This window comes from Phyllostomus discolor, chromosome 1 (genome assembly GCF_004126475.2).
Source record: "Phyllostomus discolor isolate MPI-MPIP mPhyDis1 chromosome 1, mPhyDis1.pri.v3, whole genome shotgun sequence".
Classification (NCBI taxonomy): domain Eukaryota; kingdom Metazoa; phylum Chordata; class Mammalia; order Chiroptera; family Phyllostomidae; genus Phyllostomus; species Phyllostomus discolor.
In genome coordinates this window covers 211,274,240-211,414,856 of record NC_040903.2, presented here as the reverse complement: position 1 = coordinate 211,414,856, position 140,617 = coordinate 211,274,240, and the positions used below count along the sequence as shown (strand labels likewise).

The 140,617-nt window shown below is 56.0% G+C and overlaps 4 protein-coding genes across 4 annotated transcripts; all 4 read right to left on the bottom strand.

The window, feature by feature from the left end:
- Positions 1-71,032: 71,032 nt before the first annotated feature.
- On the bottom strand, positions 71,033-77,844 carry LOC114492127 (putative serpin A13). The gene is given in 6 exon segments (XM_028506317.2): positions 71,033-71,457; positions 74,828-74,945; positions 75,410-75,680; positions 77,264-77,404; positions 77,407-77,823; positions 77,826-77,844. Coding segments are annotated over 6 exon segments (1,110 nt in total). The 3' UTR covers positions 71,033-71,313.
- A 6,234-nt stretch (positions 77,845-84,078) lies between these two features.
- Positions 84,079-91,811, bottom strand: LOC114492128 (alpha-1-antichymotrypsin-like). The gene is given in 10 exon segments (XM_028506318.2): positions 84,079-84,492; positions 85,339-85,388; positions 85,391-85,485; positions 87,204-87,251; positions 87,253-87,475; positions 89,076-89,220; positions 89,222-89,355; positions 89,358-89,444; positions 89,447-89,728; positions 91,664-91,811. Coding segments are annotated over 9 exon segments (1,248 nt in total). The 5' UTR covers positions 89,712-89,728; positions 91,664-91,811; the 3' UTR covers positions 84,079-84,291.
- Positions 91,812-102,551: 10,740 nt separating this feature from the next.
- On the bottom strand, positions 102,552-112,843 carry SERPINA5 (serpin family A member 5). Its single transcript, XM_028507587.2, is given in 6 exon segments — positions 102,552-103,616; positions 104,558-104,705; positions 105,086-105,356; positions 107,037-107,273; positions 107,276-107,679; positions 112,778-112,843. Coding segments are annotated over 5 exon segments (1,233 nt in total). The 5' UTR covers positions 107,664-107,679; positions 112,778-112,843; the 3' UTR covers positions 102,552-103,427.
- A 7,313-nt stretch (positions 112,844-120,156) lies between these two features.
- LOC114493418 (kallistatin-like) lies at positions 120,157-128,378 on the bottom strand. The gene is given in 9 exon segments (XM_036013657.1): positions 120,157-120,626; positions 121,375-121,534; positions 122,311-122,573; positions 122,575-122,585; positions 125,706-125,756; positions 125,759-125,845; positions 125,848-126,115; positions 126,118-126,350; positions 128,337-128,378. Coding segments are annotated over 8 exon segments (1,257 nt in total). The 5' UTR covers positions 126,334-126,350; positions 128,337-128,378; the 3' UTR covers positions 120,157-120,425.
- Positions 128,379-140,617: the final 12,239 nt, after the last annotated feature.

Genomic DNA, 140,617 nt, shown 5'->3' with positions numbered 1-140,617 from the left:
GCGCACGCCAGATGGCGCCTGTGTGGTTTCCGCCCCTGGAACTGAGGGTGTTCCCCCCACTTCATAGATGAGCAAGCCAAGGCACGGAGGTGACACAGGGGGCCGAAACGAGAGCTGTCATCTGCAGGGGACAAGGCCCTTGTGATTTCCGGACGCCAGGCTGCCTCGCAGCACCCAGACTGGCGTTTCTGGGGCGATGCAGCGGGTATAACAGTTCACCAACAGCACGTGACCGCACAAGTGCATGCAGTTGCCCCTGGGGAACTCACCTGCCGGGAAGTGTCAGACAAAGAACAGAAACAACAATCACAACCCCTAACTTGGGTCTAGCACTTTCCACTGCAAGGGCTGTCCACACGCATCTCGGGTCCTTAGGAGCTGGGAATTGTAGCCATTTTGCCGGTGGGACATGGAGACTCAGGCGCAAGGCCTTGCCCCGGACACTTAGGAAATGGCAGAGCAGGCCCCCAGCCCCCACACCCGAGCAGACTCCACAGACCTACTGGGGGGGTGGCAAGGCATGGGGTAACAGCTCCCAGGTGCTCCGGGCCCCCTGAGCCACGCAAAGACATGGGCAGTGTGGGGGAGGACCCGGGTCCTCTGACTCCGAGTAAGCTATGCACAGGGCGAGCTCTTTCTGGCCTCAGCAGCGGGCTGTGTGTTGCGGGTGGGGGGAGGTTGAGCCGTGCTTTACAAACCACACCCATGAAGAGCGTATCTCAACGACAGTTCTTCAATCAAGTTGCCTGTCACCAACTTTTGAGCTTGGAGCTCATGTCTGAGCCTGTGTGAAGGCTGTGTGTGGGGAGGAAGCCGGCAGATTCCTCTTCCCTCGGAGTGGGGGGAGACGGGGCCAGGAGGTAGGGCTGACAGGGGGCTCATTTTTGGAATTAGATGAGGTTTTAAGGGACTCAAGTAGAATAGTTTAGGCACCCAGATATCTTGAGATCCCCACGGTAGATCCCCCAGATTCAGTTTTGCTCACCGCACACCCAATCTGGCTGCCTCCTTAAGGGAAATGGAGGATATCCAGCCCGGGGAGGGCTGGGTGGCTGGCGGTTGAGCCCCACGGCCCCTGCCTGCACCAGCGTGGGGCCCTGGGCTCCCCGAGTGACCTTCGAGAGTTCCCTTCCTCACCCGTGCACGGTGGAGCAGAGGACTGGAGATAAAGTAAGAACCCAGCAGAGTGTCTGCCACATCGTTTAATATGTGCTTTGAAAAATACCTTCAAATTGGCTGAGTAAAATCCTGCATAAATAGATTGGAATTAGGAATTAAGGAACAAACCTTGGTTTTAATTGCTGTTGGTTTAGGACTTTACCTATGACCCCAGGACACAAACCCTGAGGAAATGAAAGGTGATTGCCATGGATTTAAGACAAGGAAGCACCTGATAAGGTATAATTGGTTAAAATCCCCCTGCGGGGGGGTTTAAGGCAAGGATATCTAGAGTGAAGAAGAAGAAGAGAATTTGGAGTGGAATTCAATTCAATTTCTAAGCTTCGCCAAATGACCTTGACAGTTTTTTCCCCCCCAAAGTAAAATGAAAACAACACAGTAGCCCATGCAGAGCTCCTTGAGAGAGTTCTGGAAGAAAAGGATCCAGCGAGGTTTGGCCAGTTGGGACCACTGGCTGGGGGGACGGGGGTTGGGGGGCGTCCCAGAGGCCCAGCCTAGAGCTGTGTGACAGTGCGGAAGACCTCTGCTGGTCACGGCTTCCTGTGAAATCTGGGAAAAATAAGAAGCCGTTGTCTTAGCAGCAGATACGGCTCAGGAGCCAGCAGGGTGAACCGTGGTTTCTGGATTCCGTTTTCCCGTTCGTTCTCTCGTGTCCAGCCCTGGGGGGCGTCCCTGAGGAGAGACCCTGAGAATTCCTCTCCCAGCTTCCCTCTTTCATGAGGGGTTCATGCCGCCGACTCCTTCTGTTTTCCTAATTTTGCAGTCCTCCAGGGTCTGCGGACCAAATCCAGCGGCCAGACTTAGTCCAGGGGAGTTGCATCCCCCACCACCCCGCGCCCTGCCCGCCCCCTGGGGGGATACCCTGTCCCTTAACCTGAGAAGATTTATAGAAGCTATCATTAGTGAAATCATTTTAGCTGTGATGGACTGAGCGTGATTAAAAGTGTGGGTGTCCTTCCCTCACTGATTTACTAGCTGAATCACGCCGGGCCCAGGGAACGCTGCCACCCTGGTGCGGCGTTACGGGCAGCGAGAGAGCCACCGCAGGCTGAGGGGACAGGTTCTCCTTGGCGGCCCGGGGAAGGCTGGGCTCTGCTCCCAGAACTGCCCCCAACCCTCGGAGCTCACACGGGGTAACTCGCTAAAAATGTGGAGGGGACAGGGGAGAGTGGGACGGAAGTATCTTAAAAATAAAGATTTTAGCCTTGGCTGGTGTGGCCAAAGCAGACCGAGCACTGGCCTGCGAACTGAAAGGTCCCCAGCTCGATTCCCTGTCAGGGCACACACCTGGGTTGCGGGCCAGGTGCTCAGTGCGGGGCGTGGGAGTGGCAGCTGATTGATGTATATCTCTTGCGCACCCCATGTTTCTCTCCCTCTCTTGCTCCCTTCCCTCTAAGTAAATGAAATAGAATCTTTTAAAAAGTACAAAATGTTTTCAAAGAATAGACCCACGTTGTCCAGCCGCCTGCAGTGAGAAACACAGTCCGCCACAGGCATAGCGTGGCCGAGAGGCTGCAGGAAGCCTGGGTTGTGGGGGGCGGTGGTGGGGGGCTCCCACGTGGCTGCAGGGCTGCAGGGAGAATGGACACGCTGGGGAGGGCCTCCCTCCTGAGATGGTGGGCTCGGTGGGGGCGGACACAGCAGCCAGCAAGGGGCTCACTGCAGAAGCGGCCTGGGGGCCAGTGTGGCCCGAGTCACCCCGACGGTGTTCGGCCACCCCGTGACCACGTCCGCTTTCATGGCGTCCCGAGCCAATTGCTGACAACCACCCAGCAAGGCCAAGAGACGTTTCTCCCCAGATGGCGTATGATTAATCCTCCTTTGAAAATCCTCAAAGTGCGAACTCTGGGGACCAGAAGAAGGAAACTGCGCCGCTCCGGGAAGAAGGGAGGCCCCGAGCAGCTGAGACGGCCGCTCTGCGAGCGAGGCGGCTCGGGGCCCTGGGACGCCGGCATCCCAGCTGGCGGTTCCCTCTGAAGACCTACGTCCCTGCGAAGGCCAGATGGCCGGGACATGACGGGGCATGTGCGTGTTCCGTGTGGTTTTGGGTTTGAGGACTAAATATTCAAATCTGAATCCAAGAGAATCACTTTCTACTGAAGTGGGCAGGGACGGAAAGCTGGGTGTGTGTGTGCAAATGTTTGCCCGGAACCCTAAATGCCATCCCAGGGCGCATGATCCCTGCCACGCTCTAAACCTTTCCAGAGCTCGTCCCCTCTGCCCTGCGGCAGGACGCCGGGAGCACGGTGGCGCCCCCTCTGGTGCAGGGTTGCTATTTTCCGCTCGCGGCTGCTTTTGCAGCAGCAGACTCCCGGCATGCCCCGGTCGGAACACAGACCCTTGTGCTTTAGCTTGACGACCCTCTCTCTGGGTTTTGCTTTGGGGCTGGCCTCTGTGGCCTGGATTCTGATACAAATGTGAGTAGGAGAAAACTGAACCTTGACTGGGGTGTCTGCTCTGAAAAGATCGTGCGTGGGTCTTTATGATTTATTTTTGTCATTAAGGAAGATGTTTGTATGTATGTTTGAAAATTTTTTTTTAAAGAGGAGAAGCGATTTCTGCATTGCATGGAGGGTGTCATAAAGTGTGGATCTTAACATTATTTGGGGGTTGGCAGTTTTATAATCCCTTTCCTGGGCATGTTCTTTTCTGGCCCCTTCTCAGCCTTATGAGCCAGGGCGGTTCCTGTCATCTCGTTACACGGCCTTGGCTGCAGCAACAGGATTTGCCCGGTCTCAGGTACTGATCTGGGTGTGTTACCTCCTGCAGTTTGTTTCATCTTGTCAGTGCCCTGTGGAATCGGCTTTATTGCTCCCATTGTGCAGATGTGTCCATTCACAGCAAGGTCGGATCTTAAGACTCCAAATCCAGTGCTCTCTCCTCCCTCCCAGACCATCCCCCTGCATAAAGACCAGCCAGGGGGTCTGGGACCGAATCTCAGCCTGGCCACCGGCAGGCGGTGTCACCTCTGAGCGGCCCCCTCTTTTCCAACATGGGAGGAGCGTGGCCCTGCAACATGTGACAGTTATGTGGGTTTTTGCAAAGGCAAGTGATTAATCAAGGTAAAAACCTCAATACGTTAAAAATAGCCAGGAGCGCACAATATATTTGTTGAGGACTTCAACAACAACGAGGGTAATAAAAACCACGGCCTCCATTCGGTTCACAGATACTAACAGGACACCTGGTCTGCGCCAGGTACTGGTCTAGGTGTGGGGCACACAGGCTCCGCCCTCCTGGGGTTTTCTGTGGTGTGGGGGCAGGCAGTCTGTTTCCAAGCAGACAAGCTGTGGTTTGAGACTTTGTAAGTGCTGAGATGAACACCAAGTCCCTGAGAAGGCCGCAGGGGCTGGGGGAGGATTTGGAATAATTTACAATGTGTATACGGTCCCTGTGGCAAGGGGAGTAAATGTCACCTCAAGCAATCCTCCAGAGCGGAAGTGATGAGCTCTGCCTGTATTGTCAATAAAGCTTTATTGGAACACAGCCGTGCCTGTTCATTTAAGTGTCGTCTATGGTGGCTTCCCCCTTTAAGGGCAGAGTTGAGTTGTTCATTGCAATGGAGACTGTGGGGACTGCAAAAGTGAAATACTTATTATCTGGTCTTTCACAGGAAAAGTTTGCAGACCCCTGGTCTACAGTTTAGAGTTTAAGCCAGAAATGGAGGCTGTTGCTGGTGAGGGATGGGGCCAGGATGGACTCCCGTTTGCCTAATGCCTCACTTCCGTTCCCTGTGGGCTTAGCACAGTGTTAGCCCCTGTCCTGTGATGACGGGGTGGGGGTGATATGAGGCTGGAGATGGAAGCCCGGTGTATATATATTATGGCACCTGACCCTGGAGAGCTGTTCTCTCGGTGATGTGGTCTGCGCCTGCAAGAAACAATTTCTGAACCATAGAAAACGGGATATCAAAAAGTGCTCAATTATGTGACATTGGCTAGGAGACAAAGAGGAAAGACAGCTGCAACCCCAGAAGGCTTCCTGGAGGAGGTGGTAGTTCAGGTGGGTTAGCATTTGGCCAGCAAAAAGGTCCCTTTAGTCAGACCAGAGAGGAGGCCGCCTGACTGTCACACCCTGACACTGCCCTGTCCCAGCTAGCTCCCTCTGTTCATCCAATATTCACCAGCCACCCACTGAGTGGTCAGCAGCATCTGTCCTCAGGCACATGGATTAGGCCAACCCAGTACTAAATGACCGGTGCTGAGGTGGAGGGTGGGGGACCCCTCCACAGGCTATGGTTGCCAGAGGAGGGGTCCTGGGCTTTTGGTGGTGGATCACTGGAGCCATGTGGTTTGAGGCACCTGGTGATGGGCGGGGGGAGCAGCAAGAGGGAACAGCTTGAACAGCGGCTCGGAGGTGAGAGGACGGGGTGTGGAAGAGAAACACCAGTACGGGCTTTGGCTGGGCAGAGGCTGAAAACACTGAAGGCAGGAACTTGGTGGGAATCCGCCGTCTGGCACCGAGTTCGCTGTTTTAAAACCAACCTACAGCGTCGGCTCCCCTGCCCTGCCCTGCTGGAGGTCAGAGGGCAGTCTTGGGGATGACCGGGGTCCTCCTAACACAGCATTCGCGTCCACCGTCCGCCGCGGGCCCGTCTGGCCCAGAGAGAGGCTGCGGGGGCCCTATCTCGGCAGCATCTGCTTAGTGTCCCTTCCATCTGCCGCTCCAGAAGGAGAGGAAAACATCTCGGAGCCTTCTGCAGAGAAGGCTTTTTTTCTAATTTGGAATGGGTTTTAAAATAGTGATTTGTGGCTGGTAGTCGAGTTCATCAAAGTGATTTTTCCAGATGCTGTAGTTCTGGGCAGCTGACACATTGAGGCCCCCGCCCCCCGCCCCCGCACCATGTTCTAAGTCTCTCTCCAGCCTTCGGCATCAGTCCTTCCTCGCAGCGACTGGCTGAGGCAGGCACTCGGCGTCTTGCAGCTTAGAGAACCCGTCTCTGCCAAAACCGGAAGATGTGGCCATGGCAGGGACTGTTCCTTCCACTGTAAAGAGATCAGAGAGGTTGAGCTGCTTTCCTGAGGTCACACAGCCACAGCAGATGAGTGGAAGGGCAGAAGGCTTCCAAACCCTGAAACTTTGCATTCATATCTGCTTTTGTCTCAAGGGTGCCACTGCGCTTCCTGGAGGTGACAGCGTGTGTGATTCTGCCTCCAGTGAGCCCAAAAGGCCTGCTCTTCCTCGTGACCAGCTCCTCCAAATGCCACTTACTCCAGGCAGCCTTCCTGGATCACTCCAGCCTTTCTTGGGCCTCAGACACTTTGGCCTGACCTCTGGGGGTCTCCGGGGGGGGGGGGGGGTAAAGATTCTTGGACATGCCTGGAGTTCCTGTGTCCCCTCTGCTGGATTGAGTCAAGCTTCACGTCTGCCCGTGACCATGAAATTCTAATGCTTCATGGAGCAGATCTGCCCCCAGTACCTGCTGCCTCCCCTGCCCCCACCCCTGCACAGAGTTCTGAGGGACGGGGATGGTGTCCTTCTCACACTCCCTTGACAGAGAAGGGAGTTAGCTCTATTTACAACCTCTGGTCAAAGGGAAACCTGGCCGAGTTCTCCTAACTCACTGGCATGGATCCACTTTTAAGCTGTTTTGTCTCACGGGATGGGCTGAGGGTCAGTTTTGACAATGAAAACAGTCCGTGTTTGCAAAGCCCTTGGCAGTCTAAGCGTGGTTTTTGCATGCAGCTTGTCCTTGGGTCCCCACTACCTCCCTTTGAGACAAGTGTTCCTTTCCCCAGCACACGGGGGAGGGCATGGCCCTTGAGGCTCAGGCTGGAGTGGGGGGGGGGGGGCGGGCGGGGGGGGGGGGGCACAAGCCCGGTTCCTGTGAGGCTCCAGCGTCGGAAGGCCACTCAGGGGCTGTGGCTGGACAGAGGCAGCTGTCTCTCGGTCCTCTTTCTGCTCCTGCTGACCTTTCTTCTGGATGAGGCAGCCCAAGAACAGCTACTTCAGGCTGCTCGCCTCCGCCCAGCTCTCCAGGCCCAGGGGAGGCGCTCCAGTGGGCGGGTGGGAGCCAGCCCCTTCTCTGAGCTCAGCAGTGAGGAGGCGGGGCTGCTCTGAGCCCACAGGCAAAGGGCAGGAAGGAGTCCCCCCCCCCTGCCAGGGTGCTTTTCCAGAGGGGGTGTAAAGGGTAACTGTGGCCTAAGATCCAGGATGGGCCCTGTTTGGTGTAGCTCAGTGGATTGAGCGCGGGCTGCGAACCAAAGTGTCACAGGTTTGATTCCCAGTCAGGGCACATGCCTGGGTTGCAGGCCACGATGCCCAGCAACCACACATTGATGTTTCTCTCTCTCTCTCTCTCTCTCTCTCTCTCTCTCTCTCTCTCTCTCTCCCTCCCTTCCCTCTCTAAAAATAAATAAATAAAATCTTTAAAAAAAAAAGACCCGGGTTGGGTACCCTGAGATGCAGGCCAGGAGTGCAGCCTCTGACGCGCTCTGCAACCTGGGCCCTGGCCACATGGGCCCACCACTCCGGCTGCAGCTCTCTCCTGCTGGTGGTACCGAGTCAGGCCTCCCACGAGGACGGAGCCTGGGGCTGGGGAGGGGCAGAGCAGAGAGAGAACTGAACCGACCCTCTGCAGTTAGGCCTCTGCCACTGCCTGACTCGGTGACCCTTCGCTGCCACGCCCAACCTCTGGGCCTCAGTTTCCCCATCTGTTGAGGAAAGCCTCGAGTCCTGCCTCGATCACCTGTCAGGGATGCTGAGAGGCTCATGTAGGTCGATGGATGTGACGGTGCTCGGTGGCTGTCCCATGGTCGCGTGTTGGCGTCCCCTCGGCCGGAGGGCTCGGATTCTACCTGGGGATGCTCGGCTCCCACATCCTGACCTCCGTTTCCTGGCCCCTCCCACAGCCGGGCTGCCTGCTGGAACAGTGGCCAGCGTGTATTCTCCACCAGCCCGGCCCCTGGTCTGGCCCGGGACGTGTGGCTTCTGCCATGTGTCAGGTGGCTCCTTGGTGGGAGGGGCTGTGAATGCTGCAGACTTTGGAATTTTACTGAGTGACTGGGCTCAGGCAATGTGACCAGGTGTTTGGGTGGCCAGGGCACCTGAGGGCATTATGATCACCCTGCCTGGACCCATACATGGTCCCTGAGAGGAAGTCCTATTGCCACACCCCCCAAGGAACCACAGCTTCCTGGACTGGGCTGGAGGGTTCAGATTCTGTGTGGCAGTTCATCACCGCAGCTCCTGCTGTGGTCACCGGGCAGTGGCTGGGGCTCACAGAGCTTCACGGCCGGTACCTGGAGGTCCCACTGGCACCGGGGTTGGGCAGGTTCCATTCTCCTTCTGGCACTGCCAGGGGTGAGCTTCGTGACCTTGGGCCAGTCGCCCAGCCTTTCCAAGCTTCAAGCTCCTCCTCTGGAGAGACAGATGGATGTAACACACTTTCCCCAGTTTCTACAAGGGGAAATCCTCAAGAAGAAAGAGGTGTTATCATTGGAAACTTTGTGTTACGACATTATCTGCTACTTACGATTTTACCTGATTATTAATCTAAGATTAGGAATTGAACTAGTAGGGAATGGGGGAGGGGGTGTATCAGGTACCATAAACTTAGTGACTTCAGACACCAGGAATTTATTCAGTCACAGTTAGGGAGGCTAGAAGCCCGAGGTCAAGGTGCTGGCGGGGGCCTGCTCCCCCCACCCTCAGGGGCCCGAGGGGCGGTCCAGCTCCTTGCCGCTTCCGGCTACAGTGGCTCTAGGCACCCCCTGGCGTGCGGCGCATCACCCCGGTCTCCGTCTCCACGTTCACCAGACCGCCTCCCCTGTGTCTGTGTGCGTCGGGTCTCTTTCTGCTTTTCTCCCCTGAGGACACTGGTCATTGGATGCAAGTCCAGGATGATCTCCTCTCGGGATCCGTAACTCAGCTTCATCCGCAAAGGCCCTTTTCCCACATGAGGCCACGCCCACCGGTCCCCGGGGTCAGGATGCGCCCCCGCCAAAGCCCCTGCGGGAGGTAAGGAACAGGAAGGACCCGCTGTGACCCCGTGTCTCGGCAGAGGGCGGGTTGCTTCTCCTGCTCACCACCCTGAGACCCCCCCCCCCCGCCCCCCGCCGTGGCCCTCGCCTCTGCATCTGCCTACGATGCTTTGGGGCCCGAGAGCTGTCCCTCTGCACCTTCTGGGTGGGTTAGCAAGGGCCGGGGAGATGAGAACCCTGGAAGTAGCAAGTGACAGACGGGACTGAAGACCCCTCCCTCGTTTCGGTCATCTCTGGCTGCCAGAGCTAGATGCCGTGAATGGAGCATCTTGAAGAACACAGAGTTATTTATTTCCTCCCACAGCTGGATCCTGGAAGTCCAAGGTCAAGGTGCCGGCAGGTTGGGCTCTCGGCTGGCAGGCAGCTAACCCCTCATCTTCTTGTCCTCACGCGGTCTCTCCTCTGTGCACGCACTCCCTCTGCTTGTGAAGACGCGAACCCCAGGAGACCAGGGCCCACTCCTATGACTTCACTGGACCTTAGTTACCTCCTTAAAGGCCTGATGACAAAATACATGGGGGAGTGGGGGTGTCCACGTGTAAATTGGGAGGGGACACATTTCAGTCCAGAGCACGGCCTTTGGTCAGCTTCACGTAGGGACCACGGTGTTGCCAGATCTGGCCCACTGGGTGTCGGATCATGTGGTTTTCTTCTGGTTTGGTGAATCAGCACCGCCCATCAGAGCTCCAGCCACCGGCATGATCTTCACAGGCCTCCACCTAATAATGCCACTAGTGACAGCCCCCACTCACACTGAGTGCCACGCAGGGCCAGCGCCAGACACTTCACACTCCGTGTCCAGGCCACAGTTCACCCTCCTCTAGAGGTGGGGACAACCATTTGTTCCCCTTGATTGATGAGAGGCCTGAGGCTCAGAGCGGGGAGATCCCCCACTCGGAAGTGTCCCGGATCGGGGGTGCCAAGAAACCACACCTCTGACTGGAGGCCTTCTCCTCCCACTGTCCTCTCTTACCTCTGTCCTTCAGAGGAGAGCTTTCTCAACACCCAGCTCAGGCACCCCCACCGTCCTTGTAGTCCAAAACGGCCCTGGCGCTCCCTCTCCAGCCACTTCCCCCTCTCTCGCTGGAACGCGCAGGCCTGGCCCGATCAACTGTTGTCTTCTTCCCGATCATCCAAAAGCCAGGTCCGCGGGGACGTCACTGGCACACACGGCCTCTTGCCTGCCTGCAATTACGTTTCGTGCTCGGGGGAAAAACCTTCCCCACACATAGCAACGGTTTCCAGGCTGAGCCGAGCTCTGGGCTTCCAAGTAGAGGGGTCATTTGGAGACTGACCAGCATCTTCACGGGATGGAGGTGACCGCCAGCCAGCCAGCCAGCCAGCCACAACGGGTGGGTGTGCCTTTGCAGCGAAGGGCGGTTGACCTTGAGGTTGCTCATTCTTTCCAACGCATGGGGTGTTCTCGTCACTGCCCCTGGAAATCGGGACGCAGCGGCCTGTCGTAGGACGAGCCCTTGTTTGTGGAGCAAAGGTGAAGGGATCCAGCGTGCCGCGGCCCCACACGCATGCTGGTCCCCCCGGTGCCTCTGTTGCCAGAATGCTAGCATGTCCTCTGGTTGGCTCCTGCTTTCCTTCGGGGCCTCGCTGGAAAGGAGTGATTTTCAATCACTTCAACCCCATTCAGTTGCATCGTCAAGGCCGTCTCTATTTTTTACTGTCCTGCGGGGCTGGTCTGCATTTGGTCCAAATTACATGCCTGCCGACAGACGGCGGTAAGAGTGCTTCAGCAGGACGGGGTGCTGGGAATCCTGTCGTCCGGGGAGGGGGACGGAGGCCGCCTGGCTCAGCTTCCCGAGAACGGCGAAACAGGCGAGCCGTTTCATCTTCCAGAGACACGGCTGCCTCCAGCACAAAACCGAGCTAATAACTCTTGTCCCTTTGTTCTCTCCAGGGCACACCACAGCATCCTGGAAGCACGAAGGCAGCTTTCCCCCGTTTCCCCTCGGAGAGGGAGAGGGGTGGACTCTTCAAGTGAATTGGATGTGAAATGGCAGAATATGACGTTGATAACAGTCTATATATTTTTGCCCTCATCTGGGTTTTCTTTTCCACATACCCCCCCGACAGAGCATCTATCTGGGAGGCCTGGTACGCGCGATGTGAAAGCGGTCTGCGTGCTGGGAAAGAGACGCCACCCCGAGTCCAGGGCGAGCGAGGCATCTTCCTGATGAATGCTTGCGATAACGGATGTGATGAGCCAGGAATGTTCTGGACGGGGAGTGGAGGCCGGGGGAGGAAGTGGGGCCGCACATGCCCTGGGTCTCACTGCACCCACTGCTGCATCTGCGAGGCACGGGCCAGCTGAGCTCGGAGCCCCGGACGGGGTCTCCCATGGGTGCCCAGAGCACCGGCAGGCAGACGGGTTGAGCCGGCATGGCCGAGGGTGGTGGCCAAGCAGCCATCCTCAGCCTCAGGTTGCGAGGGTAAGGAAAGGCGGAGATGGGGACCCAGGTGTTTAGTCCGGGAAATGCTTGCTGAACGCTTTCAGATCGGAAATGGGGCTCAGGGGCGCTGGGGTGTGTGGTGAGGGGCGGCGCTGTGGGCGGGGTGAGGACAAGGCAGGCCTGCAGGAGGAAAGGTTGCAGGCCCAGAGTCACAGGTCCACCTCGGACTCTGCCCCCGGGGGCTGGGTGAGCGCAGTCTCCGTGGGAACGGCACTATTTTTAGTCAACACTGGGACGAAGGTCCATGATGAAATGTGACCACTTCCTGCCTTGACCTCCACAGGGCTGCCGTCTCTGTCCCATCGCCTCGCTCTCCAGACTGTACACGGGGCCTTCCTTCACTTTCTTCGTCCCATTTGAGTTTTTCTCCTTCCCCCTCTTTCCCTTGCTTTATTCCTTCCTTCCCGTGTTCTTGCCCGCCCCTGTCACCGTGGCCCTTTGCTGGGGGCTGGGACACGAGCACGGCCCAGGGCAGAGCTCCAGCCAGGGCAGGAGACGGACTGGAAACTTGAGCCACGTGGGGGCAGGGACAGCGTGGAAGGAGCAGCAGGCTCAGGCCCAGTGGAGCACCCAGAGGATGCGGAGTCTTCCCTGGCGACCCCGCCCTGCCTCAACGCTGGTTGCTCTGGCGTTGTTATTCTACCGGGAAGAAAAACTTTCAGAATTAATAAAGAGTTTAAGACTCGTGCCCTAAAGCTTTTTCCAAAGGGGCCACCCACACAGCGTCCCCGTGGAGTTTGAAGAGGCTGGAGTGGGGGAGGGGGGAGGGAGGCCGTGGGTGGACACGCACGGGGCAGGACCAGTGGGGCTGCAGTGGGACCGAGCGCACGGTCAGGGACGGGTCCCCGACTTCCCCTTGGAGCGAGGTTCCCAGGGTCCTCACCAAGACAAAGGTGTCACGGGGCTGGCCAGTGAGGATGACAGTGCCTAAAATCGGTGACAGGTCCCCTCACGCTTCAGAACGTGCCCTGCTCTGTGGGTCACCCGGGGGTGGCGCCAGACAGTGAATGCTAACACAGAAAGCGGTGAGGCGGTGAAAAACCTCTGCTGCTGACACCCGCGTCCACACCGCGCCTGTGCCTGTTCTCACCCCGGAACCCCTACCCAAACCCGCCTCGCACCCGCCGGAAGCACCGGCCTCCGCTCACTTCCGAGTCTGTTTCCCAGGGTGACATAAGTCCCATCTGCCCACGTAAAGTTTAAAACACACAGAAGTGGCTAGCGAGGGGTGACAGCCGTCCCTCCCTCGCCAGTGCTTTTCCCGAGTGTGTTTCGTTACACAGTCCGTCACAACCACCTCTCTCCACCCGTCGTCCATGCGTGTGGACCAGCCTCCTGCCCGCAGTGGGCCGCTGTGCACTGCGATTTGTTGGCCCATCTGCACGCTGCTGGCCAGGAAGCCACTTCTGATCTTTAACCGGCAGGGTGGCCAGCCGGAGACCGCTGGGCGGGGACCCCTCTCGCCCTGTCCCCACCGGGGGAGGTCTGGGGGGACAGGGTCTCGCTTCCCCACACTGCAGGGGCCCATCGCGGATGTGGGCCAGGCTGAGGGGCACCACAGTGAGGGTGGGCTTGTTAAGTTTTTTGAAATGCTTGTTGCATGTCTCCTTATTTCATGAATTGCCTGTTCACACCCTTCCCCATTTTTTTTTTAGATGGGACAGTGATTGTTTTCTTACTGTTGGAGCTTTGGTCAAGTCAGGACAACTCATACTTTGCCAGATGGAGAGAGACAGAGAGGAGAGAGAGAGAGAGACAGAGAGACACACACACACACACACACACACACACACACACACACACACAGAGTCTGTCCAGAAAGTATCCAGCCATGCACTATGAAAAATAGAGACATTTATTGAAGAAGGAACAAGAAACACTGTACATAGGACAATGACGTCTCAGTCCCCTTCAAAGTAGGCACCTTGGGACCTCACCCAGTTCTCCCAATGCCTCTCCCACTGTTGAATACATGGTCTTGACCTTGCTGTGACTTTGCCACACCTTCTTCGGGCGTGGGGAACCAGGGGACCTCCGTTGGGACGGCTGGGCCCTGGTCTCCAGGTCACAGCCATAGACCTGCCACTCACCCCTGGTTAGGGCCTCCTGGAGGAGTCCTGGTTCGGGGGAAGCTGGTTCCGTTGCGTGGTCATGAAAACTGCTCTCGTCACGTTAACAGTGGCGGGGCTTTTTTGGACAGACCTTGCGCATTACATCAACGTTCAAACTGTCATTTGCATTTCACCTCTGTCTGTGGTCTTTTGCTCTACAGAGCATTTGATTTTTATGGACTAAAATTTGTGAGTCTATTTTTTAATGGCTTCTGGATTACATCTTCTCAGAAGGTTCTGTTTCACCCCCAGATTATGACAATAGTCTGCTGTGCTTTTTTTTCTAGTACTTTTATAGTTTGATTTATTACATTTGGGCCTTTAATCCATCTGGAGTTTATTTTCGTTTCTAGGGTGATGTAACAGTTCAACTTTATGTTTTTCAACGTGATAACCTGTTATTCCATGCTGTTTACTGTGTAGCCTGTCACCCCTCACCATCGATTTGTAATACAGCATTTGCTCTGTCTGTCTGTTGTGTTTGTCTGTTGTATCTCTATCTACCTTTCAATGACCTTTTTCTGCCCTGTTGGTTGTGTTCCATTGGTTTATTTGTCTGTTTCCGGGTTAACTGTCCTGGTTGTACGGTACCTCTGATGGGGTCAGATCTTACTCTCTTCCATTAGTTTTTTTCCCCAAGATTTGAGTGGCTAATTTTGTTTTACAATTTATTTTAAAAATCCCAAAGAAGCATTGGCTGGTGTGGCTCAGTGGATGGAGCGCCTGCCTGTGAACTGAAAGGTCAACTATTCAATTCCGGGTCAGGTACAGGCCTGGGTTGTGGGCCAGGTCTCCAGGTGGGGTGTACAGGAGGCAACCAAATGATGTTTCTCTCACACATCAGTGTTTCTCTCCCTCTCTTTCTCCCTCCCTTCCCCTCTCTAAAAATAAATAAATAAAAATCTTTAAAAACATCCCAGAGAAATAAGTAACTTGGTATTTTGACTGGAGTCACACTTGAACGTCATTCATAGGAAAGACACCTCTTTGCAATGTGAGTCTCACCAGTCAGGGGTATGATGCTCATCAGTCAGCTCTTGCTGTGTAACAAACCATCCCGAACTTAGTGGCTTAAACACAGCTATTCATTATTGGTCCCAGATCCGTGAGTTGGCTGGAGACGGGCTGATGTGAGCATGGTGCTGAGTGCTCTCTGCTTCTTTTGTTTAATATTTCATTTACTATCAATTATTCATTACACAGTTCATTAAACATTTTATTTAACTGAATGCAAAATGCAACACTATATTCTCTAAAAACACTTTAAATGTGCAGTGATCCCTGTGCCCAAGGTGTGTGTGTGTGTGTGTGTGTGAGTGTGTCTGTGTCTATGTATCACAGTATGTTTCTGTCTGTGTATGTGTGTGTCTGTGTTGGTGTCTGTGTTGTGTCTGTGTCTATAACTCTGTGTGTGTGTGTGAGTATGAGTGTGCCTGTGGTCTGTGGTGGTGTGTGTGTTGTGTCTGTGAATCTCTGTAACTGTGTGTGTGTGTGTGTGTGTGTGTGTGTCCACAGGAAAGGCCAGAAGGTCTGACTCCCTGAGACCTGGGTTTGGGGGTGTTGTATTTTAAACCCTCATCTCTCGGGTGATCTTTAAGCCTGCTGCCTCCTTCGGGATTACAGCCCGAGACGTTTTCCATCTTTCGGGTTTCTTCCCCTTCTGGTTTTCATCTTCTCTGCTGGCCCACGGAGGTCCCGCCGCCGCCAGTGCCGCGCAGGGTTCGGCTGTCCCAGTGCCCGGATCCCAGGGACCGAGATTTTCCCTCTGTTTATCCAGCAGTCACACCTGATTAATCTAAATCAATTTGCAAATGTCTTTATTTACATGGAAAATCCTTTGGATAAACAAGAACTCCCGTGATACAGCGCGCACTGGAACAAAAGCCCCCGCTCCTTCTCCTTCTGTAAGACAAGTTGCCTGACGCGCGGGCCGCCAGGCCATCCCAGACTGTGTCTGTCTGGCCAGGTGGGATCTGTGTGTGCTCGGCCTGGTGTGAGCACACAGCGAAACCTTCGCAAGTGTGTCTGGAACCTGCCGCTCCTCCCTCAGATGGTCGGGGTCCAGATGCGTAATCAGAGTCGGGCCTGTCGGGGGCGCCTTTTGGAGGTCAGCCCTCTAGGGCGCCATGGTGTGTATTCGTTTCCTGGGGCCACTGTAACAAAACACTGCACGCTAGGTGGCTTAACACAATAGCAATGTATCCTTCCAAGGTTCTGGAGGCCAGAAGCCCAGGACCATGTGCGGGGACACCCGCGGCGCCTGCCCCTAGACCGACCGAGGGGGGCGGCGCAGAAATCCAGGTGCAGCGGCGGACACCTGCCTCCCGTGCAGGGAAAAAGGCATGCATACCTGCCGCTAGTGGACACGCGATGGTCACAGCCTTTTCAGAAACGATTGTGGCAAAATGTATTGAAATTGCAAGCACAGCCCCTTCGACCCAGAATTCCACCGCTGAGGATATTGATCATACAGACAGCATAAGGCTACCTCTGCCGTGTTGGATACATTGTGGGTAATTTGTAATCATTTGTTCTAATTCATTATAACTGTCGTAATGGATAGTTCTTAATAATTCATTGAGCACAATGAATTGGCCCCGTATCCGGAGACCTGCAGTAACCTGCAGGAGGCAGGGAGAGAGAAAACAAGTTCAAGTGTGCACGGTACGAACCTGTTTTCCTAGAACGTTGACAAAAATATGTTGTGTAAGTGAAGAAACAATATGTGTGTGTGTGGACTCCTGGTACGTCTAGAAAAAACTTACAAGCACAGGGAGAACAGGGGAAAGACGAGCCCTGGGCTGCTAACCCGGGTCAAGTGCGGTGGGGTGAGGACGGGGCTGGGGGGCCCGGAACAGGGGAAAGGCAAACGTAAGACGGGAGCGAGCTCAGACCTGACACCAGGGGGTGGAGAGGACGTCGTCTAGGTGTTATTTAAGACGACACACACACACGTGTCTATCTGTCCCTCGTCTCTTCCACACCCTCTGCCTTGAAGTGTATCTTGCCTGATATTAATATTGTCACTCGATGATTCTCAGTGTTACTGTTTGTATGGTGGATTATCTTCCATCCCCTTGCTTTCAATCTGTCTTTATAACTAAAGTACATCACGTTTAGGCAACATACAGGTGGGTCTCTCTCATCCATTCCGATCACTCTACCTTTTCATTGGGGTGTTCAGACCACCGAGATTTAGGTACCAACTAATGCGATTGGATGTAGGGTTCCATTTTATCTATTTTTGGTTCGTCCCTTTGTTGGTTTTTAAGATTTTTATAAATTTTTTCAATTATAGTTGACATTCCACATTTTATTAGTTTCAGGTGTCCAGCACAGTGGTTAGACATTTTTATAAGTTATGCAGTGATCCCCCACCCCCCACCCCCGATATTTTTAAACTGTTTTCAATAATAACTGAAAATTCACAGAGAAGGCGCAAGTGGAGCGGTGGACTGAAAGCCCGTGTCCTGCCCCTCGGTTCGCTGGCCGGAACCCTGACACCCCTCCCCACCCCCAATGGCGGTGTCAGGAGGCGGGGCCTGTGGGAGGTGCGTGGGTCACGAGGGTAGAGCCTTTGGGAATGGGACGGATGTTCTCGTGAAAGAAGGAGACACCAGATCCCCCTTTCTCTCTCTGCCTCATCGGGGGACATAGGGAGGAAACAGCCATCTGCAAACCAGGGAGAGGACCCTCACACGACCTGGCCAAGCTTGACCCCCCGACCTCGGGCTTCCAGGACAGTGGGAAATGAACACCTGGTGCCTACACGCCCCCCAGTCTGCGGCCCTCTGCCCCAGCAGCCAGAATGGGGGACACAAACAATAAATAGTACGGAGAGTTCCCTGTGCCCCTCACCTGGTCCCCCCATGTTTAACATCCAACCCCACACCTTACCGTGGTCCTTAACATCAGAAGTACAGAACCGGCCTTGGCAGGTTGCTGCTAACGAAGCTCCAGACTTTATTCGGGTTTCATGATTTTCCCATTAACGTCCTCTTTTCCACCCAGGTGCCACCTTGCGTGTGGTCATTCTGCCTTCGTCTCCTCTGGTCTGCGACAGCTTCTCAGTCTGGCCTTGTTCTCCTGACCTTGACAGGCTCCAGGCGTCCCGGCCAGGTGTGTCCTGTAGAACGTGCCTCGACTTGGGTGTGTCCGACGCTTCTCTCCTGATCAGACCGAGGTTACGGAGTTTGGAAAGAAAATGCAACGCCATGGAAGTGAAGTGCCCTCCTTGTCGCCTCAGGACTCAGCACCGGTGATGTTCGCCCTCGTTGCTGGGTTCAGGCAGGGCTCACTGGGCTTCTGGGCTGTAAAGCCGCCATCTTCCCCTCCCCACGCCCTGCTCTGCAGAAGCAAGTCACCGACCTGGTCCGCCCCCCAAGCGGGGGAAACGGGGGGGGGGGGGGGATTGCGCTCTCTGCCTCCCAGGAAGGGAATGTCTGCATATGTAACTTGGAATTCTTTTGGAAGGGAGATGTGTATGCTGTTCCTATTTATTTACTCACTCGTGTATATAAGTATGGACGTGTACATTTATTGTTCACTTTGGGGTATAAATCAATACCATGTTACTTATTTTTTTTAGATTTTATTTATTTATTTTTAGAGAGGGAAGGGAGGGAGAAAGAAAGAGAGAGAGAAACATCAATGTGCAGTTGCTAGGGGCCGTGGCCTGCAACCTAGGCATGTGCCCTGACTGGGAATCGAACCTGCGATGCCTGGTTCTCAGCCCACGCTCAATCCACTGAGCTACGCCAGCCAGGGCCCATGTTACTTATTTTTTTGTTCAAACTGTTCCAGCGTCTGTCCCTGGGAATTCTTTCAGGTTGGCTCCTACAGCTGTCAACTTGTCTGTCATCTGAGGTTATGATTGAATCTACCCTGAACTTTTTGACTTTTCAGATCCAGAAGCCAATAAATCTCCCCTGCCCCTTTTATTCTTTAAGCTCATTTGGTTTGGATACCTGTCAGTTGCAAGCAAAAAGAGACCTGATATAATGTACTATATATGATCTATCCGATATATAACAGATACAATACATGCCAGACTCAGATATAGTAGGGCTATTAATATTGTTATTGAGGATTGTTTAAAAATATTAAAGGAACTAGAAAAAATGATCATATTCAAAATTTAGACCAATATAGCTACTGGTGTTAAACAGATCATTTAACTTTGAGCTTCCTGTCAGCCAAGGCAAAAATAGAAATGGGGTGGCTTATATGATTAAAGGAAACATACCAGACTCTTAAGAGAGTTAAAGTAATCCTCATTCCACATGTTGCAAATAATATGTTCTCATGAGGATTCTAAGTCAAGGATATTAAGCAGCAGAAGGCTTTTTCTAAAGATGCCATAACATTCCAATATAAAAGCAAAGGATGTTGTTATTTCAGTGCAATTTAGTAAAGGCATTTCTGTAAGAACTTAATTCACATGGTCTAGGGACCAGCTTTTTCACATTCTAACTTGCCACAGACTGAGAGCTTAGGGAGCAGAGGAGTGGGTGAGTAGACCGGGGCTGTCTTCTTCAGGTGTTCTTGGCTATTTGAAGGATCATAGTCAAACTATTTTTTTAAAATAATACACACTCTGAGCACACACCTATTACTGGAAGGAAAGTGATTTGTAAGTTAAGACTCCAACTCGAACGTATAATCTGGATATTTAACTTCGCAATTTTTCACTGATGCCGATGGGTTCTGTCTGTTTACCCACCAGCCCAGGAAACTCCTTCCGCCCTCTCTGTGGAGTTTCAAAGGATTCTTCCTGAAGGAACCGCTCCTTTATGCTCTAAGGACAGCAGGTTCGGGATGCAAGGGGAAGTGAGCCCCCGGAGAACCCCCTGCCAGACCTTGGCTTCCATTCCGGCCGCTTCTTCCTAGGCAGTTCAAACGGGCTGCACCTGGGCGTCCGCGGGCTGAAACAGGGGCCGCTGTGCACGGCGTCTCTGGCCCCTCCGGGCCTGCCTCAGCCTCCAAACCCACATTCCGTTTGCATGAAGGAACGAACCCACCCGACAGTCGGCAGTCGGCTGGCCTACCTCCCGTCTCGGCGGCCTCTCCAGCAAGGCTTACCTTCCAGCAGCGGAGTTAATCCGCTTACCAAGACTTTGGCTGCTTTTTGACTTCCAGCGGTATTTTCCTGCCACTGGCCAGCTCCCCCTTTTGTCATCAGGCGTCTGCAGCTCTGCAGTTTCAAGTGGGACCCGGTCAGTCACCTAAGGAGAGGCTCCAAGTCCGGCAGCTCAGCAGAGCGCAGGGACTCCAGCCCCCAGAGAAGCTGGTGGTGTAGAAGGGACCCCGGCGAGCATCCTGAACCCCAGCCAGGGGTGGGAATGGTCTGCAGAGCTCCAGGGCCTGGTCCCAGGCAGCGCGGCCAAAACGCCAGCCAGCTGCACATGGCGCGTCAGCCTCACACCTGTTTGATGGTTTACTTCATATTTCTTTGAGCTGTTTCATGTTTTAAAACAAACGCATTTATTGAAAAATGAAACAGCCTAGACCTGATCAGCTGCTCCGTTTTCACTGGGCTCATAATAACGCCGCACAACTTTGTGATTAAACGGGGGGACCCTGCTCACCCCGGTGCAGAGGGGCGCTTTCAGGTGGTTTGTATCAGAAAACGCCGTGAGGGGGGTGTGGTCTCAGCCCGAATCCCAAGTACGCACTTAAAGAGGCCATTCCGGAATTCGCAGAGAGGGAAGAGAAGGAGAGTCCTTCTATGAGGACAGCCCAAGGGAAGGAAGTCCGGCCGGCCACGCGGAGATGAGAATGGCCAGAGAGGAAACGACTGTGAAGATGATGTGACCAGTGGAAGCACCGCGGTGCTGTTCAGTTCTAGCTCCTTCTCTTGTCTGGGGCGGTCTCTGGGCTCCAGTCCGGCTTCGTCCTTGTTCTAAAGGAGCCTCTTTCTTCCAGAAGTCACCAGAAGTCCTGAAAGGGTAGAACAAGGAGGGCCTTGGGCACTGTCAGTCAAGGCTGCCCAGTGCCCTCTTCCCTGGCCCACCTCTCTGGGGGACCCTGGGTGCTGGAAAGAGACCCGACTCTGTCCACACACCACACAGGGCTTCAACCCCTGCTTTGCCCTCCTCAGCCGTGGGCCCCTGGGCAAGCTCTTGCTCTCAGTGTTACCGTATCTAGAGATGGAGACAGTGATGCTGAGTCCTCCCTTTGAGACCTGGTCAGCGGAGGCAGGAGCCCCCCACAGGCGCGGCAGAGCGTGCCTCACATAGTGTGCACCTAGCGTGCAGTGGGTGTTTCGTGGGTGGCTTCCACTAGGAAAAGATCAGGAAGTCCGTGGTGGCACCAAGAGGCCCCAGTCTGAGTCCTGATGGCGTGCAGAACGCAGCCTCTCTCCTAGCTGTGTGGGTTGTAAAAGCCACAGAGAGGAAATGCGCACACAGTCCGCCCTCCCTCGCTGCTCCCACACTCATCCTCACGCCCCTGTGCCTCATCGCTGCCCCTGGAACGGCTTTTACTTTGCTTCTGGGATGTAACAGCAGAATGTGAACACTTGCCCTCTGGCAGCCAGTGCCCCCCCAAATGCCGAGGGATGGTGCCTCGTGTCTGCACGTGTCCCCACCACTGCCTACGGTCGACTTCAGGTCTTCACCGTGACAGCGGGTGCTCCCGTGGCGGCAGCGGCCTGACCCTGGGGACTCACTGTCCCACCCGGTGCTCTGCATGATCCTGGAAAACACTGTAAAGCATTTTCTGACTTAAATCGTTCACAGACATTATTCCTTTAAAATATATATATATTTTTCCCCTATAAGATGGAGTCATTAGAAAACTTCCAGGAGGGAAGCCAAAAAGAGCAAAGATAAGGAACCTGTTCATGGCCCTCCAGACGACGGCTGCCATTGCTTTTCGGTCGGCAGTGCGGTGAACGAACACGGAGAGCCCCCTGGGTGACATGGTGGGTCCCCACTGGTGACAGGACAGACCTGTCACAGCACCGCGAGTGTGTTGTCTCACTAGAATGAGGCCAGCGCTGAGTACGTGTGCGTGTCGGTTTTCCCTGGCTGGAGAGTACCCTCTTGTTTATCCCGGAGGTCTGCTTTTAATAAGTTTTCTCTTTGGATTTGATTAATGGGTTTACATCTTTGCCAGCCATAGGCACTTCCCAAAGCAGGGACGCGCCGCCAATCAACCCTCCCACCCACACTCCAGTTTTGTCATCAACACAATGACGGGATTGCCATAGAGGCCATTAACTGAGGGGCAGCCGCCCAGGCAAGCAGGTCTTTTCGCTGTCCCCATTTTTCTGATGAGGACACCAAGGCTCGGTGACACAGGGCGCCTTGTTGGAGGTCACATGCGTGTTTAAGCGTCAGCTCTGTCTGAGTTGTGGGCTCCTCACCCTGCAGCGTGGTCTGTACGGAGAGAGTCTCAGGAGAGGGTTTCGTCCACACAGGTGGACGGCCCGCAGAGATTAACCAGGAGATGCAGCTTTATCTCCAGGGTGGGCCACAGCACCATTTTCTGTTCTCGTTTTTGCGTCTGCACGTCACCCCCACATCACCCCTCTAAACTACCTACTTCCTGGGGGTCAGTTCCAGACACCTGGTGTTGGGAATCTGGCGGCCCCACAGGGAGAGACTGGGACCACTCCGTGACATCACAGTGCCCCAGGGGCACCCTCCCGGGCCACCAGTCCTTGTGAGGCCTCCCAGCCCATGTCCCCTTCCGCCCTGGACCTGTTCAGTCTTCACGGGGTTTGCAAATCAAAGCAGCCTTCCCACTAACTTTAACAAGGTGGCTACGGATTTCTTCAAAAGAGACTCTCCTTCAGAGGCCAGGAGGGTTTCTGTTTTAAGTCAAGGCCGCAGCCAACCCTCGGGAGTTAGATCCTCCTCTGGTAATTCATCAACAAAGTTTCCTCTGTGAGCCGCAACTCACGGTTTCCAGGATTCAGAGACCGGCAGAGGTGAAAGGAGCCAGGGAGCTCATACATCATGCAAATTGTGAAGTCCAGTGTTTCCTGGAGCCAGAAATGGTAGAAGTGAGGGAAGCAGGGCAATAGGGAGTGGTGGGGACTGCAGTACATTGAGACCACGTGTCCCATGGACGCCAGTAGGTACCATGAGTGAAATGGCCCAGTGTTGCTAAATTGTTCACTCCTTAAGAGGTGCTAAAACTCCCGATTTTTAGATGAAATCATCTCATTTTTATAAATGAGAAATACATTTTAGTTATGAAAGAAAAAAATGCAGGTCAAATGCCAAGCGTGTCCACACACCGACTTTGGCGGAGGGCGAGCAGTCTAAGCTTCGCCCCGGCGGCACCGCCCACTGCACAGATGTGAGCTCGGAGCCCCAGGGCAAGGGAGCGACCACGGCCGACCAGTCTCTGCCCATGAGTTCAGGGCCTTCAGGTAGGAGTTACAGCATGCCAAGGCACGACTGGGTGCAAAAGTTAACACTTATTAACCGCTTGCTACATTCAAGGCCCTGTGTGGAGATGTATCTCATATGGTCATCACAGCTATTTCGTCCACCTGACAGATGAGGAAACTGAAGTTCACGGCTGATAAGTCAGACCGTAGGGTGGCCCAGTGTCCAGCAGTGCCTGACTCCAATGCCCGTGTCCCTTCCACCACTGTTAGATATCTTCTCAGGCAGTGAGCCCCCTGTCCCTGATGTGTCACGACAACACTGTGGAAAAGCAACCTTCCATTGGACCATGGAACAGAACAGAGAGCTCAGAGGCTGGCCCGTGTGTGCATGTGAAAACTCCAGGTACAATAAAGGGGCTCCCACAAGTCGGTGGGGGAAAGAAGGGACAGTTCAGTTGCCAGAAAGTGGAAAAACTGCACTGCCAGATAAAGGCAAACAGAACCCTGGATTCCCTGATTCCGCTTACAAAGATGGTGGCGGACGGAGCGGGGCAAATTCTAAAGTAAGACCAGATTATCAATAGAAAGTAACATAGGGAAAATAATACAGCATTTTTTGGTATGGGAAACTACTGATGTGTGTGTGTGTGTGGGTGGGGGGAGGCATTGCCAAAGCACAAACCATAAAAAAATGGGTGAACTTGATTACAATACAATTAGAGAATTTTGCTCAGTGAAGGTCGCATTGGAGCAAGGTCCCAGATAATGAAACAAAAGAAGGTGTTTGCAAGGTCAGAAATGGACAAGGGACGAATATTGAAAATACTCCAGGGAATCTCTGCAGAACCAGAAAAGACAGGACCTGTGAGGCAACACGGGGCACAGGATATGAGCGGTCAGTCCTCGAAGGAGGATGCCTGGAAGGCTACCAGGCACATGGAGAGAGGCTCCAACTCAGCGGCAAACAGAGAAATGCACGTTAGAACAACGATGAGACATCACTTACACGTATCAGATTGGCGCAAACACAAAAACAGAAAGCAAGATGATGCAAGAGGTGGCAGAGATGTAGGGACCCAGGAAACTGTGTACATGGCTGGGGGGGAAGTTCAGACGGGCACAGCCATCTTGGGGAGTCCCTCGTGCAGCAGGGGTGTGTCTGTCACCCAGCGCCCGGCAGTTCAACCCGGGATGCTCTTTCTCAGCAGCGGTCACCACAAGCCCCTCGGGGCATTCAGAGGCAGCGTCAGAGCTCGTCCTGGGGCAGCACAGCGGACAGGCACCGCGGGCTGTGCATTGCAGGAGCTCTCAGCACAAGTACAGATCTTGGCCCTGGCTGGCATAGCTCAGCGGATTGAGCACGGGCTGCGAACCAAAGTGTCACAGGTTCGATTCCCAGTCAGGGTACATGCCTGGGTTGCAGGCCATGACCCGCAGCAACCACACATTGATGTCTCTCTCTCTCGCTTTCTCCCTCCCTTCCCTCTCTAAAAATAAATAAGATCTTAAAAACAAGTACAGATCTTGAATAATGTAGCACTGAGTAAAAGAAGTAAGAAGTAGACCTGTGGCCCAATGTCGCTTATGTCAATTCAAAACTTGACAAACACAAGCATCAGAGTGAAGGCCCAGGGGACGGGGGCTGGGGCAGGGAGCAGGAGGAACGGGAAAAGTCGATGATGAGTCAAGACGGAGGCCTTAAAGGGCCCCACGGCGGGACAGGGCCAGGGCGTGAGTGGCGTGACGAACTCCACCACCACCTTTCCCCAAAGGAAAAAGTATCTTTTCTTTTCTTTTTTTTTTTTTTTTTTTTTTTTTAAGGAAAACAGAGCCTGCTGCCATTCCGTTGCCGGGGAATGAGCCGATTCCCCAGCACCCTGGCTGCCTGCAGGCCTGCCTTCCCCCGTCCCCGCTGAAGGTCTGATCCAGATTTCGCGTCTCCTTCCCAGCGCGCACCGCTGTTGTGCTGACCTCTCCCGGCCTCGCCTGTCATGCGGAAAATCAAGCGGGTGTCTGCACAGTGAGGGTGGGTGTGTTGTGAACAAGCCCGGGAAATTTGGAATGATGTAATGGCTACGGGCCTTCTGGATGAAAATGAGAAAAAGTCCTCGCGTCACATCCCTGCCAACATTTGCAGACCGTAAATAGGAACATTGGAGGTGAAAAATAGGGAATCGCTACATGGCTGCCTGGGGAATCTCCGGCCTGGCCCGGGGAGACGCGTGGAAGAAGGGGGCGGAGCGGAGGGCTGCAGGGCGCACAGCGCACTCACAGGGTCCATTCCATCCCCGCCTCCACCCAGGGCTCGCCTTTTGTGCGCTGCGGCGCCAACTGCCGAACCCGGAAGCCAGAACGAGGACGATCACGATAGTAATTGCTATTTTATTCTCATTCACCGATATTACTTACTGCCCATCTTGTGCCGAATACCAGGAGGGGACGTTTGCACAAGCTGCGGCTCATTCTGCGGCCCCCTTGTCGTGAGGAGGGAGTTCGGATCCCAGGCTGACCTGAGAGATGCAGAGGGCAGATGTCTGAGCCTCCGAAAGGCCCCCCATTCTCCCCCTCCCCTGGGCTGTCTCCTCCCCAGGGAGATGGCCGTGGAAGGAGGCCTGGCTCAAGTGCCCAAAGCGGAATGCTCTGTGTCCTGGACAAGGCTCTCAGCCTCTCTAAGCCCCCGATTCCTCATCAATCTCCTCATCAATTGAATGGGCGGAGGGGGCCCACCCAGCCCACTCCACCAGGCTGTTAGGGGGATCCGCTCAGGGCAGGCAGGGCCTTCTGTGAAAGGAGGAATCTGTTGATGGTTCATTTAGGGGGAATTTGTGGTATCCCATGGGCTCACCTCCAAAGTCTCACTGATTTTAAGTCCCCCCCCCCGAAACTTTTTGTTTCCTATGCCCCCCTCCCTTCCCTTTGACACAGGACCATTTCACTACCACGCATCCACTGTCTTATAGTCATTGTAACAACTACCATCGTTTTAATGAACACAAAATATGTATGCACTCTTAGGCAGCTTGTATGCATTATCTAAATGTCCCCCGTGTGTGAGTGTGTGTGAGTGTGTGTGTGTGTGTGTGTGTGTGTGCGTGCACAGGAGACAGAGGGAGAGCCTAGTGTGAGAGCGGGAACAGAGTGCACAGTGACTTGGAGCAGTGAAGGGTTTGCCCAGGGTCCCCACTAGTTCATGACTTTGGCCTGGGCCTCTTCCTTCTGTCCCTTCCCTGGTGGTGTTCAGGCGGCTGCTGCTGGGGCGTCCACAGAACACAGCTTTGGGTTCGGGAGAGACCTGGGTTTGAGTCCTGGCTCTGCTGATGACAGCTGTGGGACCCTGGACAAGAGACGTAACTGTCAGATGAGGACAGTGATATGACACCCCCCCCCCCCGCCCCCCACGGACGCCAGTGAGGGCCGCAGGAGCTCGTGTTTGCGAATGCCTGGTGCGCAGGAGGCGCTCAGTGAGTGCACCTGCCTGCCTCCTTCCCACGTGAAACCTCGTGCACTTTCCCTTGCAGCATGGTTAGTCATCGGCCTTTCAGGGACAGGAGGGGAGGGGCAACCGAGGATAAAAGCAGTTCCAACCGTGATGGGTAACTGAACGTGTCAACGTGGCTGGGCCACAGTACCCAGACACTGGGTACCGTGGATGTTGCTGTGAAGGTGTTTGTTGGTTTGTTTTGGATGAGAGTGGCATTTAACTTAGAGGACTTTGAGTAAGAAAAGCAGATTACGCTCCCTAATGTGGGGGAGCCCATGCAGTCAGGTGAAGGCCTGCGTAGGACAAAGACCCATCACCCCCAGTGAGAAGGAATGATACCAGCTCATGGACTCACAGTGCAACTCTGCATCTCCTACCCGCAGCCTACGGTGTGGGTTATGGACTCCTCAGCCTCTATACTTGCGTGCGCCAATTACTTAACAAAAGTATGCATCCCTCCCTCCCTCCTCCTTCCCCTCCTTCTAATTCCCCCCTCCCTGCCCTTCCCTCTCCCACCCTCCCACCCTCCCCTTCCCTCTTCCTCCCTCCTCTTCCCTCTCCCTCCCTGCCCTTCCCTCTTCCTCCTTCCCCTTCCCTCTTCCTCCTTCCCCTTTCCTCTTCCTCCCTCCCTCCCCTCCCTTTCCTTCCCTCCTCTTCCCTCTCCCTCCCTGCCCTTCCCTCTCCCTCCCTCCCCTTCCCTCCCTTTCTCTGCCCTGCCTCCACATGTTCAAACAAACACAGACACAACCCCCTGTTGGTTCTACCTCTCTGGAGAGCCCCCAGTGAACACCAGCCCTCCTCCAAACTCTGAGTTACCCAACACCTCCTTCCAAAGAGTCGGCCCAGACACGCACCCTGGGGCAGGCCTGGCTCTGCCGGCTCACCTGAGCAGGCAGGTGGAGCACACAGCGGGCCTCTGCGCCGCTCTGCTGAGCAGCGAGCTCTGTTTCAAGATAATGAGAAGCTGACCACGAGGCAGGAGGCATCATGGGACTTCCCCAATTTGTCTGAATAATGAAGTGTTGGCCATTGCCTGCATAGCTGACTATGAACAAAATATGTGTTCCGTGCTCTATCCACCATTTGGAGAAAAAGAGAAAACACACATTTGGATTTTTTATGAATGCTCTCATGAAAGTATGCGCTGTGTTCATCGACTTCTTCCCTACCCCAACACCACGCTAATTACCAAAAGCCGCCGCTCGGCCAGCGCTGCCTTACAGGGGCTGTGGCAGTGCAGTTTCCAGGCTTTTCCATGACGGGCTTCTCCTTCACGCCAGGTGTCTCAGCCTGGGTCCTGTCGGCGTCCGGGGCTGGGCCCTTCCTCGTGGTGCCGGGCAGCTCACAGGTTCCCCGGCCTCTACCCGGGGCGCCCCCACTGCAGTACCCCCGTGCCTAAGGCTGCTGGTTCTTTTCCGGGCGTACAAAAATGTTTCCATTTTAATTTCACTTTAAGATCAGAAGAAAAAAAATGAACATAATAATAAATATATATCAAGGAACCCAGCCTGGATTATATTTTTCTTCACACCAACTTAGTTTTAAAAGAAAATGCTTGATTTTTTTTTTTTTTTTTTTTTTTTTTTTTTTTTTTACAGAGGAAGGGGCCCGTGATGGGTGGAAAGGTGTAGCGCCCACAGAGTCAGAGTGGACGGCCCCGCCTCTGCCCAGTAGTTGCCACTAGCCTTCCTCTCCAAAACGGTGACCCTCTGACATGTCTCCAGACCTTGCGGGTGACCCCCAGGGGTCAGGGGAGGCATGCAAAATCAACCGGCTGGGAATCACCGCTTCACACTACTAATGAGAGCGATAATTACTCATTCAGCCAGCAAGTATTCAGGGGGCACCTCCAGGCTGTTGTGGGGCTGCTCTGGGGACCACAGGAAGACCCGAAGAGTGGGGTACTCCCCCGCGCCTCATGGGGTTGCTTCCGGAGCAGGGTGGGAGCCAGACGAGGTCTCTAAATGGGCTAGGTGGGGGTGACCACGGGGTTAGGGAAGTGGGGAAGGATTCCCAGAAAGGGGCATTCCCAACCGGGCCTGGGAAGGTGAGGAGGAGGTTTTCAGACTGGGATAGAACTGAGATGAGGGTTCGTGGGTCTGCGCATGGGTGTGGAGGGGTGAAGGTCACCCTCAGGTCTGCCTTTGGGGTCACTGCCAAGTGTTAAGGGCCGGACATAGGCCCCTTTGTAATAAGCAGAATTGGGGGTGGGAGGAGGCATTTAGTTCCCTGGAATCATGGAAATATTCATTTCTTTTTGAATCTCCTGAAAGATTCACTTCTTCTGTCAGCGCCGGCTGTAACGTACGACGTGCGGCACCCCCGGCTCTGACACCACGGCCAGCCCGTGAAGTCCAATTAGAAAATGAGCGCTGATTTCAGATTTATCAGATTCGAGTTTTGACTTTTGTCCAGAGGAGAACAGGAGCCCGGTGTTATTACAGGCTTGTATTTCACCTTCTCGAGGAAGGAAAGGAAAGACACACGTCGTTTTGACGGGATCCAGAGCCCGGCTCGGGGAGAGGCGCCCTATTTTATAAGGGAGCTGCTGTCTAGAAATAGTCCTGCCCTGTGCGTGCTGTTTAGTTTCTGGGCCCGGCGTGCCAGCGACGTGAAATAGAATGCAGTCCCTGGGCCGCCGCCGCCGCTTTTCCAGGGCCAGGGGTCTGCCGGCTGCAGGGCTCAGTGGGCTTGGCACGGGGCGTGCATTCCCATTGGCACCGGGGGCTTGTGGAACTTTAGATTGGCCACGGTCTGCACTTCGCCTCGGAGAATGCGCCTGCCCTTCTCGGCGCTCACAGGCAGACAGGCCTGGAAACTTTGGAACGGGAGGCAGTCGCGCTGACCTGGAGCCCCCTGCTCCTTTCGGTGGTTGGGCCCTGTCTCAGCCTCCCTTCTACGACTCTTAGTAACACAGCAGCCCCGCCCCCGCCCCTAGGTTTTCACCAGCTGTGCAAAGCAGAAGGACCAGAGTTTGGGGGATCCAGTCCCTCGTCACTGTCTGAGAGGCAGGGCTGTGCAGGTTCGAACCCCTCTTCTGCCACGCAAGTCCGTGGCCTCGGGGAAATTGCTGACCCTGCAGGATAATGGGGCCACGGGGCACGGATGTATGCGCCTTTCAGCTTCACCCATTGGCCATTGCAGCAATCTGGGCCCCGCCCCAGGCCCCGCCCCCTACATCCCGCAAAGGAGGCCGGGACAGACAACCTTTGCATCTACTTCCACGCTGCGGGTGGGTGGTGATTCTTCTCGGAGGGCACAGCCTTGCCAGGTCTCGTCCGCGGAGTGCGCCCGAAGCCCCACGCTGCGTCGCGCAGCCGCGGTGGAGGAGGCAGGCCCAGTCGCCTCTGGCACCATCTTCAAAAATGGAAATAATTTAATACTTGCAAACGCAGCCCTCATTATCTCTCCGAGCAACAAGATCTGTCTCCAAACCTGAGAAGTTCAGATTACCAAGTTTCCAGACCTTTTTACCAACTCAATCCAAAAACAATCCTGGTTTTATAACTCAATAAAAAGGACTCGCGTTTTCAAGCGCGAGCAGAGCAGGCGGAGCGCGCAGGCCGAGGGGCAGATGAGGGAAACGATCGGTCTCCCCAACGGAGGAGGGGAGGGGCGACTGCCAGGCAGGGGCCGGGCGGGCTTTAGGCCCAGATTCCTCATCTGGGAAGGAAACCAGCCAGAAATATCTGCTTCCACGTCCTCAGTGGGATCTACCCCGATGGCAGGCCCAAGGGGCCGCAGGGCAGGTCATCGTGCTCTCTATCTGACAGATGGGGAAACTGAGGTAGAGGGCAGGTGCCTGGCAGAGCCACCCAGGTTGTGGAGGTTTGTGCAGGTTTTCTGGAGGGGGTTGGGGTGGGGTGAGCTTCTGGATTTTGCTCAGCTCCCCAAACCATGCTCCCTGGTGCAAGGCTGCCTTCGCCTGGAGGGGGCGCCCTATTCCAGTTCGTGTACAGGCGCCCTGTAGGTGTCCATCTGGTCTCCCTTTTTCGAGCAATTTTGTCGGGCTGCAGGGTTTCCACGGAATCGGCAGGTCCGGAGCAAGGACAGCCCAGAGCATCTCTTGTCTTGCATATTTTCCCTGAAGCAGATATCTCTAGAGGGGTGTGGGCGGAGCTGAATCTCCGACTCCGGGGGGCTGAATCAGCCTCGGTTTCTTAGGGGCACAGGGAAAATCAAGCTTTCTCTTGCAGCATTAGCTAAGGTTTAAATGAGGTGATGACGAGGTGAGGGGCTGGGGGAGAGGTCCTCTCTCCTGCACAGTCAGGGGCGTGGAAATTGGTTCAACAGTATGGACTTGGTGATCCCAATCAACAACGTTTATGTCTTCTGGCCCAGTAATTCCACTCGTGAAATTGAGCCTGATGAGTAATTTGAGCAAAAGGCAAAGACGTTTGGTTCAGGACCATCCCGTGCATAGGAGTGAAAACACGTGTGCTCACCCATTGATGTAGTTTGCCGAAGGAAAAACAAAGCGAGAGAGCGAGAGAGCGTAGAAAAGGTGAAAAACACAGTAGCCAACGACACACAGTAGGTGTTCAGGAGAAGTTCTGTCTGTAAGGCCTCTTGACATCATGAGTCCCAAGCAGCAACTCCGATCCTTATGTTAGCATTTGTCCCTACTGAAAAAGCCCACGGGTCCGGCTAAGCAACTTTTGGCCAAATTAAAATGGAAACATACAGGCAAAGTAAGGCTCATCGAGAGAAAAAAAAGAGAGAGAGAGAAAAGAGAAAAAAAAAAAAAAAACCCTGACTGTACATGTATATAAAATCCATATTACACCATGCAACAACCATAAATTGGAAACACGTGAAGTTGCCCTGCGTTGGCGTGGAGATGGTGTTTTTGATGCACTGGCTTGAAACTGAGCCATCTTCACAAAGTACCTGAGGATGGGAAGGTGCGCAGCGGCCGCGGGGAGCCGGGAGGGAGTGGCTGCGGCCCCACGCTCTGGGGCACATTTGAGGCCTCTCTTACTTCAATGCAAAGAAGTTAAAAAGGAACTTACTTGGCACCCTCTTCCCACCTTCCCAGTCATACAAGGCAAATGCCAAACAGATGTCCTCAAAGGCTGGAAAACTGAAATGAAAGGCACATTTAGGATTTATAGAGCTGAAAACCAAAAAACCAGTGGAAATTAGGACTCTGATGAGCACAAAGCTTGCTGTTAATGCATAATTTTTTTCACCGTAGCGCTTGCAAATTGGCTTCCAGATCCCCAAGCAGCCGGCGGGAGACCAGAGAGGGGTGTGGCCACAGTGTGATAAAGTGATAGGCTGGAACCAGGCATCCAAAGCCCTTCAGGATCTGGCCAGACCTGCCTGTGAAGCTCTGAGGCCCGTGCCCTGCACTCCTGATGCCCCCTCTCTCGAACACTGCCATCCTTGACATGCCAACCCCCCCATACCCTTTATCTTCTCTCTCTCGAGCATGCCCATCCGTGGCCCCTCCACTCTCCAGCATATCCATCCACCCTTAATACCCCTGCTCGCTAGCATACTCATCCTCGATCTGCTCACTCTCTAGCACACAGGTGGCCAACACAAGACCCTCGGGACAAATCCGGCCCTCTGCCTTGTTTTATCCAGCCCAGCACCTTGTTTCTATCTGGAGGCAGTGCCGAGCTCTCGCTTAGCTGTTAAGGAGCAGTTCCATGTCTACGGTCCTACAATGACATTCGGCCCTTTGAAGGCACCCAGGAGGCTGCTGTGGCCCCCGGGGACAATGAGTTTGACACCACTGCTCCAGCACACCCAGCCCTGGTCCCTCCACTCTCTAGCATGCCCGTCTTTGCCTCTCCCTCATTTTGTATCGCTTGATTTGTTTTTCAAAATATAGTCTGCATTAGGTTTATCATCAGAACAAAAGATGTTTCATCTTGCCAGCAGAACAACACTAGGAGATCACAGGAAAATCTCGACAACAGCCGCCAACACATAGTTGGCACCCAGTAAACGGAGTTCTGTCCACAGGGCCTGTGGACACCACCAGACTGGACGCCGGTGAAACTGGTGGACATCCCCACCCATGCTAACCCAGCATTCCCCTCCGCGCTGAGTTACAGGCAGGTCCCTCTCTGAATCCATCATGCCTTAATGATTTCGTCCCCTCTGCCTAGAATGTCCTCATAGAATCTGACGCCCCCTCACACAGTTTGAGACGTGGGAGGGAGTCGCCTCCCCTTGTGTTGCCCCCCCTCCCCACCCCAGCCCCAGGGATGCCTCTCTTCCCTCGGTGCCTGCACTGTATCTCCTTTGCGGTTCAGGCCTGGCTTCCCAGACCGGAGCCCCCTGGGGGCAGGGATAATAGCCATTCCGCTCTGGCCTAGAGGGCGCTGTTCGGGAATGAGGATACCCCACGGGATTCTCCTTTTCACACAGCATATAGTATGCACTTCACTGGATGAATGAGTGAATGAATGAGTTGGACCTCCGCTCAGCTGCTCCTCCCGTCCTCTCCACCCGCGAGAGGACCCCACGTGAGCCTGGGTGGCAGAAATAAAGCAATTCCAGGAGCAAGCAGATGCCGCTTATCTAGACCAACTCTCTACTGCCCTGCCTCTAGGCACTCAACAGATGTTAGTATCATTTAATCGCCTATTCCATTTTTCAGATGTTGAGACTCAGAGAGGCACAGTGCTTTGCCCAAAGGTCACTAGCTCGCTTTTGTCAGGATCCAGGAACCTGGGTTTGGGGATAGAGTTTGGGGGAGATTGAGACCCTGGGCTGGGTGTGTCAGAGGCGGAAGGAAAGGGCGATCAGCTGGTTGACCTCAGGAAAAGCTCGCTGACCGCAGGAATGAATGTTAATTTCAATTTCATTGTTGCCTTTGTGAGCAGATATCTGCTTATCTTCCGAGACTAGGATTCCTGGAATCCTTGAACTTGATGTAATTGGTGTCACGATTACATCATGACTAGGATTCCTGAATTCCTGGAATCCTTGATGTGATTTCCCTCAGCGCAGCCCGATAATAGACCAATGATATTTTACCCTCATGAACACCCAAAGAGGTGGATATTATTATTATGCCATGTCAGATGCAAAAACTGAAGCTTAGAGGAGTTATTAAGTTCCCAAATAGCCCGGCGGCTGAGCCATGATTCAAGCCCGAGGGGCCTGACTCTCAGCCTGTGTCCTTCCAACTGTCCCGTGTCACTTTTATTTCCCTCTGCAAGTTTGGGGACCCTGGCCAGGGACAAGGGTGGAAGTCCCATCTTGGTTCTTGGCAGGTCACCTGGTCCTTCCTTTAGAATCAGAGTCGGGGTAGATGAGGGTTCAAATCCCCACCAGGGCCCAGGGGCCCGAAAGGACCAAGCCAGCCCCGTGAGCTCTGCGGCAGCATTTACCGAGCAGGCCTGTGACCCTCTTGAACACGACGGCCATTTACTCCTCTGAGCTCGTGTCCCCAGGACTGGAAATGGCTGGAAGCAGGAGCAGAACTACCTGCTCCCTACAGCCACGGGCGGAAAACAACGTCAGAACAAACTGCAGCCTCGTGTTGCAACAGCCCAATAGCCCAGGGGCCACGCCACAGCACCCCCACCCTTTTTAATCCAGGTATAATCCAATGAAAGCTTGAAGGCCCTACTCCCTGCTCCCCTGTGCTGTGTCTCTCTCTGAATCACGTCCCTCTCCTCTCTCGGGGAGTAAATAAAAGCTTGACTCTCTAAGCTTTCCTCTCTTTGTGAATTCCCTCACAGCCTGCATCACAGACAACCCTAAGCCTTGGTGGCCTGTCCTGGGGACATTCTCTATTTCTCCCTGGGGCCTCCTGAGACTTGCAACTAAGGGAGCAATGGGAGGTGGAAGCCCCCTCCAGGCTAGCCCCCTAGCCCTGTCTCTGCGAGGTTTGGAGAGAGGATTCTAATCCTTCTCCGCCTGTCCGGACTCTGCCGACAGCCTCTTCCTCACCGTCTTCACAGCCAGCAATCAGTGAAGTTTCTCTGAATCTCCGGAGGAAAACATCCCACTCATCTCATTGTTGACACTCTAAACCCCTTGTTCTGGGTCTATCACTTTCTCGCAGGGTTTCAGCTGGGAGGGATGCCTCCAGCCGTCTCCCTGCTGGTTCTGTCTGCTCTTGGGGCCCAGGGCCGCCTGGCTCAGACCTGGCCCCATTGTGCCCATGTTAATAAAAACAAGGTTACAAAGAGGAAGAAAATCTCACGCCCCTCCCCGACTGGAAAACACTTTATATTCTTCTCCTGGAGACCAGGGAGCTGCCAAATCCTGGGAAAAACTGGGCCTGCCTCTCCAAGCAGAGAAAAAAGTGACATTTTAAACTCGAGCTGCTTTTCTGCCCCTTCACCTGATAAAACGAACTCCTTCTAGGAGAAGCTTGTTTTTCTTTCCCTGCCTTTTGGAAGTGCAAACACCTGGTTTTCTCTAAGAACTCTTGTCCAGGCCATCTTCTAAAACACAAATTTGGGGAAGATAACCCTTATCAAAAGGGGGAAAAGCTTTGCTATATCTGAGCAAGTTAATTTAATTCATTCCAGCCATTCTTTTCCAAATGAGTACATTCTGATAAAAACTATTGACTGTCTAGGTATTTTGAAATCCCGTGAAATGCCAAAACATAGCTCGCTAGACCTACTTTTGGCTTTTAATTACAAAAAGGCTGTGAAGAGAACTTGTAGCCGTAGACACACGCCTTGTGCTTTGCTGGAGGGGTCTTTCCTGCGAGCGGGAATGTGCCGGCCAAGAGAGGAACCTGTGCTTCTAACGGCCCTGCACGGTGTTCAAAAGTCAACCTAAGGGATGCCGGTTGCTTGCTTTTTAGTACCGACTGCCTTTTAGTAAAATCTACAACCGCGTCATTTTAAATGTGGTCATTTGTGAACAGTCAGTTTAAATGCTGCAATGCATTTGCAAATGTCTCTTTGGTTAGGTTCAGGAAGAGGACTCTAACTTACTCTAAATGACAGATATCTACATAGGGCATGTCTTTAAAGGAAAAGATTTATGGCACCCGAAGGAATAACTAGATTGGCGGAAACATTGGCAAACAGTCAGGACAAATACGGTCAGTCACACGGGACCGAATGAACTACAGATAACTGTCATTCTTATGCCTGTGTTCAAAATTTTGCTAATTTTAATTCCTTTTGTTTTCCAGATATAAGAAAACTTGTCTTTTTTTCCCAGAGCAATTTTTAAGTTCTGTCCTCATAAGCAATATTAAAACATTTCTAGTTTCTCCCTATCGAATTCCTCTAGAATGCAGCAACTCTTGATGAGTCAAGCATTATTTTCACGGCGATCTGTTTGCTTGCGTGAACCCAATAAGAATCTGCCCTCTTTTTTAATAGCACCCGTTTCAAAATGTGGTTTTATCAACCAAGTCTTTGTCTGGAGTGTCACAATCGAAGGAGTCACGCCTGGACTCTGCGTGTCACCGGAAAGCCCTAAGGAATTAAGACTGACTTCTGAAGCCAGCAAGAGCCCCTTGGAGATACACCCTGGGACCTTGCTCGGTCACGTGGTTCAGGGGAGTCTTTCCAGGTAAGGAACAAAGGTTGCTTTCCTGAAAGATGGCAAGGAAGGAACCTCGAGGCATTTTGGGGACCTCAGACACTTGAGGAGTCCACCCAAACATGTAGGCATTTTGGGCAAAGCCAGATGGCACCGTACAGCTTGCCTTCTGCGCCCTGAGCGGCTGCCTAAAGCTGGGTCTGAAGGGTCCTCGGAAAATTCCAGCAAAGCAGATTTAAAAGAACCTGGATGATCAATTACTATTCTTGTTGTGATCGTGCAAATAATCAGGCCAAGTCGGAACCAGACTCAACGCAGTCTCTTTAATAAAGTGAAAGTGATTTGGGGGAGAGGAACTGTGTTTCCGGTGGAAATCCCAGTGTCCAATTGTCACCCACGAACCGATTGAACACTTGTTTTCCTAGTTTCCTTCCAAGCTAAAGTTTCACTTTTTTTTTTTTTTTTTTTTTTTGCATCCTTTGATTTGGAATCATTGAGAAAGACCAGTGCAGTCTCAGCTGTATGGAATTCACCAACCACTCCCCCTCTCCCTTTTTGGGATTTTAAGGCCAATATCCGGTCTTGGTTTTCCTGGCTAATTCCCTTCCTAGGACCTAGAGAAGCCTTTTCCTCTACCTCATTGTCAGGCCCTGTCTCCTTGAAGACCTCATATCCTTCATTCACCAGAGCGTCCAGGCTCTGGGGATTTCCTTCCCAAAGGGCCTCTAGCCGCAGCTCTCATTGTTCAGGTATGACGCCCCAACAGCCCAGCACCCCCCACCTTTTTAAAGTCCAATTATAATCCCAAAGCCCCCACTCCACAGTGCTGGCGTCTCTCTCTGCACCATGCCCCTCTGCTCTTTTGGGGAGCGAATAAAAGCTTGACCCCTTACACTTTGTTCTCTTTGTGAATCCTCTCACAGCCCACGGCACCGACCACCCTAACAGAGCCTTTCAGACCTCCTGCAGTCAGTCAGTCCATCTGCAAACGTGTGCCTACTTTGCGCCAGGTCCTATGCTTGGCACTGGGAGAGTGCCCTTGGCCTGACACCCACGGCGCTGACAGATGAGGAACGACTGAACAAGTTCATGAACAAGATCACTGCAAGTAGCAGGAAGTGCCAAGAAGGCCTGTCATCCCAAGCCGTCCAAGCGTGCCACCCTGCCACCAAGGATCAGCAGATGCTGCTTTCCAAAGATTAGGGTGTGTACTGAGTCCAAGGCCAAGGGCATAGCCATGCCAATTCAAAGCCTGTCTTTGTGGCTCTGTGTCTCACAACTCCTGGCAAAGATTGTATCAGTTGGGGTGCACCCAGGCAAACAGGCTGCAGGAGGCACTCTGGGGAAGGGGGTTCATACAGGGGGTGGTTGTCACAGGTGACAGGGACCCAAAAGAGAGAAAGTGGGGCATGGAGCTGAGCCAGGTGGCAATGCAGGAAGCAGCAGCCACCTGTGGGGAATGAGAACCTGGAGGAGAGGTGTGTGGAACTGGGGACAGAGCCCTGGGAGGAGAGAGAAATGAGCCTGCAACTGACTGCAGAGCTGGGGTGAAGGGTCATGTAGCTGGGCGGGACCAATAGGGACAGCCAAGAACTGGAAGGAGGGTGTGCCTCCCACTGCCTCCTCGCATCTGGTCCCTCGGGTGCCCCACCTGGCAGAGCCCAGTGGGGAGCCATCTGCCTGATAGGTCTGAGAGTGATGCGTGCCCGCCCCAGAGCCCAGCTTGCCCAAACACAGTGTGGACGGGTGGGTGGAAAGCTGAGAGAAGATAACCGAGGCTGCCACTTGCTAATTGTGACTTCTGGAAGTGTCTTTAACATCTCTGAACCTGATCTATACAATGGGCTAGTACTGGTCATACAATGAGTCCCCATACAGGAGATGTATGAGATACTGATGCAAACCGCCTGGCACCCGTGGGCATCCCTAAATGGGATTGTGTTCTTTTTCCTTTTTCTTTTTTAATTAGAAAAGACTCAAAGTTTCTTGCTCTAGGATTTCATAGCTGTAAAAGGGCAACAATGTCCTCCCCGCTCCAACCCCCTCTCCCTAAACAACTTTTCTGCTTTTAGTTTTCTCAACAGCATTATCATCAGCTAAATTACAGTGTCATTTACTTTTAAAAATCCTTCTTCATTTACTGTTCTCCTCTCCCCCATGGAATGTGAGAGAAACTGGGGCAGAGATTTCATCTGCCTCGTTGACCCAGGACCAAGACTGCGGCCTGATGCCTGGTTGTGCTTAGTAGCTATGGAGTTGATGAATGAAATAACAGGACTTCTGATTAGAGTGAATTCAATCTTTTCCTTACTCTTCTCCTTCCCTCCCTCCTTCCTCTCTTTCCTAGGGTAGTTACCGATGGCTTCCATGTTCTAGGTGTCAAGCAAAGCACCCGAAACTTTTACCGACCATCTTGTTACTGATGACGTTGGCTGCAAAAGGGCACGAGGTGTTACCAGAGAAGCTGGACTTGGCTCTTGAGTTTGGCAAAGAAAGAATTCAGATGCAAGAATTCAGGTCATAGAGGTGGTGGGAGTGAGCCGGCTGGGCTGTGTAGGCTCAGGAAACAGGTGACAGGGGCAGAAGGAGGGCCTTTGGAATATAGGAGAAAGGCCAAGGTAACGTGCTGGGAGAAGAGGAGGCAGAAGGGTAGGTGCCAACGTGCTCCCAGAGGGAAAGAAAGCACCAGCTGGGTCCTTCATCTGGAGGGTCTTTAAGGCCGGGTGTTTGGGGGGGGGTCCTCAATGGAATAATCTTCAGCTTTAGGCCGACGCGCTAAAGTGAGGTTTGACCTCCTGACTTCATCCGTCCTTGGGTGGGGTTGGCACCCACAGCACTAATTGGATTTTTGCTATCTAGTCCCTTGAGTAGGGTGGTTTAAACTATTTACGCCCTGGCTTCGGGAGCAGAAGTGCAAACCACTTCCTCTTCAGTGTCCTTAGTTGGGGAAGACAGGATTTTGTGATTGATTAATGGCTGTAAACTGCTTGGCTGTTTAACTATGTCTCAGTTTCCCTGTCACACTTGTCCTGGCTCACGAACCTGTCCCACTCTCATCACGCGTTTACCTGTTGTGTCCTCGCTTGTCAGCCCCCTGGCCCCAGTCTGGGTCTCCTCCTCTCTGAACACTCAGACCACCTAGGCTCAGGTTCTTGAGCCCCACCACACACTGCTGGTGTGCCCTCTGGGTCATTCCTTCATCTCTCCACTCATTTACCCATCAAATACCAAGTTCAGGTACATTCCCAGTGCCCTGTTCAGGGTGAAAGCTGTGCAACTGTGAGATTCCAGAGCAAGGTCCAGGAGGCCTTCCTGGAGGAGGTGGCCCTTGTAGGATGAGTTAGAGTTGGGTAGGGGCAGAGAAACTGTGTTGTTGATGATGACGGCTGCTGCTAAGACAGCTAGCATTTAGGAAATTTATCCTGTGCACGTGCTTATTTATGCAATCCACACGACAACCTGATTAGGTGGGTACCACAGTATCTCCATTTATAGATGAAGAAACTGAGACCGAGATCACATAGCTCATTAAAATAACCACAGGTGTTGTTTATTGTATGCTTTCCACGGGTGTCCAACCCACAGCCTCCAGGCCACATGAAGCCCAGGATGGCTATGAATTTGGCCCAACACAAAATCGTACATTTCCTTAAAAGATTATAAGATTTTTTTTTGTTTTCATTAGTGTTTGAGTGTTTAATGTGTGACCCAAGAAAACTCTTCTTCTTTCAGTGTGGCCCAAAGACGCTAAAATGTTGGACACCCCTGTAATAGGGTTAACTATTTCCCAACTCTTAGCACATTTAATATTTTTTTACCAATCCTATGGGGTAAGTACTGGTCATTTGGTTCATGTTTATGAATCTTATTTCACAAATTTGGAAAATGGGACTGGACAAGCCAGTACTCACCACTGTCACACACACAGTCCCCCAGCAGGGCAGGCAGGATCCGAACCCAGGCCCCGCCGTCCCGAGCCATGGCATTCATCACCTCGCCCCTCTGCGTCTGCACTTCCGGCTCTGCTGGGCCCCGCCCCCCGAAGGTTGCACAAACAGGCACAAGGCCGGGCACGTTCATTTCAGAAGAATTTCTGAAGCAGCTGCTAGTGCAGATGCTGACAGCAGCACCCCCCTCCTGGCCCTCCTCCCTGCACCCCAGCTTCACGGGACTTTCCAGCATCTCGGCTAGGGACGGGGCGACCTCTTCTCACACCCTTCCTGCTCTCCGTCCTTTCTCGCCGTCTTTGATGCGTTCATCTGAGTTCTCCCGAAGAGGAGCGTCTGACTGCCGCACGAGCCACATGCTGAGCCAGCGCTTCTAAACGTCTGCAGAATCGCAATGAGGGGTGCGCTCGGGTAATGAAGCTGAAAACTCTCGGAGTCGATGGCCTTGGGGACTTGATTAGCGGAGACTCGCACCTCACTGCAGAATTGGCAGATAAAGTGGCGCTTGGAGCGAGTGCAGGACGAATTTATAGAACTTTGGAACATTCGGTCAGGAAAAGCCAGCCTTTTCCCAGCCTGGCGGGGACCCAGGCAGAACCCCGGGAAGCCCGATGATCCCACTGCGGTGAGGGAGTGGAAAGACTTTGAAGATGGAGATTCCAACATTGGCCCCAGCGACGCTGCACGGTGATCCTTCCGCCAAGTTTCCAGACCAGCCTGAGCCTCTCAGCCTTCGTATCTGTAGAAGGGGCAGATGCCTCCTACCTCAAAGCATCCTGGGAGGATGAAATGAAATACAGAAAGGACGGGGCACAGTCAGCTTTCGTGCTCTTCATGCCACGTTTGTTGCCCGCAGCATCCTTTCCGTGCTGCCAGAGCCCTCCAGCTCCGTTCCCTGCTGCTCTGTGCCTGGGACAGTTGCCCCTGTGGACTTCATTTCCCAGGTTCCCCTGCTCTGTGGTCTCAGCCAATGGCAGGGCACGTCGTCAGCTGGTGGCAGCGGGAGAGGCTGGAGTATTCCCTGCCCTCTCCCTCCTTGTTTCACACGGCTGGCAACCAGGGGGTAACTGAGTCCTTCTGCTATTATGACTCCGACCCGGGCAGCCCCCTACCAGGCTCCAGCTCTCACTGGGCTCCAGTAACACCGTTTTCTCCAGTCTGATCGCAGCCCTGAGGGGTGGGACTGCGTTTCTTTTGCTGGTCCCCTTGCCTGGCCCCCACTCCAGGACGGGTGGGTCCCTGCAGGGCCCTCTTCCTTGATGCCAGCTGTGGATCGCGCCACCGTTTTTCCTGCCTGGCCCCTCAGTATGTTGTGCTCGATATATTTTTCTTTTCCCTCTAGTCCAGCTCCGCCACCAAGAGCCGACGTGTGATCGGAGACAAGTGCCTCCTGTTAACTCCACATTCCTCACGTGTCCGTGGAGGGGACACTGTTCTCCCCCCTGCAGGACAAAGAAGTGCGAGGGAGCCAGTCTGGCCTCTCACCGGCCCCCGACTCCATCTTTTCTTGGGGAGGAGGAGTAACTTTGGGATGGGGAGCAAGGGGTGCATCCCACCCCTCCTCTGGGGAGCAGAGAGGCCTGAGCTGCACGGTAGAATGAACTCTGTGCAGGAGTCTTAGCGATCCAGACCAGGCCACACGTCGAAGCCTGGCTCTCTGGTCCGCTGTCCTGATAAAGCCGACGTTGCAATGTGCCATTAATTACGTCCGCCGCTTGGCGCTTCCCGGATCTTTGGCTCCTGAGTCCCGACACCTCTCCGAGGTTGGTCTCCTCCCCGACGAACGGCAGGGCGGCTCCCAGGTTTCCTTGCTATACACGGAAAGTCATCTTTCCCTGTAAAACGAAGCAAAATGAAAAGCAAGACTGTATATTTTCGTTGTTTGTCTGCTGGAGGGTGGGCCAGGGAGACAGGCTTTCTCTCAGCTGGGAGATGGAGGAGTAGGTGATAGAGAGGTGTTCAAAGCGGTAGCCCAGCCCAGCCTCTCTTCCCCTTGACACAGTCAGCAGGACTGGAAAGGAACCCTAAAGGGACTAACCGTCCCACGGAGTGGCTGTTCTTCAAGGTGCTGTCTGGGGCTTCCCCCAGCCACCGCTGGCCCATCCCTGCCTTTGGGTGTCTCTGCTCCAGACAGAGGTAGCTGCATACCGCGGGCATTGCTTTTGCACGAGGGGTTTTACAGGAGACCGTGGACATCATCTGTGACAATGTCCACCTCCAACTCCGGAGAGGTCCCAAACACAGTCGTGGCCTTGGGCAAGTCACCGTCTCTCTGAGCCTTAGTTTTCTCACCTGGACCCTCCTGAGGTCACTCTGGCTCTGACCCGAGCGTTCCATGGGGACCTTCATTGCTCAGTTTCAGGGATACAGGTGTTGGCGCCAAAGACACCTGCATTTGGCCACTGCTCTGTTCCTCACTAGCTGCGTGGCCTTGGGTAAGGCACCCGCTCTCTTCGAGCCCCATTTCTTTAGGTGGAGATATTAGTGCCCACCTCAGAGGTTTGTGTAGGAACGGGATGGGGCCACTTGTTCCGGCCGCCTAGTGCACAGCAGACCGCTCCGGAGTTCCCGTTGGGTGAATGCATGCACGAACACAGCACCCATGGGCCACAGCAATGTGTGTGGGGGTGGCGACCCCAACAGTACAGATGAGGCCCTGGGGCCCAGGAGCTAGGTGCCTCGGCTGGGTCAGGGCAAGGGCAGGGGCCGCGAGAAACTTTCCCGGGACATGGATCTCCACTTCCTCCCATGATGCTGTGCTGCTTCCAGGACTCTAGTTCACTGCAGTGGGGTCTCATTGTTATGGCCCAGGTTTGGGACCTTCCTTATAGGGGCTCTGGGAGGGGCTTCTGCTTTCCACTGACTTGGGAGCCGTGATCACCATGTAACCTGAAGAAGACCTTGGGTTTCCACTGGGGCACAGGATAGGCAGAGGCAGGCCCTGGCAGGGATGCACAGGGGGCAAACAGAATGCCCTTTTCCCTCGGAGACTAACTGAGCCGTTGGTTCAGGTACCTAAGTGGGGAGCAAATACTGGCCCTGAGCATCTGAGGTCAGGACCAGCGCTTGCAGGGAAGCCGGCACCTGGGGAGGCAAAAGTAGCCTCAGACACATCGCCCAGCTCAGACAGAAAGGGTTAGTCTAGCCCTGTGCTCGGCACGACCCCAGGTCAGAAGTACCTGGGACCCAGACGGGTGTTCACCAGCCTCTTGCACAAAGAAGATAACAGTGTTCAATTAATCGAAGGAAATGGCCAGCCCCTGCTCTGTGACCATGAACTTGAATTAACTGTATAGGAAAGGGCCGACTAAGGGGGCCGAAGGAAACGAAAAGTTCATGACCACCTGCTCCGCGCTCGGCACTGTACATGCATGCTAACTTCTCTTTGGCATCAGGACGGCCGGGAAAGTACAATTTACCTCCTTTGCGCAGATGAGGACGGAGAGGCTCAGTCTGGCTAAGACCTTTGCGCCAGATCACACAGCAGGGAAGAGAGTGGGTGTGGAAATGTCTGGGGAGTTATGTGCATCTCGCCCCTTCCCCCAGGAGGGCCCCGTCATCCTGGGGAGGTGGTGGAGGAAGGAGGGGGCAGCTCTTCCTGATCCTCACTTGGGGGGGACTTAGGAAATGTGGATTCGGGGATGGCTCTGTGATGAGCCTAATTATACTGTTTACATCTGGCCAGGTGCGAAGGGGAAGGACAGGTGTTCTCTTCACCCCCAGCCCAGTGTAAGCGGGCTTTGTTGTGAAGTGTGAAGAGAACCCTGTTTGGGGATCTCCTTTAGCTGCCTAATGGGAAGAGCGGAGCGTCTGCAGAGATGGGAGTTGGAAAAGGAAAGGAAGATGGTGCTGGACATCTCATCAGAGAAAGGGCTCTCCAGACCCATTCGCCACCCATCGACCTGCCTGACTGTCCATCCAACCATTTATTGTCTGTTCAGCCGTTCTGGTTATCCATCCATCCACCGACCGTCCATCCACGGTGTCCATCCACCCGTCCCGGGCTCTGCCGCTGACCTGCTGTGTGATTCTGGGCAACCAAAGCAACCCCTCTGAGCCTCTTTTCTACCCCTGCAAAGCAGAGCTGATACGAGCTTCATCGGGAGAGGAAGTCCCACATCGGGAGTGGCATCTGTGTGAGCAGGCCCTGCAAGTGCCCGGAATGGTGCTTGTTGCATACTTGGCACTCAGGAGACGTGGTTTCCATCATGCTTCCTGTCTAGGACGTGCGGTTCATTCATTCTTTCCCATGTTCGCTCCTGCCTGGCGCGGCGGCAGGCCCTGCCTGGGGACGCAGCAGGGAGCAGGAGCAGCCGAGCCCCTGCCTGCATGCCGCGTACAGCCTGGCTGTTGAGCAAACCCCGCCCAGCACTGAGATCGCAGCCCAGTCTTCCTCATCCAGCCCGTACGTGTGTTCGGCTCGGCCAGCAACGTGTTGACTTTTTAAAAAACAGACTTTACTTTTTAGAGAAGTTTTAGGTTCACAGCAAAACGGAGCAGAAAGTACAGAGGTTTGCCAGCCCCTGTACATCTCCCCACTGATAACAGCTTCCCCCAACCCAGACCGGTTGCCAAGGAACCGACACGATCATTGCCCCAAACCCGTAGCTGACGCTCAGGCTCACTCTCGGTGGGGCACGGGCTGGGAGCTTTGCCAAATGCTTGGTGGCGTGAGTCCGCCACCGCAGTCCCATACAGAACGGCTTCACCATCCAGAAATCCGCTGTGTCCACCTCTTCATCCCCACCCCGCCCCCGCCCCCTGCTCCCCACCAGCGTGGCACCCACGGAGCTCTCTGGTGTCGCCACCATCTCGCCTTTTCTGGGTCGTCACGTCAGCGGACTCCCCCGGCACGCAGCCCTTCGGGCTGGCTTCTTTCGCTCAGTAACGTGCACTTAGGTTTCCTCCGTGTCTTCGAATGGCTTGATAGTCCATTTCCCTTCTTTTTTTTTTTTTTTTTTCAAATAAGAGTCTATTTCAGCCAAACTGATGACATATGCCAGGGAGCAATGTCTCAGATGCTCCCTTATTTATTTCTTCTTAGCCCTAAATTGCATTCCTCTGTCTGACAGGCCACAGGGCATTTATCCCTTCACCTGCTGAAGGTCACCTTGGTTGCTTCCAGGTTTGGGCAATTATGAGTAAAGCGGAATAAATGTCCATGCACAGATTTTTGTGTGAACGTAAGTTTTGAACTTTTTCTAAATTAGCTGCCAACATTGAAAAGTGGAGAGATTTGCCCTGGCTGGTGCGGCTCAGCGGCTTGGAGCGTTGTCCCACAACTGAAACAATGAGGGTTCAGTTTCTGGTTGGGGCACATACCTGGGTGGCAGGTTCGATCCCTGGTCCGGGCACCGGAGTGTGCAACTCTCAGTCCAGACACACGCAACCCTGGGTGCAGGTGTGTCCGAGAGGCAACTGCTTGGTGCTTCTCTCTCACATCCATGTTTCTTTCTGTCCCTTCCTCTCTCTAAAATCAGTGGGAAACAAAGCCGAGAGATTTCACATTAAAAACAAATACTCAGACAGGACTTCTAGCTTCTCCAGAAAATAGAAATCCAACATTCAGTCCCACAGCACAGAGAGCTCAGGAGCAGAGTGGCCGCTGCCCTCGCCAGGCTGGACCCCTCAGGTTTGCTGTGGGCTCCCCCAGTGCCCTCAGCTCATGTGCGTGTTGTCTGATGTCTCCTGGCATGGGGTGTGAGACCCCTGGGGACACCATGTGTGCCCTGTCTTACCAATGCTTTATTACCTGGTGCTTACCTAGGGCCAGGCGCTGTCCTGAGAGTATTCCAGAATTCCTCTTTCTATTTTCATGGATACCCTGTGAGGCCAATACTGCTATGATCCTCATTACGCATGTGAGGAAACCGAGGCAGAGAGAGGTTAAGTAAGTTGTCTGAGGACACACAGCCCAAAGCGTCAGGGTCAGGATTTGAACCCAGGCTGCCTGGCTCTTGGGCACTAAACTGTGCATATTCCGGGGATGGTGGGCAGAGAGGCAAAGTCAGGAAAGGGCAGGTAAGCATCAGAGAGAAGCCACAGAGCCACGGAGCCAGTGGTTGGGAGGCCGGAGAGTGCCCGGGCGCTCAGAGCAGAGGGAACATCACCCTGGCTCTCATCCGTCAGTGCTGCACAAGACAGGGGGGGCTTCCCGGAGGTGGTGTCCACTGGCCGGACCTTGAGGGCCTAGAAGAGAGTAAGTAAGAAATGCTTCATGGTGAGGGGACAAGTTCCATTAGAATCACTTAGGCTTGACAAGGGTCACTGCTTGGGCCCTTGGTTCAAGTCCTATCCCAAGGCCTGAAGTACAGGGTAGGTGCGCCCACCTGTACTGGCCATGGAGAACGGGCAGGCATCTCCCCGAGGACTCTGTCGGCAGATTTCCCCAGCACAGCCGTCAAGGGCAGCTAACCTGGGCTGGGCACCGGGCAGTGGGCTGGCCTGGTCAGGGTCTGCAGCACCGGAAGGACAGGAGCTGCACGAACACCTGGGAGCCACACCCCTGACTATGACCTGTCTCGGGCAGGGGTCACCTGGGACCTCTGCTCTCAGACTGGAGTCTGCATTGGACAGGAGCGAGCCCTGCGGAGGGCCCGCAGCCTCAGGGGGCTGTAGAGCCTGCGCCTCCCTCCATCCAGGGAGAAACTGAGACCCAGGGAGGGAAGGCGGTCCCTGGGTTGCAAATTTGAGATTCAAGGGCCCAGAAATACTAGCTTTGTGCCAAAGGCATCCATTGCAGTGAACCGAGGCCACCGCCGCCTCTGTATCTTACCATGACAGTTGACAAAGCATCCTGGCTCCTCGAGAAAGCGGGTGTGGCTTTAAAAGCCCGCGGGAAAAGCATTCAGTGACCTGTGAAGGCGGACACACACACACACACACACACACACACACACACACTCTCACACCTGCCTGCTGCACTCTGCCCCCAGCCCTCGAGGGCCAGGCCTCTGTCTCCACAGGAGGGCCCAGCAGAGGCCGGCCTGCAGGCCGCTGCGATGTAAGGAGGAACGGGATGTCTTGGCGGCTTCGTCTTCCCTTTTTCCTTCTCTCTCTCTTTTAAACCAGGCTTTTAAGCGCTGGCCCACAGCCTGCTGATTGCCTCTCCGCGAAGCTATTTAGAAACTTCCTGTTCCACATGCTAATTAAACAGTCTATGAATTTAACTTCCACCCGGGCCATGCAGCTCCAATGCCCCTTCGTGGGGGCCGGCCTGTGCCACTCCAAGTCCTGGACGTGTTTTTCCCGCTTCCTCCTGACCCGGACGCACAGGGGGCCTGGCAGGATGGCCGGTGGTCCAAGGACCGCTGCGATTTTGGCCAAGGGAACCGGGGTGGCATCTTTATCATGACCCACCTTGCCATTCTGGCAAGTTCAAGGCAACTTGAACTTGGGCTCATTCACCAAAACAGCTGCATGACAGGGGGTCTGTGCCGGACACCCGCCTCCGTCCCCAAGATGCTCCAGTCTTAGAGCAGACAGGGACACAGCGGTCATTCCGGGGAATATTCGTGTGTCTATTCTCCACAACAGCTCCTGTGGGGCCAGGGTCCCTTTCCAGACAAGAAAACCAAGGTTCAGTGGGACTGAGTGGCTTGCCTAAGGACACCCAGCTAGTAACTGGCAGAGTCGGGATTCGAACCCAGGCACTCTGTGTCCTGGGCCCATTTTTTCTCTTGAGTTTGGTCTTGTTGGTTTGTAGGAGGTCTTTAAGTGTAAAGGAAATTGTCTGTGATATCGTCTCTTTATCTGTGATATGAGTTGCAAATATTTCTACCTGTTTGTTGCTTGCCTTTTGGTGTTATTTTTTTTCTTGCAGTTTTTAAATTTTATGTAAGAATTAAACAACCTTTTCTTTAGGGCATTGAAGGTTTTTTAATTAAATTTTTAGAGACAGAAAGGGTGAAGGGAGAGAGAGAAACATCGATTTGTTGTCCCGCTTATTTATACATTCATTGGTTGATTCTTGTACGGGCCCTGATCGGGAATCGAACCCACAACTTTGGCATGTTGGGACGACACTCTACCAACTGAGCTACCTGGCCAGGACAGCCTCTGAGTTTCGTGTCATGCTTAGAGGAAGCACTAGCCCCATTCTGGAATTACACATGGAAATGCTGTGGCTTCTCCCAACATTTTGGAAGTTTGGCTTTTTACGCATAAATATTTGTTCCATTCAGAGTTCGTTTCGATGCCCAGTAGGAGGGTGGTTCCCCCTTTGGTCAGCTGTGATGGGGTTTCCCTCAATCAGGAGAGCTACGGCTCAGAATGTGGGAGTGACTGTGTCCGTCCAGCAATTGCTGGTTTGGGGGATTCTAGGACAATGGAAGGAGGCTACTGTCCGAGCTTGAATCGTGACTTAGACCAGCCTTCCCTATTCTTCTAGGACCCTCTGCCACGTCAATGGCAACTGAAATTCAGGGCCCCTTGAGCTGGAGGCCTGGGCACCCTCTTGGGCCAAGCTGGGCACAGGTGCGGGGGGTCCAGGGTTAAATAAGTCAGTCCCGCCCCCAAGGACCATGCAGACCAGTGGAAAGACAGACAGACAGACAGACCCGTCGAGTGAGCCGTTAAGAGAAGACCCGCCCGGGCCACAGTGGTGAGCTCTAAGCAAGTGTCCCGGGAGAGTGGAGACGTGCCCACACAACTGGGTGGCGGGGGTGGGGGGGCTGTGGCCAGCAGGGGCCGCAGAAGAGTGGGTGTGCAGACCCAAACAAGGGGGCGGAGTGGAGATGTGGCCCAAACTCGAATGGAGGCGTGTCTCTTCCTCCCACCAGTGCTTGAGTGAGAAGGACAGGAGGCTGGAACCCGAACTGCGACATGCAGGATTTCCATTGTGTGTTGTGCACACGTGTGTACAGCTGCCCTTGCTGGCCTCATCCAGAGCTTCCCTGGGAGGCGATCATGACGTCTCCTTCCAGTTTGAACATCCAGGGTGTCCCTTGCTCAGCTGGCACCCCCGCCCGCCCGCAGCTGGGAGTGACACCGGCCTCCTGGGTTCTTAGCTCTGGGGGGCCGGGAAGGCCTCTTCGCCTCCCCAACCACTCTCTGCTTCTGTGGCAAGGGGAGGACAACGTATGCTTTTGCAGAGTTACTGTGGGACCGGACGTGATGCGTGTCCAATTCCTGGCAGGGGCTGGTGCTTGAGAATTATGAATGGTCATATTGATGTTGATAATTATTATTATCTAATGATTATTGTCGTGTAATCAGTGTTCCACACACACATGTGTCCGTGTCAAGCCCTCGGCTCACGGTCCCCACATGGTACCGGTGCGGGGAGGTGGCACCTGGGGGCCCATGGGAGACGTGGCCTCCTCTGGCTGGGGAGCTGCCGCCCTGGCTCAGTGGCCCCCTCCTCCACCCTCCACCTGTCGTCTCTCCGACTTCCTGTAGGTGACGATGGTGAAAGCCATTTCTGCAGGCCCGGAGCACAGACACTGGCTGAGGACACCCCACCCCCGCCCTTGGGTGGGAATTTCAGTTTGTTGGAGGCAAGTGACCTCACGTTGGCTGTGTGGCCCTGGGTACTTACACCTCTCGGGTCCCCAGGCGTCCTCAGAATGAATTGCAGGACCAGATGCCTGAGTCCCCACTGGTGGGTGATTTCACAGCTTGCTCTGTGAAGATGCCCCACACGCACTTCTGACGTCCACAGCGGCTGGTGTCTTAAAGCCTTTTTCGGTGTCTTTATTTTTTTGGCCCAAAGCATACATGTGTCTAGAAGAACAACTTGAAAAGCTCCTTCTTACCCTATATTGCAGGCGGCTCCAGTTACCCCTGAAACACGGTTCACAGTACAAGAAGGTGGGGCAGGGGCAGGTGGGGGACCTCCGGGGAGGGGGGGCACTGTTTGCCTCTGCCGGCCCCCTGGGGAGGCAGCAAGATGCAGAGAACCCGAGACTACAGCCCTGTGATGATGGCTGTGCGGCCCCGGCTCACAGATGGCCTTCTCTGAACTGAACTGCAAGGAGAGGCAGGCCCGGGGCCCAGGGCATGCCTGGCTGGAAAGCTGTGAAGGGTGGGGGACCGCTAGCAACCCCCCTTTCCTGCTTTGTGTCTGGACGGATCCCTCCACTGTCCTGCTCCATCTCCTTGCCGCTGACAAACGAGGGTCGGGGCAGCTGGGGAACTTATGTAATTCAGGGTACTTTAGGCCGGTGGAGGGTGTCTTTGAAAAGCTTCTAATCTGCTGCCAGAGCTTTCTCCTACCTGGTCTTTTCCAGAGCTCTTGGTTAGGGGCCCGGGGGCTGGTTCCATCCGCCCCTCCTGCCTGCCGCTCCAGCCTTGTGGGGATGACCCAGCCATAGGCGCTGCTCTGGCGCCGCCTAGTGGCGGATGCGGCGAGCGCACACGCGCCTCGTTCCTCTGTCCTAGACCCATTCTGGGGGTCCCAGCCCTCTCAGCTCTTTTGGCTTCACGTGAGTCTAAGCCAGCCAACAAAACGCCTTTCCTCTTTCTCAAACGTTTAGGTTATTTGCAGCACGTGAACTGTTCCTTTTCCTCATTGGTTGGGTGTTACATTTTATGCCGTCGCTTTCCTCATTGAAACTTCATCATGGGGGAGCAGCCCAGGGCCGACGTGTGTGGGGCCTCACCCCGACTCTCTCTGCGCCCCAGTTTTCTCATCTATAAAGTCGGAAGTCAGATTCTGGGATTTCTTACAGCCTTTAAGTGCGATGACAGCTGTGAATCTTAGTGATGGGGGAAACGCTTGTGTTGAAACGCTAGGTGAGAAAGTTAAGATTTCATCCAATGCGGTGGAAATTGCGTTAGTTTCTATGAACATTTAACACATTTATAATTGATGTGATGTGCTATGTAAATACAATATGTGGCACACAGTACACAGAATAATGTTTGTGTCCAGCGAGGCGGGGGGCAAGAACCACAGTGATGGCGCAGGGCATGCCCTGAGCTTGCCGTCACCATTCTGGGAATTTGGAAACAGAGGCTCTTAGCTCTGAACTTGTCCTCAAAGCAGGGAGGCTGCCGGGACAGGGAGTGAGTTCCCGTCCTGGGACATCTGCTTACCAGGGTCCGATGGCCTCGATTTCCTTGGCTGCACGTTAGAATCACTGACAAGGTTTTTATAAATCCAGATGCCCAGGCCCCACCCCAGACGAATTAAATTGGGTTGTTAGGCACGGGCCTGCCATGTGTCCTGCTGAGCTTGGACCTGTGATGGCCGGAACACCAGGCAGGAGGAGCGGTCTCCTACAGGAGAGCGGGGTGCCAGTGCGGGCTGTGTTCTTGGGCCACCGGTTCGGAGCTCCACCGGGTGTGTGTGTGTGTGTGTGTGTGTCCATGTGCACCTGTGGGAAGCACTGGTCTGACAACGCGTGAGTGCTCACTTATCATCGGGCACGCGGTGTGTGATGTGCGTGCACTTCCCTGCTGGGCCACCTAGGAGGTGGGTTTATGCACCCCATGACCAGGGCGCCAACAAAGCCGGGTAACGAAATGAAAACAAATGGAAATTCATAAGTGGACAAACAAATCAATGCGTGCCTGGGAAAATCAATAATTTAAAGTTGCAATCAGAAAAATTCAGGAAGAAGTTACTTTTTTTTAGCACACATGCACATTTTCTGACATCTGACTTCAAAAAAAAATAACCTTTTCTTTCAAATTCCGTATAGAAAGCAGGGAGTCTCCGTGAGCTGTTCCATGCTCAGGGCCTGTTAACGTGGTACGTGACCCGGCACACACAGGCGCTAGTATACGCATGTGTGAGCTCACAGTGTGCACGTGATGTGTAGTCCTGGGGCTGCCCATGGGCGCCGTTGGCACGAATCTATGCATGTGCTTGTGTGGGTGCATAGGTGTGTGCACAGGTATGCACAGGTGGGTGCCGGCAGATGCTGGGCTTCCACAGATTGCTCTGTGCACCCGGCAGGCACGCAGGCTCTGATGGGGCATCTGTGGGTGTGCTGCTGTGGGACACGCTTTTCTGCCCACGGAGAAGAGGCCTTTCGTAGCTCAGCCACCACCTCTTCCCTGCAGTGCAAACGGCAGAAACGAAAGTCCTTAGGATGGAAGAAGGGATTCTAGAGCTGAGTGGGTTCCTTGACGCCTCACAGCTCAGGCACGCATCTCCCTTTGTCTGCAGCCTCACTCGTGCGCTGGCCCAAACTCAGAGACCAGTGAGCACATGCGTGTTTGTGAACATGGAGACAACCTGGTAAGTGGGAATCAGCCATCCCATCCTGCCCAAGTCCTGCATTCAGGTCTATTAGGATTAGGATGATCTGAGAGTTTTGATCTACCAGTAAAAAATGACTACAACTCAGTAAAAGCAAGGTAAGAGAATATTCCAGCAGGTGATTACCATTTTAGCTGGTAGGTAAGGCCTGCAGGAGGGTGAGGGTCGTAGAAACGTGTTACCACAGCATTCCCACTTCCTGTTGCCACGCTGTGATGGTGCCTCTTAGCGCCCCCTGGTGATGGGTTCTGCCTCCTGCAGCTAGATCTGGGAAGGAGGAGGGGAGAGGGGCTCCCTCTAGGGCACTGCCCAGAAAAATACAGATTATTAACCTGGATATCCTGGAAACTCTCTCATCCTCTGCCTCAGGACAAAGTCATGTGACCTGCCCAAGAAAGCCAAGTGACCTGCCCAAAGTCACCTGGACCGTGCGTCCAGGACAGGGTGCCTTCTCCTGACCTGGCCGTGCTTGGCCACGCCCCAATCCTTGCATCCTGCAGTCCTGGCCCCAGCTAGGTCCCCCACCAGAGTGTGAGCAGCAGGCAGGAGCAGGTGCTAACTATGATTTCAAAGTGCCTGCACCCTGGCAATGTCTGCCGCTTGTGTTCGTTCAGCCATAGCCTCAGAAGGTCCCCATTAAAATGAAACTTCCCCTATGTCAACTCCGAAACATTTTCTGTCAAGGGCCAGATAGTAACTGTTCTCAGCTTTTCGGGCCAGATGGACTCCGTCGCCATCGAGAAACGGCCCCGGGAGAGTGAAAGCAGCCTCTGACAACACGGGAGCCAACGAGTGACACTCCTCTTCGTTGACAAAAACAAGGGTCAGCTTTGGCCCCTGGAACTTGCAGCCCACTCCGGGTCTATGGGGCAGCCCTGTGTCCCCCACCCCCCCCCGTCTGCCCAGCGAATCCATGCCCGCTTCTGTTGGGAAAACAGACCTCCCTGTTGAGAACCAGCCTTCCGCATTTGCAAGTGTCCAGCGTGTGGGCACTCAGCCTTTGGTGGCCTGCTGGGCCCGGGTTAGTCTCTGTGTCCTTCCCTCTTACCACCCCCTCAGATGCTAGTTGTTGTTTTTTTAATTTTATTCATTAATTTTTAGGGGGAGAGGAACAGTGTGTGGTTGCCTCTTACGTGTCCCCTGCTGGCGACCTGGCCTGCAACCCAGGCATGTGCCTGAGACTGGGAATGAAACTGGTGACCCTTTGGTTTGCAGGCCGGTACTCAATCCACTGAGCCACACCAGCCAGGGCTCAAATGCTAGTTTGTTCAAGAACAAACACCTGACCCAGCGGGTGCCAGTGGCAGTGAGGGTCTATGTTCAACAGGTGGGGGAAGACACACCGCCCCCGAGGCTGCGAGGTCTGGCACTTGTGCAGCGAGTTTGAGTCTTGAGGGAGAAACCATGGGACTGCCAGTGGTTTCTCTCTGCTTCCCACCCTACACTGTGGAGCCCACGGTGGGAGGCAAGGAGGAACAGTGGGAGATGCCTTCTCCCTGGTGACATCCTTTGAGCCCCTAGATCAAGCCTTACCTGAAGCTCAAACAATTGTTGGACTTCTCAGTTATGAGAGCCAAAACATTCCCTTTACGGCTCAAGCCATCTGACCTCAGTTTCCCATCACTCACAGCCTCACTCCCTAACTGATATATCACCCATATGCTCTCCTGGGGCCAGTGCAGGCCAGCCTCCTGCGTGACAAGGGGCGTGAGGTGCTCCAAGGTCGCCTCTGAGGTGCTGGCTGTAGCCTCTCCCACACTCTGCTTTCAGGGCAGCCTGAGCACAACCTCTCCGGGGCCCCAGCACCCTGAGCCAAGGCTCTGGCTTTGGCCTCCAACCAGGGCTGAACTTTGCCATAATAGTTGGGAAGCCTGGATTCTTTCTCCAGCCCGTGAACTCGAAAATGTTCTGTAACGGAAACATCTGGGCCCTCCTCTGGCCCCAGGGTGCACACCTCTCAGACTGCCATAAGTCACAACAGCGTGCCAAGGGTTTTATTGGGGTTATGAATTATGGATATGGCCCGGGCTGTGCACTTTTCATTATTTTTTTTCCTGCCTCAATTAAGCCACAAATCATACTTGAGAAATGGGAGGGCGACCGAATTAGTCAGGATTCGTTCATAATAGGCTGACCCTGGAAAAGTCATCCCGGAGGGGGCGGATGTTCGTCAGGTCCCAAGAGCGCAGGCCTGGGGACGGCGGTGTCCGCTCACCCAGGCTTCCGGCTGATGGACTTCGGACCCCGAGAACCTCCCACCACCCAGGCGGGGCCTTCGTTTGGCCTCAGCTGGAATGGAGAGACGCCCCACGGAGAACGGATGAGGGCGGAGGCTGGGTCGGCCCCCCTTCTTGACCGACTGTCAGACCAAGGACCAGTGACAGCCCCTGAGTGGCTGAGATGAGGAGTGACTGGGACCATCCCCAAGTCCTGAGACTCTGGGATAATAAGAGGGATTTTACCCCACCAGAGCAGGTGACCCCTTACCTTCTTGATTTGACTTTTTTTGTTTAATTGAAATAGAATGGACACAGGGAAAAAGTGCAGAGTGCGATGAATTTTCAGCCCGTGGACCCAGATCGATGCGAGGATTTGCTGCTCCAGAGAAGGGCGGAGTGGGGCAGGCCTTTGGGCCCTTGAGGAGCTCACAGTCAGCGAAGAAGAGGATGCACGAACAGCTCACAACCATGTTAGCCGGCACAAAGTCAAGGTGCAGGGCACCAGCGCGCCGCTCTTCAGGCGGAACGTGCAGTGCTGTCTGCTGCCGATAGGAGGAGCCCGCCTCTCTCCCCTCCTAGGGACAGGGAGGAACTCCCCGCCCCGTGGATCAGGTGACTGGTTCTGGCCAATCAGTGTGAGCGGACATAACCCCGGTCACACTGAGATGGAGCCCCTGAAGGCGGAGAAGCGGAGCCCATGTCCTCCGCTGGCCTCAAAGGACATGCCCACGGAGCACGCTTTCCCGATGAGCTGCTGAGACTGCGGGGCCGACTGCTAGCACAGCAGAACCGAGCACATCCCCGCTGATACGAGGCCGGTTCTGCTCATCCTTGCTGGGTGTCTGCTGACAGCGCCATTGTCAGCTGATAGCCAAGGCTGACAATGAGGATGAGTAATTCGTGTTACTTAGCTGTTGCTGAAATCCGTAAGATAGTGGGTGATGGGCGACCCAGATAACTCCCCCTGCGGACACCACCTGATGCTCCATCCCTGTGTCCCTGCTCTGCGCATTCCCGTGACCAGGCCGGCCATCTACTCCGGTGCTGACCGTCTGCCTGTCTCCTTCTCTCCGTCTGCCACACATAGCCCAAAGTAGCGAGTGCTCAATGAATATTGTTGTTACTGTTTTATGACTACAGTCTTTGTTTGGAAGCTCAGGGTGTGAGAGAGATCCAAGCAGAGCAGCTGGGGGCAGAGATGTCACAGAAGCCCCGACATCCGCCCCGAGGAAGTTCCTCGAAATTATAAGATCCCTGCAGTGCCCAGTGGGGGACCACTGGGTTCTGCCAATCAGAACTGTAGGTTGTAAGCAACAGAACTCCCTCCAGGTAGTTTGAAGAGGAAAAGGGGGTTGTAAAAGGAGATGGGCAGCTGGCAGGATCTCTGGGACAGCCAGAGGTACAGGCTTGGAGGCTCATGGGCAGGAGCAGTGTGGGCACATCTCACCCCAGTGGAGCACCCGTACCACGGCAGCAGGACAGATGAAAAGCAGGTGAGGATGACACTGGGCACTGTGCATTACCACACGTAGCAGGATGAAGTCAGCAAGTCTACAAGGTATCTCTTATCATTATCATTGGCTTCCAAATAAAGCCTCCCATGGCTGTATCTGATTGGTGAGTTCAGGGTCACATGGTTGCTCCCTAGCTGCAAGGGAAGCTGGAAATAGAATTGCTGGCTTTTATTGGGAAGGCTAGGATTTCTAAGAAGGATATTGTTTTCTTCTTCTTGTTTAGATTTTATTTATTTACTTTTAGAGAGAGGAGAAGAGAGGAGAGAAATAGCAGTGTGTGAGAGATACATCAATCAGTTGCCTCTCAAACTCCTCCAACTGGGGACCTGGCCTGTAACCCAAGCATATGCCCTGACCAGGAATCGAACCAACAACCTTTTGGTTCGCAGGGCGGCACTCAATTCACTGAGCCATACCAGCCAGGGTAGAGGGCATTCTTGAACACAGCAAAAGGGTTCAAGGGTTCTGGGACATTAAGGAGCACCACACACATCCTCCATATCCACACTGGTCCTTTCCCACACCCACGAACTTTCTTACAGCTCTTCACTGCCCCACGCCCTCTCAAGGCTCCTTCCTGGCCCTGTTCCCGGGTGATCTCTGATCTAGCTCCCCCGCACAGAGCTTTTCCCACTTCCTCCCACTTCCTCCCCCTGCCTTCCCCCTGGTCCGTGCCCTGCAGCGCCTGTGCAGACCTCTGTCCCAGCATCCGCCGAAGCCAACTGCCCTGATGGATTTTCATATCTGTCTTCCCCCGGACGGAGTTTCTGGGTCAGCGGCCATATTTTTTCCACCTCTGACCAACACACGCACTGGCTAGCAGACACGCAGTCGGTGCCCCGGGCGCATGCGCAAAGCAACCGAATGAACGGCCAAGCCCGTGTCGCAGAGTTTCACGCGGCCCGCGGCAAAGGCATCTGGAAGCCCTCACTTGCTCGGCGATCGGAGGCTTCCAAGTGAGCTCACATTCACCGTGCAGACCTTCTCTGGATCCCCCAAAGAAAACAGTCTTCCGGGGGGTCTCTCCAGCTAGACTAGTACTTGGGGGTGAGCCCAAAGGAAAAGAACCCAACAGAAAGGTGGGTCCGTTTCCCGGGTCCATGTTGCCTCTCCACTGCGGGGGATGTGGGGGGGCGGGGGGGTGGGTGGCCCTTCCGGTTGAGTTAGAGAACGGGCAGCGGGCCTCGGCTCCTCCCGTTTCCCCCCCCCTCCCCCGCCCCGATTCCTTCTAACCTCTCCAGGAGAAAGGACGTGCCGTTGGCGGGGACAAGGAGTTAATCTGGCACTAAATGAGTAATTAAAAGTGAGGCCTTGGATGTTTGCGTAATGAGCCGAGCGTACTTTCCACGAAGCTGTCATGCAGGCTCTTTAATCAGCGCTGTCTTCACCGTTAACGGCAAATGACAGTGTTTATACAACGGCCAGGAGGAAGAGACGGCCTTCGGATGGCCCGGCCCGGCCCAGTCTGTCTCCCCGCATCCTGTCTGGGTTTCCGTGTCCCTCGGGTCGCCGTGCCAGGCCGGTTGGGTCAAGGCCGACCAGGATTTTGGCTCGAGGGTGGCAAAGGTTGATGGGATGGTTCTAGAAGCCGGTCTTGCCAGATGTGGGGGTCAGGGCCAAAGACCTAAGGGAGGCCTTTAGGAGGGAGAACACATATGGTGCATGTCGTATGATGTGTGTGTTTGTGCATGCTCTTATACGTTGTTTTTTAATTCCTCAGCGGATACTTGCCTACCCATTCATTCCCCAAAGACAAAGGGATGAAAAGCCTGTGATCCCCCTCACTACCCCTGCCCTTGCGGTCCCCACACCCCTGCGCCTGTGTACAGATGCATGAGGGTACAGACAGTCACCTCTCTCTCTACCCCTGGATGCTGTCTCAGGCCAGTCCCGGCTCATAGCTTTCCCCATCGCTCCTGGTTGTTAAAATGTCCTCTGTCTACTTTTAGCTTAAGAAGCAATTCCTTGTTTAATTTCTTAGTGTAATCATGAGAATATGGAATTCCACCCAAAGGCAAACTTCTCCTTGCCCCACTGCACACTCCGGTGGTGGACCCGGTGGGGGGGGGGTGGCCAGGGTGGCCTCCTCCCTCCCCTGGCCTCACCAGGCATCCTCCCTGCTGCTCCAGCGGTGAGGGAGAGAGTGGGGAGGCGAGGTGCAGAAAGGTCCCACCGGACGGAGTAGGGGCGGTCTGGGCTCCGTGACACTCACTGAGCATCACTCTCGCCAGATGCCTCTGTGGCATTCTTAGCCATTCCCCCAAGGAGCCGCAGCTGCACTTCGTGCTGCTGGACATATCTCTCACCCTCTGGGCTCTCTGAGCACGCCCTGTCCTGGGTGTGGCACGGATAGCACACACTCAATGTCTTCCAAAGGGCCAGCCAGGTGGGTTCTGCAGCCAGGAAGCCGCCTGCTTTGTGAGAGCCTCCTCGCCCACCCCACCTCCTCAGCCGGGGCTCAGGAGCTCCAGGCAGCGCGAGCTGGTGTCAGAGACAGCGGCTGCTTCTCCCTCTTTTTTTTTTTTTTTTTTTTTTTTTTAAGGGAGGGAAGGGAAGGAGATAGAGAAAGAGAGAAACATCAATGTGCGGTTGCTGGGGTCATGGCCTGCAACCCAGGCATGTACCCTAACTGGGAATCGAACCTGTGACACTTTGGTTCACAGCCCAAGTTCAATCCACTGCTATGCCAGCCAGGGCTTGCTTCTCCCTCTTAAACAGTGGTATAGTCACCCCAGCAAATGTGCCCCCACGACGTGCTGTTCCGGCACACTCTCTACTTGGAGTTCAAGGCACTGGCCACACAGCAAAGTCAAGAAAAAGAAAACATGAACCTTCCTTCTTTTTCTGAAACGCAGATGACAGAGCCCCGTGACAGGGGTACTCCTGTCCCAGAGGGTCACACTCCTGTCTCCAAGAGCAAAAAGCCGAGGCCCAGGCTGCTCTACACCAACTGACCCGTTCCAAGCACCGCCGCCTCCTGTCCGCCTCCCTCCGTGGAGGGGCCACGTTCCCCAGCGGCCGCCCCTTGCCCCGGGCCTCCCCCTCCGCGGTGGCTGGTGTATGAACAGCGCTATTGACTTTGGCATGTTTATCATGTATCTGGCCACATTATTGAACTCTCATTACTTTAAATAGCTTTTCAGATGATTCTCTTGGGCTCTTGATATACCACACTGTCTAAAAATACCTGATTTCATCTTCCCCATCCAGAAATAATATCTGCTATTTCTACTTTATAGAGACTTGCGCTGGGTGGGAATTCAAGAACACTTGACAATAAAACACTCCCAGCATCCTTTTATCACCCCGATTTCACGGCAGTCCCTGTGGTACCTCACTGTCCAATGTAAGATGAAGCTTGCGATGCTCTGGTCTTTCTGGTTTCCTAAAAGGTCTCAGAAATGGAAGTTGAAAAGAAATATCACATTTTATCAAATGCCCTTTACCAGTGGCATTTGTGGAGACTGTTTTCATGAATGAATTTTAACTCAATTAACAGTTTACCTGCTATTAAGACGTTGTTATAAACTGATCTGATGTGGGGCTTGCGGATGCTTACCTGTTTCTCCGCTCACGTTTTGTGTCGGTAAGTGCTCGTCCGCAGGTCCGTGTGTGCGGGCCGTTCTAACCTTTGTGGGACCCACGGTGAGTCACCGAATACAGACCCTGCGGTCAGAGTATAAATAGGGGCCCACCCACCGTGCCTAAACATTTAAAAGCTGTAAACCAGACTTATAAGCCACTAAGTGATACATATTCTGGTCTGCCTCTTCACATATACCTTTACAATGACAAAACAAATAATCTGTAAAGCTATGATTTTTATACGATTAAAACTTGGCAAAATATTTGCGAAAGAACTTAATTATCACAGCACACACGTGGGTGTTCTGGTGACGGGTATCAGTGGTTGGATGTGTATGTAACTTGTAAAGAGAAAATCCTTAAACCGCTATACATTTATTTCAAAAACTATTTTCATGTCTTCACTTATTCCTTCGTTTCAGCAAATTGCTGATTATATCACTATGATCCAAGTTATCACACAATATTTTCCGTTGAGAGTAATGAGCTAAAGTATTGAAAAATAAATATGATTGAATTCAAAGTATATAAAATGTGAATATGTTTTCATGAAATGTAATAACAAATATAAAGGACAAAATTAAAAATTGTTGATGTTTCCTACTTGTTTTTTTTCTTCTAAAATATTTACAATTATCTTTTATTAAAGGACAGAATGCGGATTTTCATTAATATAACATTTTACATTAGAACTACTCAGAGCACAATGTATTTTTAATTTTAATAATACTAAATATTGTATTTTATATTTTTAAGATTTTATTTATTTATTTTTACACAGAGGGGAAGGGAGGGAGAAAGAGAGGGAGAGAAACATCAGTGTGTGGTTGCCTCTAGCACTCCCCCTAGTGGGGACCTGGCCCACAACCCACGCATGTGCCCTGACTGGGAATCAAACCCAAAACCCTTTGGTTCAGAGGCCGCACTCAATCCACTGAGCCACACCAGCCGACTAAACGTTTTAATAAATACAAAACCCTTTGCAAGTCTAGCATATTTGGCAATGTGAAACACCTACCCTAAGTGTCCTGTGGGTTTGTCTAGACCTGTGTTATGCAGATTTGGGAGCAATAGCAATTATGTAATACTGGACAAACTTCTCCAGCTGTTGTGAGCAACCGTTTGGGAACATGGCGCTAATCGGTGAGTATCTCCAGCGGCACACACTGCCAGTAAGAGAAGCAGAAGCACGAACGTTAGGACTTCTGGAAAACGACACGTGATCACAAGAATCTGCAGCGTTCTTGCTCCCGGAGAGGAGGGGTGGACAAGGCTTCCTTCTTGCCCCAGCACTCAAGCCTGCCCGCGTTCAGAGGCAGCCTCCGTCTCCAAAATCAACAGGGACACAGCCCACAGTCCTTCCCAGCATCTGGACACACTTATTTTCTGTTCTGACAACGTGGGGCAAAAATCGTGGAGCACACTTCTGTTTGCCTGGGCCCTGAACAGTGTGCATCGTGAGAGGAGGCATGTGCGCTGGGGCTGGGAGTCAGAGGGTGCCGCCTCGGTGTTCTTTAGTATATTCCATGCGTGTGCACTGGCACACTGCGTGCAAGGGTCTACACGTGTGTGTGTGTGTGTTTATGTGTATATACACATGTGTCTTGATGTCTGCAACTGACTTCAAATGGATGAAAAAAGATGTGTGTATGTGTGTGCATGTGCACATGTATGTGTATGTGTGCACAGACGTGTGTACTGTGTAGGTAGCCACAGACCGGAAAGCTGTGCCCAGAGCTTAACAAGAGGCGAGGAGAAGCCCCCCGTTTGTTGAGTGGATGGCTTGCAAGGGGCAGCCAGCACTGTAAGGGACGAAGGGGAGGGAGTGGGGCCTCCCGTGACATGCTGTTTGCAAGGAGCTTGAGCATTTCCAAGTGCAGGTGGTGAGGGCTTAGTCCTAGGGGCTCCCACCAAGATCGCCCCCAAGTGCAAAAGGTCAGAGCGAGAACTCCCAGCCCCGCGGTGAGCATGTGCGTGCAGGCCCGGTGGCAGTGGGCTGCTCTCTCACCCGCCCTGTTCAGCTTCTCAGCGCCGCCTTGATGCTGAGCATCCACGGGGACCATGACAAGAGTATCCAGGGTGTGTACACTTGTGCTAAAATTAGCTTAAAATAGTTCTTATTCCAACACATGGGGTCAGTCATGCTCAATCAACATTGTTCTTCGGTGCATACAACACCAGCTCAAAGAAGCTCTCAAAGTGGACTGGACTACCTTATGTGACTCCTTCAGCTGAGACTTCGGTTCCTCCAGATGGGCCAATGAGAGACCCTTCTGCACTCTCTTGGTCCCCTACTGGGGTGACAGCTTGCAGGTGTGGGGATGGGTGGGACCACCCCCTATGGGGATGGAGGGTGGAGCTACGGGAGTGCGTCTGGGAGCACTGTTGGACCCTGACCCAGCACGGGTCAAGAAGTGCGTTGACACACCCCAAGGTGGTAGGCAGGCAGCGACAGGCAGGGCTGAGCGGTGGTGGCAGGCAGACACAGCTCTGAACAAGTGTGTCCCGTGGATGGACACATAATGTCAGGTGGGTCGGCAGTGCGAAACACCCCAAAGACAGTCTCCCCCACAAACTATTAGCCACACACTAATAACAATAAAAATGTAGCAGGTGACTATTTTACTCCCGCTAACTCAGCTGGACAACAAATGTTACATTTTCTTATTTTTTAAATTTAAATTCATCTGGCCCCAGGGCCCCATCCGGTTGGCTGGAGACCCGTTACCCAGCCTCACCAGGGAGCGGGTGCAGGCGGGTACCCCTCTCTTCCAGGCAGCTGGCGAGGAAGCTTCCGCGGGGCTCGTGACATTGGAGACACTCCCGGGTCTTCTGTCCTCATGCTGCTTCCGGGACGCTCGTTGGCCAAGTGCTGTCACGGGCGTGGGCCCGGCTCTCTGGTATCTGCTCTAATGGGAGCCCATGGCTGTCCTCGCAGCCCCTGGGCAGGGATGGTTTTGGAATGTGGCGGGTTCAAATCCGGGTCTCCCTGATTCGAAAGCTCTTGCTCAGGCTGACCCAATGCCCAACATTTTCGAGTGGGCAATGTCGGGTGGGGGTGGACCTCTGCATGGGAAGCCCAGTTTGACCCGCAGCCCCTATGAAAGCATCCCAGCTCCCCGATGCATCATCACTGCCCCCCCGCCCCCAGGTAACCTCAGGTTGGTATTTCTCAGGTGTGGCCCCTGGTTTTGGTAGATATAAAACCCTCCATGTGCACAGAGGCCTGTGGGGGCCTTCTCCACGCCAAAGGAGGCCGTGAGCGCAATCGTCACGGCGTCTGCCTAAGGTAAGAAGGTACGAAATCCGTCTGATGTCCTGGAGCAATTTTATAGCTTTAGTTAGGAAAAAAATACCTGTCTCTTAGCTGAAATGGAATTAGAGCGACCTTTTAAGACACTCTTAGGTCTTAGCTTTTCTGAAGGGATGTCTTCCCATTATGAAACACACGCAGCCCCGCGCGGCAGGGAAATTGTGGTCAATTGCCTCGAACCTTCTCGGTGTGAAATTTCGGAGGCACGGAGGGTTACATACTTGTTTCCAATGCTCAGAACACACACAAACACTTCATGTCATTCCTGGATGGGTCCTAGCCATGGACTTGCAGTGGGGGACCCCGGAGAACCAGTCACCCCGGAGAGTTTCTGGGCTCCCCCATCCAGTTAAAGTTGTTCTTTGAAGATGTCATATTCCCCTTGTTCAAAATTGAAAGTGAATGAAAGACATACAATAACATCTTCCTCCAGCTCTGGCTGGCATAGCTCAGTGGATTGAGCGTGGGCTTCGAACCAAAGCATCGCAGGTTCGATTCCCAGTCAGGGCACATGCCTGGGTTGCAGGCCATGACCCCCAGCAACCGCACATTGATGTTTCTCTCTCTCTCTCTTTCTCCCTCCCTTCCCTCTCTAAAAATAAATAAATAAAATCTCTTAAAAAATCTTCTTTATGTTCCTCAGCAACATTTAACGTTTTTCCCCATCCACAGCTTGCAGATTCATCAAGTGTGGTCCTGGACTAATGTGTTTGTCATAATTATTGCTGTTGCATGAAAAGGAGTCCTCCCTCCCTCCTCCCTCTCTTCCCTTCTCCTCCTCCCTCTCATCTCTCTTCCTTTTCTCTAGCTTTCTTTGCATGTGTGAACATCATTAATTCCCCCAACCCCCTTTCAAATCATTAAACTGGAGGCAAAGGGAGAGGGGAAGAGGCATGACCCAAAGTTAACATGCAGGTAAATTAGAGTCACTGAAAGACATTTTCTTTCCCGTATCTAACCAGCGTAAGATCCCAGGATAATGAACTTGAGCTCTAGGATATTTATAAAGTAGGCTTTTTGGAAAGCTGGCAGCATGGAGGTAAGTTATTATAAAAAAAAAATTACTTGAAAACTCCCAACTTAGGCAGCGCCGGGCACTTTCCAGGCAGTGAAACGTCTGATGGCCTCACTGGCCTGAGACCAAACACCTAGGAGGGCTTCAGACCTGACAGTGGTTCTCAGGTACTTTTGGAAGAAAGCTGAGTTCATCCATAGTGCGTTAGAGCTAGAAGGGGTTAAACCTGGCCAGAGCAGGCTCTCCGCTCTGGTGGCTCATGAGCATCGCCCGAAAGAACTTAGAAAAAGCACCAGCACCTAAGCCCCCTGCAGACCAGTGACGTCAGAAGCCGTGGGAGTGAGGCCTGGGGGTCAGCACTCGCAAAAACTTTCCCAGATGGTTGTCTGTAGCCAGGTGAGAACCCGGCTTCCGCCAAAGTTCTCGCTGAGCAGGTGAGAGAGTGGGGAGGGAGAGGGGTGAGATGTCCCGGCTGAGTGGGGACCAGAGCTGGGTCCCCGGGTCCCAGACCGGGTAACAGCCGCCAGACCCCGTGAGGCAGCCGTGGGGACCTGCTCCTAAGTGCTTCAGGGTTAGCGACTCAGGTACCTCACCAAGCACCCCAAGGAGGAGGCACTAAATAACCCTTTTTTACCAGGAGGTTAGTGAAGTTAGTTCTGGGACTTGCTCAAGGTTATACAGCAAAAGAGAGCAGGAGAGGAAGAGAGAGAGAGAGAGAGAGAGAGAGAGAGAGAGAGAGAAGAGAGAGGAGAGGGAGAGAGAGAAAAGAGAGAAGAGGAGGAGGAGAAAAGGGGAGGAGGGGAGAGGGAAGAAGAAGGAAGGAAGGAAGGAAGGAGAAAGGAAGGAGGGGAGGGAAGGAAGGAAGGAAGGAAGAAGGAAGGAAGGAAGGAAGGAAGGAGGGAGGGAGGAGGGAGGGAGGGAGGGAGGGAGGGAGGGAAGGAAGGAAGGAAGGAAGGAAGAAGGAAGGAAGGAAGGAAGGAAGGAAGGAAGAAGGGAAGGAAGGAAGAAGGAAGGAAGGAGGGAGAGAGGGGGGAGGGAGGCAGAGCGAGAGAGAGGCCCTAGGGTGGCCTGGCTCAGAGGCCTGAGCGCCGCAGGCCAGCCTCTTGTCCTCTCCGGCCACGAGACCCTGGGATAGTACCCACCACCTCCCCCACCCTGGGAAAATAATTAAATTCTGTATCAACATTAAGAATCGTTTACATGTTAAGCATGCTCAGCAGTGCAACCTCTTTCTTAGCCAAAACCTTACTTCCGGAGCAGGGATCAGAGCCGCCCAACCTGGGCCGGGATGGGGCACGGAGCGCCACCTGCTGGCCCCTCTGCCCTCAGAGAAGCTTCGTTTGAAAAGCGCAGGAGGGCACGCCCTGGGGACCTTTGCCCGCTCTGACATGTGACGAAGACTGAAATAGGACAGGAATGAGAGGAATTTGCTCCCCATTCGTCCCTCCACGGGCGTTCAGGCGGTCTCCACCGCTCGGCTACTGTGACCAATGCCGCAGTGACCGCGGTGGGGCAGGCGTCTCTCCCTCCCAGATCTTGATTCAACCCTTTCAGATAAACATGCCCAGAGCGGGGGGGCTGGACCATCTGCTGACCAGCTTTGGTTTGCTGAGACACCTCCAGGCTGGTTTCCGCAGCGGCTGCAGCAGCTGACGTTCCCGCCAGCAGTGCTCAAGGTTCCGACTCCTCCGCGTCGCTGCCGGCACTCACCTTTGGCTGTTCTGATAATGGTCATACTAAGGGTGTCAGGCGACACCCCCTTGTGGTTTCCAGGTGCACTCACCTTTGCTGGCTGGATAATGGTCGTACTAACGGGTGTCAGGCGACACCCCCTTGTGGTTTCCAGGTGCATTTCCCTGGTGATCGGTGATGCTGAGCATCTTCTCACGAAACGGTTGACCATCTGTGCGTCTTCTTTGGAGGAAAGCTGTCCGTTTTTAACAGGGTTGTTTGTGTTTTGGGTATCACGTTGTAGGAGTTCCCTCTACATTTTGGATAGTAACATCTTATCGGCCACATGGTCTGGAAATAAATTTCACCTATCTGTAAGTTTTCTTTGCACCTTTTACATACAGCGGATATTATTTGGCCTCAACAGAAAGAAAACTCGGAATCTGTGACACGTGGTTGCACCTGGGGGACGTGATGCTGAGTGGGCCAGACACGGAAGGACAGAGACCTGTGCGGCCCACTTCTGTGACGCATCTAAAGTGGCCGGACTCATGAGAGGAAGAACTGGATGGTGACGCCAGGGGCTGGGGGAGGGGGAAACAGGGAATTGTTATTCGGTGGATAGAAAGTTGTATTACACAAAAATGAAGGGTTCTCGAGGTCTGCTGAGTGGTACTGTTCTTGCCGATAATAATACAGAATCGTGCACTTAGAAGTGTGTTAAAGGCCCTGGCTGGCATAGCTCAGTAGATTGAGCTCGAGCTGCAATCCAAAGTGTCGCAGGTTCGATTCCCAGCCAGGGTACAGCCTGGGTTGCAGGCCATAACCCCCAGCAACCACACATTGATGTTTGTTTCTCTCTCTCTTTCTCCCTCCCTTCCCTCTCTAAAAAAAAAATAAATAATAAAATCTTAAAAAAAAAGAAGTATGTTAAAAGGGTGGATCTCCTGTTGAATGTTTTCCGAGGACAAAAGAAAACAAAAGGAGGGATTCGCTGGGTCCCCTCACCTCACGCTGCATTTCCTCCAGAGCTTCCTATGAGTTTTTTGTGTTTGAGATTCGAGGACCCCAGACAGCAGACAGAGCCCCCTGCTTAGGGACAGCCTGGCCTTTAGGGCCACACCTTTGGGACTCTCGGGTTACCCTCCCGGCCTCTCGTGATGAGCAGATGGGCATCGGGGGGTGTGGGTGAGGACCAGCCATATTGGACCATTTTTCTCTGCCCCCCGCCCCCCAGGCTCAGGGCAGTCAGAGGCCCGGATGCCAAGCCTGGTTTGGGGAGATTTTCTCCAGCAGGCCCCGTCCGCCCTGCCCACCCCGCCTCCTCCCGGTCCTGGCAGCTGCAAGGGGATCTCTGGACCTGCTAAGTGACGGGGCTGTAGGGGCTGGGGGTCCAGCTCCAAACTGCCTCTGGAAACAATTTCTCACTCTGCTCTGGGAATCGGTGCAATTTTCTCTCCTGTCTCCCCGCTGCCTTTCTCTGTGGCTGTCCCTCACTGGGGGCCTGCCTTCCCTCTTACCCCATCCTGCCGTGTGTGTGTGTGTGTGTGTGTGTGTGTGTAAGGCCGAGGATGGGCTGTGTTCACACCTCTCTTTCTCTCTCCTGGACCTCCATTCCTCTATCCTCTGCTCTCACGTGGGGAGTCGGGTCTGCACGGGTCCAGCCGGCGAGCATCCCTGCATGCCCACCCTGGCCCAGGCGCTGCCTCGGGCCCCTGGAAGTGGGCTTAGGTGTGGTGCTCTGTGCCGTAGGCACGAGAGATGGACACTAGACCCAAGATACCCAGGAGGGAGGCTCAGGGCTCAGGGGATGTGTGGGGGACACACACTGGGGGCTTCCGGGGCAGACATGGCCTCCTTTAGGGGTCTCAGGGAGGAAGTAACTTAAGCCTCTGTCCCTGAGTTTGTTCTGCTGTCCAAACATAAGGAGCCTCTTCCTCAGAGGGTCATAGCAAGGACTGGAGAGGATGCCAGGCTCTGAGACGGCCCCTGGTGGGGGGTCAGGTCATTCCAGGCTCCATTTTACAGACACGTTTGCTCACGGTCACACGGCTAGCAGCCGGCGTCCTGCTGCCCCTCAGACCGAGGCTCCCAGGGTCTCCCCGCTGGGCCACCTGCCCCCTCTCCTCCCTGTCGAGCTAGATCTGTCCTCGATTCGCCCCCCACCATAGCCAGGGTTGTCTGACATTCGGCCCTGGTGGGCACGGCCCCACGTGAGCACCCCCAAGGTGGGGACTGCATCAGGCTCCCCCACATGGGGCAGGGCAACCTAACCCCAATGTTTCCTGTGCTGCTGGGGGGCTTGCTTGTCCCAGAAGGCAGAAAAGCCTTTGAGCTTCATCGTCACAGGGATTTCGGGTCACAGGACAGAGAACCACATCACCAGACAGCCAGGGGCCCCTCCGGCTGTGGGACTGTGGGCGCCTGAGGACTGGGACCAGATCATCTGTGGACAGAGACAGGTGAGTGGCCAGATGGGAGCGACCAGCAGGAATGAGTCCCTTACACTGGGGAGGGAGGAGGTGGGGTACCTGGAGCAGGACGCCAGCCTGTCACTCCCTCACAGAGGCATGGGGTCACCTGGGCCTTGGGAAGAGCCTCTCAGGGATAGGTGGGAATGGCCAGAAGGGACAGGTGGGGGTCCCAGCCAGGACAGAGGGGGTGTCTCCCAGCCAGGCCCTCCAGGAACAAAGTATGAAAGGGGACCGCTTTCCATATGCGCCCAGAGACTGGCAAGCTGTCAGTCAAGCTAAAACCAACTGCTGGATAAAGTTCATCCCTTGAGCTGTGGCTGCTGTGGCTTGGTTGGTTGGAGTGTATCCCATACACTGAAAGGTTGTGGGTTCAACTCCTGGTCAAGGTGTGTACAGGAGGCAACCAATCAATGTTTCTCTCACATCAATGTGTCTCTAATCTTTCCTCCCTTCCTCTGTCTCTAAACACAATGAAAAAATGTCCTTGAGTAAAGATAAAAAGTTTTTAAATTCCCTTGAAAGACAAGACCCTCAAAACAAAAGACCTGGAGATTCTGTATACAGCGATAGTTGTACACGACTGAAAACCAGAATCACCAGAGATGACCGGGGTTAGTTTTCCTTGCACGTGTGTAGGGCCGACCATGTTTGGATGAGAAAAAAACACAGACATGGGTATGTCACAGATCTTCATATACTTCCCATAACATCTGTTGTATTTGTCTTCACGTCAACAAAATCACTGACACTGTCGTGCTAGTTCTTTCTATAAACTGGCTCTGTTGACAGAAATGTCTAAAGGATGTGTCTTGCAGGTTTTTTGTAAACCGTGGTCAGACATTTCTGGGTCCAGACTTACGTTTGCCTGGGATTTCAGTCCAGGTCACACCCCTCAGGCTCCTCAGTCAACCCGAGGCACCTTGGCCCAGGGCCAGCCTCGGGGACCCTGCAGACCGGCCTCCACTCTGACCAGCTGCCTTCTGGATCCCTGGCTCGCTTCACTGACCTCACTTATTGTTGGCTGCTTGGTTCTTTTCTTTTTTTTTTAATTGAATGTGTTGTCAAGATTCAAAAATGGAAACATTTCTTACATAAAAACCAGGATTTTAGTTTCTCTCAAAACTTGAAAAGCCAGCAACCCTTGGACACCTTTCTGCAAGGTCTAACTGAGGCTGGCAGGAGCTGAGACAGAGGCTGTGGGAGGTCTAATAACCAATCACCCCTTCTTCTAGACTAAGAGAACTCCCAGTTTGGGGCTGGGCACAGGGCCACCGTAGCTAGAAATGACATTTCTCTGCCTCTCTTGCAGCTATGTGTGTCACGTGACTAGATACTGGCCAATAGGGGGAGAGCTGAAGAGAGTGTATCATTCGTGGATTGTACCTTTAAAGGGAGCGAGTTTGCCCTCCCTTTTCCCTTGCCCCCTTCCTGTTGGCTGGAAGGTGGAGACATGGATCAGTGGTCTTCAAACATCCAGAAGAAAATAACACCCTAGGAATAGCGGGCCCACAGCTTAGAAGAAGCCTGGTTCCTGATGACGGGGTGAACTAGAGCTACACACACACTGACACTTTTATATGAGGGCAAAATTTAAATTTCTCTCTTCTAAGCCACGGTCACAGGCAGGCCACCACTGGGTGCCCCCTTTAGGTGAAGCCCCACTTTCCAGTTTACCACAGTCCCCACACTCCTTACATTGCCCCAACACCACAGTCAGCTGATATCTGCTACTAAACTTGTGCTCTTATTTTTTTCCCCAATCCCTGCCTACTGCCCACCTGGCCTCGTACACATTAGGGTTTAGGATCCCCCACTATCGACCCTCAAAAACCAAAATGTAATAAGACATCCAGTTTCCAGCACTTTGGAGCTGCTTACCATCTTTTTTAGGGGATACTCTCAGTGGCTCTGGGGCTCCCCTTTCTGGAGAGGCCCACTTTCCTGACTCTTTGGTGCTTGTTGGGCACCTTCTCACTTGAGAAGATGAAAAAAATCAGTAAGTTTTATTTCTGGCAGTAAATGTGAAATGAAGTTTTAATGGGATCACACACAGCCCCTTGAGTAGCATTCAGCTGGTCTTTGGGTCTGCCTGCAGTCCCGTCACGCCCCTGGTGACATCTAAAGATCTGGGGGCGGGATTTGGTCTTGGGTGGGTCTGGCCCCAAAACCTGTGTCACTCCTTCTGTGCAGTCGGAGACACAGGGACAGGGCCAGCTGACAGCCCAGGTCTCAGTTGCAATGACTGACATGGAGCATAGCTACATGGCATGCCTAGAATGGGCAAAAAAGCCTTTGGCACTTATTTCCCCAAAATGCTCATTAACAGATGACCCAAAGCAGCTTGTCAGCTGGCGCGTAGGGTGTTGCCAAATCTGTGCCCAGCCCCATCAAGGAGCCAGGGCCACTCCTCTGCCCTGCTGACCACACCAGCTCAACCCCTCCTTGGGTCATGGAGACAGAGCATTTAGCACCTGCTGCTCCCGTGTGGTCATCATGTGGTCAGCAGCCTCAGCACCCCGGGACCTTGTGGGGAACAATGGACCTCAGACTCCAGCCGAGACCTGCTGAATCAAAATCTGTTTTCCCCAAGACGCCAGGGGATTTGTGCACACAAGCAAGCGAGAAACTGATTTAGCAAAAGGGATGAAAATGCCGAGTTCAGGCTTTGAAATAAACAGCTCCCAAATCCCAGCTAGGCCGCTAACTAGCTGCGTGACCTTGAGCATGCGCCCTAAGTTCTCAGCCTCCGCCAGAAGAAGCGAGAACGAGTATCAGGTGAAACCACACGAGGTCGCCCTTTTGTGCGGGGTAAGAGAAAAAAGGCCAACTGTAATCAGTCTCACGTGGTTCAACCTGGTGCTAATCTTGTTAGGCTGTTGTGGAAATTAATTTTAACATGAGATAAAATGTACGACGCATCTGGTGCCTAGCAGATGTTCGCTCGCTGGCGCCGCCTCGACCCCCCCATTTCTGCCCTCGCCCCGCAGGCCCCCACGAGAACCGCAGGACGGACAGAGCCCGGGCGTGCGTGCTGTCTCACTGAACGAGGGCTGCGGCAAGGGATTCCTGCGCGCGGCCGGGGGTTCCTCCGCGGCTGCGGGAAGCCTGTGCGGGGGCACCCACCACCATCGCGCTCTGGAATAATTCCCGTTTCACTTCCAGACGGAGAAGGAACCCCGAGCACCCTGCTGAGGCCCCCAGGGCCCACGGAGCCCTGGATGCCAACTCGTCCCCTGCCCCACTCCCAGGTGCACGCCACAGTCACCCCGACGGGTTCACAATCTTCCCCAGGAAGAGCAGGCTTCCCGTTTCCATGTGGAAGGTCATCACCAGGAAGGGTCGATGGAACCCGGTGTCTGGGGCGGGTGTGGGGTCAAGGTCAGGGTGGGCCCTGGAGTGAGCTGGATGCTGGTGGCAGCAGCGGCCTCGGCGCCGTCCTCATCCAGAGCCATCACAGCCTTGTGAGTGACCTGCGAGGGAAGTTCAGGCGTCGTCACGGACACCACGGAGGGACCAACCAGACCTTGACTTTCGTACCATTTTTCCTAGTCCCTCAATGAACCCCACACCTAGCTGTCGTTCACTTATTGGCTCACCTGCTCTGCATGCACCCTTCATTCACCTACTGGCACCCACGTGTGAGCATGTATTTTGCTTGTTCGTTCTTGGCTTCCCATCCCTGCCTAGGTTGTACTTGCTCTGTTCTCTGCTCTGTCCCTGAACGTGATCTATGCCTGGGACCTTCCCCACGCTATCAATGCGTCACCTTCGTCATCACCGCTGTCTGTGGAAGATCGCCTCACCTAAAGTCAGAGACCCGGCTCTCCCCAGCCCCTCACACGGGGCCCAGGGCCCCCGGTTAGCCAATGAGGATGCCGAGGCTCAGCAAAGTGCTGTGGTCGGAGGTCCCACAGCCAGGACGGGACAGAGCCAGGGCTTGGGCTTGGGTCTGTCTGACTTCAAAGCCCACACTCCCTCACTCTCCCTCCACTGTCCCTTCAGAATGTGTGTGACAAGGAGGCCACAGGGACCCAGGGCCGTTCAGAAAAAGAATGTCCTTCCGGCCAAGATGGAGGCGTAGGTAGACACACGCTGTGCCTCCTCGCACAACCAAAATAAGGACAACAACAAACTTAAGAACAAGAAACAACCAGAACTGACAGAAATCAAACTCTATGGAGACTGACAACCAAGGAGTTAAAGAAACACTCACTCAGACCGGTAGGAGGGGCAGAGACAGGCAGCCAGGCAGAGAGGACTCTCAGCAAGGCGGTGGCTGGAGGACCAGATGGTCCCACTTTGCGTGCAGAAACCGGGAGGAACAACTGGGGACGAGACAGACCACGCAACCCAGGGTCCCAGTGTGGGGAAATAAAGCCTCAAACCTCTGATCGAAAACACCTGTGGGGGTTGAGGCGGCGGCAGGAGAAACTCCCAGCCTCACAGGAGAGTTTGTTGGAGAGACCCACAGGGTCCTAGAACATACACAAACTCACCCACCTGGGAATCAGCACCAGAAGGGCCCGATTTGCTTGTGGGTAGCAGGGGAAGTGACTGAAAGCAGGCAAAGAGCAGAGCAAATGGCATTGTTCCCTCTCGGACCCTCCTCCACATATAGCATCACAAGGCAGCCACATGGGTTGCCCCGCCCTGATGACCACCTAAGGCTCTGCCCGTATACATAACAGGCATGCTGAGAAAAAAAAAAAAAAAAAAAAAAAAAAACATGGCCTAAATGAAAGAACAGTTCAAAGCTCCAGAAAAAATACAACAAAGCAACAAAGAGATAGCCAACCTATCAGATGCACAGTTCAAAACACTGGTGATCAGGATGCTCCAGGAACTCACTGGGTACTTCAACAGCATAAAAAAGACCCCGGCAGCAATGAAGGTTGCATTGTGTGAAATGAAGAAAAAACTACAGGGAACTAACAGTGACGGGAAGGAAACCAGGACTCAAATCAACGGTTTGGAGCAGAAGGAAGAAAGAAACATTTCACCAGAACAGAATGAAAAACAAGAATTCAAAAAAAAAAAAAAGAGAGGCTTAGGAACCTCCAGGACATCTTTAAACATTCCAACATCCATTTATAGGGGTACCAGAAGGGGAAGAAGAGCAACAAGTGGAAAAGTTATTTGAACAAATAATAAAGGAGAACTTCCCCAATCTGGCAAAGGAAATAGACTTCCAGGAAGTCCAGGAAGCCCAGAGAGTCCCAAAGAAGTTGGACCCAAGGAGGAACACACCAAGGCACATCATAATTACATTAGCCAAGATTAAAGATGAAGAAAGAATCTTAAAAGCAGCTAGAGAGAAAAGGGTACAGTTACCTACAAAGAAGTTCCCATCAGACTGTCAGCTGATTTCTCAAAAGAAAGCAAGAAGGGGCTGGAAAGAAGTATTCCAAGTCATGAAAGGCAAGGACCTACATCCAAGATTGCTCTAACCAGCAAAGCTGTCATTTATAATAGAAGGGCAGATAAAATGCTTCCCAGATAAGGTCAAGTTAAAGGATTTCATCATCACACAGTCCTTATTATATGAAATGTTAAAGGGACTTATCTAAGGAGAAGATGATCAAAAATATGAACAGTAAAATGACAACAAACTCACAGCTATTAACAACCAAACCTACAAAGCAAAACAAAACAAACTAAGCAAACAACTAGAACAGGAACAGAACCACAGAAATGGAGATCACATGGAGGGTTATCAGCAGGGGAGTGGGAGGAGCAGAGAGGGGGAAAGGTACAGAGAATCAGTAGCATAGATGGTGGGCAGAAAATAACAGGGGGAGGCAAGAATAGTATGGGAAATGTAGAAACCAAAGAACTTATATGTACAACCCATGGACATGAACTAAAGGAGGGGAATGGGTGGGAGGGGGTGTGCAGGGTGGAAGGGATACAGGGGGGAAACAGGACAACTGTAATAGCATAATCAATAAAATATATTTTTAAAATGTTTTAAAGGACAAAAAAAAAAGAAAAATGTACCGTTGATGTTAAACGGCTTCAGTTGGGCTCGACACTGACTAGCAGCCATGACCGGGGGGGGTTTTCTTAGCCTCTCTCAGCCTGGTCGCCCCGTCTGGGAAATGGGAATGACGGCACGCACCTGACCCATGTCCTGTGAGACGGGCATGGTGCCTGGCCCAGAGCAGTGCCCGGCGAGGCCCGGCGTGGGCGGCGTGCAGGTGAGGCTGGGTGCTGTGAGCCTCGTGCTCTCCCTCCCGCTTCCTCCTCCCGTGGGTCTCCCCCGGGGCTCCCAGCCCTGAACGCTGCCCTCTGTTCTCGGTACCTCGAGCCGGGTTGACTGTGCCCTCCACAGATTTTCTGAATCTTCTAGAGCATAAGTATGGTCACGCGTACAACTCTGAGTCCATCCCTTTGGCTTCAAGACAGAGTTCCAGGTCACCAGCGTGGCCTTCAGGGCCCTCCAGATCCCCTGCTCCACCCAGATGAGGGACTCTCAGTTTCCATGGCACCAGCGTCTCCTCCCAGGCTGTCCCCAGCTTCCCTGTCAGTCCCTGTTTGACACAGCTTGTCCCAGGCCCACAGCAGGAATGCCTCCCAGGAGCTTCCTCTGCGTACCTGTCCCCGCCTTCCCCTTCCTCGTCTGTCGCCTGAGGTGGGGATGGGGACCTACTCCCATGGGCCCCCCATGTCTTGGGTGGTAGGTGTGCAGTAATGTGGAGTAAACGCAGAGAATAAATACACGGTGACCTGCAAAGCTACAGAAACAGCCACACCCGCGTGTGTAAGGAGACCCTGGACGCTCCCCCAGCAGGGGCCCACAGATGCGGAGAGCCCGCCGCCCCGGACCCTGACCCGGCTTACCCTGGAGATGTTCAGTCCAGGCTGCCGGGGGGCCTCCGCCCACCGGCTCTCGGGGAGGAGCAGCTCCAGCTGGGAGGTGCAGGAGATGGAAAATTTGGGGAAATGGAAATCAAGTTCCCTGTGGAGAGACAGAACGGTTTGCTGTTGAAGCCCCGGAAGGGAGGGGGGAGGGCCTCAGCGGGCTCCAGCCTCCGCCCTCACCAGCCACAGGCCCGTGGCCTCCTCACCCTGGTCCCCACCCCCCGCTGGTCTCTCTGCCCCCGGAGCCCCCCCCTCAGAGAGAGACAGAGAGCTTTCTAAAGTGCATGCTGTCCCCCACTGTTGAACTCTGCCTGTCACGGGGTCACACAGGTTGGCACCAGAGCTGGGACTAGAACCCACCCCCCTCGCCCCGACTCCTGGTCCAGTGCCACTGACCAGGTCCCACCCTGACCCCTGCAGGGAGGCCAGGGACAGTGCCCTGGGGGGGACAGTGCCTTGGGGGTGACAGTGCCCTGGGGTGACAGTGACTGAGGGTGCTGCGTGGTGGCTGAGCAAGGCGGCAGGGACCCGTCTCCCCGGCCCCCACTGTGAGCCGTCTACCTGGTCCTGAGCAAACTGTCCCACTTGATCAGGGTTTCGGGCAGCAGGGCGTCTTCCAGCCGCCCCAGCTCGCCCCGCTGGGGGAAGACGAAGAAGGTGGCTGTGTCCCCGGCGTGGTCCATCTGCAGCACGGTGCACTGCAGCTCGGGGTCGTGGAGGAAGCGGTGGCGGGCCTTCTGCCGCATCATGGGCACTGGCACAGTCCTGTGCTCGTCCACAAAGAACTCCTTCGGGCGGGTGGCCTGCGGGGCGAAGGGTCTCACCCACCCGGCTGAGGGCGGAGAGACGCTGGTGTCACCTTGGAGGGAACTGAGAATGGGCTCGGGGGTCACCCATGTGGCAGCCTGTGGGAGTGGGGAGTCCACAGTACGGACGCCACGCCCGGCTCACTCCCTCTCGGCTTGTCCTCTGTCACCTGTGTGACCCGGGGGACCGAACCCCGGGCCACCCTGAGCTTCCGTCTCTCGTGTGCGAAATGGGGATACGTGCTGTCACAGTGTCACAATACTTTTATGCTAGTGGAAGTGCTATTTCACCCTCTGGTCTCCTTGGTCTCGTTCACAGGTGGCGAATTTTAAAGGGAAAAATGCACCACGCGGTGCAGGCTGCTCTGCAAGCGTGTGGATCTGAAGGCGAGGCTCTGCCCGGCTTGCCGGTCTAAGGCAAGTGGCCGCCCACCGGGCCTCGGCTTTCCCGTCTCTCAAGTGGACGCAATAATAACCACCCTGTTGGGTCACAAGGAGAATTCAATAAAAATCAAATAAATAAGCCCTGGCTGGCGTAGCTCAGTGGATTGAGCTCGGGCTGCGAACCAAAGATCGCAGGTTCAATTCCCAGTCAGGGCACATGCCTGGGTTGCAGGCCATGACCCCCAGCAACCGCACATTGATGTTTCTCTCTCTCTCTCTCTCTCTCTCTCTCTCTCTCTGTCTCCCTCCCTCCCTCTCTAAAAAATAAATAAATAAAATCTTTTTAAAAAATAAATAAATAAATAGGCACAGTGACCAGCGTGATAATAGGGACTTTACACTTCAATGTGTGTGTGTGTGTGTGTGCAAACACACCTACAGAAAACGTACGGTAAGTACTCCTAGGCGTGTATTTGAGGAAGGCCTGAGTGGCCCAGGCATTCACTTCTTCTGTTTGAAAACCTGTCTGCTCACCTGTGAAGTGGGCACATCCATCCTAGCTGTGTCAGCCTCCCCCACGGGAGCAGGCTGAGTGAGTTGGGAGCGCGAACACCCCCGGAGACCCGCAGAGCACCGCACAGGGTGAGGAGGGCAGGAGGCCTCTGCGGAGTCAGGTGTGCGCCCTTGCTGGCTGTTTTGGGACAAATAAAGGGTGTCCCTGCCTTGGGGTGCTCCCTGCTGTAACCCATGCTTTCTGGGACCTGCCGGAGGAAGGGCATTCACGCTCCTTGATGTGGTTGCTTTTGGGGTTGCTCAAAGTGGGGATCAGGGCCTCCTACAGCAGAATCATCCATGGGGGGGGAGGAAGAGGGCTTCTTCAAATGCAGGGTCTTGGTCCCTGACTTAGCTACCCCTTAAATCAGAATCTTTTGGGGATCAGTACAGGACACCTGCATTTTAAACAAGTTGTTCGAGGAGTACTTACGCACACTCGAGTTGGAAAAATTCTTTTTAAAAAAAAACCTCAGTAAGTAGCATTAGAATGGGATAGGTGATGAGCTCCCTGTCACTGGAGGCATTCAAGCAGAAATGTTGAGGATTCAGTGGACCTCCTATATAGAAGTCAGCAGGGGAGGCTTTCTGGGTGCTGTAAGGAGCAGGACTGCGATGTGGCCGGACCCCAGTCCCCAGAAGGAGATTCCACGTTGGATACACACCGTCTTACCTCTGAGAAGCACGTGACTCACAAGGACGGCTGCAGTTTCGTTCCCGAGTTCCTCCACCCAGGCCCCAAGCTTCCCCTGGGTCTGCTTCTCTACGTACTCCTGGATGCATTTCTGGGCCTCCGCCGGGTCCCGCCCAGCCCCGGGCCCAGGCCATGGAAACGGCGCTGGCCCATGGTCAGGAGGAGCCGGGGGCCCCTCGCGGGGAGCCGGAGCAGCAGGTCCTGGAAGGCCTCCTGGATCTCGGCCTCGGGCACCACGGTGAGGTTGAGCCCCAGGCCCTCCAGGAGCTGGGCCCTGCTGGCCGCAGGGGCTCCGAGGAACAGCGCGGCCAGGGCCGAGGAGATGCTCGCTGGGGAGAAGAGGATGTTGTCTCCGGGGGCGTTCAAAGCCAGCTGTCTGTAGAGGTTGAAGGCGAAGTCTATGTTGCTCACGGAGAGCTTGTGGCAGGGCAGGGCCGGCCGCGGAGGGACGTCCCGGGGGTCGGCGTGGACGGGGTCAGAATCTTCTTGGCCAGCCGGGGCCAGACAACGGCCCATAGCCACAAGCACAGGGACCAGCACCACCACCGAGGGGCCCCCATCCTCCGGCGTCCTCGGTCTGGAAGCAGGCGCATGTGGGCGGGGTGGGGTGGAGACAGCAGAACGACAGCTGTCATTGTAATCACCGACAGTCACACGGCGTCCACCCCGTGTCGGGCACCGTGCACCTACTTCCCCGCGTGTCCTCTCGCAGCCTCCCCGCAGCCCAGTGGGGGAGGCACCGTATTTCCAGCCCCATTTGACAGGTAAGAAAACAGAGGCCTGGAAGGGGTCAGGGATTCCCCCAAGGTGGAACGGCGGTGGGTGGCGGAGTGAGGACCTGAGCCCGAGCCTGCGTGGGGTACATTCACGAGGAGACGAGAGGAGCACCCACGCGGACACCCTGTCCGAGCAGACGCACTCACACCCTGCACACCCACCGGGAGCACCCCGGCCCCAGAGCGCACGCACAGGCTCTAGTTGTCCCCAGGGGCAGATCCCGAGTCGTCACAGGTCTCCAGTCGGCTGAGTCTCCTCCAGCTGTTTCTGTGGCTCGGGAAGACACCCTCTGCCCTGGGTGGGGCGGTCCCCTTGGGTCCCCTCCCTCCCAACCACCTCCTTCCTGCTCACACAGGGAAGGGGTCTCATCGGACACTCTCAGAGCCCCTCCTCCAGCTGACCCCCCTTCAAATCCTGGCTCTGCCCCATCCCCAGGATGTGACCCGGGGCGTGCTCTCGGACTTGCAGAGAGCCCCCGAGGAGGGATAGGTCAGCAGGCCCTTCGCCGTGCAGGGAGTTGTCCTGGAGACCTGGGCTCAGCTCAGGCTCCACTGAGACGTGGGAGCCCAGAGACCGGGACGGTGGTCAAGTCACTTGACCCCTCTAGGCCTCCACTTCCTCTCTGCCTGTGGGACGATGCTAAGAACCCCCATGCCCAGGGCTGTAGAAAGTCAAAGCGCTCGTGCCCCGAGCTGACCCTGCCCAGGGCCGGGTACAGGCCAGGCCCCCCGGAAGCAGCGGATATTGTTACCCCAGAGAACCTGAGGCCCCGCCCCTAGGGATCCGGACTCAGCAGGCCCATCGACCCTAGGGTTTATTTTAGCGAGGGCCTGATTCGACCCTGTTGGTCCACTCTGGGTTTGGGCAATTATTGACAGAATTAGTCAATACTACCATCCTGCTTCTGAATTTTCCACATGACCTTGGGCAGTCCTGGACCTTTCTAAACTTCAGTTTTTCCACCTGTAAGAGGGGACAAACAACTGGAACTCAGCCTTGAGGAGCACCTCATGGGTGAAAGGTTTGTTCCGTGTTGTTTATCTATCGGCAGAGAACAGACGGGTCTCCATTTGTCCAGGTGCCCGGTAATCTGCTTTGGAGAATGCCTTGCTTTGATGACAAGTTGGTGAAAAGCTCATTCCCTTATTCCATTTAACATTGATTCACTCATTCATTCATTCACTGAATAAATATCAACTGTAAGTCCGTCGGGGCTTGAGCTACAGGCCGGGGGTGCAGGATGGATGAGAGCAGTTGCTCCCTCAGGGAACCCGGGTTCGCTGGGGGCAGGCCCACAGAATCTGTGCAGGGCACTGTGTGAGCAGGTCCCCCAAACCGCAGAGTTTTCGAGCTGAGAGAGAGGTCACGACCCAATTCGAGCGTCGTGCAGGGGGGAAACTGAGGCCCAGAGAGACGCGTGTTCAGTCCTGTGCTGGCTCAGTCACTGAGGGTCAGGGGACAGGAGGGACTGGCAGCCCGGGCCCCTCCTGCCATCGGGAGGGGCGGAAGGTCGGATGGCTGATTGCAGCCCCCCGAACAGCGGCAGTCAGAGGGGCTGCCTGGGCAGGGTGAACGGAGAGCCTGCAGGAGGCAGGGTGTTCCTGGAGGGCTCTCTGGAGGAGGCAGCCCCCGACCTGGGACTGGGAGATGGGTCAGGAGAGAAGCAGGAAAGGGGTTCAGCAGAGGGAGAGCATGCTCAAGGTCGTGGAGGCAGGGTGAGCCAGCACCGCTCCAGACTGTTGTCTGCAGGTGCAGCTCTCGGAGCAGGAGGGTGCAAGTAAGTGTACTGTGTGCGTGCCCCTGTGTCTGTGTGCGCACGTGTGACTTGGGATGAGATACCTTGGGCAGGTTCACTGAGCTGGCTGGGGGCCCCTGACACCAGCCGCACCCACAGCCCCATGCTCACCTGAGATCAAACGTTTCCCGTGAACCTCCGAAGGAGAGCTGGAGAGGTTCAGCAGGTCTGCACGGCCCTGGGCACAGATGCCTGTCCCTGTGGGGAGGACTGGGGCAGGCTGGACCTCTGGGACCAACCGACTGACCAAACGGAGGCCGCCCTTGGCCCGAAGTCAGCGGTCAGCTCAGCCAACAGCGAGGAGAACAGCCCCCTTGGCTTGTGTTGGGTGGAACCCCGTGCACAGGGAAGAGCTCTGGAGCACAGGGGTGGGAGGGGGGATGGGAGAGGTGGAGGGGAAGGGGGGGGCCCTGAGTCCCGGGGCTGAGTCTCAGTTCCACCCTATTGCAGCGTGATGGTCTCCTGAGTGTCGGATTGCTCTTTGCTCCCCTTCCCACCAAGGTTGCCATGAAGGTCAAATCCAGGGATGCATGTGGACAGTCTGTAGATAGGAGGAGAGGCTGAGTCTGTTGGGGCCACGCACCTATGGACACCCGCTTCCTGCCCGATGCCGTGCGCGGCACAGCCCACATCCCAGTTCTTGCCTCCACGGGCTGTGGGCTGTGATTCTCTAAAATGTGCTTGCTGCTCAGTCTGGTTGCAGCGTTTTCCAAGTTGCCCTGGCTAGTTCTTCAGAAACGTCGATAGACCTCGCCGCTTTCCGCAGCACAAACAACAAAGTCCGTGTGTGCTCAGCAGCAAGAGAGCTTGCGACACTTCCGCAGCGCAGATGCAGCTCTGTCCCCAGCTGGCTGGGAGGCAGGGAGGGTGCCAAGGTGGCCTGCGGACTGAGTGCCCTGACAGGGATTCTGCGGGCTCCTGGGTGTGAGCCAGACCTCGTTTTCTCCCAGGTTCGTTTATTATCACTGTATTTTTATTCTCCTCATCCACTGCCTGGACATAAAACCCACGCAGCCACTTCTTGTTGGGCAGCTCGGGATCTTCAATTTCTCTCTTGAGAGTCGCTCAAGGGAGATACAGCGGGGTCTCTTCCCTCATCACTCGCTGTGGAGCGCCCAGGGCATGCTGGGGAATAAGGCACGCTGCTGCCCTCAGGGATGTTCTTTGTTTCAAAGTCGGATCTGGGAGAACTCAAACACACACAGCAGCAGAGAGAATGCTGTAGCGAACCTCGCTCTCATCGGCAGGTAATGGCACGTGAGGACAACATCACTTCCTCCACCCATCCCCCCTCCCCTTTGGATTGTCTTAAAGCAAATCTTCCACACTTCATCTGCAGGGATTTGTAAAAATCCTCGCCCCGGCAGTCTGGATCATGCCTTTGAACACCCATAATTCCTGAATATCATCGAATTTCAAGCCATTGTTTCCCTAATTGATTTTCCTATTGTTTTTCACAGTTGGTTTGCTTGAATTAGGATGCACACCAGGTCCACGCAGGGCAGGGAGTCCCTACAGTTGCCCCCCACCCCCTATCCACAGGGATGTGTTCCGAGACCCCCGTGGGTGCCTGAAGCCACAGCGGGACTGACCCCTAGGCCGCGCTTTCTCCTGCACACCCAGACCCAGGATGGAGTTTAAGGTACAAATTACACTAAGTGCTCGACCGCAGTGACCCAGAATAACACAGGAGGAGCGTAACGACACACTCGAATAAAAGTTAGGTGGACGCGGTCTCTCTGTCACGCCAGCCCGCCGCCCCTCCTCGCCCTCCCTGCTCCCGTGATGCGGGGGCCGCCAGGGCCCTGGCGCGGAGTCTGCTGTGGGAGGCGTGACCGTGAAGTCTCCGCTCTTCTTTCTCCTCCTTCGCACGGTCACAGGCGAACACCCGTTCTTACTGGACATCCCAGCAACGTCGGCATATATACCACTTTCTCTCTTCGCACGTTGAGAACTTTGGCCTTTTCACGTAAAGGAAGGACTTGGTGGATTCTCCAGGGCCTCCCCACATGGCCCACGTCAACGCCCTTGCACTTGGGGCCATTATGAAGTCAACTAAGGGGCACTGCAACACAGTACCCTGACACTGGGAGCCACCACTGCACCCCATGGGCCCATGCATTCGCCGGTTTACCCCAAAGTCCCGTCCCCTAGTTACTCTCCTCCTGGTCCTGGGGCGACACCGCTCCGCGGTTCTCCCCGCCCCCTCGGTGAGTGGCCCTTCCTTAGACGACCCCACAGTGGACCGTGGTCCTCCTCTACACACCCCGTGGAACTCATTTTAGGGGACCTCCTCCCCCTCACTGCTCACCTGCCCATCCCCGGGGGCGGGGGGGCGAATCCTGACAGCCCCCCTCCAGCCCAGACTTTTTCTCCTGCACTCAGTGGAACCTGAGGCTGTCTCCTGGGAACCACAGGGTTTTGAGCGTGTCCACATCTGAATATGCCACCTTCTCCTCCCAACACGCTGCCCTCCTGGTGTCTTACCTCAGGGAGCCCTTTGCCGCCACCAGGAGCCTCACCTGAATGCGGGTGTTTCTCCTTTCTTCCCATATCCACTCACAGCCACGCGGGCTCTCCTCATGGCCTTCCGATCGTCCCCCATCTCCCTCTCCCACTGGGACCCGCTTTTGCCTCAGTTCCTACAGCAGCGCCTCGAATGCCCAGCCGCGAATCACTTCCACACCAGCCAGAGTCATTTTTCTAGTGTGCAAATCTGCGCACAGCGACTCTCTGTGTAAACTCCTGCAAGGCTGCCTGCGGCCCCAAGGGACCCCGCCAGAGCCCTTCCTGAGCTGCCCGGCACTCAGCGGTCTGGCGGCTCCCTCCCCGCTCCTTCCTCTCGTCAGCCCCACCATCCGTCCTTGCTCCGGAACTGCCCAGCTTCTTCTGCTTTCTTGAAAATTCCCCCATCAGCCCTGGCTGGTGTGGTTCAGTGGATTGAACGCCGGCCTGAAAGCCAAAGGGTCGCCGGTTTGATTCCCAGTCAGGGCACGTGCCTGGGCTGTGGGTCAGGTCCCCAGTAGGAGGGCACATGAGAGGCATCCACACACTGATGTTTTTCTCCCTCTCTTTCTCCCTCCCTTCCCCTCTCTAAAAATAAGTGAATAAAATCTTTCTTTAAATTATTTTTAAAATGCCCCCATCACTCTTTCTCCTACCCAGAACATTCTCCTCTCTGTTGACTTCACCATCGTCTACTCTTCCTCTGATGGCAGGACAGGAGTCACCTCCTTCAGGAAGCCTTCCCTGACTTCCCCGTCTGAGTTTGGTGCTCTCCGAGTCTCAGCTTCCAGGGTTTTGTTTCATCATCTACCTTGCCTGCAGGCCGTAGGTCCCACGAGGGCCATCACTGTGATCATCTTTAAGGGCAGAGCCGCTGTGTGGTTTAGAGGGCTCCTGAGACGTCAGACGGGTTGGGAGGACACCCTGCTGGCGTCAGCTACCAGCTGTGTGGCCTTGGGGGGGATGGGGATCACCAAGCCCGTGGTCCCCAGTGTCCTCACCTACTAAATGAGACTAGTAATATGGTTCCTCTCTCACAGGGTCGGCACAAGGACTGAAGGAGTTACGGGGGGCGGAGGTCGCAGCGCTTGCCCGGCAGGAAGACCTCGACTGTGCGTTCGTCACCGCTGTCTCTTGCTGGTGCCGGTGTGACCCCCCGAGATCACCCACGTGTTTTCGGGCCACGTCAGAGCAGTGAGCGACTGCGTGATCACTTTTACTGCAGGTGTGTGTCTCCTGCTCATTCGTTCCCACGCCCTCACCCTGGTTGTCGGGGCCGGGGGGTGGGGTCTGCCAGGGGGAGCACTCAGAACTGGGGACCTGGGAAGCAGCCCCTCTCCCCAGGCTGGGGGGTGCTGGAGGGCGGAAGGGGGGCATCCTCAAAGGCGGAAGGCCCAGCTCAGCGGCAGGAGTAAGGGATCCAGGGACCATGTCAGTCGTGCTCAGGGTGGGGAGCCCCTGCAAGGGTCAGCACATGGGCAGATCCTGGGGGAGGGAAACGTGACCCTGGACCTGGGGACCAGAGAGCCCATGGACGTAGGAATTGCACAGCAGGTCCCCCTTTGGGTCCTGGCCAGGCTGCTGAGGGTGAAGGCGCGGGGGGCGGGGGGGGGGGCCCCGACTGGGCAGTGGGGCAGAGCCCAGGAGGGAGATCTGGGGGCTCGGCCCTGTGCACGGCCGGCTGGCAGATCAGGGCAGAAAGGCACAAGGAGCACGTCCAGTCCAAGGAAGATAGTTTATTGCCTCAGGAAAGCCTCAGAGCCCCCAGACGGAGTCCGCAGACTTCCTTTGCGCGTAGGAGCCACCAGGCAGAGTAGAGTCCCTGGCACTTTCCCAAGAATGAGCGGGCGGGGCCAGGCTGTGCCCAGAGACCCCGGCACCCTCAGCGGGAATGCGCCCCCCCCCCCCCCCCCCAGCTTGGAGAGGGGCACTAGGTTTCCTTGGGGTTGACGACTTTGGCCAAGAAGAGGAGGCTCTGGGTGTCTTTGGAGAGTATACCTAACAGGAAGGGCCTGTTGAAGGTCACGCTGATCTCTGGGAATCTCAAGGACGTGGTGGAAAAACTGATTGCTGTGGCGGCAGCTGCTTCCGTGCCATTCTCCCCCACGTTGATCAGGGTCTTGTGGACCACCTGTGAGGACAGCAGGGCATTACCCACCAGCGGCAGGGCATGCGGGAGAGAAGCAGCCTGCCTGCGTGCCTCTGCAGGGACTGACACTTACCGAGGACCCACTACTGACCTGTCACCATGCTGGTCACCTCATTCAGTGTGTCTGTCCCTCCCAACAACCCTGCCAGCTAGTTTTGCACAGGTGCGCTGTGCAGGCGTGCAAACTGAGGCTTGTGGTTGTGAGTGACGTGCCAGGGCCAGGGTAGAGACTAGGGGCGCCCTGGCCTGGGCTCCCCGCTGTCTGAGCCCAGAGGCTGTGCTGCCCCCTCCCGAACACCCGCTCTTTAGGCGGGAGGGACAGAGCGGAGGGCTGCCCGGCCGCTCCGCTTTCCTCTGCTCTGCTTCTAGGAACACAGTGCAGGGTGCCCGGTCTCCTCCGCTTGGCATAGTGTGTCTGCACCGCAGTTGCCCTATAGCCATTGTTGCTACCTGTTGCCTCCTACCCGCTCTGCTGGGCGCGGTGCATGAGCCAAAGCCCACCACCCCGTGTCGCCAATGATAAGACTGAGGGGAAGAGGACTTTAATTATTTGCCCCGGAGGCAGTAAAGGGCAGAGTCCGGGATGGGATCCACCACGGGCTCTTCCCCCGACCAGCTTCTGTCACTGGATTCTGCAGGGTTGCGGGGACCAGCCCCCAGTATCGTTATAACCCGGGGCTCCAGCGCTCCGCCGAGCCCCAGGGCGGGAGACTGGCCAATGAGAAATACAGCTCTGAGCATGCAAAGTCGAGGGTCCCCAGACGCTGCCTGGCCCTCCCCATCCCGCTCCCACACGGAGGGCGCATTGTCCAAGCTGTGAAGGCTCACCTGAGTGACCAGCAGGTTCCTGGCCCCTGTGACCCCCGACAGGTCAGCGTGTTGGTGAAGACTTTCTTCATGCCCAGCTGGGGGAGTGTCTTCTCCAGGTTGTAGCTGCTGGAGACGGAGAACCTCGGCAGGGAGAGGTCTATCGATCTAGAGAAGTGGGAAAATGAATTTGAACTTCTGCTTGCCCCGGCGTCCACCTGCCTCTCCCCTCACGGTGTGGTCTTCCTCCCTGGCCTCCCTCCAACCACCCTCTTCTCGCTGGAAGTAAGGGTTTCTTCCTCCCTCTCTCCACCCTGTGCTTATTCTTCTGAATTCATTATTATCGACTGGTGTCAGCAGTGCCAGCCCGAGTGCCAGGCCGAGTGCCGGGGCTGGGGCCGGGGCGGGGCATGCACCTGGCTGGCCCTCCCCTGCAAGCGTGCAGTGCAGCGGGACTCACGGTCACCCAGCAGAGATCTCATGGCATGCCGGGCGGCCGTGCTGGGGCAGCCGGCTCCCTGGGCACCGGGAAGGCTCCCTCAGGAGGTGATAGCAAGCCTGGGTCCCAAAGCAGGAGAAGGAGCTAGCTGGGTGAGCGGAAGGCGGGAGGCAGATGCGTGAACTTACAGGGGAAGAAGAAGGGAATCGTCCATGATGCAGAGGGCACAGAGGGAGAGGTTGGACGGGGGCTAGGAGAAGGGCATGAAGGGACTGGTCCGAAGGGCTTCCGAGAGCTGGAAGTAACCTAAGGCCCCCGGCTGGCCTCCCCAGCCAGCTCCTTGAGAGCAGAGGCTGCTGCTGCTGCTGCTGCTTCTGGGCAGGGCTGGCACAGGGCTCTTGGGGCCAGAGGTGATCGCTCTGGCCTCCAACCTGCCCTCTCTCACTGTTTCTACCCCCTAAGACTCTTGTCACGGCAAGCCTCGTCTTACAGCTGCCAAACACAAGGACACTTGTGTCTTCCATGAGACTCTGAGTCCCGTGGGAGCAGGGACCTGACCTACCAATGCTCCCTGTCACTCAGCCCGCTCTAGCCACTCGGGTCTCTCTGATCCCCGAACACATGAGCCTTGTTCCCGACTTAGAGGCTTTGCACTGGCTGTTCCCTCTGCCTGGAATGCTTTTCCCCAACACACTCACGTGGCTGAGCGCCTCACCTCTGCCATGCTGATACTCAAATGTTACCTACAATGTCAAATCACACACTGCCTTCCAGTCCAGTTTTCTTAACCCTTTTACCTTAAACCTATTATCTCCCCTTCTCCTTTCTTACCCTTTGGCACACCAAATACTTTATGTATTATGTTTATCTAATGTCTCTCTCCCCAATTATAAGGCAAGCTCCACGAGGCCATGGGATTTTGTGTTTTACTTGCTGATGTACCCTCAGGGTCTGTGTGCTTGGCACACAGTAGGTGCTTGATTAACCATTCAACAAATGCTGAATGAACGAATGAATGAGTGACTGTAGTAGCCAGTGCAAAGCTGCCTCTCAGAGCCTGTCTCACCCCTGCCCCTGATCGATCACACTTCAGCCCGCCCCCTCGGCCCCCAGGAGGCCGAGACAAGGAGAGAACACGTGAGTGTGTTGGGGGCCGTGTGGAGGCTCCCTGGGACTGAGAGAGAGCGTGTTAGGGTCCGAGGAAGCCTCAGCCCCGCCCCACCTGATGTTATCATCTTACAGAAGCCAAACCACCCAGGCCCAGAGCCACACGGGCAGCGAAGGGCGAGGCAATCCCGCACGCACGGCGCCTGCCCCACCATCGCACACCCGCTCCGGACCTCAGCCGGGCCTAAGCGGAGAGGGGCGGGGGATGGGGGGATGGGGGGAGGGCAGGGCTGGGGAAGGGTGGGGACAGCCGATGGCCCCGGGTCCCGGGGACAGGCACCTCATCTGCAGTGAGCCCGTCCACCTCCTCAGCGTCTCGGGGAGCAGCGGCCTCCACCTCCTCCATCTTGCCCTGGTCCGGGAGGACGAGGAGCATGCTGTCATTGCTGGTGTACCGCAGCCCCACCACCGTGCAGGAGAGCTCCTCGTCCCGGAAGTAGGGCGTGCGCAGGTTCTTCAGGCTCATCATGGGCACCATCACCTGCTCCCTCGGGCTCACGTGGAACTGGGAGTCCATGGTGGCGTAGGGGTTGAAGGGCGTCATCCACTTGGCTAGAGGCAGAGGGAGTGGTGGGAGAACCCAGTGAGTGCGAGGGCTGCCCTGCCTCCATGCCCCCGCCGCTCCGAGGACAGTGAGGACCGTCCGCACCCCACCAGCCAGGCCACAGCTCCTCGTAGGGATGGTTTGCAAAAGCACCTGGGCAGGCGGGGAAGCCTCACAGGGGAGGGTCGGAAAGGGAGCCATGAGCCAAAGACCCGGTTAATCATGCTCAGTAAAAACCTGCAGGGATCTGGGCATAGGAAAGGCCGGAGAGAACCCGGGCCTTGGGAAGGGGGGAGGGCACGATGGTGCCGTGGCAGCCTGGGCCTGGGAAGAGATGGGAACCCCTGACCCCTTACAAGGCCAAACCAGCTGTCTGTCACTGGCGCTGCAAGACGGCGTGCACCTGGAGCTTGCAAAATAGGCTGAGGCAGCCGCACAAGGGGAACCCAGAGGGCAGGGCGAAGACCACCTGAGGACAGGAGCCCGGTCTGCCCCCTACTCCCCAGGGCGGGTGGAGGTTCCTGCGGAGATTATCCCCAGATCAGAGATCTGGGGCTTCCTTGGAAATGCGTAGCCACTTCTACGGTCCCCTTTGTTTTCTACACCCCTGCGTGTCCCCGAGTCCCCGTTGTTGGAGGCAGGAAAGGGGGGAAGCTGGGCTGGCCCGTGTCCCTGGGTAGGAGACTTTGAAGGAGAGAGTCCCAGGATACGGCAGGGTGGCAGGGAGGAAAACAGAGGAGACTCAGAGACCAAACTTAACACGCCAAGCCTGGCTCTGTTTGACCGAGGAGCCTGGTTCCGCGTCATCATGTGCTGATGATGAAAACGGGCCCGGAGGGCTTGCCCAGGCCTCGGCCGGGAGCTCCTGGCACGGGGCTCTCTCGTGGCCCTCTTGGTGTCTCTCCACAGCTCGTGTGTCAGGCACCTCACTGCCCTCTGGCTCAGTGATCGTGCTCTGTGTTCCTGTTGAGTTTTTGTCCCCACGGGGACTGCTGGCTCCAGGAGGTGGAATCTCTCTGCTCACACTCTGCCCCTCTGACACTCATGGGACAAGGTTTGCACTTCTTGCATTCCCATATATGGGGCTGGGCGCTCAACCCACTGGGAAGGGGTCCTGTCTCAGGCAGTGCCCTCCCCAAGGCTCTTCCCGGCTGGTGGCCACACCGTGTCCACCCCTTTAGATTGTAGGACAGCACAGTCACAGAACTGGGCACAGCCGGACTCCTTGGAGGCTGGCTTCCTGTGGCGATGGCCACCCGTCCTGCAGGGATCCTCTGTGCCCCCTAAACCCACCCAGGAGCGATTTGGAAGGGGCAAGTTTAAGTCCGAATAAAAAGCGCCACTCTGGCCCAGATAAGCATTAACGGGCTCCCCCACAGTTAGTCCTGGAATGAGCAGCTGATGTGGGAACCCCAGGAGAAGATGGGGCCACGGTGCCCCTGCTCCCTCTCCCCACCCCCCACCTCCCCCACACACACACAAGCCAAGGGCACCCTCCTCAATAGCAGTTTCTCCTAATAACACAGGTCACTGAGCTTGGACAGCAACAGCCCTGACAGCTCAGAAACAAACTCTGTTTTCCTTCCGAACCCCGGGCCAGCCACCCACCTTTAAAGAAGATGTAATTCACAAGGACCATCACTGTTCCTGAATCAAGGCTCTGCATCAAATCCACAATTTTCCCCTGGGTCTTCTCCTCCACATAGTCATTGATGAGCTTCTTGGCCGAGGCAGACGTCCGGAAGTTGGTGGAGGAAAGCCTCAGAGGCGTACAGCGCCTTGGCATCGTCCCTGAACTTGTCCAGCAGCTCCAGGTTCTTTTGAATGAACATGGCATTGCCCACGCTCAGCTGCAGCGGGATGTCGGGTTGGCTGAAGGCGCAGGAGGGTACTGGAAGCCCTGATGGATTTCTGCCTCAGAGGTCTCCGTGAGGTTGAACTTGAGGCCGCTGAGGATCTCTGTCAGGGTGGTGTCCCGGCCCCCAGGGACACGAAGGCCAAGGCCATGGAGATGCTCATCGGGGAGAAGACAACGTTCTTATTGGGGTTCTTCAAAGCCAACTGCCTGTAGAGGCTGAAGGCAAAGTCGGTGTTGCTGGAGGCAAACCTGAGGAGGTCCACAGGGGTCTCCTTGCTCTGGCCCCCCTGGGTCACAATCTTCTGTTCTGGCACAGCCCCTGGGAGGCCGTGGACAGCGGGGCAGAGTCCAGCCACTAGCAGCCCCAGAGCCAGAAGGAATGACATTTCTTTTGCCCTTGACTCTGAAAAACAAAGCTCCTGTAAGTCTCAGAGGGCCAGGCGGTGCCCTGACCACCTCCCACCGCCCTACATGGCCTGTTTCCTGCTCCGTGCCCCTTCGAGCTTCATGGCTATGACCTCCCAGGTGTCAGCTATCTCCCGGGCACCCAACACACATAATCACGCTCTGTGCTCCCTCTCACTTTTTGAGGCAAGTACTGTAATTATTGCCATTGTCCTCCAGTGGAGAAACTGGGCACAGAGAGGTGAAGGGGCCTGCCCAGGGTACACACAGCCAGCCAGTGGCAGAGCGGAGGTGAGTAGCTCAGGTTGCCGGGCTCTAGTGGGGAGGCTAGTGATGGGTGTGAGGTGCTGCCGGTCAGAAAGCGCCCTCCGCTCCTGCTCGGTGAGCTAGACTCCAGCCAGAGGGAACCAGATCACAAGGCCCCTTTTCCTGTATGTCCCTTGTCTACCCCCAAGGAGAATCCCGGGAAGGAGCCCTGGGCCACAGCCCTGTGCTGGTCTCTCGATGACAAGCTGTGGGCAGGTGCTCCCTGCATGGGCAGGCAGCTGGCCGCAGTAGGGGCTCATTTAGAGAGGGTGCAGAAGGCCAAGCTGCAGCAAGGGAGCCCTGAGAAGGGCCAGTGCCAGGGCCCCCAAAAGGAAGCACGTTCTTTTTCAGCCTCTGCCCAGTTGATAGCAGGTGCTTTTCTCTACCTCTTCTCCCAAATGCCTGGAAAGGGATCCTGGTAGGCGGGGGGGTGGGGGGGTGCAGGGGGGGAGCAATGTAGGCTTCCGAGTCCCAGAGGCCTGGACTAGGATTTCATTTTGGCCACTTGGGACGGCCGGGTGGTGACGAGCAAGGGACCGAACCTCTCTGAGCCTCCATTCCTGTGTCAGTCAACAGACTGAGTCGCTCAGGAGAGAGAAACGGACGGACAAGGGGGCCTGGCTCCCGACAGGTGCTTGAGGGATGCTATCGCCTCTCACAGGCCCACGGGGAAACCATAGGCCAGAGCTACGGTTCCACGGGAAGGGGGAATGCGGCCACTGAGGACCAGGGAGAGATGGGTTCAAAGCTGGGGACTGAAGCGAACAGGGTGGTTTACCTTCAGCCTCTGCCCACTCAGCCCCTGAGTCCGGAGGGAAGAAGGGAGGCTAAGGCGGCGAGGAGGGCAGGGGCAGGGAGAGCAGGAGGGAGGGAGGGAGCTGAGTGAGTACCACCCACGAGGCAGTGGGACACCCTTCGGATGAGCCCTGGGGCAGAGGCAGTTCAATTCCCTCAACTGTTTGCTCTCTGGATTATGTAACCGTTCATTTCTTAGGGAAAGAGTTCAACCTTTTCTCTTCCCCCAAAACCACTTCTGGAGAAAGAAGGCTTGTCTGTGTGAGCAAGCTGGCAGGCCAGCTCAGTGTCGGAGCAGCCTCTTGGGTAGCTGGACAGCGGCCTGCTTGTCTCCTTAGCCGGCTGGAGGGTTGGGGGAGGCCAGAGCCCGGGGGCAGCCCCCGCTGAGTCCCTGTGGCCTCTGCCCAGGGGGACCTAGTGCAATACTTCTGTCTGCGTGCCCTCCGAGAGCAGCGCCCTGCACCAGGTGAGGGGAGGCTCCTCCTGCCCCTGGGTGGGGGGGGGGGGGTCCGGTCCTGAGGGTGCACACGCAGCTCTGTGGGGTGTGTGGCTGACTCAAAGCAGAATCCAAGTGTCAGGCACAGAAATGACCCTAGATGCCCTCGTGGTACATTTACCTGTTTGCAGGTGTAACACTCGGGCCCAGACAGAGGATGGTCCTCGGAGGGCACAGGGACTCAGGCTTGGGCTCGGGACTCAGGGCTCCCCGCACTCTGGCACACCTCCTCCCGGCTCCTTCCCTCTGCACAACCCACAACTCCAGGGCAAGACCTAGAACCGCCCTGGAAAAATAGATTCCTTCGCTCCCAGCAGGGGCAGCATCAGGGATTACCTGCCTCGGAGAGCTGGGTGCAGTGAGAGTATGCCAAAGCCACCGCCTGTCCAGGTGCTGGACCCTCCAGGGTGCGAACGCGTATTTATCCCTGCCAAGGACTCCTCCCCTCGCTTGGGCAATGCTGGCAGGGAATGCCAGTGCTCTCTTCGCAGACTGGAAATGACCCACTGAGCGTTTCTGGGAACAGGAGCTTACCAGATCTGCTCAAATAATCCAATTCTGGGTACAACTGAGTTTTTGTCTCTTAAAAACCAAAGCAAACCTTTCCTTGGTTAGTTTTTTCCTTGTTTATGAAATATTCATTGAGGAACGTGTAAAAAGCCAGACATATATAAGAAGGACATGAAAACTATTTCCCAGAATAGTATCACCCAGGGAAGTCCCAGCTTTATGGAAGGTCTCATATCATTTTTCCTTGGTGTGTGTGCGTGCGGGTGTGTGTGATGACTCGCCATACAGAAACTCAGATGTATTTTTTCAAAAATATAACACTACTCAGCCCTGGCTGGCATGGCTCAGTGGACTGAGCACGGGCTGAGAACCAAAGTGTCTCAGGTTCGATTCCCAGTCAGGGCCCATGCCTGGGTTGCAGGCCACAACCCCCAGCAACTGCACATTGATGTTTCTCTCTCTCTCTTTCTCCCTCCCTTCCCTCTCTAAAAATAAATAAATAAAATCTTCAGAAAAAATAACACTACTTTTATAGCTCAGTTTGCATTCTGGGGCATTTCTCCCCAGTTCCCAGAGATGTGCGTCTGAGGGCCCTGTGCGTGTGGAGGGCACGTGTGTCCTGGGGGCCACCGGTCTCCTGCCCCATCTGTCTTCAGGGGCTTCTCTGCACTACAGGTTCACCCTGAGAGCTGGCTGACCCTCATCCCCGACCTCGAGGTCTCCTCAGGTCTCTCTCTGAGCTAATCCCAGGCCTTCCTTGGGCTTGTGGGAAAACCTTCCCCCTGGTCCCAAATCATCACGACCCTCCACCTGTGACAACCTTTGACAAACCCCTGTGGAGGCCCTACACAGAGCACGGCTTGGAAACCACTGGGTTCGTGGGGAGGGAATGGCTTTGGCATGAGGAAAAACTGGATTCTGAAGGTACCAGTCACCAGCTGTGCGACCTCAGAAGATTTCCTGGAAATCCTTCCATCTTGAGTTTCCTCCTCTGTGAAGCACAGGCCAGGTTTCCCTGACAGGGCGGCTGTGAAGATGAAGTGAAATAATACTAAATGTAAGCCCCATTAGGACCAGACTCCCATCTGCCTGTTCTGTGTAATGCTGAACCCTGAGAGCCCTTAATAAGTAAGTGTTTGTTGACAGGAAAGCACTGAGGTGACCAAGAAGAGTTTGGTCTCACCCTCCATGAAATGGGGACTTACATCCTTCTAGACTCCAGCTGTTTTCAGAGTCGAATACATATTTTTCAGTGACATGGAATTACAAAGGACTAGAGACCAAACAAGACTCGGTGGAGGCAGTGGGTTGACCTGGTGGCTCCACATTGGGAGGAAGCCAGGCTCCTTCCCTCTTGTCGCGCTGCCATTCCTGGTGCTTGTTTCACCAGGTCCAAGACCACTGACTGCTATGTCCACCTCCAGTTAATAGGAAGGGCAAGAGGGGAAACGAAGGGTATATCCTTTTGTTTGAAAGGAACAATCTATAATATATATGTCACCTATTTTATTTCTGTTTGTGTGCCACTGGCCGGAGCTCGGTCATATCGCCACATCTAGCTGCAAGGGAGGCTGTGCAGCGCAGCCAATATTCTACACTATGAAGCCATGAGCCAGCTTAAAATGTGGGGTTCTTAAAATTTGGGGTTCAAGAGAGAAGATAAAAATGGACATTGGGCATGACTAATAATCTTGCACCAACGTGGGCCTGAGTGTTCCCAAATCCTTCAGCCCCTGGAGAGCCATCATTGTCTTTAAAACTGAACTGACTTAGTGTGGAGGGAGAACATTTTCTACTTTCTCCAAATACCTCTGAGGATGCTCGTGGGAGGCTGCCATGTCCTGGGTCATCTGTTACCCGGAGCTCCAGACCGACACTCCAGGGCCACACGCACTATACCTCTTGCCATCTCTCAGACTCTTCTCTGGGCTCCCACAGCCTTCCTGGGTCTGCCTTGCCCCAAGCACTGGTACAGGCCCTTCAGTTCTGCAAGCACTGTTCACACAAGGGTGGCCACGCCACAGAGTTCTCTGTGGTCTGGTGAGAGCAGAAGGAATCACAACAGGAAAAGAGAAGCGAAACTAATGGAAGATGCTATTATTCCAGAATCCACTGGCTTCTCCTCTTCAGCATCGTCCCTTCCTAGTCGTCTGTCTTACTGGCCACTGAGGCTGCAGGATCATTGGAGACTGTCTTGTGGTCAGTAGTTCTTTGAGAATAGTCTTTCTTCTGAATCAAGTGGACCCCCACCATATTTCTGATCCCCACAGGAAAGAAAATAAATTGGAAGCATAGTGATGTGTGCAGATACGCTGGTGCCCATGAGGAAGAGAGCTCTGACACACTTACCCACGTGCCACACTCAACGTGTGGACTAGCAGCACAGAGCTTGTTCGAAAGACAAACCCTTGGGCCCACCCCAGACTCACTGATTCAGAATCTGCACCCTAATAAGCACCCCAGGTGATCTGTGTGCACCTTGCAGGCTGAGGAGGTGAAGGGAAGCAGAACATCTCACACAAAATATGTCTTTTTGACTGCCCTTTTGTAAGGGACACTTATGCTTAGAAGAGAAATGCCCATGGTAAAGGTGTCTTTCTTTCTGTATCAGGAAGGGGAAGATGGGTAAGCCTCTAGAAACTCTTATCAGTGGAGGAGGCTAGGACTTACAAGGTTATGTCACAACTATAACCTTGACTGTGGTGCTTTTCCTGCTCACTTCCCGTAACTGGCTCCTTCCTCCCCCAATCTCTTCTTTTGCTTTTAGCCAAAGATAATATTTAAGGTGCTGGCTTGGGCCATTTTGGGGAGTTACTTGGTTTACCTAGGTATCTTCCATGTAGGCAGGAGGTGTACATGTTACTGAACTTGTTTGTTTTTCTCCTATTCATCTGCCTTTTATTACAGGTCTCAGCCAAGAACCTAGAAGGGGAGAGAGAAAATTATTTTTTCCCCTACACCTGATTGGGATCTCTTCTCTACTTTTGCTGCCTGGCTTGACATTTTCTGCCTCTGCATAAAGCGGCTGCAAACCCAGCTGTCCCGGAACCCGTGGAGGGCCTTGTTCAAGGGCAGAGCCCAGCTTCCCATCCAAAATTAGAAGGGGCCGCAGTATTTTGAACGAGCATGTATTTTTGTCTTTGTAACACACGAACTTTTTAGGTTACCAAGTGCTTCCCATACATCACTCACTTATTCATTGTTTCCTGCTTTTACCCCACAGAAATCTGCAGAGTGATGTCACGTGCCAGTGATTGAGGCCCTGGGCATCTAGTGGGGAAAGAAACATGTGAAGATTCTGCTTTCAAGGTGACCCGTCTCTGCAGGTCTGGGCCATTGCCCTTGACGGGAGGTGGGGACTGCAATCCGGGGTCTGCAAATGCTTTCTGGAGAGGGGCAGATAGGACACCTTATAGGTTTTGCAGCCCACGTATGTCCTCCTCCTTCCTCCTCCTCCCCTTTCCCCCTTCTTCCTCCTCTTCTTTGTATCAGACGCTTCTTAAATGTAAGACAAAATTGTTCCTAGCTTGCAACGTACACAGGAACGAGCAGTGGGCTGGATCTGGCCGGCGGGCCCGTTGTGGTCAGACACGCGTGGAGTCCACACCCGCGCACCAGCATCTGCACTCTTCGAGCTCGGGCTGCCCTCAGAGCTTGCGGCCACGCGTTCCCAGAGAGGCCCGGGGTCGGGGCGGAAGGAACGACTCCAGCATCGGATCTCATGTTTGCCCAGGGCCCCCCCCCCCACCTCCGTTAGGAAGTGGTAGAGCAGGTGGAAATTGGGCAAAACCAACCCAATGCCAAATCCAGGCTCTCTCTATTCTTTCATGCTCATTCTTAAATACATACATACACACATACGTACATACATGGAAGAAAAAGAGAAGAAAAAGGAAGGCGTGTGCATCCTTGAGCACGGGAGAGAGAGTGGCGGTGTCGGGGGTATAACCCTCGAGTGGGTGTGGGGTGACTGCTTGTTCAGGCCTCGGTGTTCTGCGGACCTGTGTAGGGAGGGCTGCCTCCTGTACGTGGGGCGGCATCCCAGCTGAGCAGGAGCTCTGGCCTCGTGAGTCACTCCCCCCATCTGTGACTGTGAACGGGTGTGTCCCTGCGACTGGAAATGGACCCAGGCAGGCAGCCCACGGAGAGCTGGAGGGTCCGTCCTGACTTCAGTGGGGTCAGAGCCGTGGTCTCCAGGGCTGAGGAGACCTGGGGGTCCGTGGGCATAGAAACGGGCCCGGGCGGGAAGCCGGACCAGCCCGCGGGGCCCATATGAGCGTGGCTGCAGCACCTGCCCCGAAGGTGGGGAGATAAAAGGCATACCTTTGAGTGCTCAGTCCAGACCTGGGCTCACAGATGCTTTGTCCACAGGATGGTCACTCTCACTATCCCCAGACACACAAGGAGTCCATGAGAACTAGACTGGCTTGGACTCAGCAAGCTTTGTGATTGTTCACTATTTTCACAGGCCTCGGGCTGCTGTTCCCGGCTCCTGAATGCCGGCCTGGCTCAGGTGAGCTGAGGAAAACCGTAGGCAGTGCCTGCGCTCGGGCTGGGCTTGCAAATGGAGACACAGGTATCTCTGGGGCTCAGCTGGGGTTTGGGGCGGGGACAGGGGATCCAAGTAGGAGGGTGTCCCATCTCCATACAGAGACGAGGCTGGGAGGGACCAGTGCTGGTTCCTTCAGGAGCTCCTTCCAGGAGCAGGAGCCAGCGGGAGTAGTGGGAGGAGCTTGCTCAGTCCTTCTACATCGTGGTTCTGCCACCACGGACCAGCTGGGTGACTTCAGGCCAGTCACTTCACCTCTCTGAGCATCTATCGTCCATCCTAGCTCCTTAAAGAATTCTTGGGAGGAAGCAACGAGATATTGGCAACAGCCCACCTCCCGGAGCAGGTCCCGTCTTCTCTCCTACAGGCCGGTTGACTCAGCTGTCTGTTGGAAAATTACAGAGCCCCCCGCCTGTTGTCGCCCGCCCCCCAGGCCACCCGCTGGCCGTGTTTGCGCTGACCTGGTTTGTGGTCTTCGGAGAGATGCTGGCTGCAGGCCCGTGGCACATTTGCAAAGTCCTGTCAGCGTGTCCCCACGTGGTTTGGAGGTGCCCGAAGGCGTATCTGGCAGGAGCCGGGGAAATTCCCGAGTCTGTTTGGCGAGTCGCTTAGTCACTCATTCCTCCCATGTGCTGCGTCTTGTATTCTTCCAATGGGGACGAACGACTATGACAGCCGGCCATCTCCGGTTTCTATGACCACACCGCCTTCCTTCCTCGTTGCCGGTGACACCGGGAGTTTCCGGTACACGAGGACTCTTGCAAAGAGCAGCCCGCCCCTGGCTTTCTACCCACCAGCCCCACACGCACTTCAACTCCCCTTTCTGGGAAGTGGGGCAGGAACACCCTCCTCGTGCACCCGTGTGTGTTTATGAATTCATTCGGTCCACCCGTTTTCTATTAAGACTCTGCCAAGAGTTCCTCTCCAGGATTCTTGGGTTACTGTATTCCGATCCCTTTAAAGACGTGTCCACACAATTTTAGATAATCCTGACTTCAAGAAATAGAGCTTAAGGACCCTCTCCAAGAGTTGGACCAGCTCAGTGACTTGTTGCAGGTGAAGCGAGCATGGAAAGGCACGGAGCGTTATTTCTGAGATATTGGGTCGTAAATTGACCGTGGCTGTTCCCCTCTCTCTCTCTGGCTCTCTCTCTCTCTCGCTCTCTGTCTCTCTCTCCCTCCCTCTCTCTCTCTCTCTCTCTCTCACACACACACACACACACACACACATGCACACACACTCCACGAGAAGCCATGTCTGACCAGCCCTGTGAACAGGCCAAGGAGCCAGAGTTTCTTGCCAACAGCCACCTGAGTGAACTTGGACATGGAATTCAGCCCCTGTCAGGTTTCAGGGCCCGCAGCCCTAGCCTGTGGTCTGTGCACAAGCCCACGAGAGACCCTGAGCCGGAGTCACCCAGCCCAGCCTCTCAGAACCTGGGAGCCAGCAAACTGTTCTGTGTCCCAGGCTGCAGGCTATTGGAAGGAGTCACTAGGCGGCCGTGGCTTAATCCCAAATCTACTCCACCTGCCTGCTTGGCTCTTAGGATCAGGAGAAGACTGTCACCAGAGAAACTTGAGTATTATATTAAATAAAGGTCAATCTCACCAAACAGCATGGTCCGCATAGTTGATGGCTCAGGAAATGGGTGTTCCTCCTGACTTCCCTATTTTTAAGCAAACTCTTCCCCACCACACAGAGGCCCAGCCGTGACGATGATATAATCACAGTTGTGCTGTTCTATATGCAAAGAGTTCTCACCATACCCGCCGCAGCAGTTCAGTTATTGAACTTGACACATGAGGAAACTGAGGACAGGGAGATGGGGCAAGTTCCCGATCTCGCAGGCGGTAAGCGCCTGGCTGGGACTCGGCACCCGGCAGGCTGCTGGCCCGAGCCCATACTCTTGTCCTCTCCGGGAAACACTGTGCCCCTCTCTGCCAACCCGTTCCCAGCCCGGCCCCGAGACACAGCTACCTCAGACGGAAGCAGCCCAGCGGGCAAGTGGAGGTGTCTGGATGCCAGCCCAAGGCCTTGCCCGGGTTCCCTGCCAGCCTGTAGAGAGATCCTGGCATGGGGCCCAGAGAGCCCAGGCCTGCCATGCTGCCTGGGGGACTGATCATGAGTCACAAGGACAGTGGCAGGCTTCTGATTTCAGGGGCCTGGGGGCGTGGAGGTGCCTACAGAGCTCTTTGCTGGCCTGGGTGCTGTTGAAGGGAGGGCCGGGCACCCCCACTTCCTCTGTGCCCCCCGCCACATTCTATGTCCCATTGGTCCCCTCATCCCTCTTCCGTGGGGTGTTGCTGAGGTTCTTTCTGTGTTTCACGGATTTGCGGTAACCAGAATTTTGACACCAGTGCCTCCTCACCGGCTTCTCACACCGATCACGCCCTAAACAAACCCCCTGCTGGCCTCTGCTCCCCCATACTCCTCCACACCCCAGTAAATGCTGTCCCTGTCTCCCAGCTAGGCCAGGAAACGGGGTTCATCCTCTCCCTCCCCCTTGCAGTGTGAGATGGGACCCTCCTCTTCCCTGTTCCGGAACCACTCTGCACTCTCCGTCCCTGCTGCCCACACTCTGGTCCAGCTGCAAGTGCCGTGACCACCGTGACCACCAGTGTCCGCGCACCTCCCACCTGCCACCTGAGCTCATCCCCCAGACTGCCCACTGCTCTGCTTTCTACCCAGCCTCCAGAGTGTGTTTACGCCTTCAGGGCATTCAGGGCATTCCCTTGCTTGAAGACTCTCCCCGCCCTTCCGCTCAGTCTAGAAGGGTCTGCAAGGACTGGCCCCACCCACCTCTGTAGTTGGGACACCCGTGGGGCAGGGCCCTGCACACATTCCCTCCAGCAGTCCTGTCCCTGCAGAGTCCACGGGCCCCTCGGCTGGATTCAGGAGAAGAGAGGGTTGCGATGCCCTTTACACACCTTCCGTCCCAGGCTTCAGCTGGACGCGATCACAGAGGAGTCGTCTGTGCTCCACTCCAGGCCGCACGATGCCTGGCAGGGAGGCTTCCGTGGTCTTTTCCGGGGCCAGACCCTCCTCTTGCTCGCCCAGACCTGTTCCCACTGCCCTTGCAAGCAAGCAGCCTTGCCCCGCTGCCCCGTGACTGGCTTCCCCGCCTCTCTGCAGCAGCGGGGACCGTTGGCTCCTGGCCGTTGGAGTGCCTGCTTCTCACGCATCCTGGTTTCCTACAGCTGGAGTATCAGCAACCCCGCCTGCAGGGCAGCTCAGGCTGTGTGTGCTGGGTGGGGTCTGGGGCTCGGGCAGTGGGCTGAGGGGCGTGTAGGGGCCTGGGGTCTCCTGGAGCCTTCCCTCACTCAGCCCTTCCTCTCATTCACCCAACACCTGTTGAGAGCCCGCTTTGGGCCAAGGACGCAGCCAGGGGGCCGGGGGTGCAGGCATGACCGGAGCCCTCGAAGATTTTCTGGTGTGTGAGAGTCTCAGACCCAGAGGGACAGTGACCGCACAGCGTGGATGGTGATAGAGGGGAGTGTGGGGGGCGGTGGAGCCCGGAGGTGGGTCTGGGGGTCAGCTGCATCTGGGGGACCCCTGGCCAGAGTGCTGAGGCTGTGCCTCACCTCGGTTTGTCATTCGGTGTTTATTTGTTGGCTCACCTGGTGATTGCCCGTGCCTGCTGGGCTCACCGGTGCACCCGGTACCGGCTCCACGCTGAGCCCCGTAGGCAGCCCACCGGTACTGACCTTTGAATGAACGAGCTACTAAGCAGGTGCAGGCTGGGCACGGCTGTTCAGTGGGGCGTGGAGTGTTTGCTCCAGAGCCCAAGGTCATTCTTTCTGGTGTGGGTCCTGCAGGGTCGGGTGGGGGAAGGGGCCCCCCTGTGCTGGTGGCCATGGCTCCCAAAAGGAGGTCCCGGAAGTGTATGTGGTCAGAGAGGGAAATAAAAGTATTTCCCTATGAACAAGAATGAACTTGGCAATAGGTACAGGAACTCAAAGTTGGGGTGACTACTGTGGGTTACATTGTGTCCCCCCAAACTCACAGGTGGAAGACCCAACGCCCGGCCCCTCAGGATGTGACTGTATTTGGAGACAGGCCCTTTAGAGAGGTGACTGTGTAGGAATGAGCTCGCATCTGGGCCCTGATCCGATGGGACTGCTGGGGGTTGGGGACTGGGAGAATTCTGATACGGAGACTCAGACGGAAGGCCATGCAGAGACACAGAGGGAAGACGGCCATCTGCAAGCCGAGGGGACCTCAGGAGGAACCAACCCTGCCAGCCCCTGGACCGCGGACTTCCAGCCCCCAGGACAGTGAGGAAACACAGTTCTGTGGTTAGGCCGCCCAGCCTGGGGCATTTTGTTATGGCAGCTTCAGTAGACTAGTCCTAGTGGCTAAGAAAGAGGGTCCCGGGGGGACAGTCATGCTTCTATGTGCAGGCACCCTGCAGACCCTGCCACCTTTTTACCAGGTGGGATGATGTGGCCGAGCAGAGGAGCGGCCAGTGGGTGCTGGAGCAGGAGTGGATGCACGTGAGCGCCCCCTAGAGGGCTGAGTGGGGATACCTGCTGATGTGCCGATGGGACAGTGAGGGACGAGAAGGGGTCCAGGGGACTCTCAGGGTGTGTTGTGGTGGCCAAACTACCCTGAAACCGGGGTGAGAGAGAACAGACAAACCGTCACCCTTGCGTTCAGGGTCCCTGTCACTGGACCGCCAGCACCGTCCCCTCTTCCCCCACACTGGCCCAGACTGCGGTCTCTGGTTTGTCATACACACGGCAGGTCACTCAGCATCCGGCTCCTCTCAAGCCGTTGTTCCCTGTGCCTTAAGGTCCCGTCCCTGCTCCCACACGGCTGTCTGTCGAAGTCCTGCTTATTCTTCAGGACCTGCTCAGGGCCTCCTCTTCCTCGAAGGCTTTGCTGACCCCCCGCAGTTCATTCCCCCTCCCTCTCTCTCCCCTCTGAGCTGCTATACTATTTTGTTCACCCCAGGATCGTGTGACCAGGGAGGGACACGGGACACCCAGCAGGGTGCTTTAGTGCATGACACGTGCCCGAGGCTCACGAGCCGGCACCCGGCGCCGGTCCCAATCTTGCACCCAGTAGCTGCTTGCTGACCATTTGCCCAGGAAACTTTAGACAGCGTCGGACCTTGGCCTTAAACACATTGCACAGGCAGACCCTCCCCCTGACCTTGGACCGCTGGGCAAACAGGCGAGGCGTTCCTCGAGAGGAAGGCGCATGGGAGCGGGTCTGACCCCATTAGGACGCCCAGCCCCCGAAAGCTGTCGCAAGCTCGGAGCTCAGATGCAGACAGACAAGCTGTCTGGGTCAGGATGCAGCCACCTGCTCTGCCACCAGTCAACACGTGCCACCTGGGTCCTGGAACCAGGGCCTGTGGGTGTCACTGCTGGGGGGCTCTGGGCAAGGACTTAGGTTTGTTTCTATCAAGTGGATGAAAGTGATGAGCCCCGCAGGGTGGCTCAGGGATTAATGAGATAGATCCCAGGTGCCAAGCATCCCCTCGGGCTGGCACATAGTAGGTGCTTAGTACTTCGGGGAGTGGTCAAATCTTGGGGTTCCAATCTTGTTAGTTCTAAGGGACTCCCTTCTGTGGCACAGTCCAGACTCTGGGACCAGAGTGGTACAAGCAGCCTCGTGGAAAGCAAGCTAGGGACCCATGTAGGGTGGCGGGGTGGGCAGACAGTCGGGGGTCAGAGTTGGGGGCAGCTGGTTAGGGGACCATCTGAGACTGAGTGAAGGGCTCATTTGCTTATTCACTCACTGAAGCGTCTTTAAAGTGTCTGGTCCCCTGGGGGAGAAAAACGTGGTGGGTTTATGTGAAAGGGAGCGAGCCTCTCTGACTATAGGGGAGCCCTTAGCCAAGGTGCCCCGACTCAGGCCTTGGCTTCCCGGTGCCGTCTCCTCTGCAGCACACACAGCACAGGGCGAACCCTGTGGGGCTGGAGTCGAACCCGGCCTCCACCCCTTAGGAGCTGTGTGCCTGGGTAAGCTGCCTGCTCTCTGCCGGCTTCACCTTTCCCATCTGTACAGTGGGGGTCATAGCGCCTGCTTCCTAGAGGACCTTGTGAAGGGCAATACCACCATCCAGGTGCCTGAAGTGCCTGGCACCTCGCCTGGAATGTGGTCAGCTATCAGTGTCACCATTCCCAGAGCCACTTCCCTAAGGACAACGATGCCCAGTGCTTGCAAAAATGCTTTATTGTTATGGCCGACACTAAAGTTCAGCAGCATCTTCGAATGATGCTCTACTATTTGCAACAGGCCTTCGGTCCCCCACCACCACCCAAGCCCACGAGACTGTAACTGCATCCACAGGGTGGAGCAGTCCTGGGACGGACCATTTCCACCTCGCTGTCCACTGGCTGGCTTTTCTAAAAGGCTGAGTGGCACTCGAATGTATCGACATCAACTGTGATTGGCAGGAACACCCCAGCCTTCTTGTGTGGTTTCAGGGATCCTTCCAGCCTTGACCTGATCCTTCAATGCATGTGCGGAGAAGCCAGAGTCCAGAGAGGGACAGAGCTGCCCCAGTGTCACACAGTGGCTTGGCTGGGACAGAAGCCGCATCCCAGACGCCCATTCCGGTGTTCTTTCGAAACTGTAGCACGTGGATGGCTGGTGTGGACGGTAAGTGGGGGATGAGGCTTGGACACCCACGTCCCGGTGGAAGTGTCTACTTGGGGACAGCCTTCCTACAGAGCCGTGTGTGGCGCTGGGCTGGGGTCCAGGGGCCCGGGTTGTGGGCTCCTTCCCACCTCTGAGGTGCTCTGTGACCCTGGGTGAGTCAAGCAAACTCTCTGGGCCTCGGAGCTCGTCTCCACTGACGAAGAGCGAGGGCAAGACCAAACGTTCTCCAGGGTTCTTCCCGGCCCCTGTGCCTTGCGACTGGGTGAAAAGAAACCATCATCCGTGTATCAAGGTTCCTGTTACTCTTTGCGAAAGTCTCACTAGTCAATTGCGCCTGCGTAAATCATTAGCTCTCTGCAGATCAAAGGCCAGCGTGCACCCACTTCTTCCGCCGAGGAGGCCTGTGACCTGTCGGGAGAGACCCCCGCCTCAGGGGCGCATCACCCTGCCCAGGAAGAGGAGGTTCTTGTTGTTCTCCACGATCATCATCAGGAAGGGCCTGTTGAATGCTACTACCTGAGCGCCTATGCGGGCCGACCGGAAGGTGAACACCGTCGCCGTGGCTGCAGCCGCTTTGGTTCCCGACTCGTCCACCTCCACGACGGCTCTGTGCACCATCTGCAGGGGAGACACCAGACACCGCCGAATCAGCAGGGGCGGGGGGAATGATGTCACAGGAAGTGGCAAAACTTCTGCCTGAGGTGTCACTGTCGAAGTCGCTGTGCCTTGGAGCACAGGAGGCCTTGGAGCGCCGGGCCTTGGAGCAGGTGGGGGATGACAGGATCGCTGTGCCCCAGGCACGGGAGCACGTGTGTCTGTCACTGAATTCCCAGGGCTCTCACAGCGACGGGGCGACGCTCCAATTTTATAGAACAGAAGGAGGCTCAGAGAGGTCAAAGCATTGTTGGAGGTCACACAGCTGGCGAGTGAAGGAGTTACTGCCTGATTTTTTAGTTTTGATGGCTTAATTCAGGGCTCCTTCCCCCGAGTCACCACTAGATATGACTTCTCATTGCACAAAGGATATAAGACACAAAGGGAAGCCTTTGCATTTTGAAGAATCAGAGGAGAAAGATAAAAAATATGGAACGTGGAATGGAATGGAATGGAATGGAATAGAGTAGAACAGAATAGGATGGGATGGGATGGGATGGGATAGAATGGAATGGAACAAATTAGAATAGAATAGAGTGGAACAGAATAGGATAGAGTGGAACAGAACAGGATAGGATGGAATGGCATGGGATGGGGTGGGGTGGGGTGGGATAGAATAGAATAGAATAGAATAGAATAGAACAAACTAGCATAGAATAGAGTGGAATAGAATGGGATGGGATGGGGTGGGGTGGGATGGGGTGGGATGGGATGGTGTGGGATGGGGTGGGATGGGATGGGGTGGGATGGAGTGGGATGGGGTGGAGTGGGATGGGGTGGGGTGGGATGGGGTGGGATGGGGTGGGGTGGGATGGGGTGGGGTGGGGTGGGATGGGATGGGGTGGGGTGGGGTGGGATGGGGTGGCTATCTCTGAAAGCAAGTGCTTAGGAGCCTGTGGGCTCACCTCAGACACCTGGATGTTGGAGTGGTTGGTGAATCCCGTCAGGTCAGCCTGCGAGGTGAAGAGGTCCCTGATGCCTAGCTTGGGGAGGACCTTCTCCAGCTGATAGGAGCCCTCCATGGAGAACTTGGGAAGGTAAAGCTGGAGCTTTCTAGAAACAGAAGACCTTTCTCAGACTCTTCCAGAGCATCAGACCATTACTCATATTCCTACCGTCTCCCCTCGGCTCCCTAATGACCCTCCAGCTGCTGCCTAGAGCAGAGCCGATCTCGCTCCGGGTTTGGACCCGGGCTACCTACCCCAGAGGCCACGGCACACCCTGAGGGCACCACCAGGAGAGCGGGCTTCCAGCCCCACCCCCTACAGCTGGGCCAGGCCCAGGGGCTCTGGGACTTCAGCTGATGCCTCTGGGCTGGGAGGCAGCTCCCGGGCTAGGTGAGCCCTTCCCACCACGGCTGTGTGGCCCTAGGGGACGTGTGTCTCACTGGGGGTGCGTAGCGTTAGTCTGGTTCCAGCGTGGCCTGAGGATACCTCTTTGTGAGCTTCTTGAGCCACCTCCTCAGTGTCTCCTGGCTCAGCCCCGCCTCCACCTGCTCCATCTTGCCCTGGCCGGGGAGGATGAAGAGCGCAGTGGCATTTCCTTGGTAGGGGACGCCCACGACCCTGCAGTAGAGGTTGCGGTCCAGGAGGTAGTAATACTCATCCTCACGTCTCATCATGGGCACCTGCACCACCGTCTCTGAGGTCACGTGGAAGTCCTGCTTTAGGGTGCTCTTGTGGTCGAAGCTCGTCTCCCACTTAGCTGAAGACAAAAGCAAAGATGGGCAAGAAACGAGAGATTCTCAGCTGCCGTGAGAAATGCGCAGACCACAACTCGACCCAACGGAGGTCACTCCCTTTAGAGCACTCGCGCCGGTCGCGGTGACCGTTGAACCGCTTGGACCCCTTTATAATTTGAGGGGCACACGCTTGACCGTCTTGTGGGGCTTCTGCAACATTTGCAAGACAGGGAGCTCGGTTTTCACGTCCTAAGAGACCCTGAACCCCGAGTGTTTGTGGGATCCTCTGATATAACCGGAGGCCAAATACCCACGTGTAGAGCGTAAAAAACACGGACGGCTGGTAAAGCTACACTGTTCTAGGTGAGTTAGTCTGCTTTTCACTCTCTTCCCAATATTGGGCTTGGATCTCCGTTTGGAAGAAAGGTTAGTCGGGTTCGAGGAGATGCGTGATTTTTCCTCCTGGAAAATCTTCCGTTATGCGTGCGTCCTGCTCTGTCTCTTCCTATGGGATTTTTTGATCAGAGTGATACAAGCAATTGCTTCCACCTTCTTCATGGTTATCAAATATAGATCCCGCCCCAATGCCGGACTCAGCTGTCCTCGGCAGCCTGGTGTGAGGGAACAGCCCGGGCTGCGGACAAGGAATCTTAGAATCCGAGCCAATCCTCACTATCTGTGAGCATAGGAAGAGGGGTGGGTGGTTAGCATTTAACTATTTTTCTCCCTCCTTCTCTCTCTCTCTCCCTTTTCTTCTCCCCACCCCTCCCTCCCCTTCCCTTCCCTCTTCCCCTCCCCCTTCTTCCTCTCCTCCCTCCCACCCTCAGCCAGGCCCCCCACGGAGCACCCAGGGGCTCAGCCATCCGCACAGCGATTCCCAACCCTTTTCATCTCGAGGCACACTTGAACTAATCCCTAACACTCTGCGGCACACCAAGGACTAGTTTTCTGTAGACCTGACAAGGAAAAGGGACCACTTTGATTCATTCGCACTGGACGACGGCTATTGTTGTATCGGCTATTGTCACTTTTCAAGAAATTTGACAGTCCAAAAGAAAAGAGGTCCGTGCCGCTGGCTGGGAAGCCAGGAACTGCACGTTTTAAGAATTCTCGCGGCGCGCCGGCTGGGTCGCTGCTTTGGAAGCAGAAAGTGACAGCTGAGATGAGGGGGAGATGTTTATAAGAAATGGCAGGGAGCTAAAGACGGGGATTAGCTCTCAAGGAGGGGAGAGAACACTTTTCAGAGGAACAGGCTCCTCACCCAGGATTTCTTGGCTCAGGACACAGCGGCTGGGATGCCCCTGGGGGCAGGGCACCACCTGGGAGATGCCTGCGCAGTCCCTGCTAAGGCCCAAAGTCCCGCCCCGAGTGGCCATGGTGTCAGCAGCCACGCACCCAGCAGCCATGAGCCACTCGGGCTGGGGAACCCGTGGGGAAGCGGCGACTGCAGTTGCCCCCAGGGGCCCAGAGACAGGACGCAGCTCTTCCCCAGCAGAGAAAACGGCGCTGGGGCTGTGGACACCTGCTCACACAGTGAGAAGGTGCCTCTGCACCCGCAGCTGCTGTTGGCTTCGCTCTGTCAACACGCGCCAGACCAGACCAAATCTATTCCCACGCCTTCCTGAATGCGGGAGTCGGGTCTTCTCTTAACAAAAGCCGCTGAAAAGAAAGAGGAAGTTCAGGTTCGAGCCCAGGGGTCTTACCTTTAAAGAAAATGTAATTCACCATAACCATGATCTCGGAGCTGTCGAGGTCCTTAACCAAGTCCACAATCTTGCCGTTGGTTTGCTTGGCCACGTAATCATTGATCTGCTTCTGGGCGGCTTTGGGGTCCCTGAAGTTGGTGGGGAAGGTGTCTGCCAGGTACAGCGTCCTCGCGGCGCTCAGGAAGGCGTCCCGGACGTGCACCGTGGGCAGGACAAACAGGGCGGTGCCGAGGCCAGCTGGAGGTCCGCCCGGGGCTGGCGGAGCTCCTGCAGCAGCTGGTGGGAGCCCCTGTGGAACGCCTCCTCCTCCTCCCGGCCCCCCTGCGCAGGGAGGCCCAGAGCCTCCGAGATCTGTGTCTTTGTGTCAGACGCAGCGGCCAGGTAGATCAGGGCCAGGGACTCGGAGATGCTCAGAGGAGAGAAGAAGATGTTCTGGTCGGGGCTGTCTGCTGCCAAGGCCCTGTAGAGGTCGAAGGTGAAGTTCTGGTTACCAGGGGCCTCCGCGCTGGCGACGGGCAGCTCCCTGACTCTCTTCTTCGTCCTCCAGGCGTGGTGGCGGCGGCGGGGGAGGGCGGCTGCCTGCAGGCTGAGCAGCACCAGGCAGAAGAGGAGGCACAGCTGCATGGCGCTGCCTCTGGTTCTGGAAGGAGAGTGGGAAGAGGTGCTCAGGGGGCTGTGCAGCCAGCGGGGCCTCTCAGAGAAAAGATGGGGTGGAGGCGTGCAGGGCCAACCTCCCAGAGAACCGCCCCCGCCCGCCCGAGGTGCAGCACCCGAGAAGACTCAGCAGGGAGAGGAAGAAGGTGGAGGGGTGTGGCCTAGAGGTGGGGCCTGGGACCAGAGCAAGACTCTTCCCCTGTCGTTCACATCAAGGGACACACCACAGGGCAAGGGGAATGGGGGCGGAGATTCTCCCGTGTTCTGCCTGGTTTGAGTCCCTGAGGCTCCTGGGGAGCGAGCAGCCTGCTTCTGTACGTGACCTCTAACCCCCCTTCTTCCCGGGTGCAGCCTGTGCAAGGCCTCCTGGCTCTCCTCAGGCCGACCTCCCCACCATGGGGCTCGCAGCACGCCTGGATTCATTCATGCAGCGGATATTTCCTGAGCACCTACTGTGTGACTGCCCGGGTGCCAGGCTCCTGGGAGTCACCAGAGTGCACACGGATGCCAGTCGGTCCCCTTCTCCTTGAGCGAGTGCACAGAAGTAAGGGCCCGGCACAGACCTGGTGCTCTAGGAGTGAGAGCTGTCGGTGTGGCGGCGTCTGGCCAGAGCCCCTCCTGAGACCCCGTGACCTCAGCAAGGCCACGCTTCTGCACGCACACTGTCACGTGAGCCCGGCAGCGGCTGAGCAACGATTCCCGAGTTGCCGTGGGTCTGACTGACTCCCGGTGCAGGTGAATTCCCCTCAGCCGGGAGCCCGCCCCCGACCACCGCCCATGGACACCACGGCATCAGGCCCCTAGCCCCAGGGCGGGTGCTGCCAGAGTCATGTGACCCACGCAAAACCAAACTCCAAAGGCCCCCCGACAGCTGCAGTGGGTTTCACTGGCAGAATGGCCCCCTGCAGGGGGTGCTGAGGGGTGGGGGAGGAAAGTGGCGGGGGCATAGAAACCAACGAGCTTGGGCGTCAGGCCGAACCGGGCTGCAGTCCTGTCTTTGAGCCAAACCGAGTGACTCAACAGTTTGCAGGGACAGGCCCTGGCCTCCAAATTGTGTCTGAGCCCACCAAGGAGGTACACGTAGCATGGTCTGTCTGCAGAACCTCGGACTACCCAGAAGGCAACCACCGCACCGTGGGGGGCCAGGCACAAGGCCCCACAACACTGTCAGAAGCCACGTGGTCCTCACACACATCAGCTCCTTCAGCCTCACGCCCACCCGCAGAGGGAGGATCTGCCACCAGCCCCCCTTCACAGATGGGCAACCTGAGACTCGGGGAGGGCGAGTCCCTTGCGAACAGCAGCAAAGCGTGGGCTCAGACCCAGTTCTGACTTTCAAAGGCCTCACTCTAAAATGCCTTATCATTTGGCTTCTCCAGACCCCCAATCCTCCTCCCCAGACCCCCGTTCCTCCTCCCCAGACCCCCAATCCTCCTCCCCAGACCCCCGGTCCCCCACCACCGCATCACGGCGTCCCGATGTTGTATTCCAGGCCTTCCGGGCAAGGCCAGCCCTAATCTGCAGATAATTCAGAAACACGGTCTGACCTTGCCATGCTGAGACTCCCTGTCCCTTCTTCCCAAGAGTGGCCTCCCCTCCGGCCAAGTGTGGGCCGGTCAGTGTAGCAGGTTGCTGCTGGAGAAACAGTTGCGCTCAACACCCCCACCCACCCCTGCTGATTGGCACTGAGCCGGCCAGCGCCCCAAAGCGGGGGCTTTCGGAGAAAAGCTACAGACGCAGAGGGAGTTTCCTGCCTGGATGGAGCGGGAGTGAAGGCTCTGGCTTCTCGTCCTCCCGCCCTCCCAGCCGGTGGCCTTGGGCCAGGCCTGCCCCCTCTCTGGCCTCGGTTTGTTCCTAAGCAGCTGGAGGTCTGTCGCTGTGACAGCCGGTAACCCTCCTCCCCACCACTGTCCCCACCCCCCAAGTGCCCACTGGCTCCCCTGAAGAGCAGGGTCTCCTTGGAGAGGCCCTGCCTCCCTCAGCCCCCTCCCCCCCGGCTGCAGGTTCGGGACCCAGACGTCTCGCCCTGTTTGGGTCCACTCTCTTCCTTTTATTAAAGCCACTATCTAGCCTGGCTGGCGTAGCTCAGTGGATTGAGCGCGGCTGCGAACCAGGCATCACAGGTTCGATTCCCAGTCAGGGCACATGCCTGGGTTGCAGGCCACGGCCCCCAGCAACCGCACACTGATGTTTCTCTCTCTCTCTTTCTCCCTCCCTTCCTTCTCTAAAAATAAATAAATAAAATCTTTTAAAAAAGCCACTGTCTATCCAGAACTTACTAAGACACTCTGTAACTATTACTGCACTTAATCGCCACCAAAAGTAAGCATTGTTAACCCCATTTTACAGGTGAATAAACTGAGGCCCAGCAAAACAGACTTGCTTGCCCCAGCCAGGGAGTGAGGGCACCGGACTATAATTCAGATTCCTCTGGCTTGCCCCTTCATGGCTCTGAGGAGTGACACCCAACACGCGTCCCTGCCCCTGTAGCTCTCGGGGTGTACCCCCTGGGTCTGGCCCAGAACTGCTCGCCTGTATGAGCTCACGCACAACAACGCGAGCTGGTAGCACGGTCACATCGTACAGAAGAAGAAACCGAGGGTCAGAGAGGTCCTTCCCCAGGACGGGGAGTCCTCAGGGCCTCATCTCAGTTTCTTAGTTTCAGAGCCCAGGCCTGGCCATCACACCTCTGGGCCTCCGGTGGGGGGTCCGCAGCTCTGACAGCTTTGCACCAGCTTGGAGCCTGGGGTGAGCCTGCTCCAGGCCCGGGGAGCCTGGCACACTGGAGACCGGTGCCTGGAGCACTGGCGGAGCCAGGCCAGGCCTGGCCGACTCGTTCCTGGGTTCCTGATGCCGGCGTTTCCCTCGGAAAAGCCTCTGCACGTCAGGGGGAGGGCAGCAGAGTAGCCGAGCACCTGTGACGTCCCAGGCCATAGTGACCCGAGGCAGCTGGAGGTGGGCAGACCCTGGGGCGGTTCACCCACCGATCCCCAACATCTGCGGCCCCCAAATCTGCTGGCTTTTATGCCAAGGGGCAGGCAGAAAGGTCCCACCCAGGTCTGTTTTGGCTTCAGCTACAGGTGACGTGGACCGAGAAGAGACCAGCTGTGATCTGCTTGTAGCAGAAGAGATTGGACCCCGGGTTCCAGGCAGACAGGGAAGGACGGAATCCCAGCTTCCCTTGGGTCCTGAAGACCCCGGGCGCAGACTTCCTGATGGCAGCGATCTAGAAGACTTTGCAAACCTCCCTCCCATCCGCAGACCATCAACAAGCCCCGTGGTTCCAGCTCCGAAGGTGTCTTAAATCTGCCTGCTCCTCCCATGATCCCCGCCACCGTCTTAATGGAAGCCCTTCCATTTTTGTACCTGCCCCCCCACCTTCTGTCCCCATGAGCCATGCTACATGGCATCTGAATCTCCTTCCATCATAGCCACGGTCACCGCACTCCCCTGCCTAGGGGACCCTGCCTAGGGGTGTCATTGCTGCCCGTTCATCTGGGGTAAAATTTAACTCCGTCTGTGCGGTGGCCACATGCTGTCTGGCTCTGCCCGGCTCTCCCCAGCCTCGGCTTGACCTGCTCTGCCCTCGGACACGTGTGTCCTCTGGACACGCTTCTTTATTTACTCCTGGGACACAGCGAGCCCATCCCAGCCCCGGGCCCTTGCGCATTCCGAGCTCTGAAGGAGACCTCTCTCCGCCTTTCTCACCAGGGCCAGCTCCTCCAGGTACCTCGGGCCTCCTCACTGCTCTCTCCTCTCTCAGGGGACAGTATAAGTGTGGTTGCACGCGCATCCGTGCTTGGCCCCTTCCGTTCCGACCGCTCCCCGCCACTAGCAGATGCGCTCACAGCGGGCGAGGGCTGGTGCACAGGCACCTCTGTGCCATGAATGAGTGAGTGAGTGAGTGAATGAATGAACCCGTCTCGTTCTCTGTAATTCAGAGGTGTCAGGCCACACCCCCGGACACTGCGAGTGGTGAAGAGCAGTCAGGCTGGGCGTCCGGAGCTGAGCTGCGGCGGCCTTGGGGCTCACTTGCCGGGCGACCTTGAACAACGCCCCCACCACGGCTCCACTCCCATTTCCTTTCTTTTTTCTCTTTTCAAAAACCACCCCATTAAGGTGGGACTGACCCACCAAAAAGCTCACTTGCGTCTTTCATGCGTACGGCTTGCTGAGGCCGGTGAGAAGCGTACACCCGCCAAACCATCCCCACGGCCGCCCATCACCCCCCCCACCCGGCCCCAGAGTTCCCTCCTGCCCAGGGCAGCAGTTCCCCTGTCGCTCTGACATTTCCTGCCAACAGCCCCATCCGTAGAAGAAACAGAAATTCCCCTCACCGTAGGCCTCTGTTTTGGTCACTTAACCAATGGCCACGAGGCCGCAGGAGAGCAGCGGGGAGCTGGGCGCAGCCTCCCAGCAGAGCGGCCTCGTCTCAGGGAACCGGACGACAGTTGATTATTTTTTCTGCTTCCTAAAGGTCAGAGGTTCGAGGCACAGACAACAAGCTCAGACTTACTGAGCACCTCCTGGGCACCCGACACTTGTCCCCACTGCCTCGTTTCAGGGTCTCTCAGCCTCAGCCCCGGTGGCAATTGTTGGAGCTGAATCATTCTTCATCGTGGTGGAGGTGGTGGAGGGGGTGGGGGGTGCTGTCCTGAGCGTGGTAGGATGTTGAGCAGCATCCTTGGTCCCCACTCACTGGCTGCCAACAGCAGCCACTGCCCCCCACCCCCCACTGTGACAACTAAACCTCTCCAGGCGTGGCCAGATGTGCCCTGAGATAAAATCATGCCTGGGGACAGCCAGCCTCGTAATTAATCGTCACGTCACCCATCCAGAGGGCATAGTAAGTTGCATCGTAGCTGCAAAGAAACTGAGGCGCGGCCAGATTTCGTGTGGTGCCCAAGGCCACCTCTGTTGCCTGAGAGGTCCGAGTCTTGCCCCAGCACCATGGGGAGCTTTTCCTGCCCCCTCCGGGACCCCTCCGGCACATTTAAGCCCTCTGAACACCCTACGTCCAGAGTGCATTTCCTGGCCCTCCTCACACGCCCCTCGGGCTCTGGGTGTGCAGCGCCTGTACTTACTCTGTCCTGTGGCTGAGGGTGCACACGGTGGAGGCGACAGGCGTGTGGGTTCTGGACCGTGCAGAGAGCGGGCTGGAGTGGGGGCCGGCACTCCTCACTGTCAGCAGCCGCCAGGGGCCGTGACTCCGCCCCGCCCTGGCCCCGCCCACCAGCCCTGCCCTGTCCCGCCCCGCAGGCCTCTGGCCAGCAGTCAGGTTTCTGGCAAAGCTCCCCAAGCTCTGACCAGGGTCACCACCCACCGCCCTGCACATCCCTCAAGGGGAGCAGAGCTTGCCACCCCCAAATATGCCTCTTTGGGCACATTGATTGTTTTACTTTGCCTGATTTTAAAAAATGGCCCACAGGGGAGAAGCTCTGAAACCCAGTTTGTGTTGCCAGTGGGACTCTTCCCCAGGATCTCAAGAAACGTGTTTCACGGACCCACCCACGGGAGGGCTGTGGTATGGTGAGGTTTATTCAGGTGGAAATCTGCCCCTGGGTTTCCAGCATCCTGTCTCCACGGAAAAGTCCAGCCTTGTCCTCAGTGAGGCCACAGCAAAAGCCAGGGTCCAGTCCCTGCTTCCTGTTAAAGCTGAGCCCTGTGGAGCCCGAGCTGCCTTTCACAGGCACGCAGCCAGCGGGCATGCATGGTGTGGTTGTTCCTGGCCGAGAGACGATGCAAGAACAAACAGGACAATACGAGTCACCGGAAGAGGGAGAGACAGAGAGAGAGAGATAAGGGAGAGGGGAGAAATCGTGCGAGTCAGAGCCAGCGATATCGAGAGAGGTTAGATGATAATCTCAAAGAGGTGGGGATTTAAGTAGAAGACTAGAGAGAGCTCTCACTAGCCTTCCTTGTTCCCCTAGGACTATATTAGGGTGGGTTTGAGACAGACCAAGGGCTTTTTAAAAACCAATCAACTCTCCAAGCTTTCGTGGGCTTTTGATACGTCTGCTCCCTAGTTAGACTGGCAGGCCTCTGCGGTCAAGCTCCTTCCCCTGTGCCATTGGCTTCTCTTGTGCCTGTGCTTCCTCCCCCTCCCCCCATCCCCAACAGTCGAGTTGGGTGAGGGGGGTGAGAGTCACCCCCCTGGCAGAGTGGTGCTCTGACGCCCTGGGTGTGAAGCTGCAGCCTCCTGGAAGCAAACAGGCTCCCGCTCCCCAGCTCATTAAGCTCTGTGTCTCGCTCCTTTGCCCTCTGTCCTGTTAATACTAATCACCTGCGGCGACAAAAGGCCACCTGCCTGTGTGAGGGAAGCCTCCACCGGTGAGGGCATCGGCCTGCCTTTGCCGTCAGTGGGAAGGCGTGGCCTTCGAACTGCAGAACAATGTCACCCATCTACTGCGAGGGTCTCCCCGCCCGTAAGGGACTCCCCTCACCCCAATATCTTCTTTTGTCTTTAGCTGCAGGTGGCATTTCAAGGGGGGGTGGCTTCAGCCTTTTTGGCGACACCCCACATCCACCCCATTTGCCCACAAGGGCCCAGGGACTCTGGGCAGAAGGGGCTGACGGGCCGCCAGCTGCCCGCCTCCCTGGCCCAGGGAAAGGAGGCCCTTTCCAAGACTAACAGGAGAAAACCAAGGTTTAATCCTCGTGCAAGGGGAATTCATATGGGCGGGAAGGCCCCGAAGACCCGGAGGCAATATGGGGTACGTGCGGCGTTATGGACAAAGGAGGGGCAGGGACGTTAGGGTTCAGAAGCTCAGAAGCGAGAAGGGATGATGGGATGGCGCAGAAACCATGGGACACGGGGGGTGTCTAGCCCCCAGGCCCTGTCTGAAGCCCCCCGCGCCCACCCCACTCAATTCCAATTAGGAGAAGGTGACCTGCTTCCTCCAGAAGAAGGTCTCTCTGTCTGAATCTCTTAGGTAGGGGGGGAAAAGGGTCAAAAAGGGTCAAAGAGTCGCAGAGGAGACAGGGGGCCGGGCATCACCCAGTGAAGTGATCTCGAGGCTCAGCAGCAGACCGGGTCCCTCTACGGCCTTGGAGACCTTGACCTTCCTCCCCCATTCAGGGCCCATTTTCTCTTTTCGCCTTACAGCAGTCTAACCACGCGGGCCCGGAGCTGCCCCTTCACCTGGAGACAAACACAGTCACCCCCAGGCACTGAGGCACTGCCCTGTGCTCCCTCTGCGCTGGGAGGTGGGCGCCAGCCGGGCCCAATACCCCAGACCTGCAAGTGCTGCTGGGACTTCGCAGGTGCAGTGAAGTTAAGGGTCTGGAAACGGAGGGGTTATCATGAACTGCCCAGGCGGGCCCTACATGTACCCACGAGGGTCCACGTGACAGAGGTGGGAGATCAGCGTCAGGAGGCAATGTGGCCGTGGGAACGGGAGGAACCGCGACGCGAGGTGGGTGGGGCCGTGGGCCCAGGAGCTCCAGGAGGCAGCGCTGCCAGTGTCCTGACGCGGGTCCAGTGGGGGAGCGAGAGAATCAGTGTGTGCCATGTTGAGCCGATTCGGCCAGAGACACTCCTCCTGCAGCCCCAGGAAACTAGCTCAATACCCCGGAACGTGCTTCAGACAAAACCGCTCGGAAAGGTGGGACTGACCGAGGTATGGAAGGACCTCTCTCAGCCTGCGTGTGCCCCTCCTGGCCGAGTCCTGTGCTTGCACTCAAAGGAACACCTTGAGAACTTGGGGACTGCCTGTGGTGGCCCCCCGACTCCCCGCTGCACTTAGCAAGGCTTCTGAAGGAATGGGGGCATCCAGCAGGGGCAGGCTAGAGGCTGCTGGTGCACGGTGCCCTCTGTGGCTAGGATGACCACCGTCACAGACTGGGTGCCGGTGGGACAAACCCAACCAGCATTAAGTGGCTTTGGCTAGAAATACGTGGTAAAGGTGTTTTCAGGGGCTTTCAAACTGCAAGCACACTCTACAATACCCAGAGTATTCTGAAGAAGAAAGGACAGCTGAGTTTCTGTAGCTTTTTGGGAAGAATCTGCCCCATAATCAGCCTCTGGCTCGGGGACCTGTGGCCTGGCCCCTGGGTGTCCGGCGTCCGGACTGGGAACTTCCTTCCCTTGGCCCTTCGGGGGGCCCTCGGGGGTCACCTGGACATGGGACGCAGACCCAGGAATTGCCACAGCTGGAAAGCTTACAAGTTTGATTCCCAGGCAAGTGAGAACAGCCATGGAGCCGACCTGACCTCGGAAACTGGGCCAATGGACCGCGCCAGCGGCACGTCCAGTCTCACTCCGTCCCTCGGGCCTGACCGGAGGAATGTGGTTCTCGCAGTGTCGGAGGCCAGAAGGCCAAGGCTGAGGGGAAGTCAGGGCTGGCTTCTGGTGAGACCCGTCCTTCTGGGCTGCCGGTGGAACTTTGTGCTGTGTCCTCACGTGGCCCCTTTGTGCACACCGGGTGGGGGGGGGGGGTGGAGAGAGAGAGAGAGAGAGAGAGAGAAGAGAAACCAGCTCTGGTCCGTTTTTCTCATAAAGACACCCATTCTGCAGGACTGGGGCCCCACCCTTACAGTCTCATCTAACTTTATTTACTTCCCTGAAGTCCCTGTTCCCAAACACAGTCATGTGGTGGGATTCCGGCTTCAAGATGCGAATTTGGGGGCACACAATTCAGTCCGTAACAACCGGGGTGAGAGGGTGGGATGGGCCAGGGGTCAGAAAGGGACCAGGTAGGTTTATTTCTCCACGGACACAAAAGCAACGAAGAGACCACCCCCAGCAGGTCATGCGTAGGTACCGCTATCTCTTTTACAGGTGAGGGAACTGAGGCCCCCGAACTGAAGTCTTAACCCCAGGACTCCAGAAATCACCCATCTGGAAGTGGGGTGGCTGCGGATGGAATTCGTTAAGATGAGGTCACTCTACAGTAGGGTAGGCCCTGACCCAACAGGACCGGTGTCCCTATAAAAGGGGGACACGAGGACAGAGACACGCACTCAGGAGGATGCCACGTGGGATGAAGGCAGGCTTGAGCCACAGAAGCCAAAGAGCCCAGCGAACCACCAGGAGCTCGGGTGGGGCCTGGAGGGGGTCCCCCCTCCCCCTCAGAAGGGACAGCCCTGCCGATGCCTTGACCTGGGACGTCTGGCCTCCAGGACTGCGAGACAATACACTCCTGCTTGTTAGACCTCCCAGTTTGTGGTCCTTCGTCACAACGGCCCTCACAAACTAGCATACTCAGTAACTGGAGGGTCCGGATTCGAACCTGGGCATTCTGGCTCCAAAAACCCAGGGTCTATGCTCAGTTCTCTGTGGTCTCTGGATGACCCGAGAACACTTGTCACCGAGCTCTGCTCACCGGGGGGCTGAGAGCACGGCAGCTCTTCGTCCTGCAGCTGCTCGTTCTCAGGGAAGGGCGCCGCCTTCCCGGGCAGCCACCTGGGGTGGACTGGGCTGCTTCCTGCCCTTCGTCCGCCGCAGTCAGTCAGAGCCCGGTCTGTAACTGCAGGGGCCCGAAAGGACCAAGCCAGCCCCGTGAGCTATGCAGCATTTACCGAGCAGGCCTGTGACCCTCTTGAACACGATGGCCATTTACTCCTCTGAGCTCGTGTCCCCAGGACGGGAAATGGCTGGAAACAGGAGCAGAACTACCTGCTCCCTACAGCCACGGGCGAAAATAACATTGGAACAAACTGCGGCCTCGTGTTGCAACAGCCCAATAGCCCAGGGGCCGCGCCACAGCACCCCCACCCTTTTTAATCCAGTTATAATCCAGTGAAGACCCCACACTCCCCTGTGCTGGCGTCTCTCTCCGCACCATGCCCCTCTCTCTCTTGGAGAGTGAGTAAAAGTCCTGACTCTCTAGCTTCCCTCTCTTTGTGAATCCTTTCACAGCCCACGGCACCGACCACCCTAACAGGACCCACGTCAGTAGCTGCGGGGCCCTGTGCCCACTTACGGGGGCAATGTGAGACCCCAGGGCATCAGGTACTGCCCCCCAGCACAGGGGGAGTGGAGACGCTGGGACCACAGCCCCCCTGCCCCAGTCTCCCTCCAAAACTGAAGTGCTTCCCCTCCAGTGAGGCAACCCCTCCAGCTTCCTGGGGAGTGGCCAACCCCTCTAGTAACCATTGGTTGAATGAGGGAACAAATCACCGAATGAACCCGTGATGCGTCTCCACACGCCCAGCGATGCGGGCCATGCGGGCTCCACCCCCTCCACTGGCACCTGGGGTTCCCCAGGCCACGCCACAGAGGCTCACACGGCTCTCACGCTGCCCCCTCTCCCTCCCACTCCACTGGCAGGAGGACTGTGTCTTCCTATTGGGTGACAACTTCTGGAGTCACAAACACACGGCCCCCCTGCACACGAAACGCCAGTCCCGAAGAAGTGTGCCTCCCAAGTGGCATCGCCAGGGCCCCACACGTAAGGGACCCCGTGGGACAGCAGGAACGGGAAGAGAAGGAGGCCCAGGGCCCACTCTCAGGGAACAGGGTGTCCCGCACAAGGCCTTTTCGTGTGTTTATTTTTCTGATGTTCCAAAGGGCATTTTGAAATTGGAAAACAAGGACTAAATATTTACCTGATCGATGCCAGGGGCCTGTCGGGGGCAATGCAGAGCAAACAGCTCAGGACCTTGCCTGAGCACGCAGCCTTTTCCACTCGCTCACTCATTCATTCATTCATTCATTCATTCACCAAATATTCGTTGGGCCTCAGCCTCCTCACACCCTACAGTCAGGGCTGGGGCCAGGTACTGGGCGCACCGGGCCCTGTCTTCAAGGCAATCTATCAATCAGGGCCGAGATGTGGGGGTGGAGATGATGTCAGCCAGCGTGTTTGAGGCTAGGGTGTAGGATGACAGTTTGCCTTGGGGAAGAGATGAGGCATTAATGGGAGGTCCGGGCAGAAGGCGGATTCTCGGAGATGGGGAAGAGCATTCTGGGAGACAGGGACCTGCAGGAGCAAAGGTCAGGGGCTCAGAAGTTACGAGCCCCCGGCCTGCTGGGTGAGCTCAGGAGTTTCCGTGACCAATGTCACTGGGTACAGGAGGCAGCAGAAGCAGGCAGGGAGCAGATCATGGAGGATGTGACTTCCAAGAGAGGACCCTAAACTTTACCTTGTAGGCAGCCCTGAGCCTTGGGTGCTTCTGAACAGGGGAGGGGTAAGCCCAATCAGGGTGGGTAGGCAGCATTCTCGAGGCTGAGCAAGGGTGGCTGTTTCCCCATTTTCTCCCCTCCTTCACCCCAGCCGAGACATTGCCACGTAACCCCAGACCTGTGGCTTCTTTCTGGCTCTTTGGAGACTCTTGAATCCACCCACCCACCTGCCAAGGTAGGGCAAAGTTGGGAGCGAGTCAGCCTGGCTTTAGGTCTTGCCTGGTTGTTAAAAAAACAGAATCCAACTTCCCAGCGGGTGCAGGAGGAGATGGACCAAGACTCTCAGTAGCACTCTCGTTTTCGGCCAATAAACCCCGAGGGAGGGAAGACGGGCGTGTGACCCTTTGACTCGTGGAGGGGCCGGGGGTCTGGAAGCATTTCCCGGGCTTGGTCCACGCAGCCCAGCCCGGAGCTGGTGTGGGGACGGTCCTGCTCAGCCGTGGCCTCACTGGGGAGCTGTCCTGTGTCGACACTTCTGGAAGCTGCTGTCTGGCTCAGGGCTGTGTTTCAGAGGCGGGGAGGAAGAGGACCCCAGAGTCCTCCCCTTCTTCCCTCCACTTTACGCCATAAAAATGCAGTCTGTCTCTTGCTGTAGACATTGGATTCCCACAACAAGCCTGTTTCCAACAGGTGTGGCATTATCTGGGCCAGAGACCAGGCCATGCCATCCCCGGAGATGGTGGCCCGAACAGTCGTCATCAGTGCTGGAGGTGGCTCTCAGCGTGCCCTCCCCAGTCATCAGTGACAACTCCGGGTCGGTGAGGGTGAGACCCCCTATCTCGGACACCCAGGCCATCAGGATGACCATGGGGCTCTGACCTGAGAAATTCGCTTGCCAGGCATTACCAAGGTCTGGCCAGGCTCTCTCAGCCTGCCTGCTCCTGTGGGAGGGGTTCAGATGGGGAAACTGAGGCCCAGAAGGGGAAGGGGTTTGCCCGAGGCCCCAGAGCCCATCGGTGGCAGAACAGGATGACAAAATAGAACTCCAACTGTGCTCTTCCTCTGTGGTGCCACCCGGGACCACAGTCACCTGCTCTGGGAGAGAGACTGGCCGCCCTCCATAGCCACAGGCGGGGGCAGCCTTCCTGACCAGGTCGCTGCGGCGGTCCTTGGTTGGTGGTCTCCCTGCCGGGCCTTCTGAGCCCCACCCTGGAGCAAGGCACCCACTCTGCCTCCTTCTTCCACAGATAGCTCCCCCCTCCCCCGCAGAACTCAGAGGGCCTCACCCCTGTGTCTGTGACCAGGGATGCCAGGGGAGTGCGGGACCAGCCCCAGAGCAGGGGAACGCACGACGAATTTACTGAGCATTTACTGTGGACGAGGCACCGAACCAGGCTCCTCACAGCCATCGGTTTAATTCACACAACCACCCTGGAGGGCGTCTCCTATTCTCCAGGGTGGAAACTCGCTCAAAGAGATCACACCAGGGGCCCGAGGTTGCACAGCCCTGGGGAGCGGAGTGTCCAGTCCACGCCCATCTGGTACCAACCCCCCCCACCCCTCCCATCACCGACAGCTCCTGCCTGGACTCTCGGCATCTTCCGCACCCCCCAGCCCATGCGGGGCTGCGCCCGGCCACGGCTCCTGTGCCTGCGGCTCTGGGCGGGCTATGACTCCGTGGGGTTGACCACCTTGCCCAGAAAGAGGATGCTCTGGGTGCTGGTGGAGAAGATCACCACGAAGAAGGGCCGGTTGAACCGGAGGACGTAGGGATTGCGTGCGGCGGAGAGGAAGATGACAGAGACTCTGGTGGCCGCCGCAGCCTGGGTGCCGGCTTCATCCACTTCCAGGACGGCCTTGTGGAAACTCTGCGAGGCAGATTGTGCGAGTTACTTCCAAGAGAATGCGGGCGGGAGCTGAGGGAAGACTGGGGACCCCGAGGTCCCTGCGGATCAGTCCTGTGGTCGTTGCACGCAGAGCCACTTGGGGGCCTCCCAGCGGGAATTTCTACACTGGGCGGCTTGTTGAGCTGAGCGACCTCTTAGTAATACAGTAAAGAAAACTATCGTTCACTGAGCACTTACTATGTCCCTGGCGCTCTTTCTACTGTTCAAAACCACCCTAAGAGAAAAACCCATTCGGAGACGAGGTAACTCTCTGATGTCATGAGAGGCAGAACTGGCGTTCAAACCATCACACCGTCAAACCCGAGGCTCCGCCCACCAGCGCACTCCGTCTTACTTAGCTGAGGCCATCGGCCCCTTTCTCTCCTCTGAGTCTGTCCGATACACACCCCCAGCCCAGCCTCGCCTGTATCCTTCCCGTTTCTGGCATTGAACCTGTCACTCTCCATGGCCATGCTCTATGAAGTGGTACCCCAACCCTGCTGGGAGTGCTTCTGAGGACAGGGACTGGGTGGACACTGTGTCCCCAGCACGAGTGCCACCCGCAGCATGTGGTGGGTTGGTTCGTGCTTGGGCATGCCTGTGGGTGACGGAACGGACTCAGGCCCTGGGACCACGTGGGGACAGGGGGAGCATCCACGGCCCAGCAGCCCCCGAGGGGGCAGAAGTGCCCCCGGAGGTCACTCGGTGTCGAGGGCCACCGAGGACTTACCTTGGACACCAGCATGTTCTGTTGAGTAGTGATGCCGGAGAGGTTAGCCGCCCTCGAAAACAGGTCCCTGATGCCCAGCTGCGGCAGGATCTCGTCTAAGTCGTAGGAGCCAGAAATGGAGAACTTGGGCAAATGCAACTCGAGTTTCTTGTAGAAAGACCTGCAAGAGGCATCGGGGTCAGACGCCGGGCGGACACCCAGCTGGGGTCGCAGGCAGCCCCAGCCGCCCTCCCTGGCTGGGCCCGCCCCACCTGCACGCCGCCGCAAGCACCCATCTGCTCACTCACCCCGTCCTTCAGTGTGGCGCCCCCAGTGGCCGGAGGCCAGGCTCCTCTGCCCCCAGGCACTGCGGTCCCGGGAACCTCCCTCCCCCTGGGGCACGTCTCGCCTTTGCCTTTGTCAGGCCCTGTGGTTTTCACTCCTTTTCAACCAGATGGATCGACATTCCAGTGCCACAGGAATTAGGAGAATTTCCCGTCCATGTAGGGCCTCAGGCGGAGGAGTCCTTCCCTCACAGGTGGCAGGGGACTCCCCCCCAACTCGCAGCTCCAGGGTGATGGACACTTCCTTGGTACTCGCTGGGGTGGGAGGCTGGATTGTTCTCGTGCCCCTCGATGCCCCGGCCAGCCGTTGCTCAGGAGTGGACCCAGCAAGGTCTGGGGTCACCTCCCCCAAGGCTTGTGCATTCGAGCGCTATCGCTAAAACTAGGACGCTTAACTCCTAGCCGGCTCCTCTTGCAGTGAGGAGGGCAAAATCATATTTTGGATGCAACGGGTGAGTTTATGATTTCAGGAAACCCACGGAAAGTCTCAGAGCAAATAAGAACTCTTTCAGCACTTGGCGCCCACCCCCTACTCCGGACACGGGCTCTGACGGAAGGGTCCACTCGATGGGCAGGCAGCTCCGCCCACGCAGCACCGTGGGGTGCCGGTTACCTCCTCTGCAGCAGGCTGTTCCAGCGGCTCAGCATCTCCGGCGTCAGAACCTCCTCCACCTGCTTCATTTTCCCTTTGTCGGGCAGGATGAACAGGGCCCTGGCGTGGCCGTGGTAGTCCATCCGGAGCACCGAGCAGGGCAGGTACCGATCGTGAAGGTACCAGTGGTAGTTCCTGTCTTGAAACATCATCGGCACCTGGACCACCGTCTTCTCGTCCACGTGGAAGTCTTGGGTGTAGCTCTTCGACTGGCTGAACGGTTTTTTCCCACAGACCTGAGGTGAGGAAGGAAAGAACGGGCAGGCAGTGGACCAGCAAGCCAGCCCTCCAGCAGGGGGCGCGGCTCCCCCAAGAGCCCAGACCCTCACCTTCCCAATGCCTCGGCCTCAGCGTGCACAGTTTAGATGGTTTACCACCCGCCGCGCCTGGGGGTGGACCCCACCCCGGGCTCACTGAGAGGTGAAAGGGGGAGACTGCAGGACATCAGCAGGTGCCATGTCCTCACCGATCCCCTAACATCGCTACACTTCCTGTCTCTGGCCCACCTGGCCGTGCAGACGCGAGCTCCCTGTGGTTTTGACGCAGCATTCCTTGGCTGCAAAGGAGGCCGAGAGTAACCTTCCCATGTTTATTGGCCAACAGGATGTCCTTTGTGTTTCGTTCAGCGCCAGTTCATTATGCCTGAAGCCCGTGTGTCCGTGGGGCTGTTTCTCAGTGGTTGGAGGGGGGCTTTCTGGACACTGGCTGCCCACCGGTCACGTGCGTGGCACACACAGTCTCTCCCTTGCTGGCTGGCCTTTTCACTCTCGTTTGCCGGCGATTGGAACCCCCGAACGCAGTGAGCCTGTCGGTGTTTTCCTTCAGGGTGACTGAGGTCTCCCGTCGGGGAAACTCGGTCAGGAAGGTTTTCCCCACCCCACGCTGGCTCAGACGCTCTCCTGCAGCAGCTTTTCGAAGCCTTGCTTTGCCTTTTGCACGTGTTCCACCCGGAGTAAGGATTTACGATTGGGAGGAAGGAGGGACCCCAGGCCGTAGTTCTCCCCATATGGGCACCTAACTGTCCGGGTACCGATTTTTTGTTTTTAAATCCATCCTTCCGCAATGCTCCTCCGTGCCAGCTTTGACAAATATCAAATGCCCGTATGTACTCATGGGGCGGTTTCTGGCCCCGCTCGACTCTGCCCCATTGGTCCATTCGCACCACATGGTCTAAGTTACTGTAGCGTGAGAATAAGTCTTGCGCTCGGGCCGGCAAGGTTCCTCGTCTGAGCTATTGTTGGCCCTTTGCACTGTCGTACACATTCTACACTCAGCTTGTCAGCTGTCGCCAACGAGGGGAAAAAAACCTGTCAGGATTTTGACTGGGACTGCATTCAATGTGTAGATTAACTGGGGGCAGAAGGGACACCTTTCCTGTCCTTTTCAGGAATGTGGCTCACCCGGTTTTTCTTTAAGTCTGCTTTAACATCTCTCGGGGTCACCTGACCGGCAGCAACCCTGCACAGTGTTGGCTTGGATTCTGCCAGGTGCTCTGTGGTTTTGAAGGTGAGCCACCATCGTCCCATTGCTCTCAGAGTGGCCGGCCTCAGGGTCTCGGAGCTGCGCTTACCTCCCCAGAGCACGGGCACACGGCAGAGGGCAGCGCTGTCTGCCCCCCTTCTCTCTCTGGAGAACCCTCTTTCTTATGCCGAGGCCCCTAACCCAGCTGGAGCCAGGTCTCTTTGGGGAAGGGAGCACCCGGAATCTTCACTCTTTCTGCGCAGCAGCTTTGGGTGGGGGGGGTGTGTACAGTACACTTAAACCATGTTTAAAAGGAGCAGAGTCAGTATAACATTGTGCACCAGTAACGTGAGCTCTAAATACAGTTTTCCAGAGCATCAAACCACACACACACACACACACACACACACGTGCATGCACACACACACGAGTGCATGCACACAACTGGTAAAACCTGAACGGAGCCTGCAGCTTGTACCAGTGTCGATGACCTGGTTTGCTGACGTCCCACAGTTACGCAAGGTGTCCCCCAGGGGACTCTGGGTGAAAGGTACACAGGAGCGCTCTGTTCTGCTTTTGCAACTTCCTGTGAATTTACAGCAGTTGCAGAATTTAAAAGGTTCTTTTTTAAAAAAAAGTTTTCAGCGGTGCATGAAAATTCGTCACGTACGACGCAAGTGATGACCAGTTTGGCTGGACTGTTAGTCTGGGGTTTTTCCCCAGAACTTGCTCTCTGCAGACTCTGGTGCGAGCTGGTCACCAGCGAGAGTGGGAGGTCGCTAAGAGCAGCCCCCCGCTCCTTGGCGGTCCTCACGGGCAGACCGGACAACGGTCAGACCCAGAGAAGCCCCGTGCAGCCCAGCTCGTCCACGCCCTCCTCCAAGTTCGTTGTCCCAACTCTAGCTCTGTCGACTCATAGTGTCCCCGGGCCGCCACCTCGTGCCCAGCCCGAGTCTCCCCACCAGCTCCTTAAAAGGGGACCCCTCCGGTGGCTGGGTGCGCCTGGTCTGTAGGTTCCCAATCAGCTCTACCTCGTCACCTGCACTGGTGACTTCTCCTCTGCCTCTCCCCCAACCTCCCTCTTCCTCCAGACCTTCAGTTCCCAGCCCCTCCCACAGGCAGGCAAGGGCTCATTCCTGTCTCCGTGTCCTTTACGCTCCTGGTGGCTCTTGCTCCCCTGATGGCACCCTCACCGACACGCACACTGAGATCTCCGCTGTGTTAATACACGTGTGTGAACCAGAGACTGGAAAAAAAGAATCGTGCCGAAACGTCCACATGGGTTGCCTCTGGGTGATAGAATTGTAGGCAATGTTTACTTTCTTTTTTATACTTTTATGTATTTTTATACTTTCATGTACCACCTGCCCTGTTTACACGGCGGGAAACGGCAGAGCTTTGGTATAAACTGAGCAGTCCGAGTCATAGGAGGCATCTCACAAATGACTGTTATCAAGAGAACAAGTAAGAAAATGTTGTAAACTTATGAAGAGCGAACCTCAACACTACACAGTCTTAAAGACCTGACACTAACAATAGATCTTCTAAGGGGTATTGGAGACAATGGACCCAATCCATCTACTTTCTTTTATTAAAAATATGTAATTCACCCTGGCTGGCGTAGCTCAGTGGATTGAGCGAGGGCTGTGAACCAAAGCATCGCAGGTTCGATTCCCAGTCAGGGCACATGCCTGGGTTGCAGGCCACGTTCCCCGTTGGGGGCCATGTGAGAGGCAACCACACATTAATTCTCTCTCTCTTTCTCCCTCCCTTCCCATCTCTAAAAATAAATAAATAAAATCTTTAAATTTTTTTTAAATAAAAAAAATATGTAATTCGTCAATGAATCAGTGGGGGAGAGAAGAAACGGGACGAGCCGACACGCCGGCTCTTACCTTTGAAGTAAATGTAATTCACCAGCACCATCACGACCTCGGGGGTGATCTGCTGACCACGTTTTCGATCTTCCCTCGGGTCTCCTCCCTGACGTGGCTGTTGATGAGCTGGGCTGTGCCCTCCGCGTCGAGGAAGTGGCCTGAAAGACCTTGGCCCCGTAGAAGGCCGTGGTGTCGTTGAGGAAGCTGGGTAGGGGCTGCAGGTCCTGGCCCAGGAACAGGGCGCTGCCCACGCGGGTCTCCAGCCTGTCATTCGGGAGGTTGAGAGTGCGCAGCAGGTGCCGGAAGCCCCGGTGGATGTCGGACTCGGGCACCTCGGTGAGGTTGAAGCCCAGGCCCTCGAGGATCTGGGCCCAGGTGTCGGCACGGGCCCCCAGGGACAGCATGGCGTAGGCGGCGGAGATGCTCAGCAGCGGGAGAAGAAGACATTGCCCTTGGGGTTTTGGGAAGCTACCAGGTGGTAGAAGCTGAGGGCAAAGTCTGTGTTGCTCGGGGCGATCCTGAGCATGGGGGAGCCCTCGTCTGTGCCCGGATCCTCCTGCTGGTGCTCAGCGGTTTGACTTCGGCCATCGTGAGAAAGGGCCAGTAGTCCGACGAGCAGGAGGAGCAGGTGGTCGGCGAGGGGCATCCTCTGTGATCTCCGGTCTGCAGGAGGAAAGAGAGCACCCAGGAAGCTCCCTCCGCAGAACCCCCAACGCTGCTGAGAAGTCAGACGGGGGGAGGGCCCCGCCGACTCCTGTAGGTGGACTCGGGACAGACTGAGACACCCAGCGCCCTCCACGCGTGTGGTGACGGTGCTGTTCCCTGGCACGCTTCGTGCGTCCCCCATCCCATTTCCCATCTTGTGAGCTCTGCATGGCAGTGACCACAGAGGGTCCCCGAGTGACGTGGCCGGGTCCCCCACGGGTTCCATCTGAGATGGGACACGTCTCTGGACTCGCCGCCTGGGGCGCCTTCTACCGTGTGAGTTTTTCACCTTAGTCCAGCGACTCACGGCACCCAGGGAGCTAATCACTAAAGGTTGTTTTAGTGTCTACTCCACACACCTCCGTGGCGTGCTTTACGGTTTACAAAGTCATGCTGACTTGTATGCCATGCTAATAGTATGCTGATTTGTTCCATCCTCTTACCCAGGTGGAGGTCAGAGGACCCGGGACTCTTATCCCTCCGCAATGATGAGCCCACGGGTGTGGATAAACGATTTGGTCAAGGTCACAGGGTTCCCTCTCCTAACGAGATCCACCTGTCCAAAACGGGATGCTTGATTTTCGCCACCAAACCTGCTCTGCCCCAGCGGTGGTCCTCCCGTTGTCTGGTTCTCAGCCCCAAACCCAGCCGTCATCTCTGACAGCTGGCTGGCCTCCATACCCCCCCTCAGTTACCGGCACACCTCACGGCTTCTTCCTTCTGCCGCTCAGCCCCTCGCTGCCACCACCCTCTCCAGGCTCCAGCACCTTCCACCCAGAGCAACAGTAGGAACCTTCTCCTGGAAGGGCGGAGAGGCCCACATCTGGCCTTCGTGGGCCACAGCGTGCGGCTGCGTCTCCTCGTCGCTGCAGTGCCAGCTGCAAACTGGCCACAGACGAGACGTGCGACAAGGGTCGTGGCTACATCACAGGCACGTGGATATACGGGCCCCGAAGCCCGAATTCCATATACTTTCGGTGCATCACCAAGTAATGCCCTTCTTCTGATTTTTCCCAACCATTTACACCTTTTATATTATTGATATCATATGTCTCCTACTCTTAGCTCACGGGCACCCCAAAAGTAGGCGGTAGGCCAGACTTGACCCACAGGCCCTGGCCGGCAGCCCCGCACACAGCCCAGACCCCTGAAGTAGCTCCCCGGCTGGCCCTGCTCTCTGCTCCCACACAGCCGCTGGAAAACACACCTCGCACCCCTTTGTTCATGGCTCGGCACGCCATCCCCCAATGTGGCTTTCCAGCAATCCTCGCTGACTTCTCCCCCTGCCCCAGCTCTCAGACACTTCTCGGGAGCTGTCCCGTGAGGTGACCCGGAATTCCCCTCTGCAGGACTCCGCGTGCAGCGGGATTGGGAGGCAGGAGTCCTGGTCCCGGCTGTGGGCAGCCTTTGGGGGGGGTCTGTCTCAGGGTCTGGGCCCTAGCTGCCCCATGGGGACAGTGAGAGGGTTGGTGCCTATGTGTAGGGGTCCCTTTAGCCTTAGGGTTTGTCACCACTAGGAAGAGTGACCAACTGTCCCCATTTCCCCAGGACTGCCCCAGTGTTAGCTGTGGGCAAAGAAAGCTGCTATAATTACACTGACAGGTCCCGCGACAGAAAGTACGGGGGGGATGACTGTGAATTCCTAACTGGGCAGGTGGTGGCGGGTAGTCCTGTCCCGGGGACACAACTTCTCTAGGGAAGGTTCCTCTTTGCCTTAAGCAAGGCTCGCACTAAAGACGCTGCCCACTGTCACTCTCAGAGCATTCCTCTCAGCCTGCTGAGACCTCGCGTCCAGCTGTCTGTGAGGCTCCGGTAAGTCCTAACGAACTCCTATGACACGTTCCTACAGGCGTGGGCATTCCCACGTGGACACGGCACTGATGTCTGGGGTCCCCCGGTCCTCCCTCGGGAGTCTCTGCGGCGGCCCCCCGGGGGGTTACTCACGTCGGCACAGTCGATCCTGGCACGGTCCCCGTGCAGGTGTCCCCGCTCCAGAGGTGGCCCAGGACGCGACGCGGGTCTGTCAACCCTGGGAGATGGAAGAAGCGTCTGTCCGCGCTGCCTGCCTCCTGCCCAGTGAGGTAATTATTAATAAGCAGACCCGTGAGGGCAGCGCGGGGCCCTGGCACGAGGAGAAAGCACGGGAAGCTGGCCTCCCTCCCTCCCCCCCAAAGGGACTCCCCTTGCCCTCCCCCTCCTTGGAGACCCTGAGAGGCTCCACCCCTTCTCGAGTCCGCCAGGCCCTGAAGTTTGCCTGGCACCTGCTGCTCCTCCCCGAGACTCAGGGGAACCCCTTAGTGGGTCTGGTCCCCTCTCTTGGGTTTTGTCTCCCCACACGCCCAGGTTCACCTCCCTTCCCGCAAAGGGAAGCGTTGGGCCGGACCAGGAGCAGCGAACTCCAGGAATTTCATGAAGCAAAGCTGCCTCCTGGGTGGCGTGGGGACCAATGGGGGCACGGGAAGCTGGAAAGCCTCAGCTCCCTGCAGCCAGACAAGACCCACCTGGGGCTTGGATCCTGCCCGGGGCCTCGTTTGCAGCCTGGACTCCCTGGTCTTCCAGAGCCTTCCAGCTTTAAGTGTCAGGGTCCTGTGATGGGGCCCGTGGAGACATCCCACGCTGGCCTTCAAAGTCAGAGCATCCCGGGGCAAGGGTGGTGTGGGGTGGGACCAGACCCCCCACCTTGGGCTAGAAACCCAATTGCACATTTTCCCCCTGAACTATGGACCTTGGAGCTGTTCTCTCTCCAACGACCTGTGAGCCTCGGCTTCCCTGGGTGATGCTGAGGCAGCTGGGTGGGTGGGTGACATCCGGCTGCCCCTCAAGCCATTTGGGGAAGGACCACAGGCAGTGACGTAGCCCTTGGTGTCACACTGAGATGCAAATGAGATGCCCTGGACAGTCCAGCTTCCTTTAGTCCACTTTTCTGAATGGTCTCAAGTACTGGGGGCCTTAGCTTGAGTGAGCAGGCACCAGTGAGAAGCAGGATCGGGCCGGGAGCCCTGAATGGGGCAGAGCCCAGAGAAGGTCCAGGCTCCGCCCGGACCCAGCCGGCCTGGGGCCCAGGTCCCAGCTCTGCCGTTGGGCTCCAAGAAGCTCGAGGTGCGGATGACAAAAAGGTTTCCATGAAAACCATGGACCACAAACTTCTAACCGGGCCGGTCCTGCGGGGTAGTCACCACCCAGACACATAACTTCTTTAGTAAAAGGATGGTCTCGCCTTTAGCAAGGCCTGTCTGTTGTACCGGTGCATCCATGGCAACGGGCCCTTGGAATGGGTCTTCCCGGACCCTCCCTCTGCAGCCGGCCCCCACCTCCAGAGCACGGTTGTGTTAACCCAACTGGAATCCAGATCCGCCCGGCTCCCCCACTGATCTCAGCCCGCTGACAGCTCGCTTCCAGGCAGAGCCTGTTTGACTCATTTTTTATAGAAATTACCTACAGGTTTGCACATTCGTACACCGACAAAGGGCATGTCCAAGTTCAATGGACAAAAATGCAACAACACCAGGGCAAGCCTAGAACTTGATGTGCCAGATAAGAGTCTCTCCCTCCCCCAGTTTCTGTCTGTCTGTCTGTCTGTCTGTCTCTCTCTCTCTCACACACACACACACACACACGCACACAAACACACGGGATACTATCCTTGTCCCATTTACAGAGGAGAAATCTAAAGCCCAGAGAGGCTGTTACTTCAGATTCCGAGTCAGGATTCGCACTGTGGACCCTTCTTTCTTTGCATGGACACACCCACCCACCACGAACCGCCCTGGAGTGGGGGTGGGGGACCGGGTGGCAGGCGACAGGTGCCCCAGCCCGTTCCCTGACTGAATAATGAGGGAAGGGTGGTGTGGGTTCTGGGCTCATGAACGCAGAACCAAACGGTTCCCTTCACGAGAGCCTACAGTTTGGGGGTTTGCTTCCTGAGTCAGCGCCGGCGGTGACCCGGGCTGACGCAACAGTGTGGCAGGTTCAGCTGTCGCAGCAGGGCCGGCGGTCTGACCCTGCTGTGGGTACACAGCCACTGCCCTTTGGTCCCCGGCGCCTGCCCCAGCGACGCTCTGGACAGAGGGGAGGCTTGGGAATCGGACAGGTCCTGCCACGTCTGACCGCGCCACCTTGGGCCAGTCACGCTGCCCCTGAACCTCACTTTCCTCGTTTGTCAGATCGGGAGCAATTGCTCACTGGGCGGGCTGATGCGAAGGGGACAGGGTGGCATCCTTGGTGTGTCCCCGATCTACGTCAGGCTCCAGGGGTGTTCCCTTCTTCCCTGCTGGCTTGCTGCTGTGCTGCAGGGCCAGAGCCGGGCTCACACGCCCCGCTGGGGCCCGGCCCCGCCACGGGACCCAGTGCTCACTGGCCTCAGCGTTCCCACCCGTGGGCTGCAGGCCGTGGCTCTTCCTGAATCTCAGGGGTGCCAGGAGGAGTCAGCAAATTCACGCCCACAAAGTGCTTGGAACGAGGGTTGGCCACAGTAAGCGCAGCAAACACCGGAGCTGTCCTACGGTAGTGTCCCAAACAGATCGTATGCCGGTCATCGATCCGGAAACGTGTGAATACGGCTCCATGAGAGTTTGCAACCCTCTCTGCATTGTGGTCCTGACGGAGCATCTTAGGAAAGTTTCGGCCTCCCCCTGCCCTGCCCTGCACACACGTGGCCCAATGTAGGGAGATTTGAATTTCATGAAGTGCCGCGTGTGATCCCTGCCCCGTTTTCTCCCACGAAAGGAGTGCGTAGGAGGAAAGACGGAAATGACCGTCAGGGCTCTGAGGGGAGTCGCTGCCTGAGAGTGTGGAGGAATCGGGGGGATGCCCATGCGCACGGGGACGGGCTGGGCTCAGCCGCTAGCTCGAAGCCCACTGCTGCCCAGCCCCTGGCGCTGCTGCTCATCCTGAGCCTCTGGGGCGAGTGTGGGGGTGGGGGTGGGGCTCAGGGGTTATGAAAACCTCGCCCGTCACATCGAGGACAGCCACGAGTTCCTCACGATCATCCCTGAGGCCCAGGCAGGCAGCAAGCCAAGTCACAGGCCGATCCGTCTCTCTGAGCCAGAACAGGCCTGGCCCGGAGCGGCCGGCCCCTCGGACGGATGGCTCGGACAGAACGCTCTGACAGCATCGTTACAGATAGCCCCCTTCTGGGGGACGCCCCTTCCTGGGTTCGCAGCGGGCGACGTCTCCTTGGGTCCTCACGTGGGGGCGGGGCTAGGGAGGGGGGGGGGTGGGCGCGGGCGGCGAGGCATAGTTTCAAGGCACTAATCCCACTCACGAGGCCCCACTCTTAGCAACACTAGTGCCTCCCACCCCTGACACTGCCATTCGCAGGGGCCAGGATGTCAACCTAGGAATTCTGTGGGGCCACAGACACTCAGACCACGGGAGGGCCTTCGCCAGGACACTCACCCAGCACCGTGTGTACCCCATTGTTGGTGGGGGGACCACCGACCGAGGCATGATGCGTGTGTCTGGGAAAATCTAAAAAAGCAGAGGCAGGTGGTTAGACTTTCTGGGAACCCCTGCATCTGTTTCTAGCTCTCTCTTTCTCTACCGGATATAAATTTGAGAAATAAAGACGGATGAGCATTTATTTCTCTCGGTTCCAGAGTCTGAAAGTCCAAGGTCAAGGCGTCTGCAGGCTTGGTCCCTCCTAAGGGCCGTACGGGGGACCTGTGCCAGGCCACCAGGGGCTGTGACTGAGCATGGGCAGTATGGTGTCAAAGGCCGTGGGGGTCAGCAGCTGGACAGCAAGACAGCGGCCCCACCCTCCAATCTCCCTCAAGTCTTGCCATCGTTTTAATGACAGAGGGCCTTTCGCTCTAGCCTGGGGGACCTGCGTTTGGCGCTGTGGGGAGATTGTTAGCAGGAAAGCCGTGCGGCACTGAGCAGCCTGGGGTTGGGTTTGTGGTCGTCACAGGTCTGGCTGGCAGACTCCGTCATGGGTGCTGATACGCTGGGGACCGGCTTCAGTAAGAAGAGAGACAAACAGCTAAGACGAGTGCATTGCCCCAGGCAGGGTGCATGCCCCCCCCCCCACCCCATCCCTGTCTGTAACCCATCACTTTCTATCGAGGACACGCTGTCAGGTAACACACTGCCCCCAGTTGGCATAAGACAGCGGCAGCCACTACTCAGCATCATTACCTCCCACAGTTCCGGGTGGGGCTGGGCTCAGCCGGTGGCTCTCACTCAGGGTCTCAGCTGGACAGTGGCCGCGACCCATGTCATCTTGCAACCAAGCTTCAAGCTGCCACGTTTCCCCAGCCCACTAGGCTGGACTCTCTGAAGGCACGGACAGCTCCATTCCTTTTCTTCCCTGTGTCCCGCCCGCCCCCTCTAATCTCCCTGCTCCGCGCAGAACCAGCCAGGGCGAGGGTCTGTGGAAAAACAACACTAACTACGGCAATAGCAGCTCCTGGCTGCTGAGTGTTTGCCGAGGGCTGGGCTTGTATTTGGTGCTTGAATCGCTTCCTCTCATCCCAGGAAGCCTAAGAGGCACGTTTTCTCATCATTAAAGGGACATGAAGCATCTTGTTGAGGACACGGCTGGTGAATGGGAGCTGGGACTTGAACCGGATCGCTCGTTCCGGGGTCTAAGATCCCCGCCTCCACTTTGACTGTTATCATCAGAAAGAAGGCCATTTAACCACAGCTCATTGGCTGGCCGATCAGAGGCCATGCAACCCACATTTTCCCCCTCAAAACAGATGGAGCTTTTCAAAAACTGGTTTATGCTGGTAGACCAAGAGCCCCTGAGGGAGGGACTGTGTATGACTGTGACCCTGCTATTCCCAAGGCCATGCTCAGGGTCTCAGGACTGAAGGACCGGCCCTCCGGACCACAGAGGTGGCTGGGAAACAGAGACTCCACCACCCTTTTGCCCAAGACCAGCATTCCTCAAAAGGTGGCCCTAGGGGTCCTGTACAAGCAGGTACTGAGAATCACAGACTTCCCTCCAAGATTCCTGAATCAGAATCATGGAGGTGGCGCAGTGTGGGTCCAGGAATCTGCACGTTAAGATCCCCCAAGGAGTCTCGAAAGCCACCCATATTCTCAGAGCAAGCGCTTCGCTGGGCTTGGTTCCTGCAGTTCACCCTTTCACCAGCAGAGGGCGCGCCACCACTTCTTATCTCCACGGGCATCTCCTCCCCTGACAGGTGTTCCTACAACCTGAGACTTGGTTGACCAACGGTGGTTTTAGTGTTTGGGAAAGCACACTGGCTCTCTGCTATTCTGAAAGAGTGCTACAGGGAGCTCAGCTAGCCAAACACCTCCTGTTACAGAGAGGGACAGAACTTGCCCGAGGCCAGTGAATGGCCGAGCTGCTCTCAGAAAGCCGGCCCGGCTGTCCACACTGCCACGGGCCCCCTCTGCCTGCCTTCCAGCCCAGACTACAGACGGGGGCGGGGCGGGCGGGGCGCAGGGACTCAGGCCCGTCCCTGCCTCACCCACTGCACTCCCCGTCCACTCATCCTTTGCAGCTGTGCGCTGAGCCCGCGTGTTGCATGCATGGTTATCTCATGCTGGTTGGTGGGGGAGGGGCAGAGAGCGCACACTCACCTGTCGCTCCGAAGGGCAAGTTCAGGAGTCAGAGCTGACTGAAGGGGACTTGCTCTGGCCAGAGGCAGGGAGGGAAGTTAAGAAGGGTGTACTGCCCTGGCTGGTGTGGCTCAGTGGACTGAGAGCCGGCCCTGCAAGAACCAAAGGGTTGCAGATCAATTCCCACAGCACCCGCCTGGATTCCGGGCCAGGTCCCCAGTAGGGGGCGTGCGAGAGGCAACCACACATCGATGTTTCTCTCCATCTCATTCCCCCTGCCTTCCCCTCTCTAACATAAATAAATAGTAAAATAAATAAATCCTAAAAAAGAGAAGGGTTTATTTACGAGGAAGGGCTCTTGAGCTGAGCAAGATGAGACAGATGGAAGGAGAGGAGCTGGATGGAGCAGGGTCAGCGGTCCGGGTAGGGGAGCAGCACGAGTGTGTCCTGCAGAAGAATGAATATGGAGTGGTGACAGGTGCGAAGGTGCCCCTGTACCTGGGGGTTAAGGCAGGAAGGGCAGGTGCTGGGAGAGGATGGAGAGAGGCTGACCTTTGGGGACAACAAGCGCACAAGACATGACCTTGTTGACCTCAGTGGTCAAGATTTGACCACAAGTAGCAACGTCACGAGGTAGCCTTCGGAAAGCCATATACACCACAGAGCAAAGGATTGGAAGGTGGGTGGGGAGTGGGGAGGAACAGGGCAGGCTTCATGGAGGAGGTGGCATTTAGGTTGACTCCCAGCTAGGTTTGACTCAAGGGCTCAGGCTCCCCTCCCTGACTTTGCAGAGCGTGTATCACCTTAGCCATATGGATTTTCTATCCACACCTAAGTAGATAATTCCAGAAGCTAAAAATCATTCTGACCTGAGAGGGGACAAGGATACGTGTTCTCCAGAGGCCAGCTCGTCCTCCAAACGCCGTCTCTCCCCTCCCATGGCGCCCGCCTTCCCCCAGCTCTCCTGCGTGCACGGCCGGTCCTGTGCAGCTCCAACCAAAGGTGGCCCGGACACAGAGTCCAGGCTCTGAGCCCCCTGCCCATGACCCTCTGCACCCCTCCCTACCAGAGCCATTGGGATCTCAACACTTTAGAGCAGTTGTGGGTTATGGGACAACAGGGAGCAATGGCTGTTATGTGTGCCAGCCTTTGTAACAGGCTCTGACTCTATTTTCTGATGGTCTGCTGCTGACAGCTTTTTAGCCTCCTCCCCCCACCCCCTCCCTTTTCGGCCCCGCCTGCATGGAAACCCTCCCCCCTCCCTCCCACCTCTGTCTCCTCCACCGTAAAAGCCCAGCCACCTTCAGTCCTTGCTTTCTCCTGCCGTTTGGGGACGACCTTGGAAGCCTGCCCTGTTCTCCTTACATGAGCAGGAGAACTCTCTGTACCCTCTGGGGACACAGGTGCTTCTGTCGGTGTTGACACTCACACCAAACTTTACATGGGGGGTCTGTTACGGGCTGAATTATGTGCCCCCAAAATTGTATGGCAAAGCCTTACCCCCTGCCCCCAGTACCGAGAATGTGCCATATTTGGAGATGGGGTCTTCACAGAGGCAATCAAGTTAAAAATGGTGTCATCAGAGGAGCCCTGACCCAATGCCCCTGGTGTCCTTCCAAAGCGGGGAAATGTGGACGTGGAAGCACACGTGCACCGGAGAACGTTGTGAGACGACAGGCAGCGATTGGACGGACGATGCAGCCACAGGGCGAGGGACCCCAAGACGGCCGGACAAGCCAGCTTGCGAAGTCTCAGAGGGAAGGTGGCCCTGCTGGGCCCTGATCTCAGACCGCTGGCCCCTGGACCTAGGAGAGAATAAACTGCTGTCGTCTCAGCACCCCCACCCCGCCTGTGGCCGTGGGTGGCCCCCACTAAAGCACGGGGTCAGGGGCGGCCCCGAGGTGGGGGTGCTTGGTTCCGTGGGGTGGCTGGGGGCGGGGGCGGAGCTGCGGAGGCCGAGGGCACAGCACCGGATCCCTCCGCCACCCAAGAAGGTTCTGAGAAGTGGAAGAGGGCAGCCAGCCAGGTGGGCATTGCAACAGCTGCGGGAGGACAGCTGGCCAAGGTCCGAGGTCGGCTTGGGCATGGGGTCGTCCAGAAGATTGGTGGCATCAGGACCTGGTGATGGGGACTGAAAGGGTCGGAGCTGGGGGGCTGGGGGACGAGGGTGGTGTCCCCTGGAGCATGAGCACAGGCACGGGGGTTTAGTAAGGACTGGGGGTGGGGGCGGCCCCCTGGGGCCCTCGGAGCCGGGAGCATTTGATGGGAGGCCCAGAGGCAGCCGGGCAAACACAACCCGATGGGGCAGCGTTTCCCTGTGGCTGCTCCTTCTCCGCCTTCAGCTCGGATCAAACGCCGGCCTCCCCAGAGCAGCTCTTCCATAACAACCCCCTCTCCATCCACCCAGGGCACTTACCCCCACGGTTCCCTCTGACCTCTGTCCACTCTCTCGGCACTTACACCTTCTTGTCCGCTGATGGGCTTGTTTCCAGTGTGTCTGCCCCTCGCCTGTTCGGTCCCGGTTGTTTGCTGGCAGATCGCGATCGCCCAGAGCGGTGTCGGCCCGTGGTCAGGGCCCGACCGAGATTTGAGGTTTTGCTGAGTGGAAGAAAGAGGGAAGAGGCCCAGGAGAGAGTCGGCGCTGCTGGCCGCATCCGGGAGCAGGCTGAGCTGGAGTTCGGGGCACGTATGAGATGCAGGTAGGATCGCACCTGTGAACGGGAGTGGGAGGCAGCGGGGGGTGGGGTAGACGGGAGTGGGACTGCGCGCCAGCCCTAGGACGCTGTGCCAAACCTGAGCTCGGAGGGCACGTTGCTCACTGGAGCTGCCCCTCGGCTGATGGGCTGATGTGGCGGGGCCTTTTTAAACCCCCATCTTGCTCAGTCGCGGAATGCAGTTGGCCGTGAAGGCAGACCACACAGGAGCTGTCTGCAGAGCACACCCCTGGGGCTGAAGGCCCGTCCCCACGACCTCCAGACCCCAGGCTGGACACGGGTTCAGGTCACGGCACTGGTGGGGGCTGTGGAAACCAGGGCGGTGAGCAAATGATGGGCACCCAACAGCCTTCCCCCATGCCGCAGGCACTCGGGGGAGGAAGGGTGGACCCCTTCCACCTGGGAGGGCTCTGGTTGGCTCTGGGAGATGGGGCAATTTGACCGGAGGGGTTTATTTGCATGCAGCTGTCGGGCCTGGAGTCGAGGGAGTCTCCGAGGGAACCGGCGGCCCGGGCGTGGGGGAGCCTCCACGAGAAGGGGTGCAGAGTCCAGCTGTGGGCAGACTTGTGGAGAATGAGCAGGGGTGCTCCTGGAAGGGTGGGGGGTGCCAAGAAGAGAAGCCCTCACCCCGCCCAGAAGACACCTCCGCTTTCTCTTTTAGGACCGCAGCTCAGCAGGGAAGCAGACCTGGGGCCGCTCAGGGACCGAGCAGGCCCCCTGCAGAAGGTCGCCTTAGGCAACCAGGGGTCAAAGTGCCGTGAAAGAAAAGGAAGTTCAAAGGCACGCTGGCATGGGCACCTCTTTAGAAACCGCAGCGAAGGACAGAGAAAGAACAGGGTCACAGGTGACCCCAAAGGTGACAGGGAACGCGTGTTTTCTACCATCACCCCCAGAGGCAGAGTGGAGCGTCCGTCCTCCAGAGAAATCCCGATGACTGTTTCCGTCCCCTCCGGGCAGGAGCGAGAGCTGTGGACACCTTTTGTCCCTTTGACTAGAGACCGAGTGGCCGGACTCGCCAGCCTGGAGATCCAGGGGCCGCGCTGAAGCTCCTGTCCCCGCTGGGCCTGCCTGTGCTGGCGGTGGTCTCCTCGGGTGGCCTTCCGGGTCCCGAGGGGGCATCTGCCTGCCCGGCCCCTGCCTACACTGCCCGCCTCTCCCCTCCCCCTTCCCGGGCCCAAGCCTGGAGACGCAAAGATCTGCGAGACTAGGCACCCGGGTGTTGTCACCTTCATTCCTTTGTCACTCAAGCATTGTTAAGCTGGAATCACGCGCCTGCATTTTTCCCCTTTGTTAAATTTTTCGGGGCTGGCTAATTGCCTAGATCGGCAGACCGTCCAGCACAGCAGAAGCAGAGACGAAGTGAAATGCCGGCGTTTCTCTCACTGGGCCTGGTCCTGGAAGGGGAGCCCCCGTGTTTCCCGTGGGGGATCCTGCCTCGGGCGTGTGAGGGGATTCTTTCAGCACTGTGTCCCCAAACCCTGCCTGAGCCCGCCACAGTGCCGGCACACAGAGACAGGAATGAATGAATGAATGAATGAATGAGTAGATGAATGAATGAATGAAGTGCAGGGCAGGCCAAGGGAGGGCATTCCATTTTCTGTCCCCAGTCCCACTAGAGGAACCCTGTGCTGGTCTCCCACCTGTCTGTCACGGTCCACTGGCTACCTCCAGAATGTCCGTTCCCGCTCAGGGGCAGATGACCAAGGACAGGCCAAAGCGGAGGGCCCTGAAGGTTGAAAATATTTCCATGTTAAGAGGAGAAAAGGGAATATAAGAGCACTCTTTTTCTGTCAGCCGCATCACAACTGTAATTGGATAGTTACTAAGATAAGGGTGTGTTTAATTTCTGTAGGACGTCACCACCATTACCATCACCACCACCACTGTCACCACCACCATCACCACCGTCATCACCTCTACCACCATCAAACCACCACGCTTTCCACCCCACCTTCACCACCATACCAACCCCCATCATCACCACCAACACCACACCTTCACCACTGTGGCTACCGCCACAGGACAAACTACGTGAGGGCCAGGACTCTGGTGCTTCTGTGAACTCCTAAGTTCCTAATTCCAGGTAGGGAGCAAGCATAAATCATATCGCTGAACGAAAATGAGCCAGTGAGGAAGGGAAGGATGGAAGAAGGCAAGAATAGGGCAGGGAGGGAGGGAGGGGAGAAGAAGAGAACCAGAAGACAGGAGGCAGGGGCGCAGTGCTGGAATGACCCGCTCTGCTGGAAAGAAGGAAGTTCAGAAAACGCCTCTTGGGGAAATGATACCTAACCTGAATTTTAAACGATGGATAAGAAACTTCCCAGGTGGGACAGGAGCAGGCATTGCGAGCCCGAGGCCGGCGTGTGTGAGGCAGGGAGAGCTGGATAGAGGGCAGCAGGCAAAGCCGCGGCCCTCCCAGAGTGCCACAGACCGGAGGGGAGGTGAGCCTGGCCGCGGGTTGAGGGAAGGGGGCCCGCAGGTGTTGACATTATAACAATGACCTATCTTAGCTGCTGCTATTTTTAAAATTTGGATTTTCTTCCATAGACAAGGGGACTTAGATGGGGAAAACATCACTGATTCATTTGCTCGTGTATTTGTTCATTTATTTCCCAGTTATTTATCGAGTACTTTTTGTGGACAAGGTCCAAGGGACAGAGCAATGAATAAAACCACCACATCCATTCAAACGATCTCATTGGTTCCCACAGTTAGTCTAGGAGGTGGTGACTGTGTACCCATTTTGTTATTATGGGTCAAATAGCTTCCAAATATATTTTTTAAGTAAATAAATAAGGGTGTGAAATGTTGATGAGTTAGTAAAAAAAAAAAAATAGCTTCTAAAGCCTGAACTCAGTATTTTCATAAGTATCCTACACAGTAGCCCCGTGTGGGAGCGTGATGCCGTTTTCGGAAGAGACTGGTGCTTGGCAAGGCTACGCTCTCCTGTCCGGACCCAACAGCGCACTCGGCTCTGGCCAGGATGCAAGGCCAGGCTGGTGCCACGCCGAAACACCACCCTCAGCTTCCGAAGAGCATCTGAGCGCGAAGGGGAAGACGGCCCTGGAACTACAGACCTTGGCCATCCGTGGATTAGGAGCATCGGATGTTTTTGACACTGAATCCGAAGTGCTCCCTATGGACCATGCCTCCGGCTCCTCCCCCATCTCATGCCTAAATGCAATGACAGGGTTATCTCTTGGCCAGCACCCTCCTGGTTTCCCCGAGAGCACCACGGGCTCCTCGGGGCATTTGCTGAGCATGCCTGCCGGTCAGCTGTGCACAGCCTGGCCCACTGAAGCTCAGACCCACAGTGGGGGTCTCATTCCCCACCCCCACTGCAGCCCTGCCTTTTAGCCTGAACTGTCACAGGGAGACTCGGGGTGTTGCAAGCTGGGAGGCCCCGTGGATAATTAGGGAGGCCCCCAGTGTCTTGCTGGTGTCTGAGAGGACTCAATTTCGGTTCCTCCAAAAATGAGTGGACGCCGCACCAGAATCAGCCCGTGGCTGGGCCTTCTTCTTAAGTCTGGACACACACGCAACCCCGGGGAGAAAACAAAGCAAGCGTGAGCCTGGGGTGGTGGGGTTGGGTGGGGGACACAGTCGATCCCGTGTACAGAAGAAGAAAAACGATGGACTTAACACAGGTCAGTGGGCATCTGAACGCGCAGATGTGTGGGGACAGTGAAGGTCAGTGTCCCCCCGACTCCAGGGTCAGTTGCACGAGGATGTGGCTCATGTCTGCCGCACCCACTGATGTGTCCCAATGCCCAGTACACAGTCGGTGCCACATACGTGTTTGCGGATGAACGGGGCGAGTGAAGGCTGAAGAAGGATTTCGCCAGGAAGCCAGGTGACGCGCCCCCGCAGGAGAGAACCGGTGAAGCCGCTCCCCGGCGTGGAGGGGACAGCAGGTGCGACCGAGACACCAGGCGGCCCCGCACACCTGGCCTCTCTGTTGTGCTTCCTGTCCCAGTGTGA